This window comes from Rhamphochromis longiceps, linkage group LG7 (genome assembly GCF_057381845.1).
Source record: "Rhamphochromis longiceps isolate RC_006_pf linkage group LG7, R_longiceps_female_GT1.1, whole genome shotgun sequence".
Taxonomy (NCBI): domain Eukaryota; kingdom Metazoa; phylum Chordata; class Actinopteri; order Cichliformes; family Cichlidae; genus Rhamphochromis; species Rhamphochromis longiceps.
Window position 1 is genome coordinate 59,898,741 of NC_140563.1, and position 105,266 is coordinate 60,004,006.

Consider the following 105,266-nt stretch of genomic DNA (forward strand, 5'->3'; position numbering starts at 1 on the left):
TGTTTTAATTCTTCTTTGGTGTAGTAGTCTTCAGGGCACAAGAGGAACTGTGAGTATACTGTTTTTGGTCAAATGCATGAATGTGAAATTGCAAAAGCGATTTTAAAAAAAATTAAAGGTCCCTAGAGTATTAGTTGTTTAGACAATAGCTCTGTGTTATTCTCAAAAAATAAACTAAAACAAGCAGGAAAATGGTTTGTTCAGAGGAAATGCAAATTGATGTTGGTTTGTAAATACCCAGCTGTAGCCATCATTTCAGAGTTGATGGAAGAAAAATAAAAGGTCTTTGTACCTATAAAGTCCTCTGTGGAGCTTCTCAGTAGGTTATTACCTTTTAGTGGGCTCCAGAGCAGTTTGCTCCAAAAGCACCGATTAACTGCAACAGAAGGTCCTGATATAGAAGGCAAAAATGGTCACATGATGACACCCTCACCCTCTGATTGATGACCAGTGACAAACTCTTTCTATTAAACAGATTGGGAAACGTGGATGCATTTCTACAAATTGTGTTACGTCATGTGTGATTTTCCTGGGGAAAATGCCTTTCTGTAAAGGCATTTACCAAAACATTTGCTTGTACATTTCATTGCGCAGCTCTCTTGTGGGTCATTTGTCTTCAGTGCCATCCCATTATCTGTGTATAAACTTTAAGAATAGCACCCATTATTTCCTGAAAGCGCATAAATGTCACAATAGCACACGTTTTCATGAAGTCAGCTTCTATGATTAGCTCACATTATTATTTTTAGCTAGTCTGCTATAGCAAAAGAACATCCTAATCGAATTAAGTGGCTGTCACTACAAAATATAGTGCACCTCACATGTGCATAGTTCTTCTATTGATGTTTTAGTAGCTTTGTACACAATGAATTTTTTGCTTGGGTGTGTTTTGTTTTGGGGTTTTTTTTGTTTTGTTTGTTGCTTTCATGTTAAATTCTGTTTAATGCTTTTCTCTCTGACCTGAAAAAATGTGTTGTCAATAATTTTTTAAGACCGTCTACAAGCATAAGATTACATTACATTTCCTGGAATATTTTAAAGTTGTTTGTCTGCTAAATATATGAATACTTTAAAACCCCTTGTTGTATAGTATTGTTTTGCTGGATCTTTTGGACAAGCCTTTGCTGATATATTTTCCTTTTTTTGGTTTTTGCAACTGTGATTAGCTAATGAGGCTGCTTAAACATTGTGATGTAAGAGGAATAATAATAGCTTCTCACACTTTGGCCATCAGTTTCTAAATTATCTGCTCTGACCTCTCTACCATTACACAATTGTGTCAGTGTCTTTCTCAGCTTTTTACTGCGTTCCAGATATTTTTGATGCGTTCATGTGTGGTGAATACCAAAAAAAATTAACAGCTTGAAAGTGCTGTGCAGATCAGCTGTAGCTGCTGTCTTGTGTGCCTATTTGTAAAGACAACACTATATTTGTTCTAAGAATGACTAAAGACTGCTGAATAGTATCCTACTGCATTTGCATATAATTTAAATCTACAAATATCAGTTTCATTAAAATTACATATTTCACAATGTTTTGTGTCAACCACACTGTCTGTGTGTGTTTCTTTTTAACCATATATATATATATATATATATATATATATATATATATATATATATTTAACTTAGGTTTTTTTTTTTTCAATCTGATGTTGCCATTAGATGTTTCTATGTGGTTAAAGCTGGATTTTGTTAGCTTGAACTGGTGTGATGTGGTGACCTTTATTTCTTTTTTTGAACTGCTACTAAACATACAACATAAGTGAAAAATATTTGAAAAACACAGGTTTAACGACCATCAAAAAATGTAATGCTCCAAGAGACTGGGCCAAATTGAACCCCCTAAATGTATAACACCATTACACTGTGGTCTGGTTTATGCCATGGCTGTGTAAATTGTCCTAAAGCTACAGTACTTGTAATTACCAAAATCACTTTAGTCAAAATGATACTTTCATGCTTAGCAACAATTGTATATAAATTTTCAAAAAATGCTGAAATAATAGTAAAGCAACTTATTATTTTTGGATTAATATACTAAATTACAATTATTAATTAATGGATTAATGGTAGAATGGTATGCTTGATTAATATCTGTTTTCACAGACATGTCCAGTCTGCCTGCAAATCTAGGTATAAAATGTACATTTAGTTCAGTGAATTCAGTTAAAGTGTAACAAAGTAGTTGTGTTAACTAGGCCATGTGAAAATCACACAGTGGATGAGATGCTGAGATGCACAAAGATCACCAACCTTCTGCAGGGTCAATAGCAACATGCCTCCATGTTCAACATACCAGTATTAAGCAATTGAGCATAATTTAGCTGGTATAACCACATATTAAGTATGGAAACTGATACATATTTATGTTCAATATGTTAGGTTATATTTTGATCTCATGTTTACCACATATAAATCATGGTTCTGTGTTTAACAGTTATAACACATATCTTCCTACATTCCTCCAGATGGACACAAAACTGCCAAGATTGTAGCTGGCTCACGTGCACACACGCCACCAGAAAACTCAGACATTAGAGACATTCTACTACTCAAACTACATTTCCCATTTATATATTGATGAAATTTATATTTTGATTTCTCTTTGATTAAATATAAAAATGCTTTATCACTAGGAAATAGAGAAAAACTCTTGTTTTCGTCCCCTGGCCCTTTCTATCAGCTTAATCAATTCTCCCGCGGCACTGACTGCCCACACATACAAATCCACTCCTGCAGCAGTCTCATTGGCCTATTTTCCAGCTGGTTATTTCAGTCCATTTAAAACATACCTCCCGTCCATCAGATGTGTGGAGGTCACGTGGTACCTTCCAGAGGACTCCGAGAGCTTGACAACTGTTGGACAAAAGGCTCAATCTATACCCTGTCAGGTGTCTGGCTTGGCAAAGGAGTTGAGGTAAGCTGAATTTCTGACTTCAGTGCAGCAGATCTGGCTTTTCTGGCTTGCATGCATGTCACAGTCCTGGGTTGGTGACCTAGTGTTTTGTGTTATTATTAAGCTTTGATTTCATCATGGTTTATCATTATTAGTCTTTTGTTTTATGGTTCTGTATTTCTAGCTTTCTAGTTCTTCTTTGTTTTGTGATTTCTAGTTCTTGTGTTTTGTTCCTGTGCCCCTCATTTTTAGTGTAGGTTCTGTCTTTATCTTTATTTTCTTGTTCAGTTGTCATTGTTCAGTAGACATGAGTCATTCAGTCTCATGTCGCAGTTTGTTATTCCTGTCCCTGTGCTCCGTGTTCCCTCTGTTCAGTGGCATGTCCGTGCCTCTGTACCTGTCGTGTATTTCCTGTTTTAATTTGTTAGTCCTTGTCCTGTGCATGTTTTTTTCTCCAGCAATAAAGCCACCCTTAGTTAATCATTCAGTCTCCAAGTCCTGCATTTGGGTCATACATCCTGCCTGCCACAGCGTGCCATGACATTGCACCAGCCACTTTATCTCTCCAATAATTCCATACCTGACCTGGAGATGCTCCTGTGTGAGACAATACCAGCTACTGCTTTCCTCTCGCTGTGCGAGTGATGATTGTTGGGTCCTGCTCATTCCCTTTAGTACTATGGAGGATTCAGGTGTCTCCTCAAAATCTTCTCTCTGTATTTCCTTCTTTTCATCAAGTTGAGCTGTTCTTAACCCCTAAGTCTTAACCCCTGATCCTATTAGTCTTACCCAGTAGATAATGCAGGGTTCTGGAGCTGATGCAGGCCAGGAGACTCGCCTTGTGCTAACTACGAAATCATCCAGATTAGAAAATCTCACCTATAATGTGCAAGTGGGGTGGTAAAATGCAGCTGAAGCGAGAGTACTGACAAGGAAAGAGAGAGCATATTTTGCCCATACTTGCTTTTCTTCATACACTACCTGTTAAATTCAGAATGGAATTTAAAATCCTCTCCTCTCGTACATGGTCTTGAATAATCAGGCCACATCTTATTTTAAACTGAACTAAATTAAATTGGGCAGCACTGTGGTACAATATAAAGTGGCCTTCTGAAATGACCTTAAGAGCCAGAAGGTTCTGTGTTCGACTCCACCATTTGGCTGGGCCCTTTCTGTGTGGAAGGTGCATATTTTCTCCGTGCCTGTGTGGGTTCTCTCCGGGTACTCCGACTTCCTCACAAAGACATGCAGTTATTGGTTAGGTTAACTGGTGATTGTAAATTGGCCATAGGTAAGTGTGAATGGTTGTCTGTCTCTCTGTGTTAGCCCTACAACAGACTGCTGTCTTGTTCAGGGTATACCCTGCTTCTCACCCTATAGCAGCTGTGGCCAACTTCCCCATAACCCTGAATTGGATAAGCAGAATAGAATGGAATTGAACTGAATTAAAATTAAAGTTTATAATTACACCAGTCATGCTTTTTTGTCATGTAAAAGCTGGCATCATCAATTTCTTAGCAGTCTTGTCAAGGCTTGCTGTGTGGCTGGCAGAATTTAACCCAACTGGACTCCGAAACAGTTTTACTGCAGAGCATACAAAGTAAACACAACATAAGCCAGTTACAGATCATCCTGGAAAGGATCCTCTGTAGCCATGTGAAGAGGGACACACAGCTTGAGGGAGAACACAACAAAGGGCAAGGGAAGACTACCCCCTGAGCATCTACCAAGGTGGTTGCTGGCTATAGCTCTACCCCCTGTGCTACAACTAACTACCCCAATAACCATCCTGCCCTGTCCATTCATGTCCATCCAGAATTTTTTATTTACCTTTACTCTGTAGCATGCAAGAATGGATGCAACACTCTTGGTTTGAAGCAACCTCAGGGCTCTAGACTAACTTTTTGACATGGGCGCACCGGTACGCCTAACTTTAAAAATTTAGGCGTACCGGCACAAAAGTTAGGCACACTCAAATTTTTCAACCGCATCGCTTAACACCGCAGTTTTACATGTGCACTTTCTTTGGGGGGGGAAGTCCATACAGACAATATTAATTTCTAAATTATTAACTAACAAACTTGTGCTTAAAGTGCTTTGTCAATATTGTAGAAAATGTTAAAAACTTAATCATCATCTTGGCCTCCTCTGACGACCTGTTTGCTGCTGTCTGCTGCTGAAAGGCCGTGGGGAGAGGGGACACTTGGGCAGTGCATTTACTGCAGCATATAATGTGTTTTCTGGATACACTGTGCTTTTTCAGCATTCAAATATTGATGGCACCGTGTCAGAGCACTGGCTATGAATTTCAGACAGATCAGGCCTTAACTTAACAAAAAAGTTATCAATAGTTCTTTTCATCTTTTCTTATTACCCACAGCTACAGTACATCCACTTCTCTCAGGCCTAGGCTGCTCACTAGGGCTGAGTATCATCACTGATTTCTATAATCCATTCAATTCCGGTTCTCAAAGTCCTGATTTGATTCAATTTAGCCTCAGACAGTCAGAAATATTATAATTCTGATCATTTATCAGTACTGATACACATGAGACTTCATCAGAATTGTGAAAATCACAGCAGATGCCTTTGTGTGAAAGTAACTGAGAATAAAACACAGGAAAACATGAAGGAGATTTTCCTGGTCTGGCTTTTTATAGCAGATAACCTTAAAAATATTCTGCAATTTTGCATAATTTTAAGAAATTTAAATTTCTTCAGTATTGAACAGCAGAAATTAGGCTTTCTTGTCCGAGGTCATTTAAGTGAAAAAAGAAAAAGCGCTGTAAACAACGCTAGACTGGTGGGTAATAAGCGAATGAATAATGCAGAAAACAGATTTGAGACGGGAAACTGTTCCTGAAGTACAGAGAGAGAGAGAGAGAGAGAGCTGTGCAGGAAGTGTGATTTTTTATCGTGGTGGAAGCAAAACAGCAAAAGTCAGAGGGAATTCATGACGACATTGATCAAATGTGAAGCGCAGTTTGCTGCTTCTTTTGCTGCAGGCTCGGTGAATTTTGGTTGGAGAGAGGCAAAACCTGCAGCTCAGAATCAGCGCAAAAAGACGTAAACACAGCGCGGACCCGAAGAATCGCTAAGCTCCGACAGCGTGTCCGTGTTTCAGGCCGTCGGGTGAGAAAGCCGAGAAAGACGAAGCTGATTCTGATGTGTTGGGTCCGCTCCGTGTTTAGGTCTTTGTGTGGAATCCGTTAATGAATTGATATCGCTTTATTCAAGCTACTCACCTCTCTCTTCCACCTGCACTTTCAACTGGACCACGGCCAATCAGAGAGGTCCCGCCCCTGACTATCTCTGATTGGTTTAGTCCACGATAGGGGCATAATGTGTGTCTGTTGTTGACCACACGGAGAGTTACAGAGATTTTTTTTTTGTTACCGGAACAGTTGGTCGCACCTGTGCGACCAAATATTTATTTTTAGTCGCACCACTGAAAAATTTGGTCGCATTTGCGACCAAATTGGTCGCACTCTAGAGCCCTGAACCTATTGAAAGAACCTTCTGGTTCTTCATAAAGAACACCTTCTGTGTGATAAGTTTGCTTGTAGTGATGATGAGGATAATTTGCATGGAAATCTTCCAAAAAGACAAAAAACAAACTAAAAACCAGCAACAAACAACTTAAACATAAAAAATCACAAAGAAAGAACAATACAGTATCCACATCTGAACCAAAGAGTAAAACAGTGAAATGTGGATTATTAAATATTAGGTCTCTCTCCTCCAAGTCTCTGTTAGTACATGACTTAATAATTGATCAACAAATTGATTTATTCTGCCTTACAGAAAGCTGGTTGCAGCAGGATGATTATGTTAATTTAAATGAATCAACACCCCCGAGTCATTCTAACTATCAGAAACCTCAAAGCACAGGCTGAGGGGGCGGTTTGGCAGCAATTTTTCACACCAGCCTATTAATCAACCAAAGACCAAGACAGACTTTTACTTTTTCGAAAAATTCAAAACCAGTGTTATTTGCTTTGATCTATTGTCCGTCGGGCCTTACACTGAGTTTCTGTCTGATTTCTCAGACTTCTTATATGATTTAGCGCTCAGTTTAGATAAAATAATTATTGTGGGTGATTTTAACATTCATGTAGATGCTAAAAATGACAGCCTCAACATGGCATTTAATCTGTTAGTAGACTCAATTGGCTTCTCTCAAAATCTAAAAGAACCCACCCACCACTTTAATCACACTTTAGATCTTGATCTAACATATGGTATAGAAACTGAACATTTAACAGTGTTTCCTGAAAACCTTCTCTTGTCTGATCATTTCCTGATAACACTTAAATTTACACTAATTGATTACACAGCAGTGGGGAGTAGATTTCATCACAGTAAATGTCTTTCTGAAAGCGCTGTAACTAAGTTTAAGAATATAATCCACCCACTGTTATCATCTTCAATGCCCTGTACCAACACAGAGCAGAGCAGCTATCTGAACGCTACTCCAACAGAAGTCGATTATCTTGTTAATAATTTTACCTCCTCACTACGTACGACTCTGGATACTGTAGCTCCAGTGAAAACTAAGGCCTCAAATAAGAAGTACCTGACTCCGCGGTATAATTCTCAAACACGTAGCCGAAAAGCAGATAACTTGTAATCTGGAGAGGAAATGGTGTGTCATAAATTTAGAAGATCATCATTTAGCCTGGAAAAATAGTTTGCTGCTTTATAAGTAAGCCCTCCGCAAAACCAGAACATCTTACTATTCATCACTGATTGAAGAAAATAAGAACAACCCCAGGTTTCTCTTCAGCACTGTAGCCAGGCTGACAAAAAGTCAGTGCACTCTTGAGCCAACCATCCCTTTAACGTTAACTAGTAATGACTTCATGAACTTCTTCACAAATAAAATTTTAACCATTAGAGAAAAAATGACTCATAATTGTCTCACAGATGTAATATTATCCACAGCTACTTTCAGTACCATTGATATTTATTTAGTCTTTTTTTTCCAATTGATCTTTCTGAGTTAACTTCAATAATTACTTCCTCCAAACTATGTCTTTTAGACACCATTCCTACAAGACTGTTCAAAGAAGTCCTGCCATTAATTAATGCTTCAGTCATGATCAACCTATCTCTAAAAATCGGCTATGTACCACAGGCCTTCAAGCTGGCTGTAGTTAAAACGTTACTTAAAAAGCCAGCTAATTATAGGCCAATCTCCTACCTTTTTTTATATCAAAAATCCTTGAAAGAGTAGTTGTCAAACAGCTCAGTGCTAGGACCAATTCTGTTTACATTATGCATGCTTCCCTTAGGCATTATCATTAGAAGGCATAGCATACACTTTTATTGCTATGCGGATGATACCGAAGGTTATCTATCCATGAAGACAGATAACACACAACAATTAGTTAAACTGCAGGACTGTCTTAAAGTCATAAAGACCTGGATCACCTCTAATTTTCTGCTTCTTAAATCTGATAAAATTGAGGTTATTTTACTCGGCCCTGAAAATCTTAGAAATATGGTATCTAACCAGATTGTCAAAGGAGCTTGCAAAGAAAAGCGTCTGGACTTCTTTAAGTTGCTTGAAGACGTTTCACCTCTCATCCGAGAAGCTTCTTCAGTTCTAAGGTCAAATGGTGGAGAGTCCCAGATATAAACCTAGTGGGAGTATCCCCCCACAGAGGGACAAAAGGACCCCCTGATGATCCTCTAATCGCCTGAGCCAAGGTGTGAAACTGGGTGTGGGTCCCAATCAGCCAGAGTTTCGGGTGTGTTCATTGTGAAACCTGGCCCCACCTTATCATGCGAATTCCTGAGGTCAGATGGCCCAGGATGTGAGTGGGCGTTAAGGCGTCTGGGAAGGGATCTCAAAACTGGATTATAGATGGCAGAGAGTTGGTGTCGTAAACCCCCGCCTCTGTTCAAAGATGGTCCTTCACAGTGGACATAGATGGCTTCTTTCACTCCTCTTTCAAACCATCTGTCCTCTCTGTCCAAAATGTGAACATTGGCATCCTCGAAAGAGTGTCCTTTATCCTTAAGATGAAGATAGACTGCTGAGTCTTGTCCTGTGGAGGTGGCTCTTCTGTGTTGTGCCATGCGCTTGTGAAGTGGCTGTTTGGTCTCTCCAATGTAGAGGTCTGGGCATTCCTCGCTGCACTGTACAGCATACACCACATCGTCTTCTAGTAACACAAACGTCTTCAAGTAACTTAAAAAAGTCCAGACGCTTTTCTTTGCAAGCTCCTTTGACTACGATGACCTGGATGACTGAGAACCTTCACAGACCTATCTAACCAGATTCTTACTCTGGATGGCATTACCTTGGCCTCCAGTAACACTGTGAGGAACCTTGGAGTGATTTTTGACCAGGACATGTCCTTCAATGCACATATTAAACAAATATGTAGGACTGCTTTCTTCTATTTGTGCAATATCTTTAAAATTAGAAATATCCTGTCTCAGAGTGATGCTGGAAAACTAGTTCATGCATTTATTACTTTCAGGCTGGACTACTGTAATTCATTATTATCAGGATGTCCTAAAAATTCCCAGAAAAGCCTTCAGTTAATCCAAAATGCTGCAGCAAGAGTACTGACAGGGACTAGAAAAAGAGAGCATATTTCTCCTGTTTTGGCTTCCCTTCATTGGCTTCCTGTTAAATCCAGAATTGAATTCAAAATCCTGCTCCTCACATACAAGGTCTTAAATAATCAGGCCCCATCATACCTTAATGACCTTGTAGTACCATATCACCCTATTAGAGCACTTCACTCTCGCTCTGCAGGCCTACTTGTTGATCCTAGAGTATTTAAAATAGAATGGGAGGGAGAGCCTTCAGTTTTCAGGCCCTCCCATATGGAAAAGAAATAGAAAAAACTTATAAAAGACTTGCATAAGATGTGGCCTGCTTCATATAGTGAATCATATAACATCATATACTTTCTCATTACTTTCATATATTGTTTTAGTAAGTATCCAAAACATACAAGTTTCATTTATATAATTTTTTATGGGATCTTATATCTGTTTTTATTCTTGTATGCTTTTCATACAAGTTTCACATAAGACAGATACAAACTTTATAAGATTTATATATATCTTTTCCATATGGGCTTCTTCTATGGAACCAGCTTCTATCTTGGATTCGGAAGACAGACACTATCTTTACTTTTAAGATTAGGCTTAAAACTTTCCCTTTTTGCTAAAGCATACAGTTAGGGCTGGACCAGCTGATCCTGAATCCTGACTTAGTTATGATGCAATAGGTGTAGGGGGATTCCCATGATGCATAGAGTATTTCTTCTTCACTCACCTTCCTCACTCACTATGAGTTAATAGACCATAGCTTCATATATGAAATACTTTTTAAGATATACCAAATGATCACATTTTCTCAAATTTGTATGCAAATCAGAGACAGTTGAGCAGAACCCTTGGTTGATTTGAGACCGAATGACCCTAATATCAAAAATGGGATGTTGTTTTTGTTTGTTTGTTTGCTTTTTTGAAAAAAACAAACAAAAAAAAAGAAGAAAAAAACCTTGACAGAAAGAAAATCTGAGCACAAGAGACAATGAAAATCTAGACTAGAATTAAAAATAACAGCAAACAATTTAACTTTATCTCTACTGTCTAAATTCTTTATAACAAGCATTCTTCCTGGCCAAGCAGTAAAAACCTCTAATTGGCCTTTATTACATTTATAGATTTAATTAATGTGCATACAAGTGGACACAAATGTAAATAAATGTAATCTTTTACAAGAAAAAGCATTTCTAAAAATTGCTACAAAGTCCCATATTACCAGGAAAACTGAAAAATAAGTCATGTTGCCAAACATGTCTATCAGAAAAGAAAGAACAGTAAAGAGTTTTCTCAGAGCCATACTGTCTCCACTGGAGCAAAGTTTCCGGCAGCAGCACCACTGGTGTGCCATGAACCTGTTGGACATTTTCCAAAGGTGACCATGTAGTGGAGAGCTTATTTGTCCTCTGTTTAGCAGTTTTGAGCATAAAAAACTGGCATGATTTCTGATAAGAGGGGGTCATCAGAGGATAAATTGATGGCTATGAGTTCCTGAAGTTCATAGGGCTTATTTCCTCAGATGATGAAATATGCACAATTTACATTGTCAATATATTTTTGTAGCACAGGTCTATAAGGAGGGGGCTATAACATCAGATGAGCCTGGACATTCAGAGGATCTAACAGTTTGACAGTGACAGCCCTGTGCACCTCCCCACAGCATCGGATCACCTCTAGCTCCCTTTATCGATTTGTGTTCCTGTCAGATCAGATAAGCCTCTCCTCCGGTGGTACTTTGAGCATGCTGTCCATCTCTAGCCGGGCTCCAGCTAGTTCCTGAGCACTGGGGCTATAAGCGCCCTCTGACTGGCGCTTCTTCCTTGCTGTGAGCACTACAAAGGTCAAGCCAATAATCATTAGGAGAATGCACAGGCAGAGCAACGGGATCACAATTAGCAGCCAGGGGATTCCCTGTATACGGGCTTCTTTCTGCAGAGACAAAAAGTGTAGAGGTTTGGTCTTACTGATGGATGTTTCCATTACATAGTTTGATTTTCAGTCATTTCAAAATTAGAAAGATGTGAATCTAAATCAAGTTTATACTGCTGTTGTGAAACTTCATGTAAAATATGAAAAGTAATTTAGTTTGGGAAACACATATAATATATCATTCGTTAAATGTTGCAACTAAGTTATTGATCTCGTCTATCTAGCTCTGAAGAAGAAATTGAAGCGAACATACGTTACTGTCACAGACTGGACCACTGTAACCGGGCGGGCATTCACATACAAACATGTTAAAGCGATCCAAACAGGAACCTCCATTTCTACAGGGGTTAGACCCACACTCATTGATCTCCATTTCACATCTGCAAGACAAAAATTACCTGAATTACCAGAAATTACCTGAAGTCAACATTAACTGTTACATTAACAACTCTGAAGCTAAGTCATATTTATGGTTATATATTTATATATATCCCCTCTACCATGATATACATACACACATGTGGTATTACTTAAATTTAGTAACAGTTAGAGTAAAATGACTCAGATGTGAGCTTACCTGGTGCCTGTGAAACCTGGCATGCATGTACAGTTAGCCCCCCACAGTCCATCATTGCAGACACCATCGTTTGCACACATAACATCTTTACCACACTGTATAGGAGGATAGACCCACCTGGAAGAAATAGTGTTTATCTTGGCAAGATGTGCAGGAATTCTTAAGTGCATGTGTAGTGTGTGCTAAATCTACAATGTTATTGTCTTTTCAAACTAATAAACAAAAAATTGTAAACAAAGACAGAAAAACAATAACGCTTCCTTGCATTTTTTTTCAATTGTTAAGACAAATATGGTTTAAAATAGGGCAGATTAGTTGTGCTCTTAACTCACTCAGCACAAGCTGCTGGCAGCATGCATATCTTACATACACCATAGGAACAAAAGTATTGGGCAAAACATTTGAATCTTTCAATTTGAATGTTTTCAGTATCATGGCCACATGTATAATATCAAGCACCTAGTCATACAATCTGCCTTTACAAATATTCGTGAAAGAATGGGTCATTCTAAAGAGCTCACTGAATTTGAGCATAGTATTGTAATAGGATGCCAGTGCTGCAACAACTCATTTCAGGAAATTTCTTCAAGATCAGTGATCCATAATCACTCATAACTACTAATATTGCAAAGTGGTTTTAATTCAGCCATAAAGTGGATGACCATATAAAACAGAGTAGGATTGGCATTAACATCAGCAAAAAACATCAGTCTGCAGGGAGTTTTATGGAATGAATTTCTATGGCCGAGCAATTCCTCTAGGGGTAATGCACAGGTGGCCCAATACTTTTGTGTAGTTTGGCTTCACTACAGCAGTTCACCTTTAACTACAGGGAATAAACAAATGATCAATTAGTGAGAACTCACTGGCAGTGTGGGCCCCTGTACTCCTTAGGGCATATGCAGGTGTACATGTTGGGTCCATCCTGACAGGTTCCTCCATGTTCACAATTATGATGCTCACACTCATCAATATCTTCATCACAGAGAGTGCCAGCATATCCCAGGTGGCAATTGCACTGAAAACCAGCCAAGTAGTCCTTACAGCTTCCATGAACACAGGGCTGAGATGCACAGTCATCAGTGTCCATCTCACACTGGTCTCCCTCCCAACCAGAGTTGCAGATACATCCAAATTTATTAAAGAGGTCTTCACACGTGCCTCCGTTTAGACATGGATCTGAATCACAAACAGGGGTACCAGTGCAGCCCAAATAAATCTTTGGTTTTCCAATTAAATGAAACTGAGAAGGTTGTGGGGCCTTATAATCATCCACAAAAGGAAGGTAAACTCCTCCAAGCCTCACTGCACCCATGCAACCATTGAAGCTCTCTGCAAGGGCTAGTAACGCCCCCTTCTGATTGAGAAAGCGAATACTACCTGTGCGCTCTGGCACACTGTTAGCATCTGTGATTCCATCCACAGTGATGATCCAGGGGGAGGCTTTGCGGTCCTTTTCAGTCATGGAAATGTTCACGCGGTGCCAGCTCCCGTCTGCAACCTGACGGACGCCTGTAAAGGTCAGAGGCTCAAAGCTGTTGCTTAGCTGGATCTCCACCCGGACTGATGAGTCCAACAGACCCACCATTAGGAGATCAGAGCCCCAGGAGGCCCTCAGGAGCACAGCATTTTCTGACCGGGTCCTCAACTCCATGTATATGTTAGTGACAGGCTCAACCAGGGAGCCTCCAGAACTGTACTGCACAGCGTTGTTCTCAAATGTGGCATTATAAACACCTAGGAGTCAAAATGAACAAAATGAACAATTTTTCCTTATTATTTCAAAATATGGATGTCATGTAGAAGATATTCTCCAAATTGCCTGTAGATTTGAAAGTGAGAGTGAATGGTTGTCTGTGTCTATGTGTTTGCCCTGCGACAGACTGGTGACCTGTCCAGGGTGAACCCTCCCTCTCGCCCTAAGACAGCTGGGATAGGCTACAGCCCCCCCACCCCCACCCCAATATATTGAAAAAAAAACCCGTTTAGGAGTGATTTTTTGGATGTGCCACTGCTCTCTGTTGAGTGTGGGAGAAACGTGCTTGCACATAGACACATGGACTGAGATGGACCTTATATGTTTACCTCCCTAACTCACCTCCAGTAACATTACAGGTTGTGTGAACACTGTGCAAACTACCCAGAGAGTGTTCTTCCTGTATCTGAGCTAGTTACCCTGGACACTGATCTTCTTTTGCCCAGGCTTACTGCTGAAGATCTTCTCCCTGTGGCTGAATCAGTTACCCCTGAGTCTGGTGATATACTGACCTCTGCAACACTTGATTCAGAGGGTAAGCTCCTCCTAAACCATTCCTCTTAGCTTTATTTTTTTAGCCAGTACCATTGATCCATATGTGCATTTGCTAATAGTAAATCATCTTTAATTCTTAATCAAAAAATATAATCAAAGTATAAGTCTAATCAATATGTTGAATTACAAATGTAGTTTGAGTAATGACAATGATTCTAATGTCTGAATTTTGTGTGTGTGGACATGATCCAGCTTTCATCGTGGCAGATTAATGCCTTTGTGTGTCTGAGACTGGCTGCAGGAATGTGAAAGATAGGAAATGTGTGTCTGACACATCATTATACATAATTCTGAACATAGAGTCATAATTAAATGTGATATTGCTGATAGTTAATCATACTTAACTACTTAATACTGATCAGAATATAATCAGGTATAAGATTAAGCAGTAAAATGAATACAAAAATATAATCTATGAAATTAATAACAGGCCTCTCACTTAGGTTTTGTGTAGAGTGGCCTTTTTATTCCGTCATAGCCTTCGAGGCTGCATGTGTATGTGTGCACAAGAAGGATTGGGAGACTTTAACATATATGATTTAAAAAATAAATTATGCTGAGCATATTGTAAATCACAAACACAAGTGTTTTCAAGATAAAAAGTGTGATTGAGCTAATGAAAAATCTAGTTGAAGTTAAATAGCATAAACTAAATGAAACATGAGGGAAAGTATATTGACATGTGATGGAATTAATGATAAATCTTGTTAAAATACAACACAGAAAATAAAAAAAAATGTAATGAAGGGATTTCAATTGTGTTTTAAATCATTTTGAAGTAAGAAAGAGAGAAGGAAAAAGGATGATAAGGTGTGGCAATAAATTGGCAACAACAGTGATAGGATGTCACAATGTGTGAAGCAAGAGGTAATCTCAGAAGACATGATATCCAAAAAAGATTTTTTCTTAGATGATTATATTTTCATAGGCAAGTATTAGTTAGCTTTTTATTCGCACTTTGAGAACTATAGTCATATAGGAAAACATATTGCAGTATTTGTGACTTATATGGCTTTTTCATATAAGTACTGAAAGTAATAGACAATTTTTATTGTCTTCTCACTGAAAGTGTTTCATAATCAGAAAACCTTGATTTTTATAACTGGGGAAAAAGTAATTGTGAAGAACTGTTTTTGTTTTACTGTTGTATTTTATCAAGTGACTTCAGTTTAACGAGTTATTACACAAAGAAGACCTACAGGCAAGATCATTTTATTAAATCCACTTTGAAGCACTTTGGGCTGTTCCTTAACCGATTCAGTGTTAAGTGTGAAATGTCAAAAAATAATGAAATACAATGTATTGCCAAAAGTATCCACTCGCCGATCTAAATAATTGGAAAGTAAAGTGTCGGACACACACCACTACACAGTGTAGAACCACTCGACTCTGGAGTCTATCTGGCAATCCAATGGGCGAGGCTGGGTATGGTGGTTGCCAAGAGAACAGTACTTGTCTGACTGCACAGGGCTGAGTGTAAAGTTTGGTGGAGAGGGATTATGGTGTGGGGTTGTTTTTCAGGAGTTAGGCTCAGCCCCTTAGTATCAATGAAAAAACTCTTAATGATTCATGATACCAGCATATTTTGGACAATTTCATGCTCCCAACTTTGTGGGAACAGTTTGGGAACAGTCTGTTCCTGTTCCAACATGGCCGCACACCAATGCACAAAGCAAGGTCCATAAAGACATGAAGACCTTGACTGGCCTACACAGAGTACTGACCACAACTCGACAGAACCCCTTGGGATTAATTAGAGCAGAGACTACAAAGCCGGGCCTTCTCGTCCAACATGAGTGTCTGACCTCACAAATGTGCTTCTCAAAGAATGGTCAAAAATTCCTATAAACACACTCCTAAACATTAAGGAAAGCCTTCCCAAAAGAGTTGAAGCTGTTGTAACTGCAACAGGTGGGATAGCATTATATTTAATGTCACTTGAGATGTCACTCAAATTTCATATAGGTAGATAAACAAATACTTTTGGTAATATAGTGTATCTAAGAATCTGGTTTCGGATTTTGTGCTAAAACAGTTACTATTATTACTATTTATTATTTTGCAATAATATTTTATCTTTTTTGTTAATTATCTGTTGGACAAATAAACTAATTATATTTATTCTTTACTTTCAGCCCTTGGTTTTTGTGTGCCTAGGGAAACAAGAGAATCTGCCTGGGTGGTAGGCAGTGTTGGTCAAGTTACTTGAAAAAAGTAATCAGTAACTAATTACTGATTACTTCCCCCCAAAAGTAATCCCGTTACTTTACTGATTACTTATTTTCAAAAGTAATTAATTACTTAGTTACTTAGTTACTTTTTAAAAACACGATTTACAACCTGAATAGGTGATAAAGCGATAGATCTTTCAGCCCAATTCTACTTTTTCTGCATAATCCATCATACAAAATGTAATCAAATGGAAAAGTCTCTTTTTTTTAACTTGTTTTATCAGTTTTAATCTTTTAACTCTATGCATCAAGCAAAAATTTAATTATATGCAACATTCTCTGACTTGAATAAATTAGTTTAACATTTAAACCTATTTTCTACACATTCCAGCACATAAAATAAAATATTTTTTGTGTTTACACTCACTCTTTCAAATAGATGCAAGTAAAACGCAGCAGAAAAAAAATAAAGTCAAAGACTCAGCGGTCTTGTTGCTCTATTTTCACCTGTAAAGCAGGACTAGGGGTAGGCGGAGGTTTACCTTGGTGCAGGTGTGCCGCGGTCAGTTGTGCATTATGTCGTTGCGCACTCGGTGCTTGCTTGGAAGTTTAGGGGTTTTTTTCGCTGTAAAAAGAAGTTTTCTTCCCACGCACGATGGACGCTAATGTTTTTGTCACTTTTTATGGAATCAAACTCAAAGTAAGGTCAGTACTTCCACGCTTTAAATGCTGCACGCTCATACTCTCTCCCACAATCGATATGTGATCCATTGTTGATCTGCACACAGCTGTTGTCACTGTCGTGAGACATTCTCGCAAAGAAATCACGGTTTTAGTAACGCAGTAACGCAGCGTTCCTACGGGAAGTAACGGTAATCTAATTACCGTTTTTGCAATAGTAATCCCTTACTTTACTCGTTACTTGAAAAAAGTAATCAGATTACAGTAACGCGTTACAAGTAACGCGTTACTGCCCATCTCTGGTGGTAGGCGAACAGAAATATATATTTTTTGCTCCATGGCATAATAGGAGTTGAAGTTTTATAAACTTACATTCATATCCATCAGGTAGATCCACACAATGGCCACCATTGACACATGGGTGGCTGACACACCACACACGTTCTTTGCAGGTCTTCCCAGTGTATTCCTCAGAACAAGAACATGTAAAATCGTTGAATGTGATGGTACACCATCCTCCATTTTGGCAAGGCTTCATCTATAAAAGGAAGCATGCAGATTACATTTTTGTAGAACAATGAACTGATATGGAAATAATCAATTACATTTTATTATTTGATTAAAATAATTTTATTTATATAGTGCAAAATCACACCAACATTTGGTTTGATTAATTACGGCCCTACAATAATACAGAGAAAAGACAGAAAATTTAAACAATAAGATGACCTCCTATAAACAAGGGCCTTGGTGACAGTGGGAAAGAAAAACTCCCTTTTAGCAGGAAAAACCTCTGGCAGAACCAGGCTTAGGGAGGGGCAGTGATCTGCTGTGACTGGTTGGGAGTAAAGGGAAGAAAACAGGACAAAGGCAGTGGAAGAGAGACAGAGATTAATAATAACTAATAATTAAATGCAGAGTTGTGTAAAAACACAAGGGGTGAGAGAAGGAGAAACACTTCAGCCCCAGCTAGGCCTATTGCAATGTAACTAAGGGAGGATTTGGGGTTACCTGATCCAGCCCTAACTATATGTTTTATCAAAAAAAAAAAAAAGCCGAATTTTAAAAGCAGAGAGGGTATCTGTCTCCTGAATCCAAACTGGAAGCTGCCTCCACAGAAGAGTGGCCTGAAAGCTGGAGATCTGCCTCCCTCTACTTTTACATACCTCAGGAACCACAAGAAAACCAGCAGTCTAAGAGTGAAGTGGTCTTTTTGGGTGATATGTTACTTGGATGTCTTTAAGATAGGATATTTTATTATTATTATTATCTGATTATTCAAGACCTTGTAAGTGAGCAGAGTGTCACAGGCTGGGTGAGCTGCGGAAAAATTCCACTGGGTTCCTGATTCACCTGTGTCCACATTACTTAAGAACTGCGTTGACGTCTCTTCACCATCAGTTTGTCAACTAATCCATGTTGGTAACAGGCTCTCACACTCTCTCACTGCTATTGTTTCTAGTCCTTGCACTTCCCTTGTTATCTTGTGCTGCAGTTTTCTGGTCACATCTCAGCTCCGTTCTTCAGCTTCGCTCACTCCTCGGATTCCCAGTCATACTCATTGTTACTGGGAAAACTTCCTGCTCAACACCCGCCTGCCCTCCTGCCACCATTGCTCACAGGATTTCTTGGAACCCAGGGTAGTCATTTCTCTCTGTTCAGCTCACCTGGAATTTCACCTCCTCCTCTTAAAGTACCTCTGACTCCACCTGCAGCACAAGCTATTCCCTCTTTTAAGATCCACATTCACCTGGAGAAGTTCTCATTCACTCATTCATTCACTCTAACCTCCTTTTCCCTTTCCGTTCAGTGCAATAACTTGTATTACCTGCCACGACTCAGTCCTCCTCACTAGTCCTCCCAGGCCCAAACCCCTCATCCATCAAAGTTAAATGTTGTGTTCACTTTAAGTTTGCTACTTTTCTATGCCAAGTTATTATTCTGTTTGTTGCAAAGATAATAAAGTCTATTAAAACTACTTCAGCTGACTCCGCACTTGGTTCTGCACTTCGGTCCAGCTTCATGTTGTGGGAATTGCCGTCTTGTGTGTGACTGGGTGCAGTAAGGAGTGTATGTGATGTGTGTGTGAGCATGCGCATGAAGGAAACGCGGGGGAGCGAAAGAGAGAAAAATGGAGAGAGTGTGTCATGGGTAGAGAGGGCGACCGGGAGCAGCGTTCTAACGGGCTACAGGCTATGCAGTGTGTTTTCGAAGTGTGCAGTACTGTTATTAAAGCCTCATCTCTTCAGTACTCTCCGGGCCCTCGGCTGATTTCTGTCTGCCTCACTACTCCACAAAAGTGAAGGGAGTTAACCCCGAAGGAGGACAAACTTCGGCCCTGGAGGAAGCATCTCCCCTCGTGTCTCCCGACCACGGTCAGGGGACTGACGGCGAGGAATGGTTAACATTCAGTACAGGCCTTTGGCCCCCTTTGACACAGAGGGATTTAAAATTTGATTCTGGATTTAACAGGGAGCCAATGATGTGAAGCCAGTATGTGTGAAATATGCTCTTTCTTTCTAGTCCCTGTCAGTACTTTTGCTGCAGCAATTTTGGTTCAAATGGAGGCTTTTCATGGAGTTTTGGGGAAATCCTGAAAATAATGAATTACAGTAGTCCAGAAGTAATAAAGTAATATTACTAGTAGTAATAAATGCATGGAAAAGCTTTTCAACATCACTCGGAGAAATTTTAGGTCAATTTTAAGACTTTCCTGCAGTTTAAACTAATTGGTGTGTGTTATCTGTCTTCATGGTTAGATAAAGTTGGGTGTCATCGACATAGCAATGGAAACGTATGCTATCCCTTCTAATGATACTGCCGAAGGGAAGCATGTATAATGTAAGAACAACTGGTCCTAGCACAGAACCCTGTGGAACTCCATAATTGACCTTAGTGTGTGAAGAAGACTCTCTAAGCCTCTAAAAGGATTTACAAATGAACAAATTGGAATCTATTACATAGACATGATTCAAATCACTGCAGTGCAGTGCTTTAATACCTACAGCATGCTCTTATTGCTGTAATAAAATATTTTGGTCAACAGTATGGAACGCTGAGGTCTTGCAGGACAAGCACGGAGAAGGTTAAAAATGATCCTTCTAGGATCATTTTTAACCTTCACTAGCACTATTTCAGGACAGTGATGAGCTCTAAAACATGACTAAAACTCTTTAAATAAAACATTTCTCTGTAGCTGTTTTGTAATTATTCTTTCAAGAATTTTAGAGATAAAAAGAAGTTAGATTGGCTTGCAGATATCCAGTTTATACATGTAAATGGATAGTCCTCTTCACACAGCTACTTTCTTCAGTCACTTTTTTTTCAATCTCTGTGTTTATACACCTCTCTGCATTTAATTATTAGTTATTATTCATTTCTCCCTCTCTTCCACAGTGTCAGTGTCCTGTCTTCCTCCCCTAACCCAGCTAGACGTTGCAAATTGCTGCCCCCCTCTGAGCATGGTTCTGCTCGAGGGTTCTTCCTGTTAAAAAGGAGTTTTTCCTTCCCAATGCAAAGTGCTTGCTCCAAGGGGGTCATATCATTGTTGTAATTTTCTGTTTTCTCTATATTATTGTAGTTTTTTTTTTTAAACTAAAGTGTAAAGTACCTTGAAACTTGTGATTTGGCGAAATATAAACAGAATTTAATTAAATTGAATGCTAAGCTTATTTATGGAGTTCCACAGAATTAGGCGCTATGACATTATACATGCTTCCGTTAGCAGTGTCATTAGAAGGCATAGCATGTATTTTCAATACTATGCGAATGATACCGAAGATTATCTATCCATGAAGCCAGATAACATACCATACAGTTTAACAAGTAGTTAAACTGCAGGAATGTCTTAAAGGTTTAAAGACCTAAATTCAGATAAAAATAACCTCAAATTTTCTGGTTCTAAACTCAGGTTATTGTATTCACCCCTAGAAATCTTAGGAATATGATGTCTAACTAGTTGTCTACTCTGTATGGCATTACCTTGACATCCAGTAACCCTGTGAAGAATCCTGAAGTCATTTTTGGCCAGGATATGTCCAATGCGTATATTAAACAAATATGCAGGACTGCTTTCCTTTTATTTGTGCAATATCTTGAAAATGAGAAACATCAACCAAGGCAGCCCTACAACATCCAGTGCCTTTGGGAACTCAGGGCGAACCTCATGCATCCCAGCCTGAAGGCCTGGCAGAGAGAGCCTTGTTCAGCTTGCAGGTCCTTCTTCTGGGAACCAGCTTCCAGCTTGGATTGGGGAGACAGACACCCTCTCTACTTTTAAGATTAGGCTTAAAACTTTCCTTTTTAATAAAGCAAATATTTAGGGCTGGATTAGATGACCCTGAATTTTCCCTTAGTTACACTGCAATTGGTCAAGGCTGCAGGAAGCTGTTTTCATGCCATATGTCAGAACAAAATCCAGTGTGATTAAAATAATGTGTGGTTTCTTTTACATTTTGAGAGAAGCCAGTTGAGTCTAATAATTGATAATTGACTTAATGCTGTGTTGAGTCTGTCATTTTCAGTATCTACACAGATCTTAAAATCAATAATTACATAACATAATAACAATAATTATTTCATATCACATGAGCACTAAATCAGGGGTGTTGATTCATATAAACTAACGTAATCATCTTACTGTAACCAGTTTTCTGTAAGGCAGAATAAATCAAAGAAAGGTTTGTTGGTCGATTAATAATTGATGTACTAAGAGAGACCTAATCTTTAATAATAATGGGGTTTCGGGGGGATAACAGGAAGTGATGAGCTACAGAGAGAATTGCAAGACTGCAACTCTGCTTTCTCGTCCTGATTCTGCATAGACACGTTTTTGAGGGTTTAATAAATTTGGCCAGATTTCTAGAAATGAAAGCTGCTCCATCCAAAGTGGAATAGTGGGATGGATGCTGTCTCTTCTAACAAGACCAGGTTTTCCCCAGACGTTTCCCAATCATCTACCAACATGAAGTGAGAGCCGCCCAGAACTGTTGGCTTCGGACTAGTATCAAAATGGTCTGTGTTTCATTTATAACACTTTCCCCTTTGGGTCATATTTTAACAAAGTGGGTACCATTTTGGCCTACATATCACCTCATTAGTTTAGAGAATGGTTTAAGGAAAAGTGTAACCTGTCTTTTTATAATAGCAGTTTACTGATGTCCATTAAATACATCATAAGCAGACAGTTAAGTTACTTTTTCAAAAAGACATTAGTTACACACTCACTGAGAACTACACATCCAAACAACATGAAGGTGAACAACATACCTAAAGGTATTTTTCACAAGAACACAAAGACACAAAAGAATATAAAAAGATTTAGGAGGTTTGTCCTACCTTGCAGGTATTGTCACTGACACATCCCTTCTTTACATTCTCAGAATAGGTTAATGAATAAATGTCCACTTTATTCAAGGTGTTCCAACCATCCACATCCAAATGCACGGAGTCTAAACGAAGATCCTGAAGGCAACCTTTGAAACGTCCCCCCCAGGTATCAGAGGGCCATTCCTTTGGAAGTCCTCCCACATAGGCCTGATCTCCACTGTTAACACTAACTTCAGGGATCTCTCCCATTCTGTAGCGAATTCCCGCATGCTCAAAGATGACCTGTCTGTGTTGCACTTCCACCTGCAGAAGCTGCTTCTCACCATTAGTCACAAATATTGGAGCTGTAAGTGGAGCACTACTTGGCAGAGAGCTAACAAAAACCCTCCCCATGCCCAGGTAAACTGAGAAGTAGGCCTCCTCTGTGGGCCTCCTCAGCTGGAAAAGCAACCCATCTGGCTTTAAAGAGCGCAGGATGAAAGACACACTGAAGCTGCTCCCGTGGCTTTTAACAATATCATATCCACTGGAACTCACTGTGTCTTCATGGTTGTAGGTCCACCAAGAAAATTCTGTCAGGGAACAATAATTGAACTACATTAAAAACATCATGTACACCTCTGCAACAATGCCCCAGGGTGTTCCATTAATAACGTCCAGTTATATTTTATGTTTAGCACACATCTAAGTTAAAATGTTCTGTAAAAAACATGTACACCTGGATGTCTGTAGTAAAAGTAGTAAAGTCTACATTAGGTGATAGCAAGGTAACTGGACATGTATTTGTGTTGTAATTTCTGTTTTTCTGACCACTCAAAGCACTTTTACACTAAAAACCATATTCACTCATTCATACAGATAGTTTATACATAGCTTTCAATTTCACTGTAGTATTATTGGTAAAAAAAAAACCTGGACCCCAAAACACGAACAGACAATCCCCTATGAGCAAGCACTTAGCAACAACTGGAAGGAAGAAATCCCTTGCAACATGAAAAGCCCTTCAGCAGAACAAGGCTCAGTGAGTGAAACTGTAAGCTTTACCAAAAAGGAGTCTTAAGCCTAATCTTAAAATTAGGCAGGGAATCTGGTAACTGGTTCCACAGGTGAGGGATCTGATAGCTGAATGTTCAGCCTTCTATTCTGCTTTTTGAAATGGCAAGTAACCCTGCACTCTGAAAGCAAAGTCCTCTATTGGCATAATATGCTACTAAGAGGTCTTTAGGATAGGGTCTGATTGTTTACTTTGTATGTGAAGAGAAGGAATTTAAATTCAATTGTTTATTTAAGAGGAAGCCAATGAATAGCAGCCAGTATAGGAGAAATAGGACATCTTTCTAGTCCTTGTATTCTTATGGTGACATTTCAGGGAGAGTTGAGCTAAACCTAAACCTCCAAGTTGTTTGTTGGACTTCTGTACTAATCACAGTTTGTCCATAACAAACACCATGGGGAGCATGGTGGATAGGTCTGGTGTAACCAAACATAGAGTGAGGGTACATTGAGAGTGTCTGACAGAAGCCCCATGAGATTTTTGAATCACACCACCAACACAACTTTATGATGGAGAATAGAGAGATTGAGCCTGAATGGCTTGTGTTAAATGCCGAGACAGCAGTACAAAGCTGTGGCCTGTCGTGGCAGTAATCCCCTGAACAAATGATGGACACCAGAGGTGGGAGGGACCTATCAAGCGGAAGTAGGAATCAAGTGTGGTGAGTTTGTGGGTCTCCAGAGTTGGAGGCGAGTTCTGCAGATGATCAGATAACATTTACTCTTTCAAAAAATGTTGAGATAAAAGGAAGATTGGAGATTGGCCTATAATTAGCTGAGACAACTGGGTTAAGCAATGGCTTTTTAAGTAATGGTTTAATTACCTCCACTCGAAGGCTATAGTATGTTGCCCATTTATAAACAGATTAATCATGGCAAACATTTAATAGACACATTGATGACTTTGAAGAAGATATTACTGAAGTTAGCTCAGAAAGTTTAAACGGAAAGAAAAAGTCTAAATAAACATCAGTAGTATTGAAAGTAAATGTACGTAATGATACATCTAATTCAATTCAATCCAATTTTATTTATAGGGCACCAAATCACAACAACAGTCGCCTCAAGCCACTTTATATTCTAGAATAAAACATACAGAGAGAAACCTAACAATCATATGACCCCCTATTAGCAACCACTTTGGCGACAGTGGGAAGGAAAAACTCCCTTTTAACAGGAAGAAACCTCTAGCAGAACCAGACTCAGGGAGGGGCGGCCATCTGCTGCGACCGGTTGGGGTGAGAGAAGGAAGAAAAGACAAAATACATGCTGTGGAAGAGTGCCAGAGATTAATAACAAGTATAGTTCAATGCAGAGAGGTCTATTAACACATAGTGAGCGAAAAAGGTGACTGAAGAAGAAATACTCAATGCATCGTGGGAATCCCCGGCAGCCTATGCACATAACTAAGGGACGATTCAGGGTCATCTGATCCAGACCTAAGTATATGCTATAGCAAAAAGAAAAGTTTTAAGCCTAATCGTAAAAGTAGAGATAGTGTCTGTCTCCCGAATCCAAAGTGGAAGCTGGTTCCACAGAAGAGGGGCCTGAAAACTGAAGTCTCTCCCTCCCGTTCTACTTTTAAATATTCTAGGATCAACAAGTAAGCCCGCAGTTTGAGAGTGAAGTGCTCTAATGGGGTGATATAGTACTACAAGGTCATTAAGATAAGATGGGGCCTGATTATTTAAGACCTTGTATGTGAGGAGCAGGATTTTGACTTCAATTCTGGATTTAACAGGAAGCCAATGAAGGGAAGCCAAAACAGGAGAAATATGCTCTCTCTTTCTTAGAGTTCATTTAAAAATTCTCATGTTTGTGTTTAAATGTTTAAATGGTCTTGCCCCAACTTACCTCTCTGAGCTTCTGCATCCTTACTCACCCCCCAGGTCTCTCAGGTCAGCTGACAAGCTGCTCCTGGAGGTACCCAGGTCCAAGAGAAAGCTCAGAGGGGACAGGGCCTTCTCTATTGCTGCTCCTAATCTGTGGAACAATCTTTCCCAGCACATTAGAGAGGCCCCTTCACTGTCCACTTTTAAAACACGTCTTAAAACCCATTTTTACTCTTTGGCTTATGACACAGTCTGACCCTGATTTTATTGTTTTAATCTAATGTGCTGATTTTATTGTTTTAAATGTGTTGTTTTTTTGTTTTTTTTATATATATGTTTTACTTATCTTATATTATTATTACTATTTTTCTCATTTTTTTAACATGCTCAATGTATCATGTTTGGCATGTCAAGTGTACAGCACTTTGTGTTCAGCTGGTGGCTGATCTGAAAGCGCTATATAAATAAATTGCTTGCTTGCTCTTTCTAGTCCCTATCAGTACTCTTGCTGCAGCATTTTGGATTACTTGAAAGCTTTTCATGGAGTTTTTAGGACATCCTGAATGAAATGAATTACAGTAGTCCAGCCTAGAAGTAATAAATGCATTAACTAGTTTTTTTAGTGTCACTCAGAGACAGGATGTTTCTAATTTTAGAGATATTGTGCAAATGGAAAAAAGCAGTCCTACATATTTGTTTAATTGAAGGACATATCTTGGTCAATAAAATGACTCCAAGGTTCCCCAAAGTGTTACTGGAGGCCAAGCTAATGCCATCCAGAGTAAGCATCTGGTTAGATACCATATTTCTGAGATTTTTAGCGCCGAATACAATAACCTCAGTTTTATTTGAATTAAGAGGCAGGAAATTAAAGCCTGTAGTTTAACTGATTGGTGTGTATTATCTGGCTCCATGGATCGATGTTGGGTATTATCTGCATAGCGGTGAAAATGTATGTTATGCGTAATAAATGGCCCTAGCACAGAACCCTGTGGAATTCCATAATTAACCTTAGTGTGTGAAGAGGACTCAATTTACATGAACAAATTGGAGCCTATTAGAAAGATATGATACAAACCAAAGACCTTATAATTTCTGATGAATTCATCTCGCTGTTGTTGGGATTACCCCCTCCTGAGCAGCTCCCCAGCTTGGTCCTACTATCCATCCCTGCTAGTCTTGATTCATTGCCAGGCAGCCTCCACAATTTTTTGGGATTCTAGTGCCCTTTTTTCTTTTGGGTGGTTCATGTTTTGGGGGTTTAATAAATTTGGCCAGATTTCTTGAAACAAGAAGGTGGGATATATGCCATCTTTTCTAACAAGACCAGAGTTTCCCCAGAAGGTTTCCCAATTATCAGTAAAGCCCACATCATATTTTGGACACCACTCCGAGAGCCAGGAATTCGATGAGAATGTCACTACTGGTCCGATTGGGGAGGGGACCAGAAAAGAAGAGTCTGACAATATATTGTATTATTTAATTTAGTTCAGTTAATTACTGTTCTTACTGTCTTGGAGCAACTGTAACCACGTAATTTCCTCAGGGATGAATAAAGTCTGATTCTAAATGTTTTGGCAAAGTTACACAACAAATAAAGATTCATTTTAAATGTCTCTGATTGATTTAACAGGATTTCATTATTATGGGAATTACTGTTTCATGAAATTTCCGTTTATCCTTAGCTAACAGTTTCAGCGTTTTTTCAGTGCCCCCTGCTCTGGCCCCTGGACAACAATTAGCAATGGTTGCTGGTGTCTCTAGTCTCTAGTACTTTCTTAAAACTGAATTGCCAATAACCAAAATTTTTTCCTTGGTGGGTGTGCACGAGTTCTGTTTAGGGCTGCAGCTCCAGAGAAAGAGAAATGCTGTCTATGACCCACAGAACAACATCCACAGTCAAGCACAGAGTTACATTATGCTTCAGGGCTATTTTTCTGGTAAGGGTAAGGATCTGATGAGGATGATTTTACCACAGTGAGAGGACAATAGTTGGGGCCATGTATCATGAAATCTTGCATAAGAAACTCCTTTCCTCAGCCAGAACACGGAATGGATTGTGAATTGGTCTTCCAGCATGATAATGATCACTTACCATTAAGGCAATAATGCAGTGGCTAAATAAGAAGCATATTAACCTCTTAAGCCCCAACGCCCCCTGATACGGGGGCAAAAGGCAGGAGATCAGTTAGGCTTGGGGCTTAAGAGGTTAAGGAATGGAGTGACCTAGAAATTCTTTAAACCTTAAACCTATAGAAAATCTGTGATGGGAGCAAAAGCTTCAAGTTGCCTTCAAGTAGAGTTTCTGTAAAGGGGAGTAGACCAAAAAGGTTTTCTCCACCAAGTACTTGGTCATGCTTTGCTTGTGATTCAAATACGTATTTCACTCAATAATGTCTGCTGAATGTGTTTTTTCTTGATATTTTCTTTCTTGATATTGGTTGATATTTTGACTCTCTCCGTGAAAATAAAAGGCCCATAAAAATTTGAGACTGTTCTTTATAAGTGAGGAAACTTAAAAATTCAGTAGGGAATCAAATAATTATTATTCATTAACATTTTGATGGACGCCAATTGGAATGTTATTATTATTTAAATGTAATATAGAAATAAAGTGCCCAACAATAATTATTTTGTCTATTTTGGTCAAAAGATGATAAGTGTCTATACATGTCGCCACTGGTTACATTTCAGCATTACATTTATAGATCTGTCATTGATTCGACTGGATATCACTTGAATATCACTCCAGTAATTCTTCCCCAGCTGTTTTAAATTGGTTTCAACATCTCCTGCTGGAGCCCATGCAGCTGGAAGAGCTAGAGTGTACTTTAGCTTCGTATTTTTGAGTATGGCGTACATAGATATGCTTAAATTAAGTATTTTAAGGAGAAATGACACAGGGAAAAAGTATTGAACACACAAAGAAAGTTGGGTACAAAAAGGCATGGAAAGTCATGACATCAGCTGAAATCTATTGCTATTAAATCTATTACTAATCTAATTACTATCAGTAAGTAGAACCTCTCACCAACAAAAGCTTTTGTACCAAGTGTTTCAGTAATTTTAAAAATTTCAGTTAGCATGTTTAATATTTTTCCCTGTGTTGTTTCTCTCACATACACTATGTATATATACCTTTTACATTCATATCTCTTTGAAACTGAAATCAAATGTGAATCTCAGGCCAGCAAAATTAGCATTTAAAAAATAAAATGGAGACTGATACTTTTCAAAGGAAAACCATATAATCAATATAAAGTGATGTCTGTCTGTGTGTGGTTTACAAAGAGCTGGTCTACTTGTCAGCTGGTCTAATTTCCTTTGAATTCACATTCCTTCTTCAGTAATATGAATTTGAGTTCCTTTAAACTGACTTTTATTTGCTTATTATTTTAGCTGGACTATCTCAGGTTTTAGTTTTAGTTTTAATCATTATTGTCTGTGAAGGTTCTCAGTCATCCAGATCATCGTAGTCTAAGGAAATTTAATCATTATTCTTTACATAATCATTATTATTCTTTATAAAATCAATGAATTTGATTTCTTTTTTTTTTAGAAGGTAAAGCAAAGTAATAGGTAAGAGGAATGTATAAATCCCTTCAATTACCCCCCCAGTGGTTCCCCATATATATTATTACAGGCTTTAGTTTCTGGGAAATTGGGATTACAACATATAACAAGCTTGACAAGGAAAGATTTGCCTGTGGTAAACATTTTTACCTTCAGAACAGTTTTCACCGTGGAAGGGACGGTAGCAGTCACACTGGTAACTGGTCCACAGGTCCACACACCGTCCATGGCCATTGCAGGGTTCAGTATTACACCATTCAGTCTTAGTACATCCCAGTTCATGGCCTTGGTCCTCTGGAAGTGTTTGTGGTAGAATAGGCTTAGAGTCAATCATCAGGTCTTCCATACACCCAATGAATCCTGCACCACTTTTAGAGTACTCTAAAAGGTCCTCTGGTGCTCCGCCTATATAAATATGAGTAAAGGCTTCAGAGAGCTCGAAAGGTGGTTCACCTGCACCACTATCTATAACTGTGCATCCATCATTGTCACAGTCAGGACCTTTCAGATTTAAGACTAGACCTTCCTGAGCCATAAACACGTGAGCGTCCCTCCATTTTCCATCACTAACCAAGCCAGGAAATATTACATCCAACTCCGATTCCTCAGAAGAGGCTTTTGCATGAAGACTACCATTCACAATCTCTAGAAAGAGGTGGTTGTCCACATCCCCTCTGAAGAAGACCAACATATTAGATATAGTTGTCCGGAAGCGAAGCTGTATCCCGAGACCTTTGTGAACATGGTGGTCAACTTCCCGGCGAATTCTTTCTTCTACAACAACTTGAATGTGAATAAATCCAGGAGTGGAGAAGGAGAAAGTTGTTCTGGTGGAGCATTTCTCATCTAGGAATCCATGAGGGCACAAGCATGTGTGACCATGTTCTCCATCCTCTAGCCATGGATGGCAGGTGGCTCCATTCTGACATTTATGGTCAACGCAACCAAGGAGTTTCAAATTACAGTGACGACCTCCCCAAGGAAGGTCACCTGCAGCTGCCTCAGGACAGTGACAGGTGTAGGTGGCCCTGCCATCTTCACACCAGCCACCGTTCTGGCAGGGCTGGCTCTCACATTCATCAATGTTCACTTCACACAACTCACCTGGAAGGAGAAATTTGGTGGTTAGATATGGTGGAGGTAGATGACCACCTGATACTGTGCTGTATTAGAAAAAACAGAGATGGTAAATGGACTGGTATATAGCGCTTTTCTGTTTTATCTGAAGACCCAAAACGCATTACACAACTTGTACATTCACCCATTCACACCAGCACTTTCTTTCTAAGTGCTTCCTATCTAACATTCACACACATTCATACATGCATTGGAGAGCAGCATGGGTTCAGTATCTTGACCAAGGGTACTTCTGGTAACCCACAAAGTGACCTAGATGAGTAGTTTTGCTGTCCAGACTTATATAAACAGGTTTAAAAAAATGAATAATAAAGATTAATTGTAAAAATAGAAAGTTGTGTAAAGGTCACACACAGGAGTATATTCCTCATCTTCAAGGTGAAAATCCCAGGAGACAAAGACTTTTTTTCATTTGTTTGTTTTTAACAGAATTGAAATCCAATGTTGCTTAATTGTGTGCATGTATTACTAATTTATTTTTATAAGAGAGAATGGTCACCTTTTGTTTAATTCACTATAAACTAGGAAACACAGACACACTAATACAGAATTTAAATTTTGAGTGTGACAGGGAATTCTGTCTCTGTATTACAAGATTATAAGACCCACCTAAAAATCCAGCAGGACATGTGCAGGTATATCCATTGATCTTGTCTTTACAAATGCCTCCATTTTGACAGGGTTCAGATTCACACTCATCAATGTTGACAGAGCAGTTCTCTCCTGTTATACCAAACAAAATATAACATTATCAGTAGTTTTAATATCTATCTATCTATCTATCTATCTATCTATCTATCTATCTATCTATCTATCTATCTATCTATCTATCTATCTATCTATCTATCTATCTATCTATCTATCTATCTATCTATCTATCTATACGATAGATAGATAATTCTTTGTTCACTGATTCCTTTACTTTTATTGACCTGCAAATCCCGACTGACACTGGCAAATATATCCAGCTGCATCTGCAAAGCTCAGCTCCCAGTCTAGCTCCCAGTGAGATGCATCAGAGCGTTCAAAACACTCCCCATTGTTCTCACAGGGCTGATCAGCACACTCATCTATATCAGCTTCACAGTTTGGTCCTTCATAACCTAGAGAGAAAAAAAGGTGTGCGTCACACACTGAAAATATTTAAAAAACAAACACACACAAAAAAAACATGACTCTGATTTAGTGAAGTGCAACTCTGATTTCTTCTGTAGGCAATTCCAGTATCTCATTGTGGTTTGGTTAAAAAACACACAAAAACAACAACAACAACAACAACAACAACAACAACAACAACAGATGGGGGTGTTATTAGAGAGAATCGTGAACATCAGAGGCATTCACAGTTTGTACTCTTGTGTCTGGGACAGAAATGTTTGGATTGGAGCTTGTAGATCAGTACCTTGCCAGCAAAGACAGGTGTATTCTTTGACTCCTTCTTGACAAGTACCACCATGCTGGCAGGGATCAGACATACATTCAGGAATATCTATCTCACAGTGATTGCCCTCATATCCTGTATCAGAGCAGTCACATGCATAGCTGTAAAAGACACAAGGATATCAACATTTAGAGAGCGTGGAACAAAGAAACAAAAAAAAAAGTTGTTATGTATAAACACATATTTGATAGTGAATTATATAGGCAGATTGACGGCATTTTTGTCTTAAGAGAATAACAATATTATTGAGCTTATAGAGCTAAGTGGAAGTTAATGACATAAAAAAGTAATTTGAGGTCATGGAAATTCATTATCTGATCTGAAGCAACTTAAGCAGAAATTATTAAAGTTTTAATTGTGTTACATTTAAGATGCATTACATTTAGTTACATCACATAAGTATTGTAATGTTTATAGCTAACTTGCAATAGATGAATGCTGAATATCTTTGACAGCTATAATGTAACAATTTCTATCGTGAGGTAGCCCAGCATTTAAAATAAATATATAAAATAAGCATATGAGCATGGTGAATGTGGTTAAAAGGGTATTCTATACATTAGTGCAGTAGCTATGATAATAGAAACAATGATAATGACATTACTAACATGACGAAATTAAATGAGCCTTACAAGGACTAAAATGATAAATACTGCACATTGGAAGCCCAGAGTTTTACATCATTTTATAATGTAAGCCCGCAATCTGAGGCAAAGTGCTCTCATGGGGTGATACGGTAGTATAAACTCATAAAGATAAGAGGGGTCTGATTATTGAAGACCTTATATTTGAGGATCAGGATTGTAAGTTTGATTCTGGATTTGACAGGGAGCCAATGAAGAGTAGCCAATATAGGAGGAATATACTCTCTCTTTCTAGTCCCTGATATACACACTGAAGGACATATCCTGGTCAAAAACAACTCCAAGATTCCTCACAGTGTTACTGGAGGCCAAGCAAATATCATCCACAGTAAGCATCTGGTTAGATACCATATTCTAAGATTTTAGCGCTGAATACAATAACCTCAATTTTATTTGAATTAAGAGGCAGGAAATTAGAGCCTGTAGTTTAACTGATTGGTGTGTATTATCTGGCTTCATGGATCGATAAAGTTGGGTATTATCTGCATAGCAGTGAAAATGTATGTTATGCATTTTAAATGATACTGCCTAAGGGAAGCATGTATAAATGGTCCACAGAACCCTGTGGAATTCCATAATTAACCTTAGTGTGTAAAGAGGACTCTCCATTTACATGAACAAATTGGAGTCTATTAGAGAGATATGATTCAAACCACTGCAGCACAGCAGCTTACAAGACCTACTGTATACTCAAATAGCTGCCATAAAATATTACAGCCAACAGTATCGAACTGAGCACTGACGCTTAGCAGGAGAAGCCTGAGATTCAATTCAATTCAATTTTATTTTATTTTATTTTATTCATATAGCACCAAATTACAACAACAGCTGTCTCAAGGCGCTTTATATTGTAAGGTAGACCCTACAATAATACATACAGGGAAAACCCCAACAATCATATGACCCCCTATGAGCAAGCACTTTGGTGACAGTGGGAAGGAAAAACTCCCTTTTAACAGGAAGAAACCTCTGGCAGAACCAGGCTCAGGGAGGGGCGGCCATCTGCTGCGACCGGTTAGGGTGAGAGAAGGAAGACAGGATAAAAGACATGCTGTGGAAGAGAGCCACACAGATGAGTCCACTGTCAGAGGCAACTAGTACTGTTTCTGTACTGTGATGAGCTCTGAAACCTGAATGAAACTCTTCAGCTCTTCTTAGATGTGTTCACTATGTTCATTATCCATTTTGGATAATCCATAACACTGGATAGAGATCATACAAAGCCAGGCTGCATCAGGCTATCCACAGACCACCCATTCCCAGTTTACTCCTCATTAGTTTGTGTGGCTTTCACCACACAAACCTGAAGTCTGTTTTACCAAAACAAAAAACAACACAAAAACATCCACATGGGAACATGGAATGGAAAAACACTGGACCAGGTCTACACTGAAGTCTACCCAGCCCCCATCTCAGAGAGTCATGGACTAGGTTTTTTTTTTGATTCCCTCCCCTCTAGCAGGCTCGGGGTCAATAAAGCACACACAGAAAGACTGAAAAAGAGCTTCTTTCCAAGGGCTGTGAAAGCTCTGATTGAAGATTGAGCTGGACTGGCAAATTGCACCTTACACCCAACACGTCAAATTCATTGGACATTCACATGAGCCATAATTTGTCTGATATTTATTATTATTTTTCTTTTCATAATTGCACTATTGAACTCAAACTACTTAGTAATAGTCAATTTAGTACCTCCTATTTCTTGTTTTCTTTTTATATCATTTATTCTATATGCTGCTTTGAAAAAGACTGCCATCAAAGAGTTTTGCTGAACAAAATTGCACAATGGCAATAAAGAGCCTATCTAAAATAAGGTACAAGGATTTTTTTTAAATATGTTAAGTTATTATGATTATTATGTCTATTTTTCATGTTCAAAAAAGCACACATTATAGTATATGATATTACTGCTTTCCACATGTTTAAACTGTATGTTGTGTATTAACAGCCTCCTGCACAAATCAAACTCTTGCACAAATCATTAGTGTTGACTGAGAGAATTAGTGTGACTACTCGACTACTGCCTTTAGTGGGTGTGATCAGCTCCTTAAAACAGTAACCTGGTAGCTTTCTAGTATCTGTCTTTAGTATTTCATGGTCTATGCTATTGTGACAGCTACAGATGGACTGGCCTACCTGTTAATCATATCATGACAGACTGCACTGTTCTGACAGGGCATACTGGCACACTCATCAACATCAACTTCACAGTGGATGCCACCAAATCCAGGTAGACACTCACAAGAGTACATTCCTATGAGGTCATGACAATCGGCTCCGTTGCGACAGGGATTTGACTCACATTCATCTATTTCAGTCTCACAGTTGACTCCTGGAAGAGAAGGGGGGAGTCAAGCAAAGGAGATAAATCAAAGCGATGAAAGAATAATAAGTTGTCATGTCAAGAAAACAAAGCACAATCAACTACCCATTGAGATCAGCGACCATCAACATTAGTGTGCCTATTCTCGTCTTCAGATACCCTTGATGATTAAAAGCTTCTGGTAAAATCCTTAAACAAACTAATTGAATGAGAGATGAATCTAACCTAAATGCTTAAAATACTCTCTGTGCGGCTGTGCCCAGTTTATCAACGACAAACAAAACAATAGAATTAGCAGAAGCAGAAATGCTTCTATGATGTGAGCGAGCACCGGTCTTCCTACTGATGCATTCTTAGTGAAAATGAGTGTGTGATATGAAACAAAAATTTATGTGTGGACTAAGCAAATAATCAAATCAACCAGTTTCTGTTCAGACCAAAATTAGTGGTAACATATACTGTTGAAATACATATTTTGGAAGTTTATTTGTCAGCGCATTAACAATGTGGAGGTTCTTTCATTTTTCCACTTTTTCACAATACATTTTGTAATTAAAAAGGTAATCCCCGTGGTCCATTGATTTAAGGTAGCACCTTGCTGCAGTTATGTACAAAACATAAAGACTCTTTAGCTTCTGCACAACTGAAGAGTTAATATATTTATAAAGACCCTGAAAACTTTCTGTGAAATTGGGAGCAAATATACAATGAACCAGTGCAAAAATCTCAGAAGAAATTTGGAAAGCAGGTTAACTTCCTACTTCTAAATTCAAATAACCCTGAGATTTTTGTACTCAGTCCTAAAAATCTTGGTTAAACATACCGGTAGTATTTAACCAGATACTTACTCTGGATGGCATTACCTTGGCCTCCAGTAACACTCTTGGAGTTGTATTGGACCAGGATATGTCTTTTAATGCACATATTAAACAAATATGTAGGACTGCTTTCTTCCACTTGCACAATATCTCTAAAATTAGAAATGTTGTGTCTCAGAGTGATACTGAAAAAGTAGTTCATGCATTTATCACTTCATGTCTGGAATGAAGCCTTGAGTTGCCTTGAGTTGATTAGACTCGATGGAGAGCATATTCCTCCCAAACTGGCTTTGCTTCATTGGATCCCAGTTAAATCCAGAATCAAATTCAAAATCCTCCTCATCACATACAAGGTCTTAAATAATCAGGCCCCATCATCTCAGACTGCTGGCTGTTGGCTTTTTACTTCCACCTGTCACCAACTGCTTGTTCATCTGTTTTTTGTTTGTTTGTTTTTATTTATTTATTTTTTACTGTTGTTGCTTTCTCTGTATTATTACTACTATGGAAGTCTTGCCTATGTGAGACTTTGGTTCACATTGCCTAAAAGTGGTAGGAATACAAAGTAAATGACATCCCTACCTGTAGCTGGAAGCACATAATACATTTCAGTTTGATGAATAATTTCTAAAAATGAACATCTGTTTTATGTGAGAGAGCACTCCTTGGGAACTCCTACCGTAGATGTTGCCTCTGCCTATACTTGGATTAACTTTGGTTAAGGTGGGCTCATGAATTTAAGTCTGTTTGGTGATTATATTTTAACAATTCCATATCTCAGTTTGCTGAGTGCGTTTTCAGATATTCTGGTCATATTCTTTGTTACAAATTGCCTGCTCATTTGAGAGCCATTACAACTCTGTGTACGTTCAAAAACATGCTCAAAACCTTTCATGCATACACTTAATTGCTACTGTTTTGTTTTGTGGTGCTTTGTTGTTTTGCTGTTTTCATTGCATCAAGGCACTGTAAACCTTTGCAGGTTCTTATGTCTTTATTTTCTCTGTTAACCACATTGAGTTTTCATATCATGAAATGAAAATAAATTGCCATTTAAATAAATTGTAATTGGCCTTAGCCACTTTAGTATTAGTATAGTTTTAGGCCTTTTTAGAAATATATGCCTATAACGTAATATGGACACAGTTTTCCTCTTTGATGTGTGTGTATGCAACTTTTGAATGTACCTTTAAAGCCCATCAGGCACTCACACTTATAGTGGTCCTTCTCATTAATGCAAGTGGCGTTGTTCTCACAGGGTCTTGAAGCACACTCATTGATATCAATTTCACAGTTATAGCCCTGAAAACCTGGGACACAGAAGCAGTGAAATTCTCCCACTCCATCTATACAGATGGCACCATTCTGACAGGGCTCTGATGAACACTCATTTATATCTTCCTCACAGGTCTTTCCCTCAAACCCAGGTGCACAATGGCATTCGAACCCTTCAGGTTGTAATAAACACGTTCCATTGTTCTTGCAGGGTTCATCAATGCAGTCGGTTACAGGTGTCCTGCAGTCTCGTCCTCCATACCCAGATGGACACCTGCAGAAGTAGCCATTCAGTTGGTCTACACATAGAGAACGAGGCTCGAAACAAGGATTGCTCTGACACTCATCCACCTCCTCTGTGCAGTTATCTCCTGTCAGTCCATCTGGACAGATGCAGTGGTACTCTGTGGTACCAGGAACACTACTGCAGTCCTCGCACGGAGCAAAAGAGCAGGCGTCATAGAGTTCATCACAGTTTTTGCCCATGTACCTCACCCCATCTCTGGCACAAATACAGGCATAATCATCCATTGTGTCCACACAGGTAGCACCATTTTGGCAGGGTGCAGACAAGCATCTGTCTGCTGTGGCTGTGCAGAATGTTCCTGTGAGAAAAAAAGGAAATACATTGAGTTAATGTCTCTGTTTAAACATTTAATATGTCTTCTATGTTCTATTGCAGCGGTCCCCAACCTTTTTTGCGCCACGGACCAGTTTATGCCCGACAATATTTTCATGGACAGGCCTTTAAGGTGTCGCGGATAAATACAACAAAATAAAACTAGTACCGGTACCGAAAAAAAGAAAATTTATTCATAACACACGTGAAAAGACCAAGGAAAACCGAGTAAACGATAAAAACGATAACAAAATAACGCTGAAAACCGATAAAAACCCTGAAAACTATACATTTCACACCTGAGCCTCAACTCTCGCAGCCCGGTACCAAACGACTCACGGACCGGTACCGGTCCGAGGCCCGGGGGTTGGGGACCGCTGTTCTATTGGGTATAAAACATGGATTTATGAGATTTGAAAGTCATTGTATTCTCTTTTACATTTTACATAGCTTCCCAACTTCATTGGGATTGGGTTTATTTCCAGGCTGGCTGTGTAGAGCAGATCATTTTCTAGGTTTCTGTGTTAAAGGTTGGTGGGTCGATCCCTCGCTGCTCCAGTCTACATGTGAAAGGACTCTTGAACAAAATACTGAACCCCAAGTTGCTCCGGATGTGTTCATTGGAGCATGAATATTAGTAAAGAAGAAGTGAGTGAAAAAGAAGAGGAAGAATATGCTGTATCTAATTGCTAAAAAGACTCTCAATATCTTTTACTTCATTCCAGGCTAATATATCCGATTTTATTATCCTATTAGAATACTGATGCATTAGTATTTAGTATTTTAGTACTTATTTGTGTTTTTTCATCCATCATAATAGATAGAAACTTGGACAGCCTTTATAAAATCTGTCAGATTGTCTCTTTTCAGTTTAAACCTTTCCGAGCATACATATAGCTCCGTGGTCAAATCACTCCCTTACCTAGTCCCTTTCATTCAGCATATTACTGCCACCTCCTCTGTATTCTCAAAGTCTTGTTACAAAGATGACCTATACAAAGATGAGTAACTGGAGTGTGTGGCAGACATGACAGCTCTCGATCAGAGCGTAGGAGAAAAACTATATGTTTGTCCACTGTACAGATTTCCTGCAATGTACAGTGTTACGTTTTGTTAAGTCTTGGTTTTTTTGATAAACTCCTCATAATTTACTGTTTTTTTTGTTTTTGTTTTTGTTTTTTTGTTTAAATTTTATGATGACAAAGTTGTTCTTGAGCTGGTCTTTAAATGTGTAAATCTTGATTAAAATTCCTTTTTGCTTTTAAGTTCAAATACCCCCTACCACTCCACATCAGTCAAGACCTTGTGTTTCTCTGCATGTTTAGTCTCAAAATGGCAATTTTAATTGTAATCTAGACAGACTTGACAATTTTTACAAAGTCACAAGCAAAGGAAGATCAAAAAATGGCCCATGTCTAAACAAGGATGGTTTATTCATCAAAATTATTAAATTAAATAACTTTTTTTTGTTTTTTTTGTAAAAAAAAAAAACATGTTCACAGGAGCAGAACGGTAGCCCAATATCACAAAGAATCGTCACATGATATCAAACAGAAGCTGTCAAATCAGTTCTCTTGAGCAGGCAATCATGATGAAGCAGTTCGTTTTGATTCAGGCTGGTCTTAATATTTCTGGCCACCAGATGCCACCAAAGAGGGCTGTGTTGAAAAGCTTCAAGTAGCACCTCTACTAGTAGATCCTTCTTCAATACAATCTTCAGTAAGTTTCATTTGGCCATTGACCATAACTAATGGGAACTAAAACCTACACTGGAAAAACACTGTAACTGCCAATTTAAGGCAGATATGCAGTATCTAAATATCAGTCCATATTTCACATTTGTGGGTATCTAGGGAAAATGGCTGGGCAAGTACAGTGAATTCTTTCAATACATATTAATGTGTGCCCTCATCAGCCAGTGCTACTAGGTCTCAGTAGAATCAGTTCACATTCCTTTTAAATAGGCCACTCTCAACACACTATCCAAAATACCCCAGTCTACCTCCCGGTCCCCAGTTCTTTGATCAGTGTTATGGCTCCAAATTCTCACTGGAGTGGAAGATATTAAAAGTGACTGAGTTGCAGAGGAGAGGAATGTGGGAGCAGAGTGACAGTGTAAAAGAAAAGAGAGATAAATAATAAAAGTAAAGAAACATGGTTATGATTACAAATTGTCTGCATTTTTTCTGTTACAAAATTCTGTTACAAAATAGAAAGCAATCAAGCCAAAAGATTATACGTGTTATTCTTTCTTTTTGCTCTTATATGCAGTTTATGTTCCCAGTTTTCATCATAGTGAAAAGTGGCATACACAAGTTGCAATTGCGTATAAATTTATTAGACCACCACCCAATGTAATGTTTATGCCACAGGTACCCTAAGCTAACAATACTGGTAATTAACGAAATCATTTTTGGTTATTCAACATTAATTTGTGATTTATCAAACATTTAAAATTTGTTTTATGTCTAAAACATGGAAGTGTGACAAATGTGCAAAAATATAAGAAATAAGGATCAATGACTGTAAATATACTATGCCACAAATCTTAACTTCCATCATTATAAAATCATAGACCACAAAACCTCAACCTGGGATTACATCACCTACAGTGCTGTTTTGTTTTCTTCTTTACACCAAGTCAAATCATACTGTGAACTTTTTAGAACTAGAGCATTTAGTCTGCACATCTTTATTTTTTAAAAGCCTACTGAGTTCTCTATTCTATATCTGTGTCTGACTTCTTGTCTTCCATAACTGCTCTGTGCAAAGCTTGAGATTTAGAATCTCAAATGCTGTTATCTTCAGTGACAGCAGGTGTAGCAAAGTTAGAAAGTGATGCAGTCAGATCAGGTAAATTTTTAAAGTCCAAGGAACAGATTAAACATGTACAAAGGAGAATTGTAGATTTATACAAGTTGGAGAGGTCTCTTGGAGGCATTCCTGAACAACCACAAATTCCAAGTTCAAACATCACATAAATCAGTTCAAATAGTTTTTCTGGATGTATGACTTTGAGATAGGTCTGGGGAAGGATGAGGAGAAAATGGTTTGGAAATTCAAGAATAACCTAGGAACCACCAAGCTCAAGCCTACCGTGAATTGGAAACCGCCAGAACACCAGTATCACTGACACTGTGCCCAGTGAAGCAAGTTTTACATCACTGTGGACTAACTGAAATCATAGTAGAACAGTGATATCAAATGATTGCTCACAGCCAGAGACACTACCTTTAAATAAGAAGACATCTCAGCTTATGGGACTACCAGAGCAGACTTGAGAAAAGCTAAAAGAAATTAAATAAAAATAAAAATAACTACATGCTAGGATTGGAGAGGACTTTTGTAGTACTGGCAGCAGACAGCAGATGTGGCAGGGCACTCAGTCCATCACAGATCATACCAATAAAATGTAACATGTACAAACCAACAACTTTGTCAGCATCCTAGATTACCTTAACTTACCTTAATTGTACAATTTGATAGCTGCAATAGCCCAATATTTCGGGTCCTCTTTTCTATTGACTCATCAGGAATGATGGTTTCTCCATTGAATCAACAGAAGGAGTAGCTTCTCCTAATGGTGTACATGGATACCCACTACAGTCCTGTGCTGACCAACTGGCAGAGGTACTCACACATCTTTATCTGGAAATCTTGAGAGATGAAGACAAAACTGCCCACCATTCCTCGTCTCGTGTATGTAAAAAAAACAACAACCCCCCCCCCCCCCCCCCAAAAAAAAAAAGTTCTTACCCCAACCTTTTCAAAATGCTTTAAATGACTGATACCCACTCTCATCAAGGAATCCATCCCAGCTGATCTAGATCAAAACCAGATTGTCTACTGAGCAAAAAGATCAACTAAAGAGTCTGTGTGGCTCTTACACACAGCCCTTACTCATAGAGACAAACACAACATTTAAGTCAAACTTAAGACAAACTTCTCAAACTAGTGCCCCCTCAATATGTAACTGTATATTATATTTTCTCATCAACCACCCTCAAAATGTTAAGATAGGGACAAACACACCATCTTCACTTTGAGCACTGAAGTTCCCCAAAGCTGTGTGCTGAGCCCCTTCCTGTATTGTCTGTATGCACATGACTGTATAACCATCTGTGTATGTTGTTACGTTTCGGTGTTGTCAGTGTTTTGTTTTTTGCGTGACTGTCATGTATTTCCTGCTTTACTTTGAAAGTCTGTGTCATCTTAGTGTGTTCAGTTTACGTTTCCTTGTCTCGTCAGGTCTAATTTGCCCCAGCTGTGTTTCCCTCCTGTGGTCCATTCCCTGATTGCTCCTTCTATGTATTTAAGCCTTGTGTTTCAGTATGTCATGGTCGCGATCTCCCCCCGTGTTGTAAATAAATAGTTTGTTGTAAATAGCTGTAAATGGGTTTTGTCAATACTTTCGTTTTGAGACACTTCCGTTTTGGGAATTTGGTGGAGAGCCTTAGTGGGGGGTTTTTTTGTCGTGTGTTTTTTCCTTATTTTTATTTTCCTGCGTTGCACGCCGGTTGCCTAGGCTGGGGTGTAACAATGTGTACCAATCTAAAGACAGTTTTAACATGCAATATCCTTATATCTGATCTTATTGTTTATGTATGTATATACAGTGGGGTAAAAAAGTATTTAGTCAGCCACCGATTGTGCAAGTTCCCCCACTTAAAATGATGACAGAGGTCAGTAATTTGCACCAGAGGTACACTTCAACTGTGAGAGACAGAATGTGAAAAAAAATCCATGAATTCACATGGTAGGATTTATAAAGAATTTATTCGTAAATTAGGGTGGAAAATAAGTATTTGGTCACCTCAAACAAGGAAAATCTCTGGCTCTCACAGACCTGTAACGTCTTCTGTAAGAAGCTTTTCTGTCCCCCACTCGTTACCTGTATGAATGGCACCTGTTTGAACTCATCATCTGTATAAAAGACACCTGTCCACAGCCTCAAACAGTCAGACTCCAAACTCCGCCATGGCCAAGACCAAAGAGCTTTCGAAGGACACCAGGAAAAGTATTGTAGACCTGCACCAGACTGGGAAGAGTGAATCTACAATAGGCAAGCAGCTTGGTGTGAAAAAATCAACTGTGGGAGCAATCATCAGAAAATGGAAGACATACAAGACCACTGATAATCTCCCTCGATCTGGGGCTCCACGCAAGATCTCATCCCGTGGGGTCAAAATGATCATGAGAACGGTGAGCAAAGATCCCAGAACCACACGGGGGGACCTGGTGAATGACCTGCAGAGAGCTGGGACCAAAGTAACAAAGGTCACCATCAGTAACACACTACAACGGCAGGGAATCAAATCCCGCAGTGCCAGACGTGTTCCGCTGCTGAAGCCAGTGCATGTCCAGGCCCGTCTGAAGTTTGCCAGAGAGCACATGGATGATACAGCAGAGGATTGGGAGAATGTCATGTGGTCAGATGAAACCAAAGTAGAACTTTTTGGTATAAACTCAACTCGTCGTGTTTGGAGGAAGACGAATACTGAGTTGCATCCCAAGAACACCATACCTACTGTGAAGCATGGGGGTGGAAACATCATGCTATGGGGCTGTTTTTCTGCCAAGGGGACAGGACGACTGATCCGTGTTAAGGACAGAATGAATGGGGCCATGTATCGTGAGATTTTGAGCCAAAACCTCCTTCCATCAGTGAGAACTTTGAAGATGAAACGAGGCTGGGTCTTCCAACATGACAATGATCCAAAACACACCGCCCGGGCAACAAAGGAGTGGCTCCGTAAGAAGCATTTGAAAGTACTGGAGTGGCCTAGCCAGTCTCCAGACCTCAACCCTATAGAAAATCTGTGGCGGGAGTTGAAAGTCCGTGTTGCTCGGCGACAGCCCCAAAACATCACTGCTCTCGAGAAGATCTGCATGGAGGAATGGGCCAAAATACCAGCTACTGTGTGTGCAAACCTGGTAAAGACCTATGGTAAACGTTTGACCTCTGTTATTGCCAACAAAGGTTATGTTACAAAGTATTGAGTTGTATTTTTGTTATTGACCAAATACTTATTTTCCACCCTAATTTACGAATAAATTCTTTACAAATCCTACCATGTGGATTCATGGATTTTTTTTTCACATTCTGTCTCTCACAGTTGAAGTGTACCTCTGGTACAAATTACTGACCTCTGTCATCATTTTAGGTGGGGGAACTTGCGCAATCGGTGGCTGACTAAATACTTTTTTGCCCCACTGTATAGATGGGCCAGATATTAATAATAACTAATGATTAAGATATAATAACTTCCATCATTAGCTGAAGGCTCTGCCTCCCATTCTACGTTTTAAATACTCTATGAGATTGCTTATTTAGCTAACTTCATCTTATTAGCAAATGTTCTCCAGGCTATGTTGATGATACTCTTTAGCTTTAATCTGTATGCTATTGTTGATTTCAGAATTATGTTGTTTATATTTTGTAAGTTCAGTTGATTGATGGCCTAACAGAGATTTAGAAGAGAGACACCTAATGTTTAAAAATCCACATTTCACTGTTTGACTCTTTGGTGCAGTTTTAGATACTACATTGTTCTTTTTTAAAATTGGTTTTGCTGAATTTCGAATGTTTTTTTGGTGGTCTGGGGGCAGACAGTCTCTTACAGGATGGAGTTTTGGGGAGATAAGGGGAGGAAAGGAGCTGCAAAGGGGTGTGTAAGATTAAAACTCTTACACTCAGCCAGCCAGCAATGTATAGAGTCTGACATTGTTTTGGAAAAGTTATACAGCAGTAATTTTAGTGTCCTCCAATTCATGTTACCTGTTGTCAGTACTGTTGACATGAATTACAGTTTTAAGGTATTTACATTAATCCTTAGCCAGCAGTTTCAGGTTTCACTCAATGTTGGACAGTTCACTAGACAAATAATGGACACTATGGTTGCTGTTGTTTTACATGTCTCAAAAAAGTTTATCCAATAACTGCAGCATGTTCCTTGGCAGGTGTGTCGCTGAGTGGGGAAAAACAATTATAGACATGAATGGGTTGGTGGTCCCAAGAAATTTCTAGAAATAGTAGATCAAATGGAAGATTAAAGTAACTAAATATATTAATAATATCTTAATTAAGTATAACACAATTCGTGACACCGTTAAGACAAAAATCAGATGCTTTGGCACTCAAATCGACATTAAAGTGAACATACTACCACAACTGCTCTATCTTTTTCAGTCTATTCACCATACAATCTCTGACACACAATTTAAATTCTGCAATAAAGGTATTTTGAGATTTTTATGTGCAAAAGACAGAGGGTCCATTATATCCAGGCAGAAGGGAGGATTAGGCTTTCCTAATTCAACGTGGTATATTTATGCAATATTAAAATATTGACATAGCCCTTGATCATAATTCAAACCAAGATCTAATGATAGTGGATTCAGATAGTAGTGGGACAAGGGCATTACAGCAGTCTGCACGTTAAGTCATAGAGGATACTTTTAAAGGTTTGCAGAGCTACAGGAATGTGGACTGGAGTACAAGGTTTTCTTCAGATACTTACAAATGAGTAAATACTATGCTAAAAAGATCAAACTACCGATATCCAGGCAGGTTAATGTATTAACTGACATTTTGACTTACAAGAAGAAGATTATAAAAATAATATTTATCAGAATTTGAGGAAACAAGATGGAGCCATGTTGGAGGTAGTGTGGAAGTTTGGACACCAATCACTCGCACATATTTTCGTCATGCCCCCCCAAAAATCTAATATCAATCTGATACTGTGGAAAAAAACTGCAATACGAGCTCCCCAATACTATTGAGGTCTTTTATTTGTGTCTTGAGAATGGACTTTAGACACATCCATCCATCCATTCAGCCATATCATGGGGATGATGATCTAAGAAGAGAGATCGTAACTCCCAAACCCAGACAGAGCTAAAAAATTCATATTTTTAAATTGATTTTTTAGAATTAAATTATAATTTTAATAATTAAAATGATTTTGAACTCTGACTAATTATTCCTATTATTTAATGCATTATTACCCTTCTTCTACAATTAATTAGTATGTTGTAATTTGTCTTATTTACAGAATAACCATGCAAAAAAAGTAACTCCTCAAGTGTGGCCTCAAGGCTGGCATTATCCACAGTCACTCTGTTAAAGTAGAAGGGTGTTACCATTTCCAGTTCTGGTTAAGGTGCCTTCTGCCCTCAATCCAAACATTAGACACTAACTGCGTTTGATCTTTCCAGATTACAGTGACTCCAGAGGAGTGTTAGCCACCTGTAGGCTGGATGTGCTCCAGGATGCTGTAAGGATTCAAGATTAGCTTCAAGTCTTCTTGATGTAAGATGGAGTATAGGATAAACATAGTAATTAAGTGACATAGACATGTTGCAATAAATCTTATCAAATTACACATCGTAGGGGGACATCGCCCTTTCACTGACTCCCCCAACCCACTTGCACACAAACTCTTGCCCACAAACACTCGGATTGTGTTGGACATTGCTGTTTATATAAGATTGTATTGTGTTGTATATAAGACTTTTATTTTATTTTTATCTTTTTATCTTTATGTTGTTTAATGTACCCTGCGGGTCGTGGGACCATTGCACTTTCAAATTCCTGTGTATGATCTGTAAATATGGTTTTTAATAATAAAGCTGACTTTGACTTTGACATGAACAGTAAGTATTTTAAAAAATGTATTGCATTATCTTTTCTCTGTACCACTACATCAAGGAGAGGTGAAATAGCCAATAATACTAAATGTCTGTCTTTTTTTAAAATTTGTATCTCATACAGTGCATATGTATTTTGGTATATTTGAATATAATATAGCAACGCTTCTATATCCTTTTGTTTCTTATGCAGAAAAATTGCTGTGATGTAGTCCCTACTAACAAATAAAGAAGCAGTTGGATAAATATAGAAATAAATAAGTAGCTACATTAAAAGCTACTTTTAGCTGCTCCTATCACAGATTGTCACAGCTGGTAGCTCTACTTATTTGATTTGGGAGATTTATTACGCCTGGATATCCATTCTGAAAGAAAGTCCAAAGGATTTGCATCTCTTCCCAGGCTCATGGCTATATTAAGCAGCATAGCTATTTGACGCTTAATATAAGGACTTTGCTAAGTCCTTAGTTAACGGGTAATAAAATTTATAAATATTTACAATATGGTTTATTTTTAAATAAGTGAACAGAGAGTGTTGAATTTTAGAATTAGAAACAGATTTAGAATTCATTTGTAGGATATTCTTGAAGGGAAACTTCTAATTTAACAATATTAATAAGTTCAACTAATTTACTTAGTATTTCATTATTAAACATTTACTTATCCATTGTGTGTTGCTTTATAGGATAACATATAAACACACAAAACATTTAACATATGTTTATTTTTTCAGTTCTTATTAACATATTAATTTTTATTAAGCACCTTATAAAGACTTAAAAGGGCTTTTTAATTTAACACGTATTATAGTGTTATTACATGTTGCGCCTGAAAAGGTTGAACAATTGGAAGGTTGGTCATTTGAATCTTTGGCTATTCCATAACTAAAATAACCTTGGGGAAGACTGAAAACAGAGTAATCAAAGTCTGAATGTGTGTGTGTGACCATTAGATAGAAAGCACTTAGATACGCGAAGCTTGTATGAATTTATGTGTGAATGGGACATGTTGTACAAAGTACTTTGAGTGCTTAAGTACAGTAGAAAAATTACTGTATAAGAAAGCACCCATTTACCTTTCCCTGGCCTTTTCAGTTTATTTTTTATTCGTTTTTATTAGTTGACTCTGTGTTGTTTTATGTTGTTTTTTAATATGGGGCTGTTTTAATTGTCATTTTATGTATTATGTGTTTTATTTTTTGCTGTTTTGTTTTATTCTATTGTTCTTAACTAATTTACTGTACAGCACTCTGATCCTGTGCTGGCTATTTTAAAGTGCTTTATAAATAAAGTTGGATTGGATTACTAACCTTTTCATATTTTACACATTTTCTCACTCATTTGATGTATACCTGAGATTAATTAGACAGCGTTACTGTCCCTCTCTTTCACCAGAAGGCCTCCAGAGCCTTTCCATGTTGTAATCCCTCTGGCCTCTTTGGGTCAATCCCCTTGCTCTTGTAATCTCCAGGTGGCGAAGAGCTTATAGCTTACAGCTTCAACCTCTAGCTTGTTTCCACTCAAGTAACCTACCAAAGTTGAGATTTGCCACCATAGGTTGTGTTACAATTGCAGTAAAACAAAGAAACGATCCATAATGTTTCATACTAATTTAGAAAACCAGTAGCACTTTACAATACAGCTCATTAGTAATATGGTAATAGTTGGAGCGGACCTTTCTACTCTCCCAGAGTACTCAAAGCACTCTATACAACATTCACTTTCCTCTAAACTAAACTAAACTGAGTGCTTCCTAGCTACATTCACGCTGAAATGGATGTATTGGAGAGCAACTTGGGGTCAGTATCTTGCCCAAGGATACTTGGCATACTGACTGGAGGAGCCAGGGATCGAACACCAACCTTTTGATCAGTAGGTGACCTGCTCTACCTGCTGAGCTAGTCACCCTTTTGGTCTGACGTGTCACAGATGCATGAGTGCGGGCTTAGTGGTTGCTAGGAGAACGACACGTCTGACTGCATTGTGCCAAGAGAAGTTTTTTTTTTATTTTTTCTAACCGGTTCTGTTCGGCAGTTTTAGTCAGCAGAATCATGGTCTGAATGCTTTTTTGCCCCAAACAGATTTTCTTTTGCCAAGATGAGCTCTGTAGAGGCTCCTCTTGTCACTCTTTTTATTTTATTTTATTATCTGAGTGGAGCCGCTGCTGAAAAGAGGTGAGGGCCATTTTGATGAAAGAGAAGAGATAATAACATAAAGATAAAAGGACGTGGAACAGAAAAAGAAAATGAGACAGAAAGAGAGAAAAAGGGCGTGGAGAAGTGAAAAGTTGCTGCATCTTTAACAAAACAGAGGTGGTTACACAAACAGACATACATATGTGTATGTGTGTGTGTGTGTGTGTGTGAGTGAGAGAAAAAGAATATGAGTGTCTCTGTATGAGCGCTTGTCATAAAAAGTACTTGATAATGAGAGTGAGAGACTCCAACAATGCCCCCCGGGAGCCAGAGGTGGACAGAGAAATACCAAGGAGACCCAGGCTGTCGCAGCACGGTGGCACGGTGGTTAGCACTGTTGCCACACAGCAAGAAGGTCCTGAGTTCAATTCCAACATCACGCTGGGGTCTTTCTGTGTGGAGTTTGCATGTTCTCCCCGTGTTTGCATGGGTTCTCTCCAGGTACTCTGGCTTCCTCCCACCGTCCAAAGACATGCAACTTGTGGGGATAGGTTAATTGGATAATCCAAATTGTCACTAGGTGTGAATGGTTGTCTGTCCCTATGTGTTGGCTCTGCGACAGACTGGCAACCTGTCCAGGGTGTACCCTGCCTTTCGCCCTATGACAGCTGGGATAGGCTCCAGCGACCCTGAAAAGGATAAGCGAATGGATGGATGGATGGACCCAGGCTGTCCACAATGACCAGTGGCGAGCAGCAGGGAGAAGAACACACCAAAACTAGCAATGACCTTGATACGCAGTGAGCCTAGCACCAAACCACTAGCCAACTGAGGCCCCAGATATAGTACAGGAAATGGGTGCAGGAAGTCTTGCCTCCTCCCCATCTGGCTTGTCAGTAGAGATAGGAATTGCAATTTGGATTCCATTACTGATATTTGATTCCTTATCAATTCTCCCATTGGTTCTTATTGAATTCCCATTGGCTCCGCTTTGAAAGTCACCACCATGGGCAAGCAGCATATCAAGGATATCACATTAATTGCATTAAAGCAAATTAATTGTATAGTGTGTGGTCAAATGTTTATGTATATTGTCATCAATGTTGAGGTTGTTACTCAAACAAAGCATTGTATTACACATATTACACAGAAAACGTTTTCTAAAAGTAATGCAGGGGATTGCACTCCTTGCTGTCACCACTGGTCGCCACTGCCCCTCTCCTCCCCTTGGGATTTGACAGGGCATTTTGGCATGGTTGCTGGCCTGCACCCTTAGGGTTTGTATTTTGAAGTGCCTTGGGATTCTTCGTTGTTTGGTGGGGACTCCACGAGGTTCTGGGGTCTGTGGCCATGTCCTCGACTTTTGCTTGGGGAGCTGGCCTCAACTGCATGCTGCCTCTGATCCCAGCTTTTGGAGCTGTGTCCAGTGCCCATTTCTCTGCTTTCTTCTTATCTTTCACGAATCTGGCCTTTAAGTGCTCTAGCATGTTATCCACTAGACATATGAATAATAAAATAATGTAAATAAATAAAACAAAAACATTAGCAAAAGGAACTTAGAGAGAGGTCCTTCTCTTGGCAAAGCAAATATGTCTGTCACTAGAAAGCATTCAGATCCTAATTCTGCTTGTTACAACTGCTGGACACATTTTAAAAAAAGAAAAAGTAATGCAGTGCGTTACTTAATTATTCCCAGGCGAAGGTCATTCGTTACAGTGCTTACTACAAACGTTTCTCTGTAAAATGGACTGTCTCATAATTACCATTTAACTACATAAACCTATAGGCCACAGTCCCACACACCAGCACAATCCCTATTCTAATATGATCACACCTATGATCTTTCTCTTTGATTTATGTATCAACACAAAGCTGACAGCAAAAACCAAAGTCTGTCCTGGACACAGTTTAATCTTTACCATTGTCCTGTGAAGGTTCTCAGTCATCCAGGTCATCGTAGTCTAAGGAGCTTGGAAAGAAAAGCGTCTGGACTTCTTACTTAAAGAAGTCCAGACGCTTTTCTTTCCAAGCTCCTTGGTCTTTACCATTGTTCTCTTGTCCTTTTGTACAATAAAAATAAAAGTAATGTCCATGCTGTGGATGCTACTATTTTTCTCTTTACGGACATGCACTATAATCAACTGACTGCAGCACAAAGCGGAATTAATAAGCAGAATTGGCAGCCAAGCAGGCTAATAATTCCAAGGAATTGAACCAGTTTTCTACTAAATTTCCATCCCTACTTGTCAGACTTAAAGGTGACCCTTTGGGTGCATACAAGACATTTTGGAAAATTTCATATTTCCAGTTTTTTGGGAATAGCTTGACACATCCTATTCAAACAGGACTGTGCACCAGCGTGCAAAGTAAGGTCCATAAGGACATGGATGAGCGAGTTTGGTGTGAAAGCACTTGGCTGGCCTGGACAGAGTCTTGATCTCAACCGATAGAACATGTTTGGGATGAATTCGAGCGGAGGCTTTTATCCAGTATTGGTGTCTGACCTCTTAATTGTGTTTTTGGAATAATGGTTGAAAATTCCAATTAATAAACTCCTAAATTTGTGGAAAGCCTTTCCAAAAGAGTTGACGCAATAATAGCTGCAAATGCATTCAGACAGACAAGTGAATACTGACTCTTTAACATGTCCACTTTTTATGATAACCCACAGAACACACACACACACACACACACACACACACACACACACACACACACACACACACACACACACACACACACACACACACACACACACACACACATAAGGTTGATGCTTATTGTGCAGATAGCTGGACCTGTCGGACGTGATGCAGAGGAAAAGGTCAAAAATTCAACAAAGCTGAAAATGCCCAGTGTACATTAAAGAAAAGTTGCTGGGTCGCTCCTCCTTTGCATACAGAGCTCTTTAGCTGTCAAACTCCCTATGGCACAAATATAAGCAATCACAAACAATTTTCTCTTCCTGGACACACACACTATTTTGTCTCCATTTTCTGTGAGACAACTCTGATTATTAATTAACTACTAATGACAAAATAAAAATGACAACTTAACCTACAGCAACTTTAGTAACTGCTCATATTTATTTAGACTTCCTCTCTCCTATTGAGTTCTCTGAGCTAGCTTCTATATTTGTTTAGTTAAAAACATCAATATGTCAGTTTTATCCAATCTTGACTAAAGGCATTTGACTACATTTCTGCCTGATGACGCGAGAGCAAACAGGTTAATATATAGGTCCAAATCACAACAACAGTTGCCTTGAGGTACTTTAAATTGTAAGGTAAAGACCCTACAATAATACAAAGAAACAGAGAAAAACCCAACAATCATATGATCCCATATGAGCAACAGTGGGATAGGAAAAATCCTCTGTTCACAAGAAGAAACCTCCAGCATAACCAGGTTTAGGGAGGGGCAACCACCTGCACCAACTGACTGGGGTTAGGGGAGTAACACAGGACAAGACTTGCTGTGCTAGAGGGCCAGAGATGAATAATAATTAATAACTGAATGCATCGTTACTATGGTAGGATTTAAGGTCACCTGATCCAGCCCTAACTTTAAGCTTGATTATAACAGAAAGTTTTAAGCCTAATTTTTTAAAAGTAGAGAGGGTGTTTGTCTGGAAGCTGGTTCCACAGAAGAGGGGTCTGAAGGCTAAAGGCTCTGCCTCCCACTCTTATTTTGTCTGAGAGCAATGTGTTCTTATGGAGTGATATGGGTCTCATGGGTCTCATTATTGAAGACCTTTTATGTGAGAAGCAGGATTTTAAGTGATTTTAAGTGATACTGGATTTGACAGGGAACCAATGAAGGCAAGGCAATATAGGAGAAATATGTTCTCTCTTTTTTAGTTCCTATCAATACTCTTGCTGCAGTATTTTAGGTCAACTGAATGCTTTTCATGGAGTTTTTAGGACAATAACGGAAAATAACGAATTACAGAAGTCCAGGATAGAGGTAATACACACATGAACCAGTTTTTCAGCATCATGCTGACAAAGTGTGTTTCAGTTTGTCACAGTGTTACTGCATGCCAAAGTAATGCCATTCAGAGTCAGCATCTGGTTAGATACCATATTTCTTAGATTTTAAGGAGTACAGTAACCTCAGTTTTATATGAGTCACTTGCCTGTCCTGGTTTCATGGATAGGCAAAGTTGCGTGTCATCTGCATAGCAGTGAAAATGTATGCAATGCCTTCAAATGCTACTGCTTAAGGGAAGCATGTGTGGAAGTATGAGGAACTCAATAATTAATCTGGCAGTAGCTCAGGTGGTACAGCGGGTCACCTACTCACTGGAAGGTTGGTGGTTTGATCCCAGGCTCCTCCAGTCTACACGCCAAATATCCTTGGGCAAGATACTAACCCCATGTTGCCCTCCGATGCATCCATCGGAGTGTGAATGCGAGTGAATGTTAGATAGAAGCACTAAAAACCTTAGATAATGCAGATGAATGCACGAGTTGTATAAGGACTTTGAGTGCTCAGTGAGAGTAGAAAAGCTCTACATAACAACCAGTCCATTTACCATTTAATCTTAGTGTGTGAAAAGGATTCTCCATTTAATTGGAGTATATTAGATAGATATAATTCAAACCACTGGAAGCAGTACCTTTAATACACTAAAAAAAGAGCATGTTGGATTTATTTAATTCAACAGTGGACATTGGTTGCACACAATTGTTTTGCTTTGGCAGAAACTTAAATCTGTAATCAACACAACTTATTCATATGCAATAAACCTTTTTTGTTTTGATAAAACGTGATTGAAACATGTTTAGATGAAGTATGTTGAGCTCTTGGAATATTTTAATCCTTCACATTTTTTTTCATTTTATTCCAATACTATTCTATAACTTTTACCTCAGTACTACTTGGTCACTTAAATACTACTTGTTGTCTTCATATTACATAATGTTCAACAAAGTCTAGAGTCTGGTTAACATAAAAATTGAATGGATTTACAATGACCACCATCCTCCTATCTTTATCCGGGTTGCAGAGGGGCTGGGGCATAACCCCAAAATGATAGGTTAAGAGGCAGGGTATACCCTGGACAGCTCACCAGTCTATCACATAGAGACAAACAACCATTTGCATTCATGGGTAATTTAGAATCACCAATTAACTTAACTGTAATTGCATGACTTTTAACTGTGGGAGGAAACCAGAATAACCAGAAAGAACCCACTGCAAACTAGCCAAGTTGTGGATTTGAAAACTAGGACCTAGGACCACCTTGCCAGAAAGCAACAGCACTATCCACCATGCCACCAATCTAAATAGCGATAGCGTACATGTAGTGTGTGTGTAGTTGTCTGCCTCTTATGACTCCAGTGATTTTCCTGCAGTTTGAAATCTCATGTGATCTTGTGAATTTCATGAATCCCGCAACTAACCACTCTTACTAGATTGTATCATGTCAAATCAACAAGAACAAATTAAGTTGTTGAATTTCTTACAGATCCTACATGATTTAATTACATTCACCATAGAAACATGAAATTATTTTTTTTTCAAATTACAAGTTAGAATTTTGTAAATGTAACAACCACCTAATGTCCTTTTCTCGGTATACTGAAAAAAGTAAAGGTGGCTTCTCGACTTGACTGAGATTGAAGCCTTCCTCAAACCACGATCCAAAGTGCGCAATGAAATCATGTGCAGTGTAGCAAGATTTAACATTGCTATATTACTGACTTACTTCACTCAAACATGATATGAACAATTTAATATACCCTCTCTGCATATCATGTAGTTTCTGCACTATATAATTACACTTAACTTTAAAGCATGAGGCAATTGTGTTGAATACACGCAAGATGCTTACATAAATCCAAGAGATGACCAATCCCTTTTTTTCAGTGTACATACAGCATGCTTTAATCGCTGTAATAAATTATAATGGGCAATAGTATCAAACTGAGCACTGAAGTCTAGCAGGACAAGCAAAGAAAGGAGTCCACTACCAGAGCTACTGCCATCTTGAAGGCCTGTGGTACATAGCCAATTAATAGACATAGGTTGATCATATTTGAGACCGAAACAAATATGATTAATGGTAGGACTTCTTTGAGCAGTCTTGTAGGAATGGAGTCCAAAAAAAACATTGATGGTTTGGAGGAAGTAATTATTGAAGATCAATTTGAGAAAAAATAGTGATTTGCATGTGCATAATGATATATCTGTGAGGTGGTTCTGAGTAATTTTTCTCTAATGGTTAAATTTTTATTTGCGAAGATGTTCATGAAGCCATTACTAGTTAACGTTAAATATTTGCTTTGCTCTGACTTTTTGTCAGCCTGGCTGCAGTGCTGATGAGAAACCTAGGGTTGCTTTTAATTCCTTCAATCAGTGATAGTCAGATGTTCTAGCTTTATGGAGGAATTTTTACAGAGTAATAAAACTGCTTTTCCAGGCTAAATGATGAGCTTCTAAATTAGTGAGATACCATTTCCTCTCCAACTTACAAGTTATCTGCTTTAAGGTGCATATTTGAGAGTTATACCAGGGAGTCAGGTACTTCTTATTGGAAGCTTTCTTTTTCCGTACAGTATCCAGAGTCGTACAGACTAAAAATGTAAAATTATTAACAAAATAATCAACCTCTATGGGAGTACCAATCAGGTATCTGCTCTGCACTGTGTTGGCACAAGACAATGAAGATGACAGTGGATGAATTATATCGTTCAATTCAGTTGCAGCACTTTCAGAAAGACATACTGTGATGAAATGTAATCCATTATTGTAAATTTAAATGTTAGGTTTTTGTTCTTTCTTTTTTTTTTTTGGGGGGGGGGGGGGGGGTTGTTCGTTTGTTTGTTTTCTTTTAGCAAATACTGTTAAATGTTCAGTTTCTATGTCAGAACATATCTAGAGTGTGATTAAAGTAGTTTCATTCACATTTTGAAAGAAGCCAACTGAGTCTAGTAACAGATTAAATGCCATGTCGAGGCTGTAATTTTTAGCATATACATGGATGTTAAAATCACCCACTATACTTATTTTTGTCTGAGCTGAGCATTTAAACAGATAAACTGACCAAGACCCAGGTGGATGGTAAATGACAACAAATAAAACTCTTTTTTGAGTTTTCCAGCTGGGGAGGACAAGGCTAAGTGTCAGGCTTTCAAAGTAATAAAAATTATACCTGTGTCTGTGGTTGATTAACAAGTTGGAATCAAAGCTTGTTACCACACCTGCTCCTCAGGTTGTGCTTCGAGGATTGTGACAATTTGTACAACTCAGGTGTGTTGATTCATTTAAACTAACAAAATAATCGGGTTTCTGTGAGGCAGAGTAAATTGATTGGTGATCAATTATTAATTCATGTAATATAAGGGCTTAGAAATGACAGACACCTAATGTCTAAAAATCCACATTTTCTCTTTTGTGCAGTTGTGGATACTACTAATACTGTTTTCTTTGCGATTATTGCAATATAGGGAGAACATGCGGCTGAAGACGTCACTCCTGGTGCAATTGGAGAGGAGACCAGAGAAAACTAGAGAGTCCGACATTGTTTTGGCAACGTTAGATACTAATTTAGTGACCTCTGATTTCATATTTCCCTCAAATTTCCTTCTGGTCCTTGGAAGGTTGCTGGTGTTTCCAGCTTCACATCTCAAAACAGAATCTTTAATTATCAGAGTTTGTTTCCCAGCAGGTGTTTTGCCGAGTGGGGAAAAACAATTAGACACATGAATGAGTTGATGCAGTGTACTGGGGGGCTTCTGTTTAGGACTACACTCTGGACAATCTGCTAACTGGCTACAGGGGTTTTTCGAGGGTGCAAAGCTGGGACTCTAATTTAGAGATCTGGACCTCCAGAGCTGCAAACAGGCTACGTTTATTACAAGTATCATTACTAAAGAAGGCCAAGGAGGAGCTAAACACCTGATACAATGAGCATGAGCAGTGTGAAGTGGATGGGATACTTTACAACAGCAAAGGCTATATGTGGAAACAATGGCTGGAAGATGTCATGGATGGGTGGAAGAATGCCCTGTTTAAGATTTTATAGCATTGCACTTCTGTGGTTTGCCATTCCTGAATCCCATAGTAATATATCTGTTCAGGATACTCTCTAGAGTTTTCCTATTTTCTGTGAAATTGGTGACGATCGGTAGTGGGACTCTGGCTCTCTTCGGTGTTCAGGAAGTGCCTGCATTTGCTGGGCCTTTGTTTTTGTTAAAAGGGAGATTTTAAAAAGCTGAAAACATGGTTTGTGCTTTAAATCTTTGTGACCAAGATGTGACCTTGTTTTTGCCCTCCTTTCATGCACATATAGGTGTGAATGAGCTTCTCTCCAGTCAACTGGTTGCACTGATTAGGAATGCATGACTAAGGAGCACAATCTCTCATTCAGATCCAATCATGTGTAAAATCTGACAGATAGAGCTTACAAAAACTAGAAGCAAATGAGGAATTCTGTCTCTAACAAATCAACTTCTCTATTGAATGATCTAGCCACATATTAACTACTAATATTTAAAAATCTGCTAAATATATTTGTCTGACAACAGCCTAGTAATTAAAGTAATGGTTATGGACATGTCTATGTTTTCTCAATATTCTCACTTATTGTTTTCAGTCCTGTCACTGTTGAGAACACAATATAGCACCTCCCTGAAACTTCTTTTCACTCATGGCATTTCTAGGACCTGCTCCTCTTATTGGTTTGTAAAAGTGAGAATCCTCAGGACTCCTCAGGACCATCAAATAAATAAACAAATAAATGTTGAGAAAAAGAAATATCTTAAAGAATATTTTAAATATATGTATTTTTAAAATAGTTCTCCATTTTTTTTTATATCCCTGTGATTACTCTTGCAATGTAATCTGTTACCTTCTCTAAAACAAAAGTGTTAAGTGTGTTTGTACTCACCCCATTTGAACATCATCATTGTCAGCAGCACCGTCTTTAAATTCACATGAACTTTCCCCAACTCCATAGCACAATCACAGACCGGGGTATGTAAAACCACAAGGAAATATCAATTTGTTTTTCAGTAGAAAAAAAAAAAACAAGTGAAGAAGTCCTACAGTAATGGCATGTTGCTGTGCAATGTAAAGGCTCCTCGCTGTGTTGCGGTTGCCCCAATACTCATGCTTGGATACAGACCGAAAGCCCTCCCTGCTTTAGACTGGAGCATAATCAGCCACGTGAAAGAAAACAGGAAAACATGAACTGGATTAGCACCTGCTAATACTGTTTTTCATTCAGAGGCCCTCAAACCGTTTAACTGTCCCACCTAGAAACAGAAAAAAGTAAGAAAATATTATCATCTGTAAATAATTTTTCCTTCAACAAAAGCAAATGGTAAATGGAATGGTTCTTAGAAGCGCTTTAGGGCAAATCTTTGAATTCTGCAACTTTTTGTGAAAAATGTGTAAAACCTGTTCAATTCACTTCAGATAAAGATAAAGAACTTCAAATACTAAAGTGGAAAAGCCAACCATTCCCATTCAGCAGAACTTGGAAACAGTTTGAAGAAAAATAAGGAAGGCTGGCCATCAGCTTCAACCATTTGAGGTGAGGTGACAGTCCACCCAACTGACAGACAGAAGAAATATATGAGAGAAATCCACCACAGCAAAGATAATTCGGAAAGTTCTTAAACATTTATCTATTTTTCTTAAATTTTGTAGTCCCATTTGACTAATGATTCTAGTTTATGCAGCTTTTATCCTTGGTGACTATTGAAATAAAAGTCAAACTCTTCAAAAATAACAGCACAAATAGGAGTCTACAGTTATTTCAAGATGGCTGCCAAGTGGAAAAGCATTCTTGTGCAAGGTCTATGACAAGTTCAATAACATAACAAATAAGGTAAAATTATTACTCTGAAATCAGCAAAAACTGAATGTAGAAGCTTCAAAAACAGAGTTTCGGTATTGTTTTGTAATAGTACATCTCTCAAAGGTACATCTCTTTGAATGTAGCCCTTTTTCTGCATGAGACACCACAATACCCGGGGTTTTTTCAATACATTTGTATCTACACTCAACTCTAAACTAAAGGCAAAAATGCACCCACAATAAATAAAAAAGAGATATATATATACTTGTTTGGTTTTGACAGTGGGTGCATTATATGGATGGATTTTCTAATTTACATCAGTTCCAACATCTACCAGTTACATTTACACCTTAAAGAAATAAACTAACTGTGTATTATGTAAAACTTGTAAAAATAAATAAATAAATGTGGGGTTTTTTTTTTTTTTTCAAAAAAACAAAACAAAAGAAATAAACCACTGCCTGAGCCTTGGTTGCAAAAACACATTGACAAATTAGCACTCAATGACTTTCAGGCGAGGTCATGTTGGTCTGTATGTGTAGCCTGAATGATGTAAACCATTCAGCCTGCTGCATTGTGTTAACTTGTACAGTCCAGTGAATCCAGGCCAGGGTTTAGTCCCTGGTCGATTAATGTCGTTATCAGCTTTAGTGGCTCCTTTGTAGTGTGGAGCTTAGCAGTCAGACATCCACCAATTAGCCAGTTAGAGACTTGTCACTTCACTTGTTACAGCCTTAATGCCACACTCCACCTTAAACATTGGCTGCCCCCAATACCTTACCCTCTAATGGACAGATTTGGATCAGTGAACTTTATGTCACTAGCACGTGATCTAGATATTGTGTACTGTAACAATGAGTGCACTGGAGGAATGAATAAGATCAGGATTTAAACAACAGACTTGCCTGAAAACAAAACTTTGTTTAAAAAAAAATAATTAAAAATTCAAGCGTGTGCGTTGTTTACATGCACTGCTGAGAAGATTCGTACAGATTTTTAAAGCAATATTTGTAATACTGTAAATGAAGACTCCTTGGTTTCAAGGATACTCAGCAGACTTCATGTTTTTGTTGTAATACCTATTAGGGCTGTTCGATATAACGATATATATCGGATGACGATATAAAAACGTCTATCGTTTCATTTTACGCTATCGTTTGTTTCGTGCTGTCGCAAAATAAACTGTTTACGGCAATATTTTTTCATCGTTTTGATGGTCACTTTAGTGGCTATATCAATTTCTTAAAGTTCTCTCTTTCTCTTATATTTTATATAACCACACTACAGACGGACAAGCGCCTGTTTTTATGCGTTGTGGTTAGCAACAACGACGGTAACAGCATCGCGTGTCCGCTTGTTTATGTTCCACATAAACCTTTCACAATAAAGCTCAAGATCCTGTTGAGACTTTTCAAAATCAAATATGGTGTGGCAGCATCATGCTCTGGGGGTGCTTCTCTTCAGCAGGGACAGGGAAGCTGGTCAGAGTTGATGGGAAGATGGATGGAGCCAAATACAGGGCAATCTTGGAAGAAAACCTCTTGGAGTCTGCAAAAGACTTGAGACTGGGGTGGAGGTTCACCTTCCAGCAGGACAACGACCCTAAACATAAAGCCAGGGCAACAATGGAATGGTTTAAAACAAAACATATCCATGTGTTAGAATGGCCCAGTCAAAGTCCAGAACTAAATCCAATCGAGAATCTGTGGCAAGATCTGAAAACTGCTGTTCACAAACGCTGTCCATCTAATCTGACTGAGCTGGAGCTGTTTTGCAAAGAAGAATGGGCAAAGATTTCAGTCTCTAGATGTGCAAAGTTGGTAGAGACATACCCTAAAAGACTGGCAGCTGTAATTGCAGCAAAAGGTGGTTCTACAAAGTATTGACTGAGGGGTCTGAATAATTACGGACACCCCACTTTTCAGTTATTTATTTGTAAAAAATGTTTGGAATCATGTATGATTTTCGTTCCACTTCTCACGTGTACACCACTTTGTGTTGGTCTTTCACGTGGAATTCCAATTAAAATTGATTCATGTTTGTGGCTGTAATGTGGAAATGTGGAAAAGTTAAAGGGGGCCAAATACTTTTGCAAGCCACTGTATAAAAGCTGAATGGTAATCTTTCTACAATAGAAATCAAATATTCTCCAGAAAGTTCTTCCCATATCTGTTGCAGAAGTTCCTATAAATGTCTGGTACTTGCAGGTTGCTTTGCTTTCACTCTTCTGTCTAGTTCATCCCAAACCAGCTCAATGGGGTTTAGAGACTGTGCTGGCCACTGTTTTCAAGCTTTTTTCCTGAGGTAGTTCTGGTATAGCTTTGACTTGTGTTTTGGGTCATAATCTTGCTGTAGGATGAACCATTGACCAACTAGGGACATGTCAGAGGGTATTGCATGGTGCTGCAGAATGCTGCGGTAGCCGTTCAGGGGACCTCTCAACTCTGTACAAGTCACCGACCCTGGATCCAGCAAAACAGCCCTAGACCATCACAATTCCCCCACCAGTAAGGAATATACTTTTTTCTCACATGTCCATCACTCCTACTCTCGTCTGGATTATTTTTTGGTCAGCAGCTCACTGCTGAACGACATTTCAGACACTGAGATTCACCCTATAGCTGTCAGCGATCATGGTCCTGTATCTTTAACACTAATGCACAAGAATAATACTACGCCAAGAAAAAACTGGAGATTTAATATATCACTACTTAAAGATGAAGACTTTATTAAATATTTTAAAAAAGAGTGGACTTCATATTTGGACTATAATGACACTCCCGAAACATCAGCTTCTGTTCTATGGGAAGCAGGGAAAGCTGTGATGAGAGGTAAAATAATTTCTTTCTCATCACATAAAAAGAAAAAAGAAAACAAAAATATTCAGGAATTAGAAAAAAACATCAAATCACTAGAAGAAGCCTACGCGTCCCACCAAGATCAGGAAACATTGAACAAAATACGCAAAACAAAACTAGAATTAAATGAGATAATTGATAAAAAAAACAAAATTCTTAGTACAAAGACTACGCCTACAAAATTACGAACATGGTAATAAATCTGGTCAATTTCTAGCAAACCAGCTAAAAATAAATAAAGAAAAAACAACTATATGTGCTGTTCAAGATTCATCTGGGAACACATTATATGAACCGATACAAATAAACAACATTTTCAGGGATTTCTATAAAACGTTGTATTCACCACAAATAAACCCATCTAAAAAAGAAATTGATCAGTTTTTGGACAATATAACTCTTCCAAAATTATTGGACACTCAAGCAATGGCACTGGATTCACCACTGACACCAGGTGAACTCCAGGAAGCCCTGATAAGTATGCACAATAATAAGGCTCCAGGTCCAGACGGCTTTCCTGCAGAATTCTACAAAGAATTCTGGTCGATTCTAGCACCAGTTTTCTACAGAACGTTGTTGGAAATTAAAGAAAAGGGCAGACTTCCATCAAATATGAATTCTGCAAACATTAATCTCCTGCTAAAACCAGGCAAAGACCCTGTATATCCCTCAAGCTATCGTCCAATATCCCTTATAAATGTAGACCTTAAAATAATCTGCAAAGCTCTCTCAAAGAGACTGGAGAAAATAACCCCCCTCTTAATTCATCCTGACCAAACTGGTTTCATAAAAGGTAGGCACTCATCAACAAATACACGTAGATTACTTAATTTGATAGACTACTCATACAGTAAAAACCTAGAAACTACAATATTCTCTTTAGACGCAGAAAAAGCATTTGACAGAGTTAACTGGAAATTTCTATTTGCAACTTTACACAAATTTGGTTTTGGATCCTCTTTCATAAACTGGTTAAAAATATTATATAATTCCCCAACAGCTTGTGTTAGAACAAATGACCAGACATCCTCCAGCTTCTGTCTCTTGAGGGGCACCAGGCAGGGATGCCCACTCTCCCCTTCACTATTTGCAATTTTTATTGAACCACTAGCAGCAGCAATTAGACAGAATTCAGTAATTAAGGGCATAAAATGCAAGAACGTGGAACATAAAATCAGCCTTTATGCGGATGATGTGTTACTCTTTCTCCAAAATTCACAAACCAATATCTCTGGGGTGATTGAATTGATAAACTCTTTTGCAAGAATATCAGATTACTCAATTAACTGGTCAAAATCTACAGTCCTACCGATTAATTGCTCCTTCCATAATTCCTCTTCTACACCACTGCAATCGGGAAATATAAAATATTTAGGTATTAATGTTTCTCCCAAGCTTGCAGATCTAACTAAATTAAACCATATCCCACTTTTAAAGAAGGTAGAAGATGATCTGGCTAGATGGAAATGTCTACCCATATCACTCATGGGAAGGGTTGCCGCTATAAAAATGATGGTCTTACCAAAAATAAATTATTTATTCTCAATGATCCCAACTAAACCGCCACAAGATTGGTTCAGATCTCTAGATTCATGTATGTCCAAATTCCTTTGGAAAAATAAACCCCCACGTATAAGCTTAAAAACACTACAAAAGACCAAGGATAAAGGAGGACTAGAACTGCCTAACTTTCAGCACTACTTCTTAGCCAACAGGCTTCAGTTTATCTCAGGATGGCTAAAACACACCCTCTTAGATGAACCTTGGCTAGATGTAGAACAAGCACTCTGCAATAATCTAGAGATCTCAGACCTACCATTTATCAGCTCAAACATCCAACGACATGAATGCTTTAAAAGCATCAACATCAGCTCTTCTCTGACAGCATGGTGGGAGTTTCTAAAATTGACGGTGTCTTCATTAATCCCATGCAAACGTACACCTATCTGGAACAACCCTGACATATTACAAAACAATAATATGATAAACTTTTCAGATTGGAGTGGATAAAGGAATCAAATATTTAGAACATATACTAGAAGGAACAGAATTTATTTCATTTGACGGACTAGTTACACAATATGGGATCAACAAGAAAAGATTTTTAGAATATGAACAAATTAAATCCATAGTAAAAAAGAAATTTAAACCGGGTCAAGTTGAACTACAAACACCACCAAGTGTGGTTCAATTTCTTACTCTTAAACCCCCCAAATTACTATCCAAAATATACAGAATGCTTTCTAAAACAGATGAATCAATATCACTTCCTATTGCAAAATGGGAAGCGGATTTATCAGTTAACTTAGACCAAAACTTCTGGTCTCAGATTTGCTTAAAAACCTTTCATCTAATTAGAAATCCCAGTCTTCAATTAATTCAATACAAAATATTACATAGAGTGCACTATACAGGTCATCGGATGTTCAAGATGGGCTTTACGTCTACCAACAACTGCTCACACTGCCAAACCAATTCACCGGACAATTATATCCACGCTCTTTGGTTCTGTCCACCAGTTCAGAAGTTTTGGCGCGAGATATGTGAAGACTTATCGAAGTGTCTGAAATGTAACATTCCAACTTCCCCCTTAGTGTGTTTGTTGGGCAGCTTAGATAATGTCACTTCAGAAAAGAATATAGCCCATATGGTTTTCACTGCCCTATGCATAGCCAAGAAAACAGTCCTCATGAACTGGAAAAATAAAAATAATCTTAATTCTAACCAATATAGAAATTATCTATTAGACTACATTAGTCTTGATACAGCCTCTGCCACCACATCAGATCAATTGCTCTGGGCTCCTTTGATCAGCTCCATCACCTAGTGGGGGTGGGGGGTCATAGTTTGGTCCCGCCTTCACTGTTGTGATTGGTGTGGGGGTAGGGACAGGCTTAGGGCGTCGGGGGGTTCCCCGGAGGCATCTTCCTTGGGGGGCTCAACCCGGGGTAGCGGTCATGTCCGGTTAGGGGCTCTGTTGGCTCTCAGGTGACTGTTTCCTCGTGGCTGCGTGCAGCGGGGCTAGGGGAGGGTCTGTGCTGACGGACGTGGGTTACTGACCTGGTAGCCTGGCTGCCCCTGGGTGGGTCCGGGATGGGCGTGAGGTTCTGGGGGCGCTCCGTCTCTGGGCTGGGACCCGGACCGGGCCTCGGGGGCTTGGGTCCTGGTTGGTGTGTTGCCGGGGTTGTGGGCGGGTGGGTGCATGGGGGCCCGGTCCTGGAGCAGGGTGCCGCCGGTGCATCGAGCCACCTGGGGGGCTCTTCAACTGGTGGGGGAGATTGTCACATCTTGCAGGAGCTTTCCTCTCCTCGGGAGCTCCCTCTGCAGGAGGGGGAGATACAGGAGAGGTGGAGGAAGATCTCAGCCTGGGTGTTTATTGTCTTATGTAGTCTGGAAGATGAGTGGATGGTGGGGTGGGTGCAGTTTTCTCTGTGGTGGGGTTGGGTGGACTGTCCCGGGCTCTGTGGGGCCGGGCGGCGCTGCTGCACTGGGCCCCGGTCTGGATGGGCCTGGGCCCCCTTTCCCTGGCGGGTCGTGGAGTGTGGGGCTGCCTACTGGGGTCAGCGGGGGAGCTGGCCCCAGGGAGGGGTCACTTGCCCCTCCCTTCCTTCCCTCCCCATCTCCAGCTGCCTCCCTCTTCCCGCTCCACCACAACCACCCACACATGCAGGGCCTTGGAGTAGGGGTATGTCACCAGGGTGCAGAGGAGGCTACCCCCCCCCCTCTGTCCCCTTCTGGCTGCCTCTGCCTCAATTTTATCCCACAACTTAGACATTCACATTACTCACACTCTCATTACACATACATATAGGATCTTGGGGGTGGGCACGATACACGGAGTCCAAAGTACCATCAGGGTGTACACCCCACCCCTGGCATCGTTGCCCACCTCTCAATTTTAAATACACATAGACATTGAGGGCTAGCAGGAGGGACCATGCGCTTACCTGCTGCTCTCTGGCAGGTAGCTCCAAGCCCTCCTGGGTTTTAAATGCACCTTAAAACACACATGCATCAACACTACAATGAGCGGGTGGAGGGAGGTTTGGAGTCTTCTCTCACCCCCATTCTCTGCGACCTGCTGGAGCAGGGGGGCTAGGAGGAGGAGTTGGCCGTCCGACTGCGGTCTGGAGTGTGGAGCCTTCCTGCTGCTGTGGAGTCGGGGCGGTCTGCCTCCCCCCACCGCAGGGAAAAGGGAAACACCACCTGGGTCTGGGTGCAGTTCCCCCCTCCAGGGGCGGGGGCACCTAGACCCGGTTTGTAGAGTACGCTTGGGGAGTGTGATCGTGTGTACAACGTCTTTTTATGTCTGTCTCCACGTTGGTTGAGTGTGGAGTAAGTGCATATGAGAGCATGAAGGTGGGAATGGATGTTTGCATCTGTGTGTGTCTGTATGTCTGTGTCTATATGTCAGGTTGGGTGTCAGGCGCCACCTCTCTGGGGACATCTCAGGCCCTCCAAGGTTTGGAGGCCTATCTCCCCCTACCACCACTTCCCCTGCCAGTGGTGGACTCCCTCAGACATCGGTGCGTTGGTGGTTCTTTGTGTCCGGGGGTGGGCGTCCAGGTACACACCGGCTCACTCCTTGGCGGCCGCTTATCGGGGCCTGGAGCCTGGGGCTCGCTCGGGCCACTTCGGAGGTGGGGTGCCCCCGGCCTCTCGGCCTGGGGCTCGGTCACTCAGGTGCAGCTGGCTGCCGGCGGAGCTCACGGGCGCGTCACTGCAACTCCCCCTGGCTTCTGCTCCGCGGCTGCTGAGTGAGCCCTCATCTGGGACTCTCCTCAGCTCTTTCCGGGACAGTGGCGCAGCTGCCCCTCTGTTGGTCTTCCTTGGTCTCTTGTGTTCTGGGGGCCTCTGGATGTCTGGAGTTTTGATCTCCTCCACACCTGCTTCATGCCCTGGAGGACGGGGCTGTGGCCCCCCCACACCCTCTAGCAGATTATTACATGAAGGAACCTTTTAAAAAACAAAAAACAAGCGCGTCCATGCTCACAGGTGTACACACGGGTGATCACACCCACAAACTACACCCTTTTTGGCTCCTACCTCAAAGCACACTGTGTTCTGTTGATCTTATGTGCTGCACAATAATGTTTAACATTTAGTATTTACTGTCATATTCCCATATATCATTGTGATGTTGTTTATTCTATTACTCTTGTTCTCTTCTGCTTGCTTTCTTTTTTCTTTCTCAGCAGGTGACCCAGGTGATTGATATATGCATTTTTTTTCTCTGCCCGTTCTGTTGGTTTTTGTCTTTTGCCCTTCTCCCCCGTCCCTCTTCTCAGCTGTTTCTCTTTCCCTCTTTCTTTCTCCCCTTCTTTCCCCCAGTCAAGTCTGTCCCGTATTCAGTAAGTGAAAATAAAATAAACAATAAAAGGTGAATCAAATGGACCATTACGGCAAGGCTGGGATGGTCAGTTTGGTAAAGTAAATCCGTTGGGCATCTTTCTTTGCCTTTAGACAACAATTCTGAGGGCAAAAGAGCCAAATGGGACAGGCCAAAAAAAAAAAAAAAGACCATCACAATTCCTCCTCCATGTTTGGCAGTTGATGCCACACAGTGTGGAACCATCCTTTCGTCTACTTGACGGCATACAAAGATCCTATGTGATGAACCGAAGATCTGAAATTTTGATTCATCAGTCCATAATACCTTCTTCAAGTCTTCAGTAGTCCAATTGTGGTTTTACATGGCCCAGGCAAGCCTCTTTGTCTTATTCAGACATCTGACTTTCTTGCTGCAACTCGTCCTGTCAAACCTGCAGCTCGAAGTCTTCTCTTCATAGTTGAAACTCAGACTTGCTTACTACAACCACTATTAAGCTGTGCTTGAAGCTGTTGTTCTGTGAGCTGCCTATCACACAAGCTGATAACTTTCAGAAACTTGTCTTCTGATTCAGTTGTGGCTTTGGGTCTTCCAGACCTCTTCCTGAGTTTGCTCCAGTTTCTGAGTGCCTTTTGATGGTGAAGGAAACTGTACTCGCTGACACCTTGACTTTCTTTCCAATGTTTCTGTAGGAAAGACCTACACTTTCAAGTGTTATGATGATCTGTCTCTTCCATTTTTAATTGCCTTTTTCTTGCCATTTTTGTAGCAACAAACTACTTTCTGCAGTACAATACTGTTCAACTGATGCTCATGAGGGTATGGTACTAGCAGTGTGTTCCAGTACTGCTTTTATGCACACAGAGGGGGTTGTAAGTAATCCAGAAAAGTTAGAACACCTGTAGGGATTAGTAGCACCAGCTTTCAGGACTCGACCAACCTCCATTGCTGCAGAATAGCTTTAAATTGTTAACCTATTTTGTGTTGCTGTCATGGTCCTGGGTCTGGTAACCCAGTGCTTATGTTTTGATTAATGATATTCTGTGATTTAGTGGTTTTTCTAGTGGTTTATTCTTTTGTATTTCTAGCTCCCTTAGTTATTCTTTCGTATTTTGTGATTTCTAGTCTTTAGGTTTTGTTACTACCTCCCCTGTGTTCCTTCGTCATTCCTTACTCTATGTTCCTGTAGTTCCTGTTTTACTTTGACAGTCCCGTGTCCTGTGTTAGAGTATTCTGTTTTGCTTCCTCCCTGTCTCATGTGCGTGATTAGTCCCAGCTGTTTCCCTCCTGGTCCTCATTCCCTCGTTATCCTTTTGTGTATTTAGTAGGGGTGCAATGATACACAAAATTCATGGTTCGGTTCAATACTTTGGTGTCACGGTTCGATATTTTTTCGATACAAAAAAATGTTCATGCCTTTTTAATTTGTCATTTATTAAAATTATAAATATATATTTTAACTCAGAAGTACAGTTTTTAAATTTAATGTTGCTGAAACAACAAAATAATGGAAAAAAAAATCTGATTGAGAAATCACTCATCTTTGGAGAAGAGAGTTTATTACAGAGAAATGGCTCTTTCCAAAATAAAAGCTATACTATACGCTTCTTCTGGGGTATACTCTCAGCAGCATATTAAACATATCAGGTCCCCATAAGGAGAATCATGTGCTAACGGCTGTCTAAATGACTCGGGTAAAGTTTGTAGCATGTCGGCGTAAATGTGCAGTCATATTCGTTTTGTTCCCACTGGTAGTGTAAGTGAGGATGATGCATCATGTCTATGAGGAGAGCTAAACAGTAGTGAGGTGTGCAGTTGAAGAGACAGATGGGTACAAAGTGGGGCTAGGATTACATCATTGATTGGTGCCAAGCCCGATCATGTTTGACATGGTGATAGATAGTTTGACAGATGAGATCAGGAAGGTGTCCATGTTAACAGACATTGTGATCTGTTATGAGTGTAAGGAGCAAGTGCAAAGACAGAATCGAGAGTCTGTAGAAGCAAGATGGAATACACATTTGTGAATGAGAAAGAGGCAGGTAAAACAGTGAAGTTGCAAGGAACAGCAGTAGAGAAGGTAGACAAGTTTAAACAGATGGGGTCAATAATACAAAGCAATGGACAGTGCACAAGAGAGGTGAAGAAGAGAGTACGGACAGGGTCAAGCAGGCAGAGATGAGTTTCAGGAGTGATTTGTGACAGGTGGATAGCAGCAAGAGTGAAAGGAAGACATTAAGACCTGCTATGATGCATAATTTGGAGGTGGGGACATCAGCAAAATGACAGGAGGTGGAGCTGGAGATACCAGAGCTGAGAGCCAGATATTAATAATAACTAATGATTAAATACAGTGGTATATAAATACAATGAGTAAAAAAGGCGAGTGAAGACTCAAAGGAAGTCTCCAACAGCCTAAGCGAGGATTCAGGGTCAACTTATCCAGCCCCAACGATATTTTTTCTTTATTTTTTAGTTTTAAAACTAATATTAAAAGTAGAGAGGGTTTCTGTCACCCAAATTAAAACTGGGAGCTGGTTCCACAGAAGAAATCTGAAGGCTCTGCCTCCCATTCTATGTTTAAATACCCTAGGAACCACAAACCTGCAATCTGAGAGCTTAGTGCTCTATTGGGGTAATACCGTACTATGAGGTCTTTGAGGTAAGATAAGGGCCTGGATATTCAGGACCTCATATTTAATGAGAAGGCTTTAAAATTCAGTTCTGGATTTAACAAGGAGCCAACGAAGAAAAGCCAGTATATGAGAAATATGTTTTTTCTTTCTAGTTCTAGAAAGCAGGTTTAGCAACCATGATGATGATGTTGATTGAACCAACTTGCATCTGCCTTTTTGGGACAGAAAACCTGAAAAAAAAAAAAAAACTTCACAATGTTATGTTGATGTCAGTAAAGCTAATTTAACATTTAAACTGGCAAACAGTGAAAAAACAAATTTATCTAAAAGTTGGAACTGAATCTAAATGTTGCAGTTTGCAATCAGTTTTATTTTAATATTTCCAGGGAACCCTTTCGCCCAGTGTTAGGAAGATGTAACCTATAGATTTTATAGATCTCCTGTGCCTTTAAAAAAAAATCCATGTCCACTGAGTGATGTCAGCCTTTCAATTCAATAACTAATTATAAATTACCTCATGGTAAACACATAACGCAACTCTAATATCTAAATAGGACTACAAGTTTACAAAGTTGTAAACTTTGGCAAATTAATTGTAAACCGCCATTTCCTTTGATATCTGTATGAACGCAAAAGTTAAACCCAGAGTCAATTAGTTCAGGTGCAGAAGAAGGGGAGGAGTCAGAGCTTGCTGAAGAAAACTTGCCTGCAAGCAGGTTAGATGTGCAGAATTAGTGAGTCAAATACAGGTTAGGTTAGCGCTCTTTCTGGGTTAACAAACTCAGCTTTCAGGAAAAAAGCCTGGATACACCATTTTTGGCATGATAAAACACAAACAGATGCATCTGCTACATTATTTATTTGAAGGACTGCAGAACTGAAGCAGATTATAGATAGGTGCAAGTAACCAAAGAATGATTACAGATGAGCAAAATAATTTGTGATCTAAGTGCTTAAATGCAATGAAACCAACTCTGAAAGGTACATGAACATAGAAATTTTCTTATTTCACATTTTTCACTTTATTTACAAGTCATGTTACTGGGTTTTAAATGTGTTGTAACGGTCAAGACAACAGTCAGAATACAGTATAGCGGTATTGTTTTAATTGGACTGGAAGTGTTAATCTAAAAGCAGTCTGTAAGTGTGCTGTGTACATTCATCCATGTGAGGATACAAGAAAAAGATCATTAATAATGAATTAAATCTCATAAATCAAGTCTGGTGAATGCACTCTGATCCATGGTCATATAAGGCCTGCCAGTGCCAAAAAAAGACAATGAAAAGTGGGGGATAATAAAAAGGTGACATAGAATGAGGCACGTTTAACAGAATTTACATTATGGAAAAACTGGTCAAAACTCCTTTTGAAATTTAAAATAGTCAGTTTGGCAGAAGTCACTATCTCAGCTGTGTGAAATATTGAGACCTTTCACAAAAATAAAATTGATGTTGAATAGTCAATTTCTCATTTGTTCCCCAAGAAATTTATGCCAGGCAGTAGCAATAAAAATCCAGACATCTGAGACTGAGAGTATATCAAGTACAAAAATATCAAAAGAAAAGAACAATGTAACAACACTGCAATGTGCCAAAGTTACCAGGACTTCTAGTTTTTAACATCAAATGAACTGAAAAGGCACCCCAACTCACTCAAGCTGACACTGAAACCTCTTATCATATAATCTTCAGTGGAATTTAGTGAAAACGCCCAATATTGTACATTGTATACATATACACCAATTCAGCAAAAATGTCACTTAAACACGCAGTTAAGTGGTGTTAATCTTTATATTCCCATCTTATTTCAAAACAGTTGCTGTGTTTACTGCAGTGGCTCTCATAATTCGAGGTGTGGACAACCAGCGGAAAATATGGTGTCAAACCAAGTTAAATGACAAAATTTATGCAAAGAAAATAAACTAAAGTCTGACACATATATACACATATATACATATATATATATATGTGTCAGACTTTAGTTTATTTTCTTGCAGGGTGCGACAGACTTGAGTGTCAACTTTCTGCAAATTCTGAAAGGAGGAATACCAGAGGAAGTTCAAAAACCACTGGTTTAAGGCAACCCTGCTTTTCCTGATGGAGACCAATATTTAAGCAGGTCAGTGTGGAGACTGGCTTGACAATGGATGTGCTCTTGGTGCATGCAACATGACCTAATAGTGTTTATAAAAGTTCACCCAGAAATAACACCCAATCACACACTGCAAAACTGCCTAACACATTTCCTCTTTCACAGCTGAGGCCATCACAGGAGAATTTCTATGATGGTATTTATTCTGGGGGCCAACTATTAGCAATTACTGGTCTTCACACTAAGTCTGTTTTTCTTTTTTGTCCAAGATAAGAAAACCAGTGAAAGGTTTTCAGGCTTCTTTAGAAATCAGGAACGATTGTACAAGGTCAGAAAAATGATTTCTTCATCTTCCATTTCCAACTGTGAGTGCTCATGTGGGTTTCTAGAGGATGACTGTATGCTGAAGAAAAAATGGCTAAAAAGAAAATGCTTTGGTCCATGTATGATCTATCTTGGCAGTTAGGGTTGATATATTCCAGAGCATGCATGACGCAGCTCATATTCTAGCAGTCTCAGGTACACTGACCCTGTCTGTGTTTATCCGTTCTCCTTCCACAGTACTAAGTGAATGCTATGGTCTGGCATGCTGGTGGCAAACACCAGTCCAGAGTCATTGCCCCCATCCAAACCGTTAAGCCAAGAGGTCACGCCGGCCAGAAAGCTGGATCCTCGCTTGGATTTTCTATACGCTGGTAGAGGCCAACGGCCTGAGATAGCCTCTGTCCTCAGGTCCATCACATACAAGAAGTGGTTGTCAAAAAGAAGCGCAAACACTTCACCAAAGCTGAGCAGGGACAGGTTGGCTGGATCTTGCATTTTTATCACCCTGGGAAAATAAAGATAAGCTGCATTTAAAGTTGCCAAAATATAATCGGTTACTCATGAGTTTGCTCTGATTGTACATGCAAAGAGTTTAAAAAACAACAACAACAACAACTAAATGGCTAGATGCTCTATAGCATAATGGTCTACACATTTGTTTTAAGTATAATCATAAAATTAGAGAGGCCGTCTGTCACCCAAATCCAAATTGGAACTGAATCCACAGAAAAGGGGCCTGAAAGCTAAAGGCTCTACCTCCCATGCTACTTTTAAATACTCTTGGAACTACAACTAAGTCAGGAATCTAAGATTAAAGGGGTGGTGATATGAGGTGTTTAAGATGGGACCTTATTACTGTACATTTGTGAGTCACACCAGGGAGTCGAGCACTTCTGATCTAAGGCTTTTTCAGAAGAGCCACAGTATCCATCGTCGTACACAGTGAGGATGTAACACTATTGGCAAGATAATCAACCTCTGTGCGAGTACAGTTTAGGTAGCTGTTCTGCATTGTGTTGGCACACAGCATTGAAAATGTTAACAGTGGAGGAATTACATTTGAACTTAGTTATACCACTTTCAGAAACACATCTACTGTAATGAAACATATTCCCCACTGTTGTGCAATCAATTATAGTAAATCGAAATTTTATTAAAAAGGGATTTCTTGAGTATGATTTAAGTGGTGGGTGGTCTCATATGCATTTTGATGGAAGTCACCTGAGTCTAATAACAGATTAAATATAGTGTTGTCTAGTGTGCTCAGCATCTACAACAGGGGTGTCCAACTCCAGGCTTCAAGGGCTGGTGTCCTGCAGGTTTTAGACATCACCCTGGGTCAACACAACTGAATCAAATGATTAGTTCATTACCAGGCCTCTGGAGAACTTCAAGACATGCTGAGGAGGTCATTTAGCCATTTAAATCAGCAGTGTTGGATCAAGGACACATCCAAAACCTGCAGGACACTGGCCCTTGAGGCCTGGAGTTGGACACCCCTGATATACATGAATATTAAAATCACCCATATTAATCACTTTACCTGACCTGAGTACTAAATAAGATAAAAGTCTGAGAATTCAGATGGAAACTGAGTAAAGGCCAGGAGAATGATATACAACAAATAACGTTGTGAGTTTTCCAGTTACAATGTACAAGGCTAAGATTTAGCCTTTCAAGTTAATTACAACTCTGCTTGGGTCTTTGGTTGATTATTTAACTGGAGTCAAAGACTGCTGCCACTCTTCGGCTTATGCTTCGAGGATTCTAACAGTATGACTTGGGGATGCTGATTCATCCTACTCTAATCAGGCTACTTTTCAATCAAACAGGATTTTTTAGAGGTTCAGGAATTTCAGAGGGGTGCCAACAAAACAAATATCAATAACAAATTTTCAATCCTAACTTTTTCACGTCTCCATAATTTTTCTTGTAACTGCCTTGATCTTTTGCTCATATTGAGGCTACAGGCTGGTTGGTGGCTGGCTCTAAGCTTTGGATAGCTTTAGCCACTTTGACTTAGCTCCTTTAAATTATACATGTTCTGTTGGTTGAGGGTGATTTAAGTGTATAATTAGGTTTGTTTTTGTGGTGTGAGGTATTTAACTTTGACAAACTATGTGCCTCTACTCAGAGTAAAGAGTTTCCATGCTATCAACTAGAGATGGCACGATACCACTTTTTTATGTCCGATACCGATACCGATATCATAAATTTGGATATCTGCCGATACCGATATGAATCCGATATAGTGTTTTTTAATCAACAAAACTGTTTTTTAAATATCTTGCTGCATTTTGTATAAGTTCATACTCAAGTTTAAAACAACAACTACACTAAAGCTATTCTGTTATACCTGTATGCAAAAAAAATGTTTCATAGTTCAGCAATACTGATCAATCTAATAAACTTAAACCTACACCATCCTCCCTATTCTGGTATTTTAAAGAGTACGTAGCATAAATATTAAGCAACCTAACTAATAGGGTTCCAACTCCCAGCAACAACAAAAATAAATAAATAAAAAATAGGGAACCACCCCTCACGCTCCACCTCATGATGCTTAATCGACGTAATCAACCTTAATTTGATGCAGTGTGAAAAAAATGCACAGAAATCAATTATTTTTCAAGAAATATTAAATAGATTCAACATCTTTCTTCAACAGAATTGCAGACTGCACAGATGGTACCTTCCCAAAGGAAAAAGTACTATAGCTTACTAGGGTATATATATTAGACTTAATAGTTACTATATACAGTAATGGACTTCTATTCATTTTGCATCAAATTAAAACTTTGGGTGTCAGATAATTATTTATTAAAAGCTTGACATTTTAAATGAGAATAAGAAAGAAAAGTATGTCTTTGTGCCCCCTTTTCCCTGTTAATGCCCTATCGGCCCCCCTGGCTAAACTTTGCTAGATCCGCCCCTGCACAGTTACCAGCGTCAGCTAAGTAGAAAAAGATCCTCGAGTAGAAAGTAATATTAAATACATTCTAACAACAGCTGATCAAGCTTAAACGTGCTTCTGTTGTTCAGCCGCTGGTTTCCTCTTTCTGGTGCAAAGTGGGCCAAAAGCAAACTAGAGACACGGACTCACGACAGAAAAGCTGATCAGCTGATCGTTAAGCAGTTTCATGATTGAAGTAGCAGCAAGAAGAGGCAGTCGCTCCATATATCGTTTGTTAAGCTTAACGCAGGAATGCTTTACAAACATTCAGAGATGGACTTACACACTTGCTTTACTTCTCTCGGGGATAACTTTGTCGGAGATGAAATGCCGGGTTGCTAGCGAAGCTCCAAATGCTATCCAGAGCACCGACAGGTCCCGCATGCCACAGCCGCTCTATCACGTGATGCATACTGCTCCAACGTGCTAACGTTCTGAGGTGAGTTACGGCGTATTGCAAGTTTTGTGAGGTGGTTTCGTGATATTTAATGGATCGGATTACATTTTTTATTTTTCTCCGATATCCGATCCAGTAATTTAGGTCAGTATCGGACCGATACCGATACGTAATATCGGATCGGTCCATCTCTACTATCAACATGTTAGTGTTTCACTGTGAGAGCGCATGGAACTATTTGCCTGTGCCGCTGTGTGCATGTTTATATGTATGAAATTGATGAGCTCATAATGAGTATGTGAAGCCAGTCAGCTGGTCACCAAGAAATTACCTGACTCCGGTCCATAGCCGGTCAATCGGTGTATCTCTAGTGGAAATCACTCAGACTCGACTTGGATCGACTGGCTTTCCATTACAATCACTACCACCTAATGTGGTAGGTACTATTTTAGTACCTAGTACCAGGTACAATGGCCTAATGGAAAACCCTGAAAACTGTGGTGAGTTGATCCGAGTAGATACTAATGGAAAGGGGGTTTTAGATTTTCGCAGATTTTTTTCAGTGTTTACTGTAACCACGTTGATTAGTATTGGGTTTTTTTTCCCCAGACCAGAAATAAAACGTTTAGAACGCTCATGGGCCTTCATATTTATATCTACAGTCTATATCAAAATGTATTTTCCAACCTGTTCTTGCAATGATGACAACTTGTAATTTCATTAAGGTTTCATATTATTTATTTAAATCCGAAATGATAGCCAAGTCACCTCTCATTCACTCCATTACATTTCGTAAACCGTCTGTCTCCCCTGCATATTATAGATTAAGTATAGAGATTATAGAGCCAGGTGGAACTAGAATTCGGTATGTTATCAAATTTCCCCTTACACGCCATAATTGCTGATAGAGAACTGGCAGTTAAATCTAGAACAAAAGCAAACTGATGGATAAACCACACTAAAATATGTCAGTGGTCAATTTGGGTCGGTTTTACATGTTGCATTTTTTCTGATGTTGTGCTTATGACACAAAGCTTTTCCTAACCAGTCTCTATGTGTTAGCCCTGTGACAAACTAGCGACCTTTCCAGAGTGTACCCTGCCTCTCGCCATAAGACAGCAGGGATGGACTCCAGTCCCCCCGCGACGCGGAAAATGTTAAACTGAAGAGAATGGATGAATGGAATTATAATCTGAATTTCAGGGTTACAGCCTTGTCATCAATACAAATTGAACAGGTGATCAAATAATTATTTCCTCCACTTTAGTACAACCCTCATGATCTTACAACTTTAAAATCCCAAAAGAATGTCATATGGACATCTTGGGAAGGAAATGTGAACAAGGTGATCGACGGACACTTTCCTTGGTTACTTCAGTTTTTAACTAGCTTTTTGTATGCTGTAGTTTTATTTGATTTTCTCTATCCATCCATCCTCTTGTGCTTATCCTTATGAGGGTTGCAGAAGAGCTGGAGCCTATCCCAGCTATCACAGGGCGAGATGCAAGGTACACCCTGGACAGATTGCCAGTTTGTCACAGGGCTAACACAGAGAGATAGACAACCACTCACGGAGGAACTGCAGGAGGAAACCGGATTACCTGGAAAAAACAAAACGCAAACACAGGGAGAACATGCAAACTCCACACAAAAAGGGCCCGGTCTGATGGGGGAGTGAAACTCAACAGTACTAACCACTGCATTTTCTGTTCCTACTTCATACTAGGCACCTGCATGTTTTCTAAAATTATGCAACCTATTTTACCTGAGAATCTCAAAACTGGCAAAATCCCACTGATAGACTCCGAGGTCAGAGCTGCATATGATGTAGCGTCCATCAAACTGCAGGCGAGGTTGGAGGCTGATGCTGCGGTCCTCTGACACCGACAGTGTCTTTAAACACTTGCAGTTGATCTCTCGGCCTAAAGGCCATACCTGTACACAAAACACAGGACTGGCTCCATCTTATGGACTCTTTAGATATAGCAGGTCATGTATGATGAACAAGTCGTTTTCCTTTAAAACACATTAACTATGAAAGGGAACATTACCTTAATCTCATACTTGTCAGCACTGAGGAGAATGTAATCACCAGGACTGTGCACCATTGATTCCACTTCACTCTTCTGTAGTATCACCTGATAACAGAAAATCAACAAAAGTTTCACATCTTTAAAATAACAACAAACAAAAAACATTAAGATTGGTTATTTCCTGCCAGTAATTGAAGTAATGGAAATAAGTTTCACACAAACTCAGACAAAAAAACCCATAAAATTCTGACCTTTGTTACCCACTCAGTGTGTCCAGTCAGCGTGTTGAGACAGGCACCAGCAGATAAAGCCCAGACCTTCACTGAGAAGTCTGCAGAGCCGCTGACAAGTACATCCAGCTCATCATTGTAGTCGACACTGAAAACTGCACACGTGCACATACACATGCGCGCGCACACACACACACAGTTAGGAGCTGTCGCACACATTAAACATGTAGCTATTCTTGTTGGCAGATAATACCAAGCTTTGCCTAGGAGAAGTTCCACTAGTATAACAAAAATGGAACTGTCCCATTCTTGATAACCCTCATCTTTACAAAAGCTCTTGAATCCACCAGTGACTGTTTCAGTGTACTCCATCTCTCTACTCTGGCATATGGCATAGAAACTGAACATTTAACAGTGTTTCCTGAAAACCCTCTCCTGTCTGATCATTTCCTGATAACATTTACATTTACAATAATTGATTACACAGCAGTGGAGAGTAGACTTTATCAAAGTAGATGTCTTTCTGAAAGCGCTGTAACTAAGTTTAAGAATATAATCCACCCACTGTTATCATCTTCAATGCCCTGTACCAACACAGAGCAGAGCAGCTATCTGAACGCTACCCCATCAGAGGTCGATTATCTTGTTAATAATTTCACCTCCTCACTACGTACGACTCTGGATACTGTAGCTCCAGTGAAAACTAAGGTCTCTAATAGAGCTGGGCGATATGAGATTTTTTCATATCACGATATGTTTTTTTCATTTCAGTCGATAACGATATCTATCATGATATAAGCCAAATAACTATATTTGTAAGATTTAAATGTGCCGTTGCTCACAAGTAAAATGTGAAATAATCAGCAGCTTGTTTTGATTTAAATATTTATTTCTCATAATAAGTTCAACAGGGTAGATGTACTTAAGGAACATGAGACTTTTTCAGATAAATAAAGGCAAATATTGCAAACTACACAAAAGGCAGCCGCTAAAGCGTTTAAGTTTCAAAATAGAACAAACGAAACAGACTAAATTGTCAATTCCACTTAGAAACAAAATATTAATTCTAAAAATAAATCTTAGTTTGTTTTACAGAAGAACAGACAAAAATGACTAACTTTTGTCAATATCAAATAAACTGAGAACTAAAAGGAAATTCTCAATCTCTCCTTGTTGTATAGCTTAGCTTTTCAAACAGTTTTAACAGTTACTTTAGTCTGACAAAAGCCGAATGACGAATTAGCGCTTCCAGTCAGAGACTGAGGCTACGTCCACACATACACGGGTATTTTTGAAAACGGAGATTTTCCGTTTTCGTTTTAAAAAATAATCCCGTCCACACATAAAGGGAGAAATGAAGGAAAACGCTGCTATGAACATGCCAAAGCAGCAGGTGGCGCTAGATTCCTAACCGTGCAGAAATGTTGGCCAATCAGAAGTCTAGAAGCCTCGGTGGGAAAAAGTAAACAAAGCTGGGGCATAGAAGCAGAACCGAGTCGTATGTGTGGACGGACAGTAACTGTGTGTATATGTAAGCATTTAAACACTGCAGAGAGTAGAATTAACAGTATTGTAGAAATTCATTTCACCGAAACAATAACGTGGCGCACAGTGTGATGCATGCACCAGTTTATTGTATTTCCAGACTTGCTTTCGGCACAATTTGCAGTGCACGCTACTCTGTTTTTTGTCAGACTTGAAATAGCCGAAATACCTTCACACTACGGAACTTCTATGGCTCTTCCGTTCGACAATCTCTCCGGCATTGGAACCATCATCTGTTTTCTCTTCGGTCACGCTCGGTTGATTTTTCTAGTCGGCACACTCATTTCCTCCATTACGCGCTGGCTCCATTACCCGCTGGCTGCTTCCCAAACAAACACACGTGCGGCTTGGCACTTGTGCTGTACGTAACAAGTCACGCGACGTGACGCTGCGGCTGTGATTGGTTCGGCTCTGGGCTACTTAATTTGGATTGGCTGACCTTTTTTTTTTTTTTTTTTTAAGAGGACAAGAGCGGCGAGGTCTATCGCGATAGCTTAATTTCTCTATCGAGTAAAAGTTATATCGCGATACATATCGTTATCGTTCTATCGCCCAGCTCTAGTCTCTAATCAGAAGTACCTGACTCCGTGGTATAATTCTCAAACACGTAGCCTAAAGCAGATGACTCATAATCTGGAGAGGAAATGGCGTGTCACAAATGTAGAAGATCATCATTTAGCCTGGAGAAATAGTTTTCTGCTTTATAAGAAAGCCCTCTGCAAAGCCAGAACATCTTACTATTCATCACTGATTGAAGAAAATAAGAACAACCCCAGGTTTCTCTTCAGCACTGTAGCCAGGCTGACAAAAAGTCAGAGCTCTGTTGAGCCAACCATCCCTTTAACGTTAACTAGTAATGACTTCATGAACTTCTTCACAAATAAAATTTTTATCATTAGAGAAAAAATTACCAATAATCATCCCACAGATGTAATATTATCTACAGCTACTCTTAGTACCATTGATGTTAAGTTAGACTCTTTTTCTCCAATTGATCTTTCTGAGTTAACTTCAATAATTACTTCCTCCAAACCATCAACGTGTCTTTTAGACCCCATTCCTACAAAACTGCTCAAAGAAGTCCTGCCATTAATTAATTCTTCAATCTTAAATATGATCAACCTATCTCTAATAATCGGCTATGTACCACAGGCCTTCAAACTGGCTGTAGTTAAACCTTTACTCAAAAAGCCATCTCTAGACCCAGCAGTCTTAGCTAATTATAGGCCAACCTTCCTTTCATATCAAAAATCCTTGAAAGAGTAGTTGTCAAACAGCTAACAGATCATCTGCAGAGGGATGGCTTATTTGAAGAGTTTCAGTCAGGTTTCAGAGCTCATCACAGCACAGAAACAGCTTTAGTGAAGGTTACAAATGATCTTCTTATGGCCTCTGACAGTGGACTCATCTCTGTGCTTGTCCTGCTAGACCTTAGTGCAGCATTCGATACTGTTGACCATAATATCCTATTAGAGCGATTAGAACATGCTGTAGGTATTACAGGTACTGCGCTGCAGTGGTTTGTATCATATCTATCTAATAGACTCCAATTTGTGCATGTAAATGGAGAGTCCTCTTCACACACTGAGGTTAATTATGGAGTTCCACAGGGTTCAGTGCTAGGACCAATTCTGTTTACATTATACATGCTTCCCTTAGGCAGCATCATTAGAAGACATAGCATACATTTTCACTGCTATGCAGATGACACCCAGCTCTATCTGTCCATGAAGCCAGATAGCACACACCAATTAGTTAGACTGCAGGAATGTCTTAAAGACATAAAAATCTGAATGGCCGCTAACTTTCTGCTTCTTAATTCAGATAAAACTGAGGTTATTGTACTCGGCCCTGAAAATCTTAGAAATATGGTGTCTAACCAGATTCTTACTCTGGATGGCATTACCTTGGCCTCCAGTAACGCTGTGAGGAACCTTGGAGTGATTTTTGACCAGGATATGTCCTTCAACGCACATATTAAACAAATATGTAAGACTGTGTTCTTCCATTTGCGCAACATCTCTAAAATTAGAAATATCCTGTCTCAGAGTGACGCTGAAAAACTAGTTCATGCATTTATTACTTCCAGGCTGGACTACTGTAATTCATTATTATCAGGATGTCCAAAAAACTCGCTGAAAAGCCTTCAGCTAATCCAAAATGCTGCAGCAAGAGTTCTGACAGGGACTAGAAAGAGAGAGCATATTTCTCCTGTTTTGGCTTCCCTTCATTGGCTTCCTGTTAAATCCAGAATTGAATTCAAAATCCCGCTCCTCACATACAAGGTCTTAAATAATCAGGCCCCATCTTATCTTAATGACCTTGTAGTACCATATCACCCTATTAGAGCACTTCACTCTCGCTCTGCAGGCCTACTTGTTGTTTCTAGAGTATTTAAAAGTAGAATGGGAGGCAGAGCCTTCAGTTTTCAGGCCCCTCTTCTGTGGAACCAGCTTCCAGTTTGGATTCGGGAGACAGACACTATCTCTACTTTTAAGATTAGGCTTCAAACTTTCCTTTTTGCTAAAGCATATAGTTAGGGCTGGACCAGGTGACCCTGAATCCTCCCTTAATTATGCTGCAATAGACGTAGGCTGCCGGGGGATCCCCATGATGCATTGAGTTTTTCCTTTCCAGTCACCTTTCTCACTCACTATGTGTTAACAGACCTCTCTGCATTGAATCATATCTGTTATTAACCTCTGTCTCTCTTCCACAGCATGTCTTTTATCCTGTCTTCCTTCTCTCACCCCAACCGGTCGCAGCAGATGGCCGCCCCTCCCTGAGCCTGGTTCTGCCGGAGGTTTCTTCCTGTTAAAAGGGAGTTTTTCCTTCCCACTGTCGCCAAAGTGCTGGCTCATAGGGGGTCATATGATTGTTGGGTTTTTCTCTGTATCTATGAAGCGCCTTGAGGCGACTTTTGTTGTGATTTGGCGCTATATAAATAAAATTGAATTGAACTGAATTACTCTTTTTAATCCCCAAACTTGGTGGCAGATGACTGCTAAATATTCCACAGTGTACAGAAATGTGCACAGACAGTTGGGTTATATTTTTTGCCATTTCCTTTTAGGTTTGTTTCAAAACTGTCTGTGGACTTGTGTTTCTTGCCTAATCAGACTTTTTTAATGCCTTTGTTTTGACAGATTTTAAAGTTCCCTTGCCATATAAAGCACTGTCACAAAGAGATAACATAAAATACTAAAAATAACGCTTCTTCCATGCAAAGTTGACCGTTTCGCTATTGACCACATGTTATCTGCCTCTCCTCTAGCATTAATATGCTTCCTATTCTAGATAAGGACATAATTGCTCAACACTGAAACCAACCTGCTCCTGTGTGGCCACGGAATTGCTGGATTTTAGCCCCTGTACTCCACTCCCAGCATGCAATAGTGTTGTCAAAGGACCCAGTCACCAGCTTCTGTTCATCAAATTTTACTGTGGCACAGGTGTGTGTCTGAATTCCATAAATGCACTGTCCAGTACGCACATCCCATAATTTGGCAGAGAGATCGTCAGATCCTGAAAAACAAGTAAAAACCATCAGTGTTACTGCTGTAGTGACAGGTTCAACCTACATGAGTGTATATAGAAGGCTCAACATGTACAAGCCCTCACACACTGAGAATGAAACAAACATTACAAACAATGCTTCCACACCTATTCCAGACATGGTCTGCATGAAAGAAGACAAAACTGGGTATACTCAAAACAACCCTTATGAGTGTGCTACTGGTAGAAACTACTGTGCCATAATGTGATACAGATGAAAAAACAACAACAACAGCAACCTATACAGTACCATTAACAAGTATATGTCTTAGTTTTTATTTTTTGCATGTTTGTCATACTTTGGGCCCTGAAGCAAGGGCACTCAAGTTATGCGGCAGGACAATGATCTGAAACGCACGAGCAAGTCCACTACCAATTGTGTGGGGTTTTTTTTAGTTTTTTTTAAATACAACAAGACAAAAAACAGTTATCCCAAATACTTTAGTGCAGTTCTTGCTGGCAACAACGGCACAAACAGTTGTTAGGGTTAAGGTGCAATTTCTGTTTCACACACGGCCAGGTAGGTTTGGATTAGGGCTGCCCTAGTTATCATTTATATATCACTTTAAGCAAGACAAATGTAGATACAAGACAAGAGAGGATAACTCACACGCCTATCTTTTTTCCTAGTAACTCTCTCGTCTCTATTTTATCTATCAAACTTCCAAAGAAGAACCAACAGTAGCTAAAACAGACTCAAAGAAAAAGTGTTTTTATGATAACTATGAACCTGAGTGAAAGTCAGCCTCTTCCTACAAGGGTGCAGAGAATGGAAAAACTGTGTTGGAATATGAAATGTAAAATAAAAAGCATATGAAACCATCAATGCGGTGTGTGTGTGTGTTGTTTGGGGTGTAAGAAGTTGGCAAAGTATTTCAGGTAGCAGCTTCCTAAGTTGTAAAGTTTCCATTAACTACCATTTCCTATTGGAAATGGTAGTTAATGGAAACAGTAGAGGACAAATTAAGGTGTGGTTTTAAGATCTTAAGGCCAGGAACCCGTCAGAGAAACTTGCTGATGATAGAAAAGAGATATCATGTTGTATGCTTAATATTCCTAGTAATGAAATCCCAGAAAGTTAATTCTGTTTATCTGCACTACGAATTTCCAGTAGGTGAAACCTCTGATCACTCATTCAAGTGACTTCTGTTTTCTGTATAAGGTTTCCTCAAGATTATATAGATTGTACAGGTGCATAACAAATATCAACCATGAACTAGCATCATTACCTAACATTGAGCCACAAGTGCAGTTTCATGATCATTAATATGCAAATTGATCAAACTGATCAAAGTCCAATTTGAGTACTATTAAAAATTCTGCAATAAAAGCATAGTCCAGACATCCTCTCATATGCATATATTTAAATTATAGATTTTGAATAAATCTATAATCATTAAAAGCAAACTTTTTTTTCATTTACCCATTATTGGGTATGGTGTATAGAGTTTAAATATAAATCCATTTCGGAACAAGAGAAGTACTGTGAATACTTTCTGGACGCATTGCATGTGAATGACTCCTGGGTGAAAATCAAATTTCAAGACGTACAACAATTTACTGATTACATTAACACATCAGGTTCACCACAGAAGGAAAGACAAAATCACGTGGTAGTGTTCTTGAACTTAAATTACCGTGAACAACAGGGAACATTTGAAAGTTGTAAACTGACACATACCAATCAGTTTTTAAGGTTTTGACTATCATCATCCACTCAAACACAAATTGTGTGACATCAGGACTCTACAACACAAAGTGAACACCATCCCCATAGACAATGGATATCATATCAAAGAGGCCCTGAGTAAATGTGGTTATCGCAACTGTGCATTTGTCAAAGCTCAGAAGACAGCTAAAGAATGTTCCAGGCGAGAGAGAGATCAACTACTTCCTAAACGAAAACCAATGGTAAGATCTTATGTGTCCGGAGTATAAGAAATGTGCTTTGTCTATGCCAAAAGCACTATGCCAAAAGCTGGACCTTATACTACGTAATTTATGAATTCAGCAGGGGATCAAACAATTAATTCCCCTGCTGTACGTGAAAAGTGAACTGTCACCTCTGAACTAAGGAGTGTGCTAAGATTGAAGACATTTCCCAACTCTTGTTAATAGTACTCATGGACGTTAATCCATGGTCATGACAATTTCCAAATCAAATTCCTTTTTAAATAGAAACAAAAAACAAAAAACAAAAAAAACCCATAGGCCCGGTGACAGATCTATTTTATAAGCACTCTTTAAATGACTATAACTCTTACCATTGCGCTTAAGAGAAAATTGAAATGGTTTTAACCCTTTGAAACACATCATATATCAGTATTTTTAGTGTATTCAGTGAATAGTTTTATATTTACTTTTTGTCTATACAGATGTCAGATGATAGACTTGTTTAAACGCTATTTTCAAACTGCAGTTTTTCATGTGTGTATGGGTACATTTCTCAGGACATGATGTGAAGTTAAACTAAAAGGAGTGTTAGTATTATGAGGTTGACAGAAATATCTCTGGATAAAACTGATGAGCTGTACAGCACTGTGTCATGACTCTATCGTAGACGTTTGAGAGCTACCAATTTGATATTTTGCTACTCTAATAAAGACAGAACACACAGTCATGGGGTACCTGTGCAGAGGAGGCCGTCCTTGTAATAAAGAGCATATACTCGAGCACTGTGACCAATAAGTGATGACGTCTCAAAGGCTTCTTGATCCTTTAACTGCATCATACGCAGCTTAGCCTTCAGGTAGACCCCCTTCCAATGTGATGCATCCTGAATGGTCTCATCAGTCTTCCAGCCTAGCTCCCGACACACACCCTGCCACACCTCAGTGCAAGAGTTTATCACCTACCAAAAAAAAAAAAGAAAAAAAAGAAAGAAAGTAAGAATAGTTGATATGTGAAACAAGTGTTGTCAGGCTCTGTGGATCAATAATAAACATCCTTAAAAACTTGATTATCCATCTGTGTCACAAAAATTAAGCTGTATGACGGATTTAATCAATTAAATTTCCACCTGTAATTCACTTTGCTCATGCTTCATATAATCATTATCTATACATTTCAACAAACATATCAGAAAGTCCATGCAAACAACAATATATATAACGTATATGCCACTTGGTGGAGAGGTTCATATTCATCTAACTATGAGAATGTATACAGTCTTGGTAATCTAAATATGTGTTCACTTTTTATGCAAGGAAACAAAAGTCATCCCAAAACACAGATGTCACAAGCATTTTACATCACTGGCCCCACATACAGCCCACTTTGATGTTAAGTGGGCTGGACCAGTAACACTACATGATAAATGTGTAAAATTAGTGCATAAAACGCAGTCTTGTATGCTTTTGCTCCCACATGTTATACTTTTAATGTGACAGTATTACAGATTCATCAACAGATCAATCCAGAGTGCTGACATGATGTCCATCTCAAGAGTATTCCACAAGAGCACTGAACAAACACTATTCTTTTTCACAGATACAGTAAACCAAGAAAAACAATGTTGAAAATACAACATGAATATATCACAATTGGAACTGTCAGTGAAGCTCATATGTGGGCATACATCAGTGCAACAACATCACTGTCTGTATATGTCTGTCAGTTTAGCTATTGACTGTATCTTTGGGCCTGGACAACCGTCATATCTGCATTTTTGGATTTAGGTTGTTATTGAGGATTAAATGGATACCTATAGACAGCATAATAACAGATAAGTACCTTCTACAAACCAAACAATTCTTTCAGAAGCTAATAGCTGCACTTTTATCAAAAACTGAAAGAAGGCATTAGATTTCACTGTGAATGTTTGTAATCATTATTTTCTTTTACAGTTCATTCCTTGAGGAAAGTCAGATAAACAAGGAGTCTGGAAATTTTAGAATTACCTTGTTCCATTGTTTGCAGACTAGGCAGCAGGTGAGCAAGGTCTGAGGATCCAGCCAGCGCAGCAAGTAGAAGGCCAACTCCAAGGGAAGAAGGCGCAAAAAGTCACGTTTCAGCAGTGTCTCTAGTCCATTCGAGAGATGGCGGAGCTGAGCAGCACCACTTAAAGATATGAGGTGGTCCAAAGACTGGTTGCGCTGCTGGTCATTTAGAGTAAGGAAAGTAGCAGAGACTGACTCCAGCCACCCCTCAAATGCTGCCTTCTCCATGGGCACATGAGAGCGACCTGCAAGAGCTATAAGAATAATGCAGGGTCCGACCTCATCAATTTGGTCAGGAGAAAACTACCAAACTCATCATACACAGAGACAGATTCAACATGCCCTCCAGTCATTGCAATATATATATATATATATATATATATATATATATATATTTTTTTTTTTTTTTTTTTTTTTTTTTTTTTAAAGAGTACGTTTGAGCCCCTCCAACCCCTTAACATTTAAATCTCTTGAAGAATGAATGACGCCAATTCTGAATCCCTGAAAGGTCATGAACAATAACAGTACAAAATGTATGATTTAAGAAGTGTCCCTGGTTCAGACATTTAACCTGGATCAACCAGCATCATCTCCTCACTCATACAGCGTTTAAGATCCGGCCATAGCAGGGTAGCTAATAACCAAAGCTGCAGAAGGCTTTCCGTCAGGCTTCATAAAGCCTTCCGAGCCTGAAAACGACACATGAATGTAAAATAAAGTACATTCGGGTATATGTTTCACTTATTTAAAATTGAAATTTAAAGGAAGCCACTTTTATGGGCTCCCGTGTCTGCTTGTGCATTCGTTGTAAGTTAGCCTGACTAGCTAGCAACTTTTGTAGCTAACGTTAGCTCTGTAGCAGTGTTATTGTTTAGAGCAAACTAGCTACAAGTGGAAACACTCAAATACTTAGAGAACAGTATATGCTATTAAATGATTTATAACTGTAATTGGAAATTCAAATTGCCCACCAACCAGAGTTGCAGGGAGTTTCCGGATCAACACTTTCCCGGTTTAGGTCACATCGCTAAGTTAGCTGTCGAAAGCTAATCTGGCAACCACCAAGTTAAACGGATTCCAAAGAAAGCTAGTTTTGTAGTTGAGGTTAGCTAACAACCACGATAGTGCTTGTTTTTGTTAATTTTGAATTACACGTAAAACACGTAACGGTAGTCTTCGTTACAGCTCTATGGTGTAGATATTTCATGCAGCAGGGGAAAACGATAGCACCTTCTGACAGCATGAAACTATAATATAATGGAAACGCTACCCCTTCATAAGAGGTCGTTGTCACCCTCAGTTTAATCTTACAGGAGGCAAAGTAAGAGTTTTTATCTCAAAACAACGGGCAACATTTAACAATATACAACCGCATATTTAGTAGCTTTGCCAGCATATTCAGTATACTTATACTTTATAACATTTTTGCATTTTTATTTTCAGCGTTCCCTCTTTTGACGCAACTTGCCTGCAAGACAATGCTGCTGGCACGAAAACAAATAGATTAACTAACTTCCGGTTTTCGCGCGAGTAGGTGTGTCCAGAGTCAGAACCCTTTTTTTAAAAGAAAAAAGGAGTATCAGTACGACGGAGTAATAGCGCCACGTTAAGAAAACAAAATATTATTGATCATTTTGAGAATAAAGTCGAAATTTCGAGATTAAAGCTCTATTTCGAGGAAAATAGTACAAATACTATTTTGAGAAGAAAGTCGAATAAAAAAAGTGAAAAAGTTAAATTTTGCTGCAGGCTTTGAATGGTAAAAAGTAGCACCACTTGGTGGACAAATATAAAATTAAAAATTGAACCGAGTAGTCCAAAAGAAAATCTTAGCATAAAGGAATGCATTAGTTATGTATGGAAGCTTCATTCCGTCACTAAAAAAACGCTATCCATAACTCGAAATAAGTAAAAATTTCGAGTTATTATAGATAGCATTTATTTATTTTTAGTGGTGGAAACAAGCTTCCATAGGATAGCAAGGAATGGTATAAGGTCTACCCCAGTACTCCTCACCTCTAATGAAGGATATGCTACTAAGGAAAATAATGTGGGATGAATTAGTTACACTTTGATGGGGTAGAGCCCTCCAGTGAGATGTTTCAAGTGTCCGAGTTATGGATATGTGGCAGCTAGGCTGCTAGGATTCAAGGAAATTAATTTGGAAGAAATATGTCAAATTACCTATCCTCATGACAGTGAAGCACAAAGAACAAAACAAAGTCAGCACTTAGGATGGGATGACACAGACACAGAGGACTTGTTCTAAAGAGGTTATGATCATGGCAACTAGTAGCATTTGCATACTGCTGTTTGTTATGCAGTGGAATGCTAGGAGCCTCATGGCAAATGAATAGGAATTCAAACATTTTCTAAGTGGTCATAATTAAAAGCCTAATGTTACTTGCATTGTTAATATTACAAGAAAGTTGGTTTAAACCAAGGCTAGGTTTTGTGATTCCAAGATCCAAATTTGAGAGGAAAAATAAGGAGATAACCTTTTGGTGCTGGAACCTGTAAAACCTTTATTAGAAAAGGACTAGAAATGAATGCAATAATTGAGTGCATAATAACAGAAGTGTGGACAGACAGGGGAAAATTTACTGTTGTAAGTACATATAATTTCTGCATTACATTAGAGGAAGACTATTTCGTAGAAATTACAGATAAAATCGGTGTCCCTCTAATGTGGGTTGAAGACCTAAATGCACATAATGAGCTGTTGGGAAGCAAGAAGAAGGATAGAAATGGTATAGTAGTGGAGGAATTTATAGACAAATACAACTTGGTTGTTTCAAGTGACGGATAACCAACATGGTTTAGGACAAATCAATCAATATCATCATCTATTGACATTACATTTGTATCAGCTGATTGGTATTAGTTAGCAAATGTGGATTGTGGATTGCAAAATGTTTACTGGAGCGAAGTACAATGGGAAGTGGCCATACCCCCAAAATCAGTAGCAAATAATCAGTTGCTTAGTTGGAATGAGGAGTCAACAATACCCTCCCATAAGATTCAGTCTACAGCATTATATAATATTTTATTAGTGTCCTGTTAGACCCATTTATTAAAAAAAAAAAAGAAAAAGAAAAAAGAAGACGAAACAAACAAATAAAAAACAGTCTCTTTACAGCTCCGAGATAGTCGTCATTTACTTCCGATATTTATGATATGGCATTATTTTTGTCAGTTAATAAAGACATATTTTAATATACCAGTTTAACCTTTGTTTTTGTTTTGTTTTTCTTGCTAACATTAGGGGGTATTGCCCTAAATATGAGTAACTAAAATGTTTTAAACAAATGTTGTGGTTGCAATATATTAAAGGGAAAAGTGTTTAAAATCTCACGAGGGGACATCAGTAGATCGCACTATTTTCTTATCCCTCCCAAGTCAAGTGAATGGTCTTAGCTAAGGGGACTGATGTAGGACAAACAACTTTGGCTGCTGTTTATTTGTTGCTTGCTGATGTTACATGTTCTGAATAAGAAACATTTTATTGTCATTAAATATCAGATGTTAAATTAAATGATAAGTTTTTACATTAACTTACATATTCCACTCTCCGTGTTCCTTTCATGCACCTTTGAAATGCAGCTGGTACATTTGATAATGCAAATGGCATCCTGCCCATCTAATATAGCTCCCAAGGAGTTGTGAAAGCTGTCAGGTACATTGATCCTTCTGCTATGAAACATTGGTGGTAGGCTTTTCCCTGGTCCAGTATGGAAAACCAGCTGGATCCCTCCAGTGAGTCAGTGAGAGCCTGGTTCTGGGTGGCTGTAGCTCAGGTGGCAGAGCAGGTCAGCCACTAATCAGAAGGTCAGTGGTTCGATCCCAGGCTGCCTCCTGGCTGCATGCCAAATATCCTTGGGCAAGATACTAACCCCATGTTTGCCTGGTGGTGGTCAGAGGGCCCGGTGGCGCCAGTGTCCGGCAGCCTTGCCTCTGTCAGTGCGCCCCAGGGCAGCTGTGGCTACAATGTAGCTTGCCATCACCAGTGTGTGAATGACTGAATGTAGTGTAAAGCGCTTTGGGGTCCTTAAGGACTAGAAAAGCGCTATACAAATACAGGCCATTTACCATTTATTACGCATAACATAAATTTTCACTGCTATGCAGATAATACCCAACATCGATCCATGGAGCCAGATAATACACACCAATCAGTTAAACTACAGGCTTTAATTTCCTGCCTCTTAATTCAAATAAAACTGAGGTTATTGTATTCGGCGCTAAAAATCTCAGAGACTGGGGTTGGTCTGGCACTGTTTTGTTATTCAAGAGCTTATAATAAAGCTCTTGGCGTATGGAGCCATCCTTTTTCCTCACACACGACTGGAGCACCATAGGGTGACTAAGATTTAACAAACCATCTTTTTACCAATAACTCTGGAATTTGTTCTTTTACCTCCCTATCGACCGGCACATCATCCTTAAGTCTGATTTCTATTTACAGGGCTGAAACACGGCCTCTTCACAGAACATTTCTTCCACCACTTGTTGCTTTTCGGGGATCAGATGGCTAATGTCAGCTGGTGGAAAAGCAAGAGTTCTGTTTGGGGTTTACTGGAAAAAAGCTAATCTAAAAAGATTAACTGTTCTCTCATGCCAGAGACACAGAAAACTGTGTCTCTGGCATGTCCAATCTCAGTCACCTTGGTGACCTGCTAAACTGTACCAAAAAATTTTCTCTTTGGTAGCATGATCTCATGTTTTAAGTGCTTAGAGATTAGTACCATGATATAGGGGTGGTGAGGGTTATTGAACTCCAGAAGGCCTTCCCTCAAACTCAGCTGTCCTCGGACATCGTCCTGCTCCACAGGTTCACACAAAAACAGTAGTCTGTACCAAACCTGGAATGACAGCACTCCCACTCTTACTGTAGCTGTGTCACAGTATTTTCTTGGTGGTACCTGGATGAAACTGACCATGGGAATCACTTGTTCACCATTCCAAAGACATCGCATCGGAGGCTAACAGCTGTGGGAATGGCATCACCTGAGAGTTCTTGTCTCTTGATAATCGCTTCAAGCACATTAGCTGCTAGTAGGTGCTGTTGCAGTGACAGCTGACTGACCAGGAAGGGGGCTTGAATGGTGAAACTGGAATTGTGATTCCCTCCTAAGATGAAGGTGATCTCTACCCAGCCATCTTAGGGGATGGTTTGGCAATTAACTGCATAAAGATCAAGGCTTAAATACCTGATCAGCGGCTACCCAGTGAAAGTTCAATTCTATTCATCTCATAGGTGAACATCATCAAAAATGGGCTGACACCCACATTCCCAATTATACAGTCAGATCCCTGCAGGAGCTTTTCAGTGAAGGAAAGGCAAGTTTATTTGTATAGCACAATTCAACAACAAGGTGATTCAAAGTGCTTTACAGAGACATTAGAAACAAAAACAAATAAAAAGCATGATTTAAAATTGATTAAAACAAGCAAACAAACAAACCAACTAATTAACAAACAAACAAACAAAACAGTCTATAAAATCAAAACAGATTAAATCAGTAGTTAAATGTAAGTTTTGAAATTTAAGCTTAAAAGTGTGGATTTGGTGCTTTATTCAAATGCAGCTGAGAATAGGTGTCTTCAACCTGGATTTAAATAAACTGAGTGTTTCAGCTGATCTGAGGCTTTCTGGGAGTTTGTTCCAGATATAAGGAGCATAAAAGCTGAATGCAGCTTCTCCGTGTCTGGTTCTGACTCTGGGAACTGATAAAAGACCGGATCCAGATGACCTGAGGGATCTGAAAGGTTCATACTGGGTCAGGAGGACTCGAGCAGCAGAGTTCTGAATGAGCTGTAGTTGTCTGACTGATTTTTTAGGTAGACCTGTAAAGATGCTGTTACAGTAGTCAAGCCTACTAAAGATGAATGCATGGACTAGTTTTTCCAGGTCCTGTTGAGACATCAGATCTTTTATCCTTGAAATATTCTTGAGGTGATAGTAAGCCGATTTTGTTATTGTCTTAATGTGTTTTTCTAAGTTTAGGTCTGCATCCATCACTACACCCAAATTTCTCGCCTGGTTTGTGGTTTTTAGGTGTATAGATTGAAGTTCTCTGGTGACCTGTAATCGTTTTTCTTTGGCGCCAAAGACTATTACCTCAGTTTTGTTTTTGTTTAGCTGGAGAAAATTGTGGCACAACCAGTCATTAATTTCCTCGATGCATTTACCAAGAGCTTGTACAGGGCCTTGGTCTCCTGGTGACATTGTGATATATATTTGTGTGTCATCTGCATAGCTATGATAGTTTATTTTGTTGTTTTTTATAATCTGTGCCAGTGGGAGCATGTAAATGTTAAACAGAAGGGGTCCCAAGATGGAACCTTGGGGAACTCCACATGTGATACTTGTGTGCTCAGATGTGAAGTTACCTATTGATACAAAGTATTTCCTGTTTTCTAAGTATGTTTTGAACCAGTTTAGTACAGTTCCTGAAAGACCTGCCCAGTTCTCCAGTCGTTTGAGTAATATGTTGTGGTCAACTGTATCAAATGCTGCACTGAGATCCAGTAAAACGAAGACTGACATTTTTCCACTGTCTGTATTCAGACATATGTCATTGAACACTTTGGTGAAAGCGGTTTCAGTGCTGTGGTTCTGTCTAAAACCTGACTGGAAGGCATCATAGCAGTTATTCTGTTTTAAGAAGTAATTGAGCTGTTAGAAACTGCTTTTTCAATGATCTTACTTAAAAATGGGAGATTTGAGATCGGCCTGTAGTTGTTCATTTGTGTCTTGTCAAGATTGTCCTTTTTCAGTATAGGTTTTATTACAGCAATTTTTAGTGATTCTGGAAACACACCTGACATTAAAGAAAAGTTGACAATCTGTAACAAGTCTGACTCCAAAGTCTTTGAGACCTTTTTAAAAAAACGTGGGAACAGCTGTGTGAAGGACCAAAAAGCTCTCCAGAGAGTGATCCGTACAGCAGAACGCTGCTGCAGGATTGCTCTCCCCCCGCTTCAGGACACCTACACCAGGAGATGCCGGACTAGAGCAGCGCAGATACTGAAGGACCCGTCCCATCCTGGCAACAAACTGTTCCAACTTCTGCAATCTGGTAGAAGGTTCCGCATCTTCCGGGCAAGGACAGAGAGACTCAAGAGGAGCTTCTATCCCCAAGCCATCCGTGCCCTAAACACACACACCTGCCCTCTCACATCATCTATAATTGACTGAGACAGGACTCTTCCAGACACTAAACCAAGGCACAATGTACATTTCAATTCCTTTAATTTTAAATGTTTATATTGTCTATCCTGTAAAATAGTCAGATGTCTATTCATATTCATATTAATGTACAGAATTCACCTGCCTGCTGCTACTACTGCACATTCACCCAATGTATATACTACATACACATATATATATATATATATATATATATATATATATATATATATATATATATATATATATATATATATATATATCATGTTCTTCCTTTACACCCCCCCCCCCCAATTTTTGCATATGTCGAGGAGCGTGTCAGGCTACATTTCACTGTGTATTATACTTGTATAACTATGCATGTGACAAATAAAGAACCTTGAACTTGAACTTGAACTTGTTGGCAGGACATCTAAACAGCAGGAAGAGGAGTTCAGTTGACTGAAGACTGTCTTCACTTTTTAGGTAGGGGTACCTTGCATTCATGGTGCTCTGACAAGCGACTTTGTGTGACTGTTGCTTGTTTTTCTGTGCACAGAGGTCCACAGACAGATCAGTATGGTGATAGACATTAAATTAACATAAATATTAACAATACTTTTAGGCAATTTTATTATCACCATGGTAAATCACCAGGGCCTGATGGCTTGAGCTGTTAATTCAATTTTTTAATAAGGGTTCCAGCATCATGTGGTATGATCATTTCATTAGACGCAGAAAAGGCCTTTGATCGTGTCACCTGGCTGTATTATGTTTTGCATACATTTTGTCTGGGAGACATATATATAAAAACTCTTGTACACTACCCTTTCATCATCACTAATGGCCTAAGATCAAGCAGCTTTCAACTTCTCTGCTCAACACGAAGATGTCCTTTTATACATTTCAGAAATTCTAATCACTAGATTTAAGAAATATCAATAACTAAGATGAGTGACATGCTAAGATTGCTATACCCCCTCCAAATAATTCTTTCACTTATATCAAACAAGGCTCAAAAATTACTTAATAGTTTGTTAAGTGACTTTATATGGAACAAAAGAAAAGCAAGGTTAAAGATATCAAAACTTCAACTTCGTAGTTCAAATGGAGGTCTGGCAACCATCTCAGTTTTATAACAGAATGGATCAAAAATGACCCTCCTTTTGTATAACTGGGCCTGGAGGAGTCTGAAAACGTCAAAAAGGTCTCAAAAAGCCAGGTCTGGGAAAAAGAAGTTGATTTAAACATCAGTGAAGAGGAATGTAATGTACTTTGGCACCATACAAACAAAAAAAAAATCTATGTGTGTATCTATGTCTTTCTTAAGATCGTTGCTATTTAAAATCCTGCATCATGTGCAAATCTCCCCAATGAAAGGCACCAGAGGAACCACCAACTTTTACCTTTATGTCTGAAGTTTGAGACTTCAGTAGGAGCCTACACACACTCTGTTTGCCAGAAAAGCCAGTCCTATTAGATACACATCTTGCAGAATATAGAAAAAAAAACTTGGCGTGTCTTTGAAAACGGATGCTGTATCTCTGTTTTTGGGACATCTGAGTGTGAAAAATCTTGCTAATGCGAGGTTGAATAGACTTTATGATATCCTTGCACATACTGCAAGAAAAAAAACATTGTTATCTCTTGGATAAATGGCAAACCTCCCACTAAAACAACCTGGCACATAATTCTTGTGGAATGCTTTCCTTTGGAATGTCTGACCTGATTGCTCCATTTGTCAAAGGAAGAGTTTATAGGAATTTGGACTATGTTTCTTTTTTTCACCAACTCTTCAGTCACATCAGTGCTCTCAAATCTCATCACTAACTGATCATGTCGGCTGCTTGTTTACAATAAAGTCACCACTGGCCATATCTGTAACTGCTTGATTGCTTGATCTTTGTTTTGACCTTGCTAAAAGTCTGAGCTATGAACTATCTGCTCTTTATTCACAGCCAAGGTTGCGTTGTGTGTTGTGTTACTGTGCTATCATTCAGACATACATCAGCTGTGTCCAAATTCAGAGGCTGCATCCTCCTAAAACTGCATCTGTAGGCCGATTACGTCACAGCGGCGCGACGAAGGCTATCAAAAAATGGGAAGACTCCTCCAATTGCGGCAGACAAATGCGTCCTCCTTCTCCCCAGATTTAAAGGATGTGTTGGGTGTATCCTTAGTGGCCCAACCTATCCCAGATTTCATAGTGTGGCCCAGCCAATTCCAGTTTCCAACAATGGTGGCAGTTACTTAGTTTTAAGATTACTCTTATTACTCTTTCTGGGTCACAAAATAAACTTTTAAGATATTTTCAGGCGAGAATGTAGCTGTGTAAAATTCAAATATCTGCTCGATTTATCGAGATATCATATATCTGAATATGAAGCTGAAACACATAAATACTTGGGAATAATTCTAACTAAGAATACTTCTAATCTATCACAAGTAAATTATGGTCCCTTGTGACAGGCCATGAAATCTGATTTAGATAGGTGGAATCTGGTGCCTTTCTTAAATTTAAATTCAAGGATAACAGCAGTGAAAATGAACATACTCCCAAGACTCCTCAATTTATTTAGAACTTTGCCTGTTGAAGTAAGTCAAACACAGTTTGGGGAATGGGACAAATGGATTTCACTCTTTATTTGGCAGGGAAAAAAAACAAGAATTAAATTTAGTATTTTACAGTTAAGCAAGGCAAAAGGTGGGGCAATGCTCCCATGTTTACAATATTACTATTATGCATCTCAGGTCATCCCCCTGCTGCAATGGTGTAACCTTAATTTGAAAGCTAAGTGGAAATTCATAGAATTCAATACAATCCCTAAATTTCAACTACAAGTCTCAATACTAAAATCTGTCTGTTTTAGTATGACTCCGCTAAGCTATGAACCCGCACCGCTTGATGGATTGTCAAGAGCATTACGGCTATCGTAGGCAGGAGCCTGGCGGAGTGATACATGCTGTGCTTCAACATAATATTATCGTATTGTGTGTGTATAACCTCTTTTTAAGTTTTGTGGATATTATACATGGTTATGCTAAGGATCAGAGATGGGCAGTAACGCGTTACTTGTAACGCGTTACTGTAATCTGATTACTTTTTCAAGTAACGAGTAAAGTAAGGGATTACCTTTGCAAAAACGGTAATTAGATTACATTACTTTCCCGTATGAACGCTGCGTTACTGCGTTACTAAAACCGTGATTTTTTTGCAAGAATGTCTCATGACAGTGACGTAAGCAAGTGCCACGTTTGTGACAACAGCTGTGTGCAGATCAACAACGGATAATATATCGAGTGCAGAGAGAGTATGAGTGTGCAGCGTTTAAAGCGTGGAAGTACTGACCTTACTTTAAGTTTGATTCCATAAAAAGTGAAAAAAACATTAGTGTCCGTTGTGCGTGGGAAGAAAACTTCTTTTTACAGCGAGAAAAACCCCCTAAACTTCCAAGCAAGCACGAGTGCGCTACAACGTAATGGGAAATTCACAGAGAAACTCGCAGATTCTTCAACTGACCGCAGCACACCTGCACCAGGGTAAACCTCCGCCTACCACACTCCTGCTTTACAGGTGAAAATAGAGCCAAAGGACCGCTAGTCTTTGATGTTATTTATTTTCTGCTGTGTTTTACTTGCATCTATTTGAAAGAGTGAGTGTAAACACAAAATTTTTTTTTATTTTATGTTCTGGAATGTGCAGAAAATAGGTTTAAATATTAAACAAATTTCTTCCAGTCAGAGAATGTTGCAGATAATTACATTTTTGCTTGATGCATAAAGTTAAAAGATTAAAACTAATAAAACAAGTTTTAAAAAGAGACTTTTCCATTTGATTACATTTTGTATGATGGATTATGCAAAAAACAGTATATATATATATATATATATATATATATATATATATATATATATATATATATATTAGAGATGGCACGATACCACTTTTTTATGTCCGATACCGATATCATAAATTTGGATATCTGCCGATACCGATATGAATCCGATATAGTGTTTTTTAATCAACAAAACTGTTTTTTAAATATCTTGCTGCATTTTGTATAAGTTCATACTCAAGTTTAAAACAACAACTACACTAAAGCTATTCTGTTATACCTGTATGCAAAAAAAAATATTTCATAGTTCAGCAATACTGATCAATCTAATAAACTTAAACCTACACCAGCCTCCCTATTCTGGTATTTTAAAGAGTACTTAGCATAAATATTAAGCAACCTAACTAATAGGGTTCCAACTCCCAGCAACAACAAAAATAAATAAATAAAAAATAGGGAACCACCCCTCACGCTCCACCTCATGATGCTTAATCGACGTAATCAACCTTAATTTGATGCAGTGTGAAAAAAATGCACAGAAATCAATTATTTTTCAAGAAATATTAAATAGATTCAACATCTTTCTTCAACAAAATTGCAGACTGCACAGATGGTACCTTCCCAAAGGAAAAAGTACTATAGCTTACTAGGGTATATACACTCAACAAAAATATAAACGCAACACCTTTGTTACTGCTCCCATTCCCCATGGGATGGACGTAGAGACCTAAAATTCATTCCAGATACACAATATAACCATCCCTCCCAAACAGTGGTCACAAATCAGTCCAAATGTGTGGTAGTGGGCACATCTGCTATATTGAGATAATCCATCCCACCTCACAGGTGTGCCACATCAGGATGCTGATCTGACATCATGAGTAGTGCACAGGTGTACCTCAGACTGTCCACAACAAAAGGCCACCCTGGAATGTGCAGTTTTTTGCGCTATTGGGGGTCTGGGGACCCAGAACCGGTCAGTATCTGGTGTGACCACCATTTGCCTCATGCAGTGCAACACATCGTCGCATGGAGTCTATCAGATTGTCAATTGTGGCCTGTGGAATGTTGGTCCACTCCACTTCAATGGCTGTGCGAGGTTGTTGGATATTCGTGGGAACTGGTACACGCTGTCATATACGCCGGTCAAGCACATCCCGAACATGCTCAATGGGTGACATGTCCGGTGAGTATGCTGGCCATGCAAGAACTGGGACATTCTCAGCTGCCATCTGCCCTGAACAATGTGAACCATGATTCATCCGTGAAGCGCACACCTCTCCAACGTGCCAGACGCCATCGAATGTGAGCATTTGCCCACACAAGTCTGTTACGGCGACGAGCTGGAGTCAGGTCAAGACCCCGATGAGGACGACGGGCATGCAGTCAAGCGTCCCTGAGACGGTTTCTGACAGTTTGTGCAGAAATTGTTTGGTTGTGCAAACCAATTGTTCCAGCAGCTGTCTGGGTGGCTGGTCTCAGACGATCTTGGAGGTGAACCTGCTGGATGTGGAGGTCCTGGGCTGGTGTGGTTACACGAGGTCTGCGGTTGTGAGGCCGGTTGGATGTTCTGCCATATTCTCTGAAACGCCTGTGGAGACGGCTTATGGTTGAGAAATGAACATTCAATGCACGGGCGACAGATCTGGTTGACATTCCTGCTGTCAGCATGCCAATTGCACGCTCCCTCATTGCTTGTGGCATCTGTGGCATTTTGCTGTGAGACAAAACTGCACATTCCAGGGTGGCCTTTTGTTGTGGGCAGTCTGAGGTACACCTGTGCACTACTCATGATGTCAGATCAGCATCCTGATGTGGCACACCTGTGAGGTGGGATGGATTATCTCAATATAGCAGATGTGCCCACTACCACACATTTGGACTGATTTGTGACTACTGTTTGGGAGGGATGGTTATATTGTGTATCTGGAATGAATTTTAGGTCTCTACGTCCATCCCATGGGGAATGGGAGCAGTAACAAAGGTGTTGCGTTTATATTTTTGTCGAGTGTATATTAGACTTAATAGTTACTATATACAGTAATTGACTTCTATTCATTTTACATCAAATTAAAACTTTGGGTGTCAGATAATTATTTATTAAAAGCTAGACATTTTAAATGAGAATAAGAAAGAAAAGTATGTCTTTGTGCCCCCTTTTCCCTGTTAATGCCCTATTGGCCCCCCTGGCTAAACTTTGCTAGATCCGCCCCTGCACAGTTACCAGCGTCAGCTACGTAGAAAAAGATCCTCGAGTAGAAAGTAATATTAAATACATTCTAACAATAGCTGATCAAGCTTAAACGTGCTGCTGTTGTTCAGCCGCTGGTTTCCTCTTTCTGGTGCAAAGTGGGCCAAAAGCAAACTAGAGACACGGACTCACGACAGAAAAGCCGATCAGCTGATCGTTAAGCAGTTTCATGATTGAAGTAGCAGCAGGAGAGGCAGTCGCTTGTTAAGCTTAACGCAGGAATGCTTTACAAACATTCAGAGATGGACTTACACACTTGCTTTACTTCTCTCGCGATAACTTTGTCGGAGATGAAATGCCGGGTTGCTAGCGAAGCTCCACATGCTATCCAGACCACCGACAGGTCCCGCATGCCACAGCCGCTCTATCACGTGATGCATACTGCTCCGATGTGCTAACGTTCTGAGGTGAGTTACGGCGTGTTGCAAGTTTTGTGAGGTGCTTTCGTGATATTTAATGGATCGGATTACATTTTTTTATTTTTCTCCGATATCCGATCCAGTAATTTAGGTCAGTATCGGACCGATACGTAATATCGGATCGGTCCATCTCTAATATATATATATATATATATATATATATATATGTGTGTATGTATATATATATATGTGTGTATATATGTGTGTATATATATATATATATATATATATATATATATATATATATATATATGTGTGTATATATGTGTATGTATATATATATATATCCACACTACCAGGCTATACAGCAATGACATTGGAATGTCGTTCGGACTGGAGAAGTGTAGTCGGATGGTAACAAAGAGAGGGAAGGTAGTCAGAACTGAGGGGATTGAACTACCAGAAGGCAACATTGCAGACATAGAGGACAGTTACAAGTACCTGGGGATCCCGCAGGCAAATGGGAACCATGAAGAGGCCGCTAGAAAGGCTGCAACCACCAAGTACCTGCAGAGGGTCAGGCAAGTCCTGAGGAGTCAGCTGAATGGTAAGAACAAGATCCGGGCCATCAACACATACGCCCTGCCCGTGATCAGGTACCCTGCTGGGGTAATAGGCTGGCCAAAGGAGGAGATAGAAGCCACTGACATAAAGACAAGAAAGCTCCTGACCATGCATGGAGGGTTTCACCCCAAGTCCAGCACCCTGAGGCTGTACGCTAAGCGGAAGGAAGGGGGCCGGGGACTGGTGAGTGTCAGCACCACAGTCCAGGATGAGACAAGGAACATCCAAGAATACATTGGGAAGATGGCCCCAACTGACCGAGTGCTCAGTGAATACCTCAGGCAGCAGAAACCCAAGAAAGAGGAGGGAGACGAGGAACCATCATGGAAGGACAGGCCCCTGCACGGTATGTACCACCGGCAGATAGAGGAGGTGGCTGATATCCAGAAATCCTACCAGTGGCTGGACAAAGCTGGACTGAAAGACAGCACAGAGGCACTAATCATGGCAGCACAAGAACAAGCTCTGAGTACAAGATCCATAGAGGCTGGGGTCTATCACACCAGGCAAGACCCCAGGTGCAGGCTGTGTAAAGATGCCCCAGAGACAATCCAGCACATAACAGCAGGGTGCAAGATGCTAGCAGGCAAGGCATACATGGAACGCCATAACCAAGTGGCCGGCATAGTGTACAGGAACATCTGTGCCGAGTATAACCTAGAAGTCCCGAGGTCAAAATGGGAGATGCCCCCAAGGGTGGTGGAGAATGACCGAGCTAAGATCCTGTGGGACTTCCAGATACAGACGGACAAAATGGTGGTGGCTAACCAACCGGACATAGTGGTGGTAGACAAACAGAAGAAGACGGCCGTAGTGATCGATGTAGCGGTTCCGAATGACAGCAATATCAGGAAGAAGGAACACGAGAAGCTGGAGAAATACCAAGGGCTCAGAGAAGAGCTCGAGAGGATGTGGAGGGTGAAGGTAACGGTGGTCCCCGTGGTAATAGGAGCACTAGGTGCGGTGACTCCCAAGCTAGGCGAGTGGCTCCAGCAGATCCCGGGAATAACATCGGAGATCTCTGTCCAGAAGAGCGCAGTCCTGGGAACAGCTAAGATACTGCGCAGGACCCTCAAGCTCCCAGGCCTCTGGTAGAGGACCCGAGCTTGAAGGATAAACCGCCCGCAGGGGCGTGCTGGGTGTTTTTTTTTTTTTTATATATATATATATATGTGTGTATATATGTGTGTATATATATATGTATAGCAGAGGGCCATAGAGGGCCAATCCTGCTGATGGGTATCCTTTGTGCATGGAGGAGCAGGATGAGCACTGCCAGAGCCCTATAAAATGACCTCGAGCAGGCCACTGGTGTGAATTTCTCTGACCAATCAATCAGAAACAGACTTCACAATGGTGGCCCAGGTCTAGTGTGTTCTAGTTGGCCCTGTGCTCACTGCCTGGCACCGTGGAGTTTGATTAGCATTGGTGCCCTGTGCTTTTTACAGATGAGAGCATGTTCACCCTGAGCACATATGAGAGATGTGAAAGGGCCTGGAGAAGCCATGGAGAACTTTATACTGCCTGTAATATTACTCAACCTAACTGGTTTTGGTTGTGGGTCAGTGATGGTCTGGGAAGGCATATTTATGGTGTAACGCGTAGACCTCCACAGGCTATACAATGGCATTCTGACTGCTATTGGGTATCGGGATGAAATCCTTGGACCTATTGTCAGGCGCTACACAGGTGCAGTGAGTCCCGGCTTCCTCCTGGTTCACAGCACGTCTGGCGAGAATATGCCGGCAGTTCCTGAAGGATGAAGGAACTGATACCACTGACTTGCCCCATGTTTGGCTGACCTAAAGTTAATAGAACACCTCTGGGACCTTATGTTTCAATCCATCCAACGCTGTTAGGTTGCATCTGAGACTGCCCAGGAGCTCAGTGATGCCCTGGTCCAGATCTGGAATGAGATCTTCCAGGACACTGTTTACATAAGTATAGCAAATATCAGGATATAACTAGCAATGGACTGTATATACAAAGATGGACATAACCACCTTGGCATTACCCATTGGTTAAGACATGCTTTGAAGCTCCAGGTGTTTTCACCTTTACCAGTATAGCTTTTGGAAACTGGTATGTCATGCTTGTGGGGGTAGATCTGATTGTGAAACAGGGGTACAGTACAAACTGTAATTTATAATAGTTAGTCAATGAGCATACTCTGGTTTATATTAATTCCTAACACTCACTGGAACACAATTTCAAAATAAACATGCTGAAGCCAAGGGCTGTTTTCCCATGGTCTTCTATACAATTGCAGGGCTTTTTGCAAAATAAGTCACTGCCCACTTCTGACCATTAGAAAAATGCATGTTTAAGGCACGTCTGCACTGACTGCCTTTATCAGATCAAGAAGCTACATCCACCTTACAATAAATGTAACCAGCATATAAGGTCTTTGGTTTTAGTGGAAAGGTTGTATATTGAAATGGGCAGGGAGACTATTCTTCATGTGCCAAAAAATGCTACAATTCATTCTGATGTCTACACAATGTACTGCCTATTCATGGGCCAATCAAAATGGACTAACAAAACTATAGAACTAACATGGATTTTAAGCTTCATAGTGTTTCCAAATTACCGCAAACCATATTAATGACATTTTTGTATTATTTCCTTCTTTTATTTTTTGCATACAGTTACTCGAATACAGAAGTATCTCCAATGAGCTGAAGTTGTGAATATGTCAATGTCAACCGAAACAAATGCCAAATTATTCACTATAAAATTAGGAGTTAAAGATTTGGCAGGTGGGGGATAGCTATGCCCACAAAGGAAGTGGCAATTAGGTGCAACAAAAAATTCAACAACATTCAGCAACTTCAAATGGCTAAAAATGACTCTAATGACTGATGATGATACAAACAGGGTGTGTATAATTCATGGAAAGTATGTTTTGCCTATGTCTATTCACTGTCACTCTCCAGCAACTGATTGTACTAAACTGTATTCGTCTAACATTTCCCTTTGATCCTGCCAATGGCAATGCCAAGGGAAGGACCTTGAAGTCAAGGCAGCTCAAGGTCTCCATATATCTCACTCAGGCTCATAGTGCCCTGGAGAGCACACTGTTGTCTTGCGACAATGGTAAAACAACGGGGAAGTGGCAGTTATCAGTAAAAAGCTTAGTCTGATTGGCATAGGAAAGGAGTGCATGGGACCATTTCCGATGGTGGGAGAGACCATTGTTTCTCACTGGACAGCTGCCACCTGCCACAAGCTAGGTATCGTCTCGCCACAGCTTGCCTGCTCCCCTGGGTGCGTTAGGCTTAGAGGTCATTGACCATGACAAGGAAGCTGTAATGTTGCACTAGGAAAAAACAATAGAATTAAGAATGTGAAAACTTCAGCTCTTCACAAGCAGGAAAGTGCGGACCATGTGGCCTGGACTCACCAACAATCTCCAGCAGATCAATAATGCTTGCAAAACTATAATCATTGACAAGCATCTGCAAGACTAAATGCTTACATGGCTTGCTTACAGGAGACATGCTTAGCTGACATCAGAGAGTCCAATTAGACCTTCTTCTGCCAGGGTCTGTCACAGGATGTCCCCAGACAGCATGGTTTCAACTTTGCTGTGAAAATCTAGCTTACTGCAGCCATTGAAACACAAACCGGTGGAACAGAGCAAATCCTCATTCTCTGTGTTCCAGTATCATCAGGCACCATTAACCTTCTGTCTATGCCCCAAGACTTTGCTCAGTGGCGAGCTGACTGAGAACACCGGGCACGATATCAGATCATCTATCAAGCTTGTGTACTTGACACACTACTCTCCGGCAGTGAGTACTGGACCATTAATGCCAACTAGAAGAGAAGGCTGAACACCTTCCACCTTCTTTGTCTTAGATGTGTTCTGTGCATCGAGTGGCAGGACACAGTACCAAACACCAAAGTAGTACAGCAAGTCAGTAGTAAGCCTTCCTGCACTGCTCAATTAGAGACAACTTAGATGGTTGGGCCATGTTCTCCACACACGCGGGTCGCATCTCCAAGGACAATCTGTACGGTGAATGTACGTTGACACTGAATGTACGGTGCGAAGACTCACACCCTGTCGGCCAATCCAAACTCCGCTTCAAAGGTGTCTGCAAATGTGACATGAAGCTCACAGATATCAACCTACACCTACCTGGGAAAGCTAGCAGATTATCGAGAGGCCTGAAGAGCTATAGTACTATCAAGGCGGGAGTTGAGAGGGTAGAGAACACCAGAAATACCAAGCTGGCTGACAGGAGACCCAAGAGGACAGCAAGCTCATACACTGCTACAGCGCCATCTTTCACCTTCACCTTTGTTTGCAGCCAGTGTACAAGAGACTGTCCCTCCAGAGTGGGACTCCACAGCCACTCTAGGATGTCCACATCCAACTCATAGCACTACACCATCGTCTCACGAGACAAACGGATGCCAATAGGATGATTCCAGCGTTCAGATTTCCTACCATATGGATTTTTTGTTACTAAATTACTTCTGTTCTTATTTATGTATTATTCATTTTTTCTAGAAGAGATGGCTTAAAAAGGTGTTATCCCTTTTTAAAAATATATCATGGCTGATCTCTCTCTCTCTCTCTATGATTACTTTTCACTCTGTTTTGTAGTGTTGTCATTCTAGTCATACCAATAATTTCACTTTCTAATGTAGTTGCACATGCAAATGGTAAATGGACTGATTCTTATATAGCGCTTTTTTTTTACTGTCCTGGAGTACTCAAAGCGCTGTATACAACATGCCACATTCACCCAGTACCACCCATTCTCACAAGCATTCACACACATTCATACTCCCATGGACATGGATGCACTGGAGAGCAACTTGTGGTTAGCATCTAGCCCAAGGATACTTGAAATGCAGACTGGAGGGTTGGTGGATCGAACCACCAACCTTCTGATCAGTAGGTGACCTGCTCTATCATGTGCTCTACCTGCACATGATACAATCTAGTTTAGCCAAATCCTAATGATGCTTTATTGTTAGGATTAGGATGTTGTTGCTTCAATAAGGTCAAAGACATTTCCAAGCAAACTTACTTGGAGTCTTTTACCTGCCATATCACTTTATGGGCTATAATGCTGAACTTATAATCACAGGAGACTTTAATAAACTGATAATGAAGAAGCTTGACATAACTTCATTTGGCTCACTGGTTAAGCAGACTTAAAGAAAGGTAAACTCTTTTAACTCTGTCATTCCCATATTACTAACAGAAGTGAAAGAATTGCACTAAAGAATAATTTTCAGGTATCTGCACTCTACTTGAGTATTTTTCTGACAACTTTTTACTTATACTCTCTACAAATATTTAACACAAATATACTTTGTTACTTTTGAGGTAACGCA

General features: G+C 39.5%; 3 protein-coding genes across 5 annotated transcripts in view; 1 reads left to right on the forward strand and 2 right to left on the reverse strand.

Moving 5' to 3' along the window:
- dennd1a (DENN/MADD domain containing 1A) overlaps nt 1-1,530 on the forward strand; it is a 41,364-nt gene extending 39,834 nt beyond the window's left edge. For both annotated transcript variants that reach the window (XM_085414623.1, XM_085414624.1), the window contains one exon: nt 1-1,530. This exon is cut by the window's left edge and continues 1,683 nt beyond it. The gene's annotated coding sequence lies outside the window, so the exon portion shown is untranslated.
- Nucleotides 1,531-10,561: 9,031 nt separating this feature from the next.
- On the reverse strand, nt 10,562-57,080 carry crb2a (crumbs cell polarity complex component 2a). 2 transcript variants are annotated; one of them, XM_085414625.1, is made up of 13 exons: nt 56,866-57,080; nt 36,477-37,169; nt 34,285-34,480; nt 31,466-31,605; nt 30,996-31,166; nt 30,673-30,786; nt 29,077-30,030; nt 22,478-23,040; nt 17,513-17,678; nt 12,844-13,714; nt 11,978-12,094; nt 11,654-11,780; nt 10,562-11,400 (listed from the first exon to the last, which is right to left on the reverse strand). In XM_085414625.1, the coding sequence occupies exons 1-13, from the start codon at nt 56,930-56,932 to the stop codon at nt 11,179-11,181; spliced, it is 4,401 nt and encodes a 1,466-aa protein (XP_085270751.1). In that variant the 5' UTR covers nt 56,933-57,080; the 3' UTR covers nt 10,562-11,178. The 2 variants fall into 2 exon arrangements, with proteins under 2 accessions (XP_085270751.1, XP_085270752.1); XM_085414626.1 differs by lacking the exon at nt 56,866-57,080 and having other exon boundaries at nt 36,501-36,636.
- Nucleotides 57,081-69,452: 12,372 nt separating this feature from the next.
- Nucleotides 69,453-86,929, reverse strand: fbxw2 (F-box and WD repeat domain containing 2). The gene is made up of 8 exons (XM_085414627.1): nt 86,646-86,929; nt 85,632-85,924; nt 84,361-84,583; nt 81,508-81,702; nt 76,654-76,787; nt 76,421-76,507; nt 76,135-76,304; nt 69,453-71,524 (listed from the first exon to the last, which is right to left on the reverse strand). The coding sequence occupies exons 2-8, from the start codon at nt 85,896-85,898 to the stop codon at nt 71,236-71,238; spliced, it is 1,365 nt and encodes a 454-aa protein (XP_085270753.1). The 5' UTR covers nt 85,899-85,924; nt 86,646-86,929; the 3' UTR covers nt 69,453-71,235.
- Nucleotides 86,930-105,266: the final 18,337 nt, after the last annotated feature.

What these genes read in the sequence shown, in the direction of transcription:
- crb2a (XM_085414625.1), bottom strand. Translation starts at nt 56,932, where the DNA reads ATGGAGTTGGGGAAAGTTCATGTGAATTTAAAGACGGTGCTGCTGACA. An exon ending in CACCTGTCTTTGCTGGCAAG is followed by an intron (nt 31,167 to 31,465) that starts GTACTGATCTAC and finishes TTTTCTCTCTAG; the next exon opens with GTTATGAAGGACCAAACTGT. An exon ending in CGGTGAAAACTGTTCTGAAG is followed by an intron (nt 23,041 to 29,076) that starts GTAAAAATGTTT and finishes GTTCCCTGACAG; the next exon opens with AATTTTCTTGGTGGACCTAC.
- fbxw2 (XM_085414627.1), bottom strand. Translation starts at nt 85,898, where the DNA reads ATGGAGAAGGCAGCATTTGAGGGGTGGCTGGAGTCAGTCTCTGCTACT. An exon ending in ACACTGAGTGGGTAACAAAG is followed by an intron (nt 76,508 to 76,653) that starts GTCAGAATTTTA and finishes TTCTGTTATCAG; the next exon opens with GTGATACTACAGAAGAGTGA. An exon ending in GCCAGTTTTGAGATTCTCAG is followed by an intron (nt 71,525 to 76,134) that starts GTAAAATAGGTT and finishes TTATTTTCCCAG; the next exon opens with GGTGATAAAAATGCAAGATC.